The following is a 137,107-nucleotide window of genomic DNA, read 5'->3' as shown; positions in this document are numbered from 1 at the left end:
ACATATTTTTTTTTTTTCCTAGAGCTGTAAATCTGCCTCCCTTTCTGCAACATTATTATGAAAGCCAGGGTGGAATTGCTGGTGTGATCCGTAAAATTTCAATCCTGGCTTTGACATTCCAGGAAGTTAAAAACCAATTACAGTGTGTGCTTTGCCTCGGGCCAGAATGAATCATTGAACACAGCCACTTCAGCAAGAGAAATTAAAGGTTGAAGCAGCGACATGGGGAAGGTATTAAGTTAAAAATCAAAGGTCAATTAAAGTAAAACTGAGCCTATTTCATTATTTATTTTTTTTTTGGTAATATTTTGCTTACATTTCCATTCCTTTCTGATGAGCAAAGTGGGGGGGAGTGGGGCCCAAAATAAACCTGTGCTTGTGTTTATCTGCCAGGTAATAAATCTGGTCGGAAGTTGGGTTGGGGAGCTGAGAGGAAAGCATTCAGGTGATAAAAATCCCGGCCCAATAAGCAGCATTAATCTTGCTGTAGTGCAGCAACGGGGGGCAGCAAAAGGCAGGTGGCAACGGGGGCAGCGCTGACTGCATAACACACGAAGAGGGTCAAAGCTGGCACTGAGGAAGGCAAATAGCTACATGTCCCACAGGTGGCATCTCCTTCAGGACCAGCAAGCCCATCAGGACGTAAAGGGGGCGGTGTGTGTGCGTGCAACAGGTCCTGGTGAAAACAAGGGCCTCGGCTCCTGCTGTCTCTGGCTCTTCAGGGAGAGCAGCAGATGCCCTGTGTGCCCATGGGGGATGCCTCACCCCACAGGTCCTCTGCGGAAGGGAGAAGCCAGGGTATGAGGCAGGGTGCAGCATCACAGCACAGCTCACACCAGGACAGGGTCATGCCATGAGAGCATCTCTTTGCCTGCTCACAGTTCGGCTCTTTGCTCCAGTTGCCAGCACCAGCTGCCACCTGCTCCATGGGGAGTGTGGCCACCAACAGCTCCTGGGGCCCCCAGGCAGGGACACACCAACGGGACAGTGACCTACATGTGTGGGAACCCACAACCAGCCCTGACCTGCATAGCCACTGCCACTCACCAGAGGAGTTAGCAAAGAGGTTTGGGGAGCTGCAGCAAGGATGAGCGGAAGGGCTTGAAGGCTTCCCAGTATCAAAGCCTCTGCTCACAGCAGCGCCTCCTGTCCCCTGCTGTCCCCATCTCCAACCCTGCCCACTTGCCACCAGCTCTTCATCATCCACAGCAACTAGACCAAGCTCCAAGCTGAGGCAAGCAGCCAGAGGCACTTTAGAAAGCCAAGTCCTGTGGCATTTGGGGCCAGGACACCCCAGCCAGACCCTCGGCCACCAGGGGAAGGGGCACGGGGCATGCCCAGGCTGTCCCCACAGCAGGGCTCCTGCGAAGGGCCCGGTTTGTTTGGTAAATAATGACTTTGCCATCAATATTCCATGAGCCCAGGCACTGCAGTGCATTAAAAAATGATAAGGTCCCTGCTTGCCAGCAGCCGCTGCGCCGTGCTGGGGAGCGGAGTTTAAATGGGGTGTCAGCAGGGCCCGACAGGGCATTCGTCCTGGGGCTGATGGATAGGGTGAGGAACACTCAATACCTCCAGGAGGGATCCATTTGTCACCACTTGGCTCAGAGCAGGGGGAAATCAGCGGCCATCCCCACGGCCCTGCTGTGCTCAGGAAGCCAGGGCGGGATGCTGGACCTGCGCTTTCCTGGTGATTTTGTCACTGCTGTGGAGCAAGGGCCACGTGGTGCCCCGACAAATGGCTCCAGCAGCCAACCATGAGCTCCTTGCCCTGACCCACACTTCTCCAAACAAGAGGTGGCAGGAGTGGCAGTAACCCACCAGTGCTCCCAGACAGGTGGGAACCTGGGAAAGGGCCTCAAGCAGCTGCAGAATTGTCCACTCTGTGGCAGTGGCCAGCCTCTACCTCCCAAGCTTGTTGCCACCCCAACCAGCAGCGGGGTGTGAAGCAGTGTGGGTCAGCAGCAGCCCCCAGGGCTTGGCAGGGACTAAGTCCCTCACTTGGATAACCAGCATCCCCAGGGGGGTGGCATGGAAGGAACAAGTCCAACAGGGTGCTGGAGCTCTCCCACCCCCAGGGCAGTGCAGCACCACCAGCTCCCAGCTGCTGGCCAGCCCTCCAGTGGGGAGAGCCTCAGGCCGAGGGCACCACAGTCTCTGCAAACCAACAGAGAGGTTTGGTAAGGGCAAAGAGTGAGTCACCACCTCCATGGCCATGAAAGCACAGAAAGGACCAAGGACTGGCACAGTGGAGGGCACATCTAAGCAGCACCAGGGCGTGCTGGGCTGCTGATGGGAGACATCACCAGATAACCCAGGTACCAGCAGGTTCTTCTCTGGCTGTGACAGAAGCCCTGCACCTAAGATTCCCCTGAGAGCTGGAACCAGCAATTTTGTCAGCGACCCAAGCCTCCAGAGACCCAACCCCACAGCCCTGGGGCCAAACCCAGTCACCCATCAAGTCCAAGCTGTGCATGTCCACCAGCCAGGTGATCTTTCAGGAGCTCCCTCAGGATTCCTGGGGCACCTCGAACCTTCACTTAGGTACAGCTGTATTCCTGAAACAAGCTGACAGGTGGATGCAAGCTCAACGTGCCAGTGAAGATCCCCGTGTGCCGGCGAGGGGGCATCAGCGTGGCCATAGCTGCTGAACCCATCTGCTGAGCAGACTGGGCTGGCAGCCAGAGCCTGGTGTCAGCGCTTTTGATTGGAAGTGAGGTTTTTGCTCCAAGAGGAGCTGGTTTTATGTTTCCATAAATTGTCAACAGTTGGTCAGATCCCCACAGAGAAAGGATCGATACCAGCAGAGGGGGAAAAGTGCTGAGGAAGGGAAAGCGATGCTCTAATTAGAGCAGGATTTAGGAGTGCAGGGGCAGGGATGACAGTGCCTAATATCTTATAATTCATTGACAGCCCCCCAAATTGGCTTTTGTTCTGGCTCTGGTGTTAACAAACACCCCTGCAGGCAGCAGCTGCCTGCAGGCAGGGAGCGGGCAGCTCCTCACGCATCAATCCCAGCCCCCAGCACTGCCAGCACCCTCCTCACCCGCTGCAGCCACCACCGCCTGGGGACCCCGGCTGGACCTGCTCTTACAAACACAGAACAGAGTCCTGGGGTGTTCAGGCTGGAAAAGACCTTTGAGGTCATCGAGTCTAACTATTCATTTAACTCTACCAACTCAGCTGCTAGACCATGGCCCTCAGCAGCACACCTACAAGGTTTTGAAAGTCTTCCAAGGATGGAGACTCCACCACTGCCCTGGGCAGCCTGGGCCAGGCCTTGACAACCCTCAAGGGGAAGAAATTGTTCCTCATGTCCAACCTAAACTTACCCTGGGACAGCTTGAGGCTGTTTTATCTTGTCCTGTTGCTTGCCACTTGGGAGAAGAGCCCAACCCTCGCCTGGCTCCAGTCTCCTTTCAGGGAGGTGTAGAGCGGAATGAGGTCTCCCCTCAGCCTCCCCTTCTCCAGACTAATCACCCCCAGTTCCCTCAGCAGCTCCTCACCAGCCCTGTTCTCCAGATCCTTCACCAGCTTTGTTGCCTTTCTCTGGACCTGCTCCAGCTCCTCAATGTCCTTCTTGGCCCAAAAGTGATCCCAGGATTCAAGGTGCAACCTCACCAGTGTCTAGTACAGGCTCCCCTGCTTTGCTCATCAGCTTGGGGGGCATCCTGCTTGTGTCCTCCAAACTGACAGCAGGCTGCAGCCCTGTGGGATGGGCACCTAGCCAGCGCCAGATCAGGCTCTGGGGGCACAGGGACAGGGTGGAAATCCTGCCTCCCAGACAGTGCTGCACAGGACACCTCCATCTCCTTGGGGTGTTAGGAGCCAACACCTCGTTTCACGTTCTAATCCCAGCTTAGCACAGGCCGATCCTAGACCAGGACCCAAACTGCAACCCCAGGCCTGTGCCCAGCTGCAGCCTGCCTTGCTGGCCCAGACTCAGTCACTACTCCCCTGCCACCCTCACTTCATCTGGCAGTGCAGGAAGTGCCTGCCCCCAGACCCTCCTGAGCAGAGAACATGAAAACCCCAGCAACTGGAGCTCACAGTTCTCAGCAGGGAGCAGAGGTGCTGGAGCAGCCCCCAGGAGCTCCTTTACCCCTAGACTGGGGTGGGAGCAGCAGCACTAGGGCAGATGCCCTCCTGCCCTCCACAGCCCTCCCTGGCAGGGTTGTTAGTGCCCTGACAACCCCAGGGCTGTGCAGTAGGCACCCCTGTGCCATGCTGTGTAGCTCCTGACGCTGGACCGTGGCTCTAGCACTGGCTGCTGGAAGAGCAGGGCAAGCACAGGCACCAGCACTGCCACCTCCCAGGCTCAGTGCCAGCAGGAGAGCGGCAGAGCCCTGGGCATTTCTCTTGGCAGCTGAAGCACTGCTCTCAGGGGAGGTGCAGGGCTCCTGGCCAGGCTGTGGCAGGTCAGCAGGGCAGGGATAAGCCCCGTGGCACAGTCCTACTGCATTGTTTGGAGGGACTGTGACTCTCCAGCCAGTGTCCCAGGCAAAGCTGTCCTTGCCTGTTCCAGCCAGAGCTGGAGACCACCCCCGCTCCGTGGTGCAGCTGCTGCTGTCCCCAGGGCTGGAGAGGGGACAGGGTTCATGCTACAGGACACAAGAAGTCAGAGGAAGCTGGACTGAGGCTGCTCTTCACCCTAGAATAAAGCCAGAATAAACTCCAAAAGAGTCTCCACCTTTTCCCCACCTATCCCTGCCCTTGCTGGCTCCTGGAGCAGATCAACACCCAGCACACGCAGTGGATGGGTCTGACCATGCCACCCCATGCCCTGCAGAGCTCACCATTTGCTGTAGGGGTGATGGAGCAGAAGGTGACACTCAAAGAGCAGCAGCAGCCACGACTCTGCAGTGACTCCACGTGTGCCCCTCTGCAGCCCCACAGGAGAACCCCAGTGCCAAGAGCCCAGACAGCACAAGGGGCCCCAAGCTGCCTTGCCCTAGCCCTGCTCTCAGCTCTGCACCAGCTGGGCCAGGCTAGTACAGCCCCAGCAGCCCCACACCAAAGCCCCCAGCCCACTCCTCCTCTTGTGTACTTGGGCACAGATGTGGTGCTGCATCTCAACCAGCGGGAAGACAAAGGAGTGCATGCAGGAAGGAGGAGGAGAAGGGAAAGAAAAAAGCCTTGAGAATCAAAACTGGCATCTGAAAGCAAGTTTGCAGAGCAGGAGCAGCAGCCCCTGCTACAGGATCTGATGGCTCACTCAAGCAGGAAAACAAGAGGCTCCATGGAAATGCCCCTGGGCAGCTCCAACCACAGCATCTCCCACTTCTCTCTCCCGTTCTGCAGCTGTGACACTGGGCTGCTGAAGTACTTCAGGCCCTGTGTGACCTCCAGACTAGAGCCCAGCAGCCGGGGGGTGGCTGCCCAGCTGTACCTGCAGCAGCTCACAGCCGAGGATGTCTGCTACGGGAGGCACAGACACACATGCAGACCCTTCAGCAGCCAGGACCAACAGCATGGCCTCTCTCCATCCTCCTCCTCTGCCCTCTTCCCCTCGCCTCTCTCCATCCTCCTCCTCTGCCCTCTTCCCCTCGCCTCTCTCCATCCTCCTCCTCTGCCCTCTTCCCCTCGCCTCTCTCCATCCTCCTCCTCTGCCCTCTTCCCCTCGCCTCTCTCCATCCTCCTCCTCTGCCCTCTTCCCCTCGCCTCTCTCCATCCTCCTCCTCTGCCCTCTTCCCCTCGCCTCTCTCCATCCTCCTCCTCTCTCTGCTGCGGTCCGGGCCAGCCGCGGCAGGCGCAGCCCCATCTGTATTCTCCTCCACGGCCCAGAGCCGGCGCTGCGCTCCCTGCTAAATGAAAAACAGTATTTAATTAGGAGCGAGCTGAGGAGCTCACAATTAAACACTCTGCGACTATCTCCTCGCACAGCTTCAGCCTCAGTTCAATGCAGAGCCATTAAAAAAGGCCAATATTGAACCAAACGCCGGGCAGGGGAGCCGTGTGCCGCATCGCTGCCGCGGCCAGGGGACGGGGAGTGGGCTGCGGCACAGCCAGCAGCAGCCCCACCCCAGAGGGGACACGGGGACAAGCCCACCGCAGCCTCTTGCACCTAGTGGACACAGGAAGCCGTGATCAGAAAACCACGGGCAGAAACGAGCTGGGGCAGCTGCAGGCTTCCAGCAGAGCCGGAGCTTTCCCCAGGGACTGAGGGGCAGAAGAGGGAGGCTGAGCACAGATACGAGGCATGACTGGGTGGGTAGGGGAGACCCCCATCTCTGCCTGGCCGAGGCACACCCCCCACAAAGGAGCCAGATCACAGCCCAGGGGGGCTCGCAGACCGAACTCAACAGCACAAAGGCTCTGTCCAGGTGCTGCATGCCGCTCCTCGGGACTGGCTAGCAGCAGGGACCTCGGCCCAGCACCGGCCGGCCCTGGGCTGCTGGTCGATGGAGACAGAGGCACTGGGGACAAGACGGGGGTGAGGTAGGAGCCCATGTGCCCCCCCTCCCCAGCACACAGGCCCATGCTCAAAGGCCTCTAAGGTTTTCATGGAACAGAGGAGCAGAGAGAAGCCCTGTTCAGGATGCAGAGGTTACCAAGCCCTTGCCTCCCCTCCCATCCCTGTGCTTGTCACGGGACACAGTGAACACGGCCCCAGAGCCCCCCCGACCCTGGCCCACGAAGCTGAGCTGTGGTTCTGCATTTCATGTCTTGAGGCTGATACAAACCCGAGGAAAAGAAAAGGGAGCCCTGCTGAGCCCCAGGAGTGCCTGGCACAGGGGAAGCACCCAGCCCAACCCCCTGGCACAGGGGACCATGACCTGCAAGAGCAGGGACACAGCAAGCCCAGAGGAGGGGGGAGGGGGTATATATGTGTGTGCAGCCCCTACCCCCTTTGCCAGGTGATGGTGCAGAGCTAGGGAAAAAAAACCCCAAAACTCTCACTGAGGCTGGCTGCCTAGTAATAAATTTATTGTATTTTATTACATATTCCCCTTTTTGCACTTTAATTCCAATTCCTCATAGTCAAACTCTTCTTTCTGAAAGAAAATGGATCATTTTGTTTGTTTGTTCGTTTAAAACATAAAAAATAGAAATTCTGCATATTAAAAGTGCATACACCTTGAATAATAAAACATACAAATAAATAACAAAAGGCATTGACACAGTCTCATGCACTTGTCCTCAAATAATTTAAAGTTTATGGTACAACGCTCAACCCCCCGAGTACAGACACAGCCTGCTTTCCAGATCTCTGTACAGCTCAAAAAACATTAAAAGACAGAAGAGACTTATCAAAGGTGTGGGCCAGCCCCACGTCCCAGGATGGGGTGCAGTGGTGTGACCGTGCAGTTGTCCCAGCTGCGGCTGCTCCGGCGCCAAGCCGCGCGAGCGTGCCCAGGGGAGGAACTGCGCTTTGCAACAGGACTTAAAATTCAATTTTAACCAATGGTGAGGCACAGTTGGTGAGCAATATCTGTACAAATTGGGGCTTGGCAGGTCACAAGAAGATCACCTAAGCCGCTTGTAGCCTGTATTCCCTTGTGTCACCCCACCCAAGGCAATGTAGCACCTAAAAAGGGTTTCTTATTGCACTGCACAGACGCCACACGGACCTGGCACCGACCTTCTCGTGATGCCTTTGTGCTGCAGGGCCTAGAGTGAAGGGGACTTGGTGTCTGCACTTAGTTTTAATCTGTGTCTTGAAAAAAAAAAGAAACAAAAAACCCCAAAGCCAACCCCACTGTTTGCAGAGAAATCAAGTGCTGTCACCTTGGAAAAAAACACAAACCACAACAGAAGAGTCCCTTAACCCCTCAGACCTAACAGGCATCCTACAGGCCTGCAGCCGCTCCCAACAGTGGCTGCTGCACGGTGCTCGGGGTACGAAACCCCCGTGTGGCCCCTTTCACAGAACCACCAAGGCTGGAAGAGACCTCAAAGATCATCAAGTCCAACCTCTCACCACAGACCCCATGACTAAACCACAGCACCAAGTGCCACATCCAATCCCCTCTTGAACACCTCCAGGGATGGTGACTCCACCACCTCCCTGGGCAGCACATTCCAATGGCCAACAACTCTCTCTGGGAAGAACTTTCTCCTCACCTCCAGCCTAAACGTCCCCTGGTGCAGCTTGAGACTGTGTCCTCTTGTTCTGGTGCTGGTTGCTTGAGAGAAGAGACCAACCCCCTCCTGGCTACAACCTCCCTTCAGGTAGTTGTAGACAGCAATAAGGTCTCCCCTGAGCCTCCTCTTCTCCAGGGTAAGCAACCCCAGCTCCCTCAGCCTCTCCTTGTAGGGCTTGTGCTCGAGGCCTCTCCCCAGCCTCATTGCCCTTCTCTGGACATGTTCAAGAGTCTCAATGTCCTTCTTAAACTGAGGGGCCCAGAACTGGACACAGGACTCAAGGTGTGGCCTAACCAGTGCAGAGTACAGGGGCACCTCTCACCACAGATTAAAACTAAATTTCAGTTCCCTCCACAGGTTAACATCAGATACTGCCAAATTGTTTGGGATTAGGAGGCAAATGACAAAGAGACAAAATAAAAGAAACAACAACAACAAAAACCCCACACAACCCCAAAAGTAAAATCATCTGGAATGTTGTTTCCAAGCCCTCTCCGACCGCTTCCCAACCCTCTCTGTGCTGGCTGAGCGAGGGGGGCAGGGCAGAGCCCGCTGGAGGAGCAGGGCTGAGGACCTGCCCAATACCCACAGCATTGCTGTGAGGTGGCATCCCACAGGGCACAGAGGCCAGGAGAGACCCTGGGACCAACACTTTGTGCTGCTCTGAAGCAGGCAGCTGCCCACTCTGCCCAGTGTGCCCCACAGGCTAGGATCTGGCCACACCACACTTACAGCAACCCTGGGGGGGCCTGTGCATGAACAAGACCACGACTCAAATGCCAGCACAGCTGGGGTTCAGAGCATGACCAGGAAGCACAGCCACCCCTACAGGCAACCACAGCCTGGCATGGCAGTCCCCAGGCTGGCAGGACCCCATTAGCAGTATGGGCACAGCACCCCAACGACCGGGAGCCACTCCCTTGGCACAGAGGCTGAACACGAGCTCGTGTTGGGGGTGCTCACACAGCTAGGGGCAGCCACAGCACAGAGTGCCACCACACTCACAGGGGAGAGGGCAGCTGCAGACAGACCCTGCCCAGGGCTTGCCTCTTAAAGAAAAGGAAAAAACCAATAGGAAACAGAAACCCAGTTTGTTCTCATGCCAACCTTCGGATCCCTTTGTGTTGAGCTACACTCCAGCCTTGTCAGTAACGCGAGTGCTGCAAAGGAAAGACTCCAGATGTGCAAAGGAAGCAGCAGGGCCCCAGGGACATGCTCCTGGCCGCGCCGGGACGCAGGGCTCAGGCTGGGAGCAGCGCCGCCCACGGGCGCGGGGGGAGCTCATCAGGGGCTTTGCATAGTTAGTGAGGGCATGCAGCGGGGACAGCGGGGGGGGGGTCTGCCATGCAACACTGCCCCGGCACCCCGACGGGGGCTCTGCTCATGCTCGAGCTTCAGCTCTGGAAAGCAAACAACCCTGCAGCTACGAGGGACGAGGGCACTGACAGCGCAGTTAAAGTGTGCTGTAATCAAGCTGCTAATTTTCTACCCTAAGCTTCTTATTGTTTTGTGTTTTGTTTTTTTTTTTTTCCTTTTTAATATTTTTTAGCCATATTTGATAAGTTCCAAAGGGTTAACAATTTACACACCCAGAGTGAGAGACACTTAACAAGTTACAGGACTGCAGGCACCCAATTGTCTACCAGAGGTGATTAATACAAATCCGAGGTGCCTCCCGAACACGAGTCGGTGAAAAATGTGCTTGGAACTCGGACTCTGCTAAACAACTCTCCCAAAGTCGCAGCCCCAAAAGGGTAAAAATCGTTTCTTTAGGTGACTCCAGCAGGAATTCAGCACTAGGCTGAGGGTGCTGCTCTCCTGCACCCCCAGGGCCGAGCCCAGGAGCAGGAAGAGGTCAGACCAGAGATGTGGGGAGGAAACACGAGGCCAGTGCAGGTGAGTGCAACCCACAGGTGGTTGGAAACATCACAAAACCTTCCAAGCCTTGAAGCCCACTCTCCCTTGGAGCTCTGAGCACAGGCCCTCCCCTTTCAAGGCATTTCTCACCAGTGTGGGGCTGCTCTAAACCTTTGGTGCCAGGTGATCGGCACTGGGGCCCCAGGTTCCACCACCCTGAGCTGGGACAGCCACACCACAGGTTCTTCCACACATGCCACAGCTGTCTGTGACTGTCAAAGCAGACCTGGAGTCCCACTGCAACACCCAACCATGAGACCTCCAGACCCCACATGCCACCACTCAGGGGCAGGTGGAGATCCCTGGCCAGTGGCAACCCTCAGAAGAGGGCAGAGCCCACCTACTGCCCAGGCACAAGAGCTTCTGAAGCCAAAGGAGAGTTTTAAGAAGAGAGGTGACCATGTACAAGTGGCTGCTTCAGAGGAAAGCCTTCAACAGCTCTAGGGATCAGTATCCAAAGCCATAGTGGTGGTGGCAGCAAGACTTGGAAGGTCCTCTCTGGAGCCACACTCTTACACTCAGACAATGCAACAGGCACAGACAGGAGTTTGTGTGCAGGAAAGGGTTAAGAACCAATCCTGCCTTAAAGCCAGGAGTGGTGGTGCTCTGCCCCTGCTCACCCCCTGGGGCTGCAGGGACCTACATTCCGTTTGCAAAGACTCACTGGACACAACTGAGGGAGCCAGGGGCTTCACCCCACAAACATCACTGCGGCCCGGGCCCAACCCTGCAGCCCCCTCCTGTGTGGGGAGGTTCCCAGCCTCCTGGAGATGTGTGGCACCATGAGGCAGAGAAGCAGAGGGGCAGCAAACAGCTGCTTTCCAAACTGGCTGTCAAGGACTCCACAGAGGGTCTGCAGCTCCTGCTCTATGCCATGTGTCCAACGCAAAGCCAAAACATTTTGCTTCAGGACACCCCAAGATGGGGACTCCATCACTGCCCTGGGCAGGCTGGGCCAGGCCTTGACAACCCTTCTAGGGAAGAAATTATTCCTCATGGCCAACCAAAACCTCCCCTGGCACAACCTGAGGCCATCTCCTCTCATCCTACCAAACTCACTGAACTGGTGTTCACCTGAACAGCCCCATCCAGCCACAGCTTCACTCCAGGCATGCAATACAGGAACAGAACCACCTCAAACCCCACACTCCAGCTTCCACTTTAAACTTCTCCAGTGAATGATGGCATGAAAAGCAAATGTCATTTGATAAAAATAACCTTTCACAAACATCCCATGGTAAAATGCACAGCAAAGTAGGTCCTGTCTATGAAAGGACACCAAACCAAGCCAGCACAGCCACCAGAATTACATTCTTGCTGGGAGAGCTGTTACAAGAGAAGAGCCAACACAGTGCAAGACCTTAATACAGATAAAGCCTTAAACAAATACTTCAACAGCAACATTCTGGGGAGGAATTGAAGTGCTGCCATGTAAAGCAAGTCTCATCTGCTCTGCTGGATATTACAAACAATAATCCAGGAGTAATCCCAGTTGTACATTTAAGAAGCCAGCAGTGCAATCTTTGCTCCTTGATGCAGCAAACGAGGCTGAAACGCCCCCCAGGAGAAGAAACACACCAAGATGGTCACATTTGGGTCTCAAAACAGAGTCCAGGGCACAGAGTCCAGCATGTTGGTGGAACATGCAGGCCACTGGCATTGTTTCTGTGCTGCACAAAGGGAAGCACTGCAGAGCATCACCAGGACAGAGCCAGGGTCAGAGTAGAGGTGGGCTCACCACCATGCCGCTGCCTAGAGCTCTGGGGCACCCCCAGCTCAGCTCCACACACCTGCTGCCTTTCCTCCCAGGTGTCAGCTACCCCCCAGAACACCTCTCTCCAGAGCCTGTCGCTTTGGAGCTGAGCTATGGAAACCAATCACAGAGCAGGGACGTGCCCAGCAGAGCTGGGGGACAAGGCTTCCTCCAGGGCACCAGCACATCAGCTCCAGACAGGAGGTGGAGCAGAGCAGCTGGGAGTCACTACATGTTTGAGGGCTGTTTGTTACGTTGACAGAAGATGTACAAACATCTGTCCACAAGCCAAGCCTGGAGAAGCTTTGCCACACAAGGCTATAACAGGCAAAGATCTTGCTCAGAAGAGAAGCGTGCCCAGCACACTGCCCAGCTGCTGCCTGCCACAGCCTCCAGGACAGACTGCTGCTGTACAGCAAGGAAGTGCAGCACATTGACCAAACTAACAAGAACTTACACCACGTTTATATAAAAGGACTTGAGGAATCCACCTTTTGAGAGCACTCAGAGGACTTGAGGAACTCCCCTGTAAGAGGGCATGTAAACAAAGACATCACCAGATGTAGTGTTTGAACCCTGATAGAGACTCATCCAAAGGAGCAGGGATGGGCTCGCACGGCAGCCAGGCCTCCTGGGAAAGGTGACAAGTGCAGGGGAAGTCACAGAGCTCTGGAGAAGGTGAAACTGCTCCCCAGGGGTTTGCTACAGCCCCTCCAACCCACACCAAGAGGCCTGCTCAAAGCATGCTCATAGAAGGCAGAGAAGATGACGCTTGGCTCATCTCAAGGCTGCTCCTACAAGGAACTGATGCTGCACTCACACCACTGGGTGAAGCATCTGGGCACGTTAGGAAATGCTTCTGCTCAGGAGCTTGAAGAGGGTCCTAACAGCATGGCTGCATTTGGGTGCATGAAGACAGCTCTCCTGCAGCACTGCCACCAGCTCCTGCCTAGCATAAGGAGGAGCTGGCACCCAGCTGCTGCTGCGTGACTTCTGTCACTTAGTCTTGCGATGCAGAGAGAGAAAGCAAGCTGAGAGGACAGGGTGGAGGTTGCCTTAGGTATGGACAGAGCAAAACGCTTTGTAGACATTGCAACAAAAAATGCAGGTTACACTTCATGGGAAAAAGAAACCCTCTTTCTGCTGTGGGAATGCAAGATGAGCTCCATGACACAGACACAAGGACACACAGACACACAGGTACCTTTCTGTCCATCCACTAATGCTAGTCCCTCCTATACCGGCTAAGTATATACCTGAGAAACAACATTAGTGTTGAAATATTGCCCTTTAGAAAGCTGAAGGATGGAGGGGAGCAGGGAGAGGGCCTTGAGAGGGAGCATAAAGAAGCAGCAGTCTCTCCAGGTTCCACCGCTCAGAACCAGGCCATACAGCAGCGTGGACAGGGCCCGCCCAGCACAAGACCAGGGGAACACGGGTTTCCCGGCTCCACAAAGCACACCGGCCTCAGGAGCGCCGGGGCTCGGGTTTCCAAGCTTGGCTCCGAGGGCAGCCGTCGCATTTGCTGCGGAGAGGAGCTGTGGGGCAGCTGCAGCCACACCTCCAGCCGGGCTGCCCGCGGCCGCCGGGGTTGCAGGCAGCAAAGGCGCTTTGACGGCTCGCAGCCGAGCTCTCCTCGCGGCAGGCGCTAGGCACGGAACACACACACAAGAGCTCAGAGGACATCGGCTGCTCAGCAGAAGAGACACCTGGGCTGCAGCGTTTCACTGAGGTTCCAGAGAAGGCCGTACAGACACCTGCATGCTGGAAGGGAACTTCTTCAGCGGCTTCTCAGCAGACTGTTTGCCGCCGGCAGGAGGAGACTGGACTCCGGGATCTAGCTGGGAAGACTTGGACTTGCGACTGGCGAGCAGAGAGTGTTTGCTGGGGGTGGCCTCTTTGGGGGCTGGTTTGGCTTTCGTGGCGACGTTGGCGTTGCTCTGAGGGGCTGCCTGCACGCTGCCTTTCTCCGCTTTGTCTTCCAGCGTGGCTTTGCTGCCCGCTTTGGAACCGCCACCGCCTGACTTTTTGGTGAGCATGGTTGTCTTCCCCAGGTCTGCTGACCTGCGGGTCTCCTTCTGCCTCAAGGCTGACTTAAAGAAGGACAAGCCCTTCTCCTCTGACTTGCTGTCCCTCTTCAGCCCCGAGCGCGGAGCAGCGCTGGGGGACCGCAGGCTGGCCATGGAGGAGCTCCGCACGTGCCTGCCGTCCACCGCCCTGCTGTCGCTCCTGGAGTGGCTGATCCGTGGGGAGCTCGTTCTGGAGCTGCTGGTCACGCTCGTTTTATCCGACCCCAGGCTTACCTTGGAGCCCTCCCTGCTGAGGCTTCGCTCCGAAGTCCGGCTCCTCCCAGCAGAAGAGCCTTTAGTCAATGAGCCTGATGGGGTTTTCTTGGCAGCTGTGGAAGATGGAGAAGAACTTGACTTTTGCTTCTGCTGAACCGATGGGGCAGCCACCTCCAGGGGCTTCGTGCCATGGTCCCTCCTAGCCTGAGCAGGAGCAGGTGACCCGTGTCTCCCACTGGCCCTAGACGAGTCCGTCTTGCTTCTAGAGCGGGAAACTTTCTGGGAAGTCTTTAGTGGAGGAGAGGAGCGAGACCCTCTGGTCTCTTGGCTGGGTAAGACTGTCCTTCCCTTCCTTAAGCTTTTGTCTGGCTCAGAAACCCCCTTGGAACTGTGACCCTTCCTAGGGGTGCTATCTGCCTTCTCTGCAGCCAGCCCTGCCCCACTGGGGCCTTTCACCTCTTTGACTGGAGAGCTATCAACAGAGTCACTCTGATCAACAAAGGCGATCTGATTGTTGTTGTCAAAAGGGTCCAGAGCAGGGTGACTCCTGTCTGGCTGCGCAGAGCTTTTGCTGCAGCCATCCGAGAGGTCTGAGCTAGATGTCCTCACCACAGACTCCTCCCTGAACGCCCCTTCCATGACAGCCAGAGGAGCTCTGCGAGCCGTCCTCTGCTCTCGCCGGCCGCCCTCGCAGGGCTCCAAGTAGCTGCTGGAGAGGTTCCTCAGGCTGCCAAAGCAGGAGATGGAGACTTTGTCATCCGCAGCCTCCCCGATCTTCTCCAGGGTGGAGGCAGAGGTGTGGACGGGGGAGTCTCCAGAGAAGCGCGATGGGGAGTTGGAGCGCAGCTGCAGCTTCGCGGAGAGGGACCAGGAGGGCCGGACGCCGTTCTCGCTGACGGCCAGCGGGCTGGTGACAGAGGATCTGGAGGACAAGCTCTGGCGCTGGACGCTTCTGACAAAGGGCCGAGTTGAGAAGCCTCCTGCAGAGAAAGTGACAGCCTCAGGATGAAAGCCAAGGCTGCCTTTGGGCCGCCCCACCCCGGGCACTGCTTCCCCAGCAGAGCCTGACAGCCCTCCCGGGTACCACGTGCTCACCCATCTCCACCCCTGCTGCAGGCACAGCTCCTGTGTGAAAGCTGAACAGAGAATTCAACAGCCAGTGGTCACCCAGATGTAACTCACAGGATCATGGTCATTTGGGTTGGAAAAGACCTTTCCAGTCGTCCAGTCCAACCATTCCATAACTCTAGCAAGGCTAAACCACGTCTCTCAGTACCACATCTCTGCCTCCTCGAAACACCTCCAGGGATAGGGATTCAACCACCTCCCTGGGCAGCCTGTTCCAGTCTTCCAGAACCCTTTTGGTGAAGAACTTTCTTCTAATGTCCAACCTAAATCTCCCCTGATGCACCTTGAGACTATTTCCTCTCATCCTGTTATTTGTTACTAGGGAGAACAGACTGTCCCCCACCTCACTTGTTGCTCTCTACAACTACCTGAAAGAAGGGTGAACCCCAGGTTCCTCAGCTACTCCTCACCAGACCTGTTCTCCAGACCCTTTAACAGCTTTGCTGCCTCTCTCTGGACTCATACCAGCACCTCAATATCTTTCTTGCAGGTCTATAATATCTCTCTCTGAGGTCTGTAACTGAAAATCCAGATTTCCCTCTCATCCCTGAGCAGCAGCTTGGAAGTCCCTGACACTAGCAATGAGTTCATCAACTCCCAGAAAAAGAGTTTTCAATGTTAAGAGTATTTCTCACACCATTGTGTAACAGGCAAAGCAGGGCTCCTGCCTCTTTAGATGAGCAGCACCTCCCAGCTCTATTGAATTCCAGAAGCCTGGCTCCCATGGCTAGATCTGACTTGTCATAACTGCTGCAGACTGACCAGGAAGCTCCATGGTTTCACAAGGGACCAGGGAAAGGAACCAGGCAAAGCCAGTGGCCCAGCAGCTCTTTGCACACACAAAGAGCTATCTCCTCATCTGGACAATCAGTGCCTCTGCAAAGGTGCTGCTGGGAAAAATCAAGAGAAAAAAAAACCACGGGCACAAGAAGTTCTTGACTGAGAGGCTGACAGGCTGAGGGAGCTGGGGTTGTTCAGCCTGGAGAAGAGAGGGCTCCAGGCAGACCTTATAGTGGCCTTCCAGTACTTGAAGGGGGCTACAAGAAGGCTGCAGAGGGACTGTTTGCAAAGGCCTGCAGTGACAGCAGGAGGGGCAATGGTTTGAAATAAAAGCAGATTTATCTTGGGTGTTAGGAACAAGTTCTGCCCTGAAGAGTGGCAGAACACTGCAGCACATTACCCAGGAGGGTAGCTGATGCCCCATCCCTGGAGGTCTTCAAGGAGAGGCTGGACAAGGCTCTGACCCTTTTGAGATTTGGTTTTCTTTGCAAGGCTCCTGCCCTGCTCATCTCCATCCTTTCAATACCAGAGAGAAGCTCACCTGTGCCAGGCCCCATCTGCTCCTCCCGACACAGTGCCTGCCTCCACCACCTGTGGGAGTCACTGACCCTTGTAACTACCTTAGCAGGGATCCTGCAGCAGGAAGGTTATGGCCCAGTGTCCCCCCAGGGATACACACCATCATCTTCACTCCTTTCCCCAGCCAGCTCCACCGACTCGGAGAGCGAAGCCAGGGACGTGCGCCGCGACGAGGCCGCCGAAGCGATGCTGGGCTGCTTGCTGCCGGGCAGGCGGCTGACCCAGTGCTCACACAGCGAGGAGCTGGTGGAGCCTGCAAGGAGCCAGGCACACACATCAGCAGCAGAACACCCACACCTTGGATGGCCACCCAGACCCAGTCACCACACACCTGTGCCTGCCCCAGCTCACCCTGGGTTCAGCTGACACTAGGTTGCTGGAGGGAAGGGGCCAACCGTGATTTTGATGTCGTGGCCCGGACAAGGGCAGCTCTGAGCAGCACTGCCCAAGGGGTGGGAGGGGTGTTCCCCCTCTTGGCCACAAGTAGCCTTAGCAGAGTTAGGTGGGAGCTTCTCACAGCCCCTGGTGCACAGCAGCAGGCTGGGACACGCCTCAGGGTGCTGAGACAGAAAGTGGGGGCTTAAGCAGAGCGGGGCAGAAGCACAAAGTACCCATGGAAGACAAAGGACCACCGCTGCTGGTGCCAGTGGGGCTTACCTGCCACAGAGCTGTTGGCTGACCACGAGGGGATGGCTGTGCGTCTCTGGTAGAAGAGGATGTAAGCTGTCTGCTTGCAGACTTCATTTTCAGACAGCTGCTGAACTTCACTGTCATCAAAGCAGTACCACTGGCCATCAACTGAGTTCTTGCAATATGCTGAGAGGAAGCACAGTGCTGTTAGACCTTCCTCACTCCTCTGGGTTTGCTGCAGGAGAACTTAATGTGACCTTATCTGCTGATGAACTCAGGAGCATTTATTCACACAACACACACTCTTCCAAGCCTGACTGGCAAGACTGAGGCCTGAGGTCACCAGGATACAATCAACAGCTCATATTTTCTCTGTCCCAGCACCACTGCCCAGAACAGAATCCCATCCTTTGGGGTGGTTCCAGTCACTTCATGTTCTGTTACTGGGTGGCAGTCTGCCTCCATCAGTGAATCTCCTTCTGACTGAGCCCAGTCAGGAGCACACAGCATGTCAGAGGGAAAAAACCAGACAGACATTTTCTGGGCTGCTGTATGAAGCCACACAGATCTTACAACCAAATCAATTTGTCTATCTCTGGCTGCTCTGGGAGCTACTGGAACAAGCAAAGACAACTTCATGAACTGGCTGTGCACACAGGTTAAAGTAACAGCCTCTTACAACTACAGAAGTTCTGCCTTGAGTGGCCAGAAACATGAAAGGCCACTGACATTCTTCTGAAGGAAAACAAAAATAGAGAAAGAAATATGCAGTAAGACATCTGAGGTCAACAGGAACTGTTCCATTCCTCACAGTCACAAGAATTACCCTTCTGGCATTACACAGCCAGCCTTGGTTTGCTGGGCCAGGCCCCTTGGTCAAGCAAGATCAAGCAGTTTTGGACACTGATAGAGGAAACCCAACCATTTCCTTTCTGAAAGGAATGCTGCAGGGTACTTGCCTGTATAGTGTCCCCCTTGCATGGTGCCATGATGATTGCAGACAGCATACAGGTCATAGATGTAGTCTTCAGGATCCCTTCCAAGACCATAAGGTCTCCTCCAGGGTGACCAGTGAGATGGCAGGCTCCAGCTGCTCTGGCTGCGCTTAACAACGTGAGGAGTCATGTCCAAGCCACTCAGGGGGAATTTAACCATGTTCTGAAGCTTCATCCTTCTGTCTCCTTCCTGTGTAAGCAGAGGACAACCTGAGCTGCAGTGGCAGCCAGGCTGCTGTGCTTGGGGAAGGACCAGGAGAGGAACTGCAGAACGGGTGGGGCTGAAGAGGTGGCCTAGTCAGGCCACTGCCTGGCTGAGCAGCAGTCCCCAGCAGCACTGCAGCCAGTCTTACCTGTCTAAACCTTTTGAGATGTATGATGAGAACATCAGGCAAGGTCCAGAGGCTCAGTGTGATGCTACCCTGCTGCAGCTGCTTGCAGTGTGGGCATCGCCACGCATCATCTGGTGCAAGCTACAGGGAACAGGCACAAGCGGGTGTTAGCTTTCCAAGTCCAAGGCAGCCTCCACTGCACCACTGCTTCCACCGGGCCAGGCCCAGGGCAAACACTGACCCCTGCACCCATCTGCCACCACTGGTTGGCAGAGCCCAGCTGCTCTGCTGAGGACAGGAACTCATGCAGCTTGTGACCCAGCCAGGCCTTGAGCCCAGCCTTGCCCCTACCTGCTCCTCTTTGGTGTACAGTTGGAAACACTGGGATAAAGTGCAGGTCTGAGGCTGGTGGTGAAGCTCTCTCTGCTGGCGGACGCTCTCGGAGTCGGGGATGTACTCCTCCTCTGTGTTCACAAACAAGCTGCACCAAAGACAAGACACTTACCAGGACAGCAACCCCCTGCCCAGCAGCCAACTCTGATCTTGAATGTCTCCAAGAATGGGGCCTCAACCACATCCCTGGGCAGCCTGTTCCAGTGTCTCACCACTCTCATTGTGCAGAACTTCCTCCTGATGTCCAACCTAAATCTGCCCTGCTCCTATCACCACAGGCAATTCTAAACAGCCCCTCTCCAGCCTTCCTCTAGGTCCCCTTCAGATATTGAAATGCAGCTCCAAGGTCTTCCTGGAGCCTTCTCAGCCCCATTTCTTTCAGCCTATCCCCACAGCTGGGTGCTCCAGCCTCTGATCATCTTGGTGCCTCCTCTGGACCTGCTGGAGCAGGTCCACATCTCTCATGCTGGAGGCCCCAGGGCTGGACACAGACAGCTGAGCACAGGGGTACACAGCTTCAGTGTGCACCTGCTCCAGTTTTTCTCAGATGGAAAGAGCTACTCACTGCCCACAAACATTCTCAGACCAGTATGATTTGTGGGGAGGGAGCCTCGGGCAAGATGCCTACTCCATAGTGTTAAATCCCAGCTCCAGAGAAAAGGATTCCAACTGGTAGGAAGTCCAGGGCTCCCAGCTCCAGTTCATCCCTGCAGACCAGGGCCAGAGCACAGAGCAGAGTTTGAAGGGTCTCATGTTTGCTGCAGGGTGCACAATTCACCCAAGCATCATTCTGGAGTTGAACACACTTGAAGGTTTTCTTCTCCATACTTACTAATCTTTAGTCTCTTTGTCCCATTCCACCACTAATTTCACATGAGCAGTTCCCCCCTGGCCACATGACTTCAGTGCCCTGCAGAGAGGAGCAGACAGAAGTTACATCACCTTTCACTCTGCAACCAACCTTCTCTGTTACATGCAGGTAACTTCTCTCCATCAGCCCTTCATCCTTTCACCATTCCCACACAGCCCAAGTCTGCAGAGGGGTAAAAGGAATTGATACAGCAAAGAGCAGCCCACAGCTGGCAGCCCACACTGACCCTTTCTAATGAAAAACAGTCATTAAAAAAAGAAAATTAAAACTAGGGGAGTAACAGTTTCACTCAGTTCTCCATTCCTGGGGAGACAGACTCCAGATGGGCTGCCACACAGCTGAGCAATCCTCACACAGCTTCCTGCGGACACTCCTTCACACATCCCCACCAAGACTGTCCCTTCCCTGCAAGGCTGCACAGCGAGCTCCTAGCTGGCAAAGCTCTGCCACTCCAGGCAGCAGGGACCAACTCACCTTTCCACTGTTGGGTGGCAGAGAGGCCTCTCCTCCTGAGGTAGCAAGTAGGTGATGCCCACCACGCTGACCACTCGCAGGCTGAATGGGCAAACCTGCAACAAGGAGAAGACACCTCAGTGCCCCTCAGCCAGGGGCAAAGCTGCTCTCAGCACTGGCTGGCACACACTTCATCCTAAACACTGGTACAGGAGAAAGCAAATGTGTGAGGTATCAGATATGCCCACAGCAAGTGGAGCAGAGGGTGAGGTACAGCCGCTGGGGCTTTGTAACCAAACAATGGTGACCAGAGAGAACTCCCCTTGTCACCTCTCTGCTCCAGGAGGGGACTCTCAGCAGGAGCATGCAGTCACTAAGCAAGCTTTCAGCTTTTCTTTCAGGCAAACACCACCAAGCAGTGGATTTCCAGTGCAGACAGCAGCACTAATCCTCAAGTGCTCCCCAGGGGCAAGGAAGTGAAGCATGCAATCTCTTTATCCCCTCAGTCTGACCTTACCTGCACCTTCCAGCAAACAGATAAAGAGGTGGCACACCAAACTGGCACATTATTGTACAAAGAGAGGCTGGGCAGCCCTCAGGACAGGGTGTGCAGCACTCCAAGCAACTGGCCTCCCCTTGAGGTCATGTCCCAGAGCTGGGAGTCTCAGAAGAGAGCAACCCTTGGGCTCACCTGCAGGCAGGCTGCAGGCCGCAGGAAATACTGCATCTTCTCCAGAATCTCCTTCTGCAGGATATCCCAAGCAATTGTTCTTTCCAGATGCAACACAAAAGGCAGGCCAAACCTACAGGAAGGAGCAGCAGTGAGAGATTGTTCAGCAGTCAGACCCCCAAACTCCGAGTCTGCCCCTCTCCTCCTCACTTGGCCCACTCTGGGTGGAACTGCCCAGCCATCAGGCAGGTGAAAACTTGTCTCCAGAGCCGCTCAGCTTTGAGAGAAGCTGCTCTGCTTGTGCTTGCAGAGTGCCCTGCTCTGTGCTCCAGCAGCCTGCTCCAGGCTGCAGAGGTTCGCAGTGCGGCTGGGGTAACTTTGTGGCACAAGCTTCATGGCTGAGCTCGCTCTCGGTCTGCAGTAAGCACAAATACCTTTGCCATGGCCATTCTTCTGCCACTGCCATTCCACACCTCCCCCTGCCCCTGTTTGCACTCCAGTTGAAAATTCCACCCTTTACAGGATCTGGCCAGACTCCTGCTTCCCCAAACCAGACAGCTCTAGGCAGAGCCTGGTCTGCACTCCCTACTCTCCAGTACCACTGGACTCAGGGAAGCTCACCATGACCAGGGACGTTTTGCTACCTTCATTAACGTTTTTAATCAGCACATTCTAGGAGCTGTCCCTCCTTCACCTTCTGCTTCCACCACACAGTGAGTGAGAGCCAAGCCAATTAAGGAAGCAGCCAGAAGAGAGCTCTGGCTGTGCTGCTGCCAGTCACCTTTTGCTCTGCTGTCCAGTGCACGCTCTGTTACACACCAGCAGCACGATCTTGTCACTTGCTGCCGCTTTAGTGGAGGACTGTTCCAGTTTTCCAGACTTCCCTGTTCCTTGAGAGTAAGCTGCTGCTCGGGAGTGCTCAGTGCCACATTTCAAGTTATTCAGGTTATTGTTCACATGTATTCCTGAGAAATGAGGGGAGAGCAAACATGAAGCTGTCAGTGCCCCGGTGCCCCCTTCCAGAAACCCTCCTTCAGCTGCAGAATGGGATCCAGGCCATTTTGATCCCCTGGAGGAAGGCTTCAGAGCAGCTCCTTTTCACAGTGACTGTTTCCTTACAGACAGAAGTGACAGGCAAGTGCTCAGCTAACTGAGTTCACAGCACTCACAGCTTTGTCTGCCCACAGGAAAAGCTCAAGTGACAGAAACTCCACTTGTTACTCCCAATAATAAAATCTGCCTTTGATTATCCTCCATCTACTCCAGATGCAATTATTGCCTTTCACCCAGGGGAAGATGCAGAGGAGCTGAGGGGTTTGAGCTTTGCACAGAAGGTGTTTGTTCATTCCCCAGACTCTTTATTCATCACTGGCAATCTGATTTTAAACAACACAATTTCAGTGGCTTCATCTGGTCCCTAGCAGGTCTGTAAATTAAAGCTGACAACAGATTTCACATTCAGCCAGCCTGGCCAGAGGAAGGAAGGAGGCTGTATTGCTGCTTGACAAGCTCCCAGCTGACAACACCGTTAAACCTGCTGCAATGAGTCTGGACAAAGTCAGAGCTGAAATCAATACAGCAGAACACCAGCTGCTTGGGGGTGGGGCTTGGATTCTCAGGTAGTTCTTTTTCTCAAACCAGCCTCCTCCCCCTGGTCACCTGAGGTGCACAGCAAGCAGAGCCCAGGGCCTCACCTCTCTGGCTGAGGATGCCCTCGGGCCGGAAGATCTCGGGGGTCTCAAAGGCAAAGATGCAGTCACTCTCGTGGATGGTGTCCAGGTCATCAGAGTCACAGAAGGAGCGATGGAACCCATCGTAGTACATCTCTGTCAGCACGATCTGCAGGCAGCAGGAGCAAGCCACAACCCCTTAAGCCACCCCTGCCTGCTCCAGATGAGCTGCCCTGTCTCTCAGCTAGGAATTTTCCGTCAAGGGAGGACACTGAGACTCCTGAACGTGCCCAGAGAAGGGCAGCGAGGCTGGGGAGAGGCCTGGAGCACAGCCCTGTGAGGAGAGGCTGAAGGAGCTGGGGTTGCTTAGCCTGGAGAAGAAGAGGCTCAGGGGAGACATTATTGCTCTCTACCACTATATGAAGGGAGGTTATAGCCAGGTGGAGGTTGGTCTCTTCTCCCAGGCAACCAGCAGCAGAACAAGAGGACACAGTCTCAAGCTGTGCCAGGGGAGGTTTAGGCTGGAGGTGAGGAGAAAGTTCTTCCCAGAGAGAGTTGTTGGCCATTGGAATGTGCTGCCCAGGGAGGTGGTGGAGTCCCCATGCCTGGAGGTGCTCAGAAAGGGACTGGATGTGGCACTTGGAGCCATGGTTTAGTAGCCATGAGGTGTTGGGTTGAGTTCTTTTCCAACCTTATTGATTCCACAATTCCTCAAAGCGTCCTGGCCTCAGCCAGGAGCGAGGAAGAGGTGAAAGGATGCCATGAAAGACACTGGGGTAAAGGCAGCACATGGAGAGGGTCTGCTGGGGTCCAACAGCTTTCCTGAAGCTGCTCCTGCAGAGGGATTCCCCACAGGTGTCTGTTGTGTTCCCTCATGGTCAGCAAGCATGAATGACTGTGTGGTCAGGCGGGTGGTCAGCACTGATGGCAATCCCAGCACCACCAGGCTTCAAAAAGCCAAGGGGCAGGGAAAAGCCTGACCCCGATTGCTACCACCTGCATCAGCTGTTCAACCACGGGCACTCAACTTCCCTTCTCACACACCCAACAGGGGATGAAGGCCTCCAGCCTGCCTCCTGCTGAGAGGAGGGCACATGGGTGAGGAGAGCAGCCCCTTACCTGCTCCGTGGGTATCTTGGTCTCGGAGGAGACAGCCTCCCGCAGCCTGGCCACCGTGCCCGAGATGGGCACGGCCACGCCGATGCGCATGCAGTGAGAGCACTTCCCCTGGTACACCACTGTCACGTAGAGGGGCCTGTGGAGAGCATGGGGTGCTGCTGGGGCTGGGCACGTGGGGCACTACCCTGCAGCAGCCCACCCTGGGGGCAGCCAGGTTGCCCACGGCCACAGCACCCTCCCAGCAGTCTGGATCCACCTGACACTGGAGTCACGCCGAGGTGCAGCCAGGCTGGTGTCTGCCCTCCAAAGGCTCCCCTCTCACCACACAGCCTGGTGCCACTTGCTCCCCCAAAGTAAGAAATCAGACTCTTGGTGGCAAGGCAACTGGAACTGTCTAACCAGGATCCTCTCGTGCAGCTTCGGACGGCCTGAGGCAGCACCTCAAAGTGCTCGGAGAGCACTGCAGGGAACAGCAGCTCCAGGTTGCCCCTCAAGACTCAGCCCTGCCTTGGGCACAGGAGAGTGGGGCAAGCCAGGGATGGAGAAAGCCCAGCCAGCGTCCACTCACCGCTGGAGCAGGCACCTCTGAGCCAAAGGTGGCACAGCCACATCTAATGCATCCTTTCATTACTCCCTGCCATTGCTTCTTGAACTTGTGCAAGTTTTGTGCACCCAAACCATCAGCCGGAGGAGCAGCTTATCTAGACAAGGAGGAGTTTCCACTGTGCATCTCTGCCTTCAGTCTGAACTTTTAACCTTTCTTTCCAGCCCCCCTTTCCCCCTCCCCTCCTCTTCATTGCCAACAGCTGCCTTTCAAAGCAGCAAAATGTGTTGCAGGGAGGCTTTTAAACTTCACTACCTGAACTTGGGAGCGATTAGTGAGGCTGTTCTAAAGCAGGCTAAAAAGTGCTTCATGCCTGCCTTCCTGTTTCATCTTAGCATTCTGTAAATCAAGACAAAAGCAAAACATTTTGTTTACCTGAATCAAAAATTAATCCTACAGGAAGTCAAGGGGGGTCGGGAGGGGGGAGGGGTGTGAGGAGGGCCATTCTGAAACAAGGGAAAAGCTCCATTCTCCCATTTACCTGCAAAAGCAAAACATTAAAGCCCCATATGGTCCTATCTATCTTTTTAAACAGACTTTGCAGAGAGATTTTGCTGACTCCTCTCTTCCTGCTGCAGCAAATGAACCCACACCAAGTGCACGGGCAGCAGCCAGCCCCCAGGGCAGACAGTTCCATACCGGGTGTGAGGCAGCGGGATCGGCAGAGAGATGCACAGGAAAGGGTCGAAGGTGTTGCTCTGCTTCTGGCAATGAGGGCAGGTCAGAGAGGACCTAGAACAGGCAGCAGACCAGGGCAGTTACACCTCATTTCATCAGGAATGAATACACTGGAACAGGTAGCCCAGGGAAGCCCCCTCCCTGAAGGCCTTCAAGGCCAGGTTGGCTGAGGCCTTGAGCGAGCTGCTCTAGTGGGAGGTGTCCCTGCCCATGGCAGGGGGGGTTGGAACTGGATGAGCTTTGAGGTCTCTTCCAACTCAAACCAGTCTGTGATCCTATGAAGCCACCACACCACCACCTGCCTGCCTCCTCCTGCTCCTTTCTCAGCAGAAGCAGCCCTGCACAGAGCTGCTGTCAGCAAAGGCTCCTGGCTTCCAGAGCTCCTTTAAAGCCATCAGTCTCAAAGCTCATCACAGGGTAGGCCAGGAGAAACCTTCACTGCAGTCACCCAGGTTGGCTTTTGATAAACATCCCATCCAAAGCAGCCATTGCCCACAGCAGCTCCATAACAGAAGGGCCTAGGAGGGTTCTGTGTTGAGGAGAGGTGACAGGAAAGAGCTGGTGACAGCCCTGGGGGGTGTGCAATCTCTTACTGAGGAGGGGGGAAGAGCTCCAGAGAACACATCTCTCAGCTCAGCATGAAAGCTGCACCTTACACCAGGGGTGAGATTTCTCCACAAGGGAAAGGGGCAAGGGGAGGGAAGAGTGTCCAGCAATTAAAACCCTTACATCAGCTCCCAGCCATCAAAGAGCACTGGAGAGCAGGCTGCAAAGCAGGCTGGTTTCTTGTGCTAGCTCTGAAATTAGAACACTCACTTCCCAGGAAGGATGTGAGACTCATGGGAAAACCCTGAAGGGACAGCAGAAGACTCAGCTCACAATTCCCAAGTGCCAGATAACAGAAACTCTGCCAGTTGCCTGAGATCCACCTGGGATCTGTAACCCCCCAGCAGCCTCCAGGCACCTCCAGATCCTGCCACAGGTTCCCACAGCCAGGGTAAGCACTGAGCTGTCCTGAGGCTTTGCTGCATGAGCACTGACTGGCTCTCAGGATGCTGCAGGGTGGGTGAAGCAGAGGGACACACTGGAGATTTTCACTGGATATACCCAGTCTGAAGCAGTGACACCCTCTGCTCTCCCCCTCCTCTGGAGCAAGACCTTAGGATAGGTTTAATTTAGCAGGAATTCAGATCCAGCCATTAACTTACTGCCCCCACTCTTGGCTGTACTGGGAGCCACTGCCAGGGTAGAACAGCAGTGGGGTCACCCAATGTACAGAATATCCTACCTGTACTGGGCTTGAAAGAGCTCCTGCACAAAAGTGCTGCTGATTGGAAAGGCTGGTCCCTCCAGCAGGACATCATCCTCCAGTGGTGGCTACAAGAGAAGAACCAAACCCTAGGAGCAGCACCAGACCTGCAGGTGCACCACACCAGATGGCTCCCGGCTGAATTTGTGCCCTCCTCGCCCAAGCTCACCAGAGAAAGGTCACAAGGGTTTTAATGGCCAAGCCTGCTCTGCTCACAGGGTGGTTGTGCAGCAAAGTGAGGTCCATGGGGCAGCCCAGCAGAGGCAGGGAGCTCCCAGCAGCTGATGAGAGCTCCACAGCAGAGCCACACAGGGCCAGCCACAAACAGCTGCACTGGGCAGCACTCACCGGGGCTCAGCAAAAGGGCCAGAAACAAACTACTTCAACCCAAGCTTCTGCTCCATCTGAACCCTGGGAGCTGAGAAGGCCAGAGGGAGATGCCTTTGAACAGAATTTGCCCCAGGCAGCTGCCCTACCTTGAGTGGAGGCATGCTGCTGTAGTTCACCACATTGTTGAGGTCTTCGTGCACCCTGTCCAGGAGCCACAGCAGGAACTCCTGGGCGTCGTGCTGGGCGTTCCCACGGTACTGCATGGCGTTCTTGGACACGATGTTCTGCAGAGACAGGCAGCCTCTGAGCCATGGGGGCCAGGCTCCAACCCTGCCCCAGCCCTCAGAGGCGGCAGCACACCCAGACCCAGCTCTGGGGGGGACGTGGCCTGCCCACGGCACCTGGGGCCAGGCCTGGAGGTCCCATCACGTGTGAGAGCCCACAGGGCTGCTGTCTCACTGGGCAGGGCAGAGGGGTTACAGCAGTGGTCAGGAGAAGCAGAACCACACCTCCAACAGAGGTGTTCATGGCACACTTGGTGCTCATCTCTGAGCTCCAAGCATGCAGTACCCTCACACGAGTCAAGAAGAGCAAGGCAAGCTCATGCCAGGCTCTCCTCCCACACTAACACAGAGCTGAGGCTGGTTTGCATCACTCCTATCCACATGTCACAGGGTCTGAACCTGCTCAGCTCCGAATCTTCTCTGTTCAAACAGAAGGAGAGGAAGCATTTAGTGTCCTGACACCTACTCAGCCTTGCCCAGCTCCCTCCTGAGGTGTCCCCCAACCCAGATGCAGGTGCTTGCTCAGTGCTAAGATACAGCTCCCAGCACCCGGCAGCCAGAGCAAGCCTCCTCTGCCTCAGGCACCCTCTGAAACACAGAGGCAGGGCAGCCACTGGGGCACTTTCTCCACAGGGCAGCAAGTGTCCAACTTGCTCACCCTAAATACCCCAGAAAAAGCTTGCTCAGGGTGGGCAGAGCAGGAGGCAGAGCACAGCCTGCCCTGGCACTGCACACAGGGAGGCAGGACGGTCCCAGCCAGGCCACTGCAGCTTCCCTTGAGGTGGAGCAAGCACAAGGAACCAGAGTGACCAACGTCAGAGTAACACAGCACCAGCAAACACCAACCAAGGCAGGACTCAGCCAAGCCACAGATGAGAGATGGTCAACTACACTGCTTCAAATGGATGCTAAGAGCCTGGGGAACACATCTGAGGTACTCCTGCCTTTCCAGAAGAGCTCTCTCACCTCAGGGCTTGGCTCAAACATGATTTCCTTCTGGACACAAACAGGAAGGGCCTGAAGCTCCCCAGCAAGAGAAATCTGCCCTTTGCCCTTGCCCTGCAGCTCTTTTGCCTTTCATGATGCTGAAGTTTGCTCTGAGCCCTCCAGCCAGGTCACACATGGCCCCTTCTCAGGACATCTCCCACACCAGGGTTTGGGAGGGCATCTCCCCCACTGACTGCCAGCATCAGCAAGTGCTTCCTCTGCTCCAGCTCCCTGATCTCACTTTCACAACACCCAAATGGCTGGCCAGCACTCATCACTGGAGGATATGGCACAAGCTCTGGAGGACAGGAGCCAGACACTGGCACCTACACTCAGCAGGAACACTCCCTGGAGTAGCATGCACTGGTGGGCTGACTCCAGCAGCCAAGCCAGGGCTGCTTCCTGAGCAGCAGACACCAGCATGTTCTGTTTCTCCAAGGAGGCACCAGGCTGCAGCCAGGAGCTGCTCATGGGGCAGGTGGGACATTCAAACACATCCCCATGCTCCCACCTCCAGCAGTCTTCACCACAAATTCAGTCCCAGGCTTTCCTTTGTGAGGAGCAGGCCCACAGCAGAGCTCACTGCAGCTGTGCAGCCACTCCTCAACCCCCCATGCTGAACACCACCACCAAGAGAAGCCACCCTGCACCTACCTCCTTCAGCACACCCACAGAAGCAGAGAGCTGCTTACATGAGACCCAGACCTGCTTTGAGGAGGGTCCCCAAAAAGGGGCAGCAGCACCAGCAGAGACCAGGCAGTAGGTGCAAGGGCCAGAGCCCCAGGGAAAGGCAGCAGCAGAGCAGGAGCCCTGAGAGGGGCCAGACCATGGCCCCACAGCTCCTGGTTTCTCTAATCAGACTCTGCAACAGATTTGAGAAATAAGGTTGGGCTGTTTGCTTTATCCTTCCAGAAAATGGGGTCACCAGGAGGGGAGGGTGGTGAAGGAGACAGGAGAGGCCTGATAACCACACACTCTATCCTCTGTAATCTGTCCACCTGCCTCAAGGCAGAAAATAAGGGTCAGCAGAAATAATCTGCTCTCATTACAGATGTGCAAGCCCTTCTGACAAGGCTTTGCTGCCCTGTGCCCGGCAGCCCCCAGCACACTCCACACAAAATAGGGAAGCACAGCTTTGAACAAGTCCTCATCCAGCTCTCACTTCTGCAGCCCTAGGGGTGAGCACAGCCCTGCCTGGTGCTCAGGACACAGCTGCAGGTCATCTTACTGGGGAAAACCACAAGAACCTCCTGTAGGGACTCAGGGATTGAATAGAATAGAATAGACCAGGTTGGAGGAAACCTTCAAGATCATCAAGGCCAACCTATCACCCAACACCATCTAATCAACTAAGCTATGGCACCAAGCACCCCATCCAGTCTCCTCCTAAACACCTCCAGTGATGGGACTCCACCACCTCCCTGGGCAGCACATTCCAATGGCCAATCTCTCTTGCTGGGAAGAACTTCTTCCTAACATCCAGCCTGAACCTCCCCTGGCACAGTTTGAGACTGTGTCCTCTTGTTCTGGTGCTGGTTGCCTAGGAGAAGAGACCAACCCCCACCTGGCTACAACCTCCCTTCAGGTAGTTGTAGGCAGCAGTAAGGTCTCCCCTGAGCCTCCTCTTCTCCAGGCTAAGCAACCCCAGCTCCCTCAGCCTCTCCTCACAGGGCTGTGCTCAAGGCCTCTCCCCAGCCTTGTTGCCCTTCTCTGGACACCTTCAAGTCTCTCAATGTCCTTCTTAAACTGAGGAGCCCAGAACTGGACACAGGACTCAAGGTGTGGCCTAACCAGTGCTGAGCAGAGGGCACAATGACTTCCCTGCTCCTGCTGGCCACACTGTTCTTGATGCAGGCCAGGATGCCATTGGCCTTCTTGGCCACCTGGGCACACTGCTGGCTCATGTTCAGCCATCTGTCACCCAGTACCCCCAGGTCCCTTTCTGCCTGGCTGCTCTCCAGCCGCTCTGTTCCCAGCCTGTAGCACAGCCTGGGGTTGTTGTGGCCGAAGTGCAGCACCTGGCACTTGGACTTGTTCAGTGACACCCCCACCTGTTCAGCCACCCAGGCTGCAGAAAGGTTACCTCACAGAGAGACAGGCAGAAGTCAAACCCTAACCCTCAAGGTTTCTCTTGATTCATCAGGAGAAAGCAGCACCTCCTTTTGCTGGCCTTGCTGATGCTGAAGCCACTGCAGGAAAGCAGCAGTGACTGCAGCTGGCTGCAGATGCAAAGTTAAGAAGCAATTGGTTTAAGGAACACAAAACCACATTAAACCCAGCACATCCACCAACCCCCCACAGCCCCTAATCCACTGCCCCTAATCTGGCGCTGTGGGAAGTACAGGTGGTGCACCCAAACAGCCCCCATCCATCACTGGGGGGTATTAAGAACAAGTCAGGAATCATTCTGGTGCAGCTGTTTCCAATGTGAGACACAAAGAACAGACTCTGAAGCCCCCTCCCAGAACCAACCCCTTTCCTCAGCTCAGCCCTTAAGAGCTCAGCAGAAGGAAGGAAGAAGGGTGGTGAGACACTGGAACAGGTTGCCCAGAGAAGCTGCAGAAGCTCCAAGCCTGGAAGTGTTCAAAGCCAGACTGGTAGGAGGTGTCCTTGCCCAGGACTGGGGGGGGTGCCATGATCTTTAAGGTCCCTTCCAAACCCAAACCCTTCCATGACCTTCCCTTCCCTAGGTGTGCAAGCAGTGGCACACAGCACTCTGCATGGAAGAGGCAGCACCAGAAGAGAGGGGGAACCCCCTCATCATTTCCTGTTCACCACATCCACTTCTCTGCCCCCTAATGCAAGCAGCCTAGAACCAAACAAGTGCCCACCCAGGGCAGCTTTACAGCAGGATCACTGTCATCAGCCCAAGGGAAGTTTCATGATCATGCAGCTATTGCTCTAACTAGATGCAATAAACAGCTCCAAACAGAGCTGAACTCCTGGCCCCTCTGCTGCTGTTTTTGTTCAGATCACAAAGACAACTGAAGGGAAAATGCCAGACTGCTATTTTCCAGGGTGTCTCTGGGAGGAAGCAGCTGTGGGAAGGGTTTTGTCGGTGAAGGGATGAGGGCAGCTCATTAGAGAGCTGACAATGACACACGTGAGCAGGACAGAAAGGCTGCTCTCTGCCTGTCTCTCAGCAGCACCAAGCAAGGACTCAGCCACATTTCCTCCCCCCTCTTATTTTAAACCCCCAGAGTCCTGTGTTTGGGCAGCTTGTACAGCAGACATCCCATGGACGAGGGTTATGCAAATGACTCCCTCCACCACACACAGAATCCCAGCATGGTGGGGGCTGTAAGGGAATCACCCAGTCCAACCCCCACCCTGCTCAAGCAGGGGCACCCAAAGCAGCTTGCTCAACATCACAATGGCCAGGTGGGGTTGGAATCTCTCCACAACCTCCCTAGGCCAGGGCTCAGCATCCTCACAGCAGAGAAGTTTCCCTGCAATCCTTCCTAGCAGTTCCTCCCTCCCCACTGAGAACTCCTTCCTGGGGAAAGCAATACCTGTGAGCAGTGCAGATCTTCTCTTCATCCCCAGGCTGGGGACAAAGCCAAGGCCAGCAGTGATCCTCTGCCTAGCTGAAGGTGCCAGCAGGGCCACTGCCAGCAGGGTCCATTATGCTCTCTCTGGGCAGAGCCCTGCTGCTGGCTGCTGCCAACAGACCTGCACGGCTTCCAGCGCTTGGGACATGTTGGCTCAGCTGCTGCAGGCTGCACACAGCAGAGAAAAGAGGAGGCAGACCCAGGGCAATGAACCTCCCCACTCCAAAGAGGCTCACTGTGATGCTGGCTGCCTCCCTGGAGCAGCAGCAGCATCCAGCAACCCACCCTCGCAGGCAGGAGCTGGCATTTGGTGGCAGAAAGCCTCCACAGCATCTCCCTGTGCATGGAGGTCCCCCGAGCTCAGCACCAGCCCTGGGGCTGGTTCAGATGGGGACAGAAGAGATCTCCACTGGCAAGGCTTTACTACAGTTCTAAAGGCAGAAAAAAGGAGTTTTGAAGACAGCAGGTCAGACAAAGCAGCCAGGCTGCTCCTCCTTTGCCCAGTGGAGCATCCCAGAGGCGCCAGGCTCCAGAGGCAGCTTCCCACAGGAGAGCATGGTGCTTCCCAGGGCAGCAGCTGTGCCCAGGGCTGGCACAGAACAGCTTCCTGCACAGCCAGCCCCTTGCCTGCCGTGGAGGGGGAAACAAGCACAGGCATTTATTACACTTCAAGAAGGTAAACCTGAGGGGAACATGACTGAGTGCAGCGTGTCAGGAGCAGAGGGGACTCCCTGATGCATTGAACGAGCCTGGACAGGAGGCACCACCCCACTGACCCCTGCCTGACATCTGTCCTCAGCCAGCAGCCACTCTCACCCTGCCTGAAGCTTTAGTTAATCCTGATTAACCACCTTTCTTCAACACCTAAGGACAGAGTGAAGCTTGCCAGGGCAACACGTTCCAGGCTGCTGCAGGCACACACAGCGCTCCCTCCTCCACACGGGCACCAGCAGGCAGAGCACTGGCAGCTGCCCAGCACCATGGAGCACACTGGAATGGGCAGGGGGCTGCAGATCAGCACCCTCAGCCTGTCCCGTGGGGAAAGGGAGCCAGACACAGAGGTGGCTGTTGGCTGCTGCACTCCCAAACAGGCACATTCTTTCCCTGGCCCTTCCAGGAGCGTGGTGGCGTCTGCTGGGAGGCACTGCCAGGAGTCAGTGCTGGCTGCCAGGGGAGATCATCCTCACAAACAGCAGAAATCGATTTCCTTCTACAAAAAGACTTTGATTTCTTGCTCTGCTAGCAGAGGGATCAGTGGGACTCCAAAGAGTGAGGGATGAAGGAGCAGGGCAGTGCCAGAAGTGTGAAGCTGTTGAGTCAAGGGGAGCCAAGAAGTGCTGGGGCAGAGGACAAGCTGGGGAGCCCAAGGAGCTTGTGCTCCAGCCACTGACTTGTGTCCTGCTCCCTCAGGTCCAGGGTCCCAGCACAGGTCCCTGAGACAGGGATGGATCCTGACTGCTCAGACAAGCCTCCTCATGCTCTGCACTCATGAGCAGAAGAGTTTGTTAAAGCAGTGCCTGCAGCAGTCACTACTCCAGACCCAGGCACAAATGGGTTTGCTGGCATCAAGCATGGCCATTCCTGAATGATAGCAGGCAAAGCTGGGCACAGAGCACAGATCTGACCCAGCTGCTGAAGAGCACAGACTCCACCACCCCTTCCACAGCTGCCAGATATGGCTCAGATTCCATGCTTCCACCACTCGTAGGTCTGTGGAGGCAGCGTGGCAGTAAGGACCTCACAGCTCAGCAGATCACATTTTGGCAGCAATGTGCCATCCCCCACCCAGCTCCAGAGAGGGGCCAGCCAGCCACCTGGCCCAGAGCCACAGAACTGCTCTAGATCAGGGTCTCCTCCCCTGCCTCCTCCTCCTCCCCCTTCCCTCCACCCACCTCCAGGACTTCTGGAGATGAGCAGGCACCCTGCTTCTGCTTCTCCTTCTCCTCCAGTAGAATGCCCTCAGCCTCCAACCTCTGGCCCCTGCAGCTCAGCTCTCTGCTCCCCTGGCCTTCTGCTGCACTTACTCAGATCAAAGCTTTAAATATCAACCAGAAATCCCAGAGAAGCCTTTGGACTGGACAGGTGAATCAGACCACAGCTTGATAGCAACCAGGATCCTGGGGGGCAAGCAAACCCTTCTCAGGGGCTTCATGTGTGTGAGGAGAAGTAAAGAAACTGTAAGGAAAGACAAAGGAAAACAAACCAACCAAACCCCCCCAGTAAGGGCCGTGTAGCTTATTGATCATTAACATCAGAAAAAGCAAAGTCTAATGTGGGAGGACTGCCAAAGACCTTTGTGATCCCAGGGAAGAGAGAAACACTTTCCCATCATGTCAAGAAGGGTCAGGACAACGATGCAGAAAATGCAGAAGTGGCTTTTTGTTCAAAGTGTGGCAATCCCAAAGGCCACAGCAGCTCTGAGTCTCCCCACCACAGGGCTCCCACTGGGAGCACCTGCACTGAGCTGGAACAGGCACCTCGAGACCCCACGTTAGCTGGCCCAAATCAAAGCCCTTTGAGGTGAACACAAGAACTGAAACTCTAGGCACCAAGAGATAAGGGAAGAGGAGGGAAGGGTCCTGCACTCTTCTTTCACAGGCCACTCTCCCACCCCTCTGTGCCACGGGAGGACAGGCTGTTCTCCACAGAAGTATTTTAGGCAGAAGCAGTCGGCGCTGTCCAGAATCTTGCTGCTCTAGGCAGAGAGCAGGATAATTAGATGTGATGCAGGAGATCCCATTTCACAGACAACTGGCCCCGTTAGCAAAGCACCAGGGCTCAGAGAGGGGGAGAGCTGCTGGCTGCCAGCAACAGGGGCAGGACTGAGGGCTTCCAATGCCCAAACACCAGCAAGCAGCCCTTGCCGAGCACGGCAGCCCCCCACCCACGGCGGGAGGGGAAGACGCTGAGCACGTCAGTGCTCTGCAGGGGTTCCTTCATAATTCAGGAGCTCCTTATCAACTCACAGAGATGCAATCAGAAGCTGACAGATTGCTTGTCCTAAGCACAATGTTTACATCGAGGTCATTTCCAAAACACAAGCTTCTTGAAGCTGCAAGAGCCGCACAGCCACTGTGCAACCTGACAGTAAACACAGGGTTGAAAGCAAATAAACAAGAACTGGAAGCAGCACAATAATCCCTGCTCTAACAGGGATTCCTTCTGGGTCCAGATCTAATTCTGATAATCCAACTCAATCAAGTTGTTATGGCTTTGCTGTACACACTGCAGCCCCCCCAAATAAGGCAGTCTGCATCCTGTAGGGCAAAAAAAAGCCTGGACACACAAAGGGTCTTGTCACACCGACATGCTTCAGTGTGCAACTGGCTCAGCCACAAAGAGAACCTCCTAACAGCCTCATCAGCCACAGGAGACCAGACCTCCAAGGCAAAAGGGGAGGGTTTGGGTAAGCACACACAACTTTTCAAGCCCAGTTTAGTTTTAAATGAAAATCTTTCTCCCTTAAGACCCTCAGCATCACCCCTGGGCGTCACAGACCCATTCCCCACTACAAAGGCTGCTCTGTCCTCACTGTCTGACACTCCCAGGAACTTTGCAGGCAGAATGGGACAGCTCCCTGGAAAAAAACAAGCCTAAAGCCCTGCCACTGCTTATACAATAGATGTTTGTCACCATTGTCACACCATCACAAAGGGGAAAGAGGAAGCACAAGCTGCAATATTGGCCCCTGTTATGAAAGCAGCAGCTTTGTTTAGGCAGGAAAATAAAAGCTGGCGAGCAATCGGAAGAAAAAGATTGTTAAACAAACTGCAGCTGAGCACAGGAGCCACAGGGAAGTCACCCAAGGCAGAGAGAAACACGACCATCCATCACCCCCACCATGACATCCTGGATCACCTCAGGAAGGGCTGCTGGGACTCCCTTCTCCCGCTCCTGGGCTGTTACCCAAAGAACCAAACCCCTCTGCTTCCAGTCCCAGACTACCTTTCCCTGACCACCTCCTACTGCTACAACCTTCCACACCTCCTGCTCCCCAGCCACCTCCCAGTGCTCCTGCAGCACTTGAAGCCATGGTTTAGTAGTCATGAGGTCTTGGGTGACAGGTTGGACTTGATGATCTTTGAGGTCTTTTCCAACCTTATTGATTCTATGAACACCCCTTGCTACCCCATGTTCCTCACCTCCTGCTCACTCAGCCTCCTGCACCTGCAGCAAGCAAAGTCCAGGACTCTGGGCAGCAAACACCTCCTCCACAGCAGGAGATACGCAAGTTCAGCTCCACTTCTACTGCTGCCACAGAGAGCAAATGCTCGCAGAGCCTTCCTTGGTGCCCTTCCCACAGCAGACCCTCACCTCGAGGACGAGCCATTACTTTAGAGAGCACTCTGCACAGGTCTGTGCTGCAGACTGGGAAATAAAAGTTATTGGGGGGGTGGTGGAAATCATGATGGCAGAGAGAAATGTCAGGTTTCAAATGCAGAAACCGGCAGAGGTCCCTTCTTTCTGAGCAGACCTGCCCAGAGTGCTGTGCCAGCTGCTGGCTGGTGAACACCTCACCTGCCCTCACCGTGCATTAGCTCTCTTGCAAGGCTCTCCTGGCCCTGCTGCTACAAACCCAACCATTTCACACAAACCTCAGGGTTTAATGGCATTTTTCTTGTTTTCAGCAGCAGCTCTACATGATTCATGAGCCCCTGGGAAGGGTTATTGCTCAAAGGCCAACCTAAAAAGAGAGAAAACACTACCAAGAACAAACATCGAAGCGCCTCAAAACTCACCCCTCAAAGTCCTCTGCCTCCAAGGACTTGGGAGAGACAGAGAAGAATTTCCTCAATCCCAAAGAAGCCAACTATAAGAGGATCTGTATTATCCCTTATCCTAAAATACACTTAGTGCCTGCAGATGAGCGTTGAGGAGCCAGGAAGTGTCTTCACCCAGTTGTAGTCAGTGTCAAAGGAGGAAAAAGAGGCAGAACCCCAACACATGTAGATTGCTGAGCACGGCAGCTAAACAGCTCTGCAACTACTAAAGAAATACCACTGCCAATGGCTGGTACTGTGGGAGGGAAAGCACAGAACCACTCTCCTGAGAACACTTCTCACCCTCAAGAACCCCTAAAGCAACGAGGACTGAGGGTGGCCTGCCCTCTATGCACAGCAAGCCTGGGGAGAAGTTAGCCTTGTTGAGGGGAGAAGCAGCAGTTCCCAGAATGAAAACACCAATCCTCACCTCTCCCAAATCTAAGCCCTGCTGTTTGCATCATTACATTCACTGTGCATATCTGCTGCTGCTGCACAATAATTAATTAAGAACACTGAGTTTAAAGCAGGTTCAAGGCTTCTTGACTGTCTTTAGAGGCACTAATTTATGACTGAAAGTAATTGACCCCTGTGAGGAACCAGAGGGGTACTTGACATAATGACAAAGTCCTTGGGAGCAGGATGAGGGCTGCTGATGCTGTGCAGCACTGAGCAAGACTTGCTAGGGCCTGATCTCCCTTTAGCAAGATGCTTTTTACAACCCCCAGGGGACCTGGCAGGCAGAAGATTGATGGGCTCCAGCTACATCCCCAAGGAGCAGGAAAGCTCTCTCTTACTGTCAGTGAGGCTGGCAAACAAGCAGAGCTTCACTGTAACCCCCCTCAGAACATGGCTTTAATTTAATCTACAAACCTGCTTCTTGTCCTCCCTCTGTCACTCCTACCAGCACAAACAGCACATCTCGGCCTAGAACATGGTCTGCTCTTCCCTTGGATGTTACCAGTCATGCTGGCCAAAGACAATCCTGCTTCTGCAGCCTTTTATTCCTGCTGTTACTCAGGAGAAACCCTAGGTTTTCTTTCCCTGCCAAAACACTTCCAGAGCAGTGAGGGGTCAGGATGAAGGCAAGTGCCTCATGGTGCTGCCAGGACTGGACGCACCAAAATTACAGCAGAGCAGTTCCCTGAGTGCTCCTCCATCAACAAGCTCCTGAGAACATCCCAGCCACACATGATCCCCAGCAGCACCAGGCAGGCTGGAGAAAGGGCAGGCACCTTCACTCCAAGCCAAACTGCCAGGCTGCCCTGGGCACACCCCACCTGGACACAGCTCAAGGTGGACACCACAGCCTGGCAACATGCAGAAGCCACTGGAGGTGGTGGTAGCAGCCATGCATCAGCCCAAACTGAGGATGCCAGAGCCTGCTGACACCTCAAAGCCTCTCCAACACTCCAGGTATGTGCCAGAGCACAGGTCACACACAGTATCACCAAGGTTGGAAGACACCTCAAAGATCATCAAGTCCAACCTGTCACCACAGACCTCATGACTAGACCATGACACCAAGTGCCACATCCAATCCCCTCTTGAACCCCTTCAGGGACGGTGACTCCACCACCTCCCTGGGCAGCCCACACCCCACCTGAACAGGGACAGGCAGCCCCAGACGGTGTGAATTACATTCTCACTGCATTTCATGGATCTCTGCATCCTCTCTCCAACTCATCTGCCAGAAAGACTCCCCTAAAGCAAAGGTCTTTTAAGTTAGGGGTGTGGAAGCCACGACTCACACTCTCATTCTCTCACACAGCCCAAGTTTTATCTGCCAGGCAACCCCCATTGCAAAAACTTCATGAGACTCTTACTGTTTCCAGAAGCAAGGTAGGCCTGGAAGGGCTCCTAGAGCAGTTGGGTCTTATCCCATCCCAAAGCACTGCAAGGTGTTCTCAAATCGCAGGTGGAACGACCATGGCCTCTGCCACAACCCTTCCTGAGGTGAACACAGTGCCCATGGCAGGGCAGGAGATGGCAATGCCAGGCTGAACTGCAGAGCCAGGGCTCCATGGTGAGAACACCGCAGCGTTAAACACCAGCTGGGACCAACTCGAGGTTGTAGTCTCTTTCTTACTCCTTGAATGCATTCCCTAAACCAACCCAAGCTCCCAAGGGAGGCTGCCAGGCAGGGCTCTCAGCAGCCTCCTCCTCCCGTGCACGCTCGCAGCTGCTGGCTCCAGCAGCACCACCACAATTAGCTGTAACTTTTCTAACGGCAGCACCAGCGAGGTATGAAACAGCAAAATGAACACTTCCAGCAGCCCAGGCAGCAGAGCCACCACCAGCCCTCCCGGCTGCGGTGAGCACGGCAGCGGCACTGCCCCGCTGGCAGGTGCTCGCCCCGGGGACGCGCAGGGTGACTGCCATGGCGTGGGCACACGCTTGGCCAGGCCACGGGCAGCCGGACGCCTGCTTTGCCAGGTCTGCTTCTCCAGGATTCCGGGAAGCTGGAGCAGCTGTCCAGAGCTACTCTCACACTGCTAGTGAGGCTAGAGGGCTTCCACACCCTGCGAGTGCTTGGACCAGCGACCAGGCCCCACCGCGCCTTGGCAATCAGGACAGGCAGGTGGCCCCTGTGACACCGGGACACCGGATTTCTGCTGGCACGGCAGGCACGGGCAGGGCTGACCGCTCCCACAGCAGCCTCCAGCACGCTGCACCGAGCCCGGCATCGAGCGCTGCAGCCAGGCAAGGGGCACCCACAGGCCATGCCGTCCCTGCACGGTGGGGGAAAGGTGCTTCAGCATCGGTGTCAGCAGAACGAGGCCCGGCAGGTGTGGCTGCCTCACGCTTGGCCTTCCTGCCTCGAAGGGCCGAGGCAGCCATCCCCCCCCGCCCCAGCCCGGGGCCCTGCTCACCTTGAAGTCGCGGCTGTGCTGCGGGGTGTACTCCAGCGTCCAGAGCGCCCGCACCAGCTGCGCCAGCTGCTCGGTGACCTCGCCGGGCGCGGGCGGCGGGCCGTCGGCGGCGGGGCTCGGGGCGGCGGGGGGCTGCCCGCCGCGGAACTGCTCCAGCGCCAGGAACTCGGCGAAGAGCTCGGTGTTGCTGAGGCACTGCAGGATGGCGTTCATGAAGCAGGTGTTGCCGTGGTTGCGCAGCCCCGCCACGCCAGGCACGGCCTCCGTGCAGCCGGCGGGCCGCGGCGGGGGCTCGGGGCTGCGCGGCGGGCCCGGCGGGAAGCAGCTGCCCAGGCCGCCGGCCGCCTGCGGCGGGGGCAGGCGCGGGGCGTGCGGGCCGCGGGGCTCGGGCTCGCTGCTGTAGTGCGAGAGGGTGGAGAGGGTCTTCAGCACGCGGCTCATGAACCCGCCGAGCGACCGCCCCGACGGGGTCGGGGAGGCGGTGGTGGGCGCCGGGGCCGAGCCCGCGCCACCGCCCGCCGCCCGTCCGCGGAAGAGCCGCTTGCTGAAGGAGCGCTTCTCCTTGGCGCTGCCGGCCGGCCCAGAGCCGCTCACCCGCGACATGGCTGCGCGGCGCAGCGCTCATCCCCGCCCGGCCGCTCAGCCCGCCGGCCGCCGCATCGCCACCCGCCCGCCCGCCGGGCCGCAGCCGCCGGGGCTCGCCGGGTCTCGCTGCCTCACGGCGCCGCCATGCAGCAGGCGGGGCGGGGCGCGCCCTCACGTGACCGTACCGCCATCTTGTCGTCGGGCAGACGCTGCCCCAGAGTCGCCATCTTTGATGCTGGCACTGCAGCGGAGCGTGGGCGGGGCGCGGCCGGGGCGCGGCCTGGGCGGAGTCCCGCCGGGATCCCGTCCCCGCCTCGTCCTCCCCGCCCTCCTCTTGGTCGCTTCCCGTCTCAGTCCCGTCTTCGTGTCCTGTGGCCCAAACGGCGCCGGGGAGCGAGCTGGCCCCACGCCGTGCCACCCCCGCCGACACCGCGGAGCTGCCCGCTTTCTGTGGCTCGCAGTGCCCCGGCCGGGGATGCCAGACAGGTCCAGTCGCTCCTGTCAGCCCCGGCGGCTGCCGTGGGGTGGCGCTGCGCCGCCGCGGAGCTGGGGCAGCAGCGGCGGGGCGGGCCGGGGCGGGCCGGGGCGGGCCGGGCGGCTGGGGTAGGTCCAGGGGCTGGCGCCCGCCTCGCCATCAGCAGCGGCGCCGGGGTCGGGAGCGCAGCATGGCACCGCCAGGCCCCGAGGGCGGCCGAGGTGAGGCGACGCGACGGGGTTTTCTCGGCGGGGCGATTTCCCCGCAAACCGGCCGTTTTAATACGGGGTGGGGTGAGGGATGCCGGTTCACTACTGGCAGCCGCACGGCGCATCTCCGGGGTTAACACAGTCGGAGGGCTCAGCCCCCGCCGCTGTCCCGTCCCGCCGCGCTCAGCCGCCCGGTCCGTCTCCTCTCAGGTGCCGCCGGTGCCATGGCTCCCGGGAAGAAGATCACGGCCCGCATCAAGAGGACGCTGCCGGTGCGGGGCCCGCAGGCGCCGACCCTGAGCGAGCTGATGCGCTGGTACTGCCTGAACACCAACACGCACGGCTGCCGCCGCATCGTCGTGTCCCGCGGTCGCCTGCGCCGCTTCATCTGGATCCTGCTGACACTCAGCGCCGTGGGGCTCATCCTCTGGCAGTGCGCCGAGCTGCTGCTCAACTACTACAGCGCCTCGGTCTCCGTCACCGTCCAGTTTCAGAAGCTGCCCTTCCCCGCCGTCACCATTTGCAATATCAACCCCTACAAGTAAGGCGGGAGGTGAGGGGGGCCCTCAGATTTGGGCAAACCCAGCCCGGCTCCAAACCCCTTCCCCAGCTTATCCTGCTGCACCCCATTGTAGCTCCTCAACGCTTTCCCCAAACTTGAGTTTTCCCTCTAGAGCACTTTGAGAAGCGATCCTCCCCTGCTGATGCTCTTCAGACACGTGTGGGTTATTACAATCACATGCTTCTCTTGCTGAGCTAGGCTTCAGTTTTCTGCTCCAGACAGTCCCTGGTCAGCTCCCTGGTTCTCTTCAAATTCTCTTTTTCCCTAGGATCACAGTTCCAGGTCTGTAAACACCATCTCCTGAGGGATGGAGAGGGAACACCTGTCACTCTGTTGCCTCTTTGTTTCCCTTACAGGATACACTGGCTTTATCAATCAATGCTACTTTTTCTCTTGTCAAATCTCACTTTACATGGATGTCTGTTCTGCTGCCAACTCTCCATCCTGGTCCCTCCAGATGATTCATCTCTTCCATGTCTCTTGGCACAGGTGCAGAAGTCTCACTTCCACATGCTCTGCCTCCTGGGGCTTGCTAATACAACCTGCAAGGAGCCTGGGAGTCTGTGTGGGCTTTCTCTGTGCTTCAGTCTGCTCTGCTTCCTTTGCTCTTTTCTCTAAGGTCTGAGGGCATTGCTGTGTCTGTCCACCCCGTGTCAGTTGATGTGGTAGTGAGAGAGATGGAGCCCATGACAAAGAATTGTGCCCTGAGCAGAGATTTGTAGTGCTGTGGGTGAAAGCCTGGAGCTGGGTGGTGAGGTGAGGTGGGATGTCACTTACCACATTGTATCCAATACAGGTACAGTTCCATGAAAGATTATTTATCTGAACTGGACAAAGAGACAAAAAAAGCTTTGGAGACTTTCTATGGCTTCTCAGAGGGCAAGTCCAAGGTGCGGCGGTCAGTGGATGAGTGGAACAGCACCAGGAGTGATTTCTTCAAACAGATCCCTCTGGTGAAGTTTGAGGACTTCTCAAAGACAGCAACTGACCTTCACAGTGGCCAGAAGAGGAAAATAGAGGGCAGTGTCTTCCACAAGGACTCATCCATAGTGAACTCTGGGGATTCAAATGATATCATTGGCTTTCAGCTGGTGAGTGTCACGCTCCCCTGGCCAGCAAGTTCCTCGTGGGGCAGCAAAGGGATGGTTTGGGTTGGTATCCCTCCAACCAGTTTTGTTGCTTGCTTAGGTGGCTTTGTAGTGACTTGCACTCCATCTGCTCTTCTGCTCATGCTTCTTCAGCTGCCTGCAGACTCATCTCCAGCTCTCTTCTTCTTGAAGTGTGCCCAGATACATTAGAGGAGAATAGGATAGAAGAGAATAGAATAAACCAGATTGGAAAAGACCTTTGAGATCATTGAGTCCAATCTATCATCCAGCACTATCTAATCAACTAAATGCCTTCTTTGACCTCTCCTTTGGGCCTGAAACATGTGGTTGTATCATATAGCCCTGCATGAGTGGTCTTTGATGTCCCTCTGTGCTACTATAACTCCACACATGATTGTTACTGTGGAAGAGAACCAGCATCACAATTACCTTGTAGAAGATACCACTGCATTTCACCTGAAATGCTGCTTTCCCTCTGTCCTTTTCAGTGTGATGCAAACAACAGCAGTGACTGTGCGCTTTACACGTTCAGCTCTGGTGTCAATGCTATCCAGGAGTGGTACAAGCTGCACTACATGAACATCATGGCACAGATTCCCCTGGAGACTAAAGAACAGGCCAGTTATTCTGCTGATGACCTTCTGCTGACATGTTTCTTTGATGGCCTCTCTTGTGACAAAAGGTCAGTGCACAGAACATGCCTGCCAGCTTAGCAGCTTGTTTCCAAGTATGTAATATGCTGGAATTGTTTGATATCTGCTGAATCCCAGCAGGAACAGTTTCCAGGTTAAAATGAACTGAAATGTTTGTGTCTTTGATTTCTGTTGGTGTTCTGCTGAGTTCAGATAAACCCATTGCAGATGAAGCCACGGGTCTTGGCAGGGTCAAATCTATGTGCTCGTGATTGTGGCAGTGGGGTTGTTGTGTGTCCTGGCAGCAGGATTTTCCCCGCTCTGTGCTGGGGTGGAGGCAGAATTTCCCCCTTGCAGCTGTGGGATGAGGTTGTGCTTGTACAGGGATTCAGCCTGTGCACAAAGCACTGTGGCTCTCCTTGCTAGAGGCCTTTTAATTGTGTCTGTGGTCCTGCAAATGTATAACAGCTCTTCTTGGTGGTGTGGGAGGGGATGTTCACAGGGAGGACATGAATGGGCTTGAGTCAGGAGGGAGTGTCCTCAGCCTCCCCTGCGTGACAGTGGCTGTCACATCTTGCTGAAAGGCACATGTCCAAGTTCCTTTGGACACTTGGCTGTTAAAGGAAAGAAGACTCAGTCCCCTCAGCTGCCACCTTCCTGCTAGTTCTGTAAATCTGCTTCCCAACCCTCTCACCCGCCATCCCCACATGGAAACCTCATGGATGTTTCTTTTCCTGATGCTGTTGCACCAGCTGGCATTCCCCTGTGGTTTCAGGATGCCAAGAAGGTTTTCACTTCTCAGTCAGATAAATTGCTTGGGAAGAAAACCATAAGGAAGAAGGGGCTGGTCCTGCTCTCGCTCTGCCAAAACAGAAAGCCCACATCTGCTCTTCTTCTCCCGCAGTTAAAACCACGAGGCAATGCCATTTGGTGTCTTGCAGGCACTTCACTCGCTTCCATCACCCCCTGCACGGCAACTGCTACACCTTCAACAGCGGTGAGAACGGGACGGTCCTGAGCACCTCCACGGGCGGCAGCGAGTACGGTGAGGAGCGGAGGAGCCCTCAGATAATGAGCGGCTGGGAGAACTGGATCCTGCTGGAGGGTGATTGATGTGTTGGCTCTAGATGTGCCAGCTGATTGGGGAAGTGCTTGTTTGAACTAGTGCAAACCATTGCCAGGGAATACAAAGATAACATCGTTGCATCACTAATGTTTTCCCTCTGAATCGGCTGCTTCCCAGTTATATAACTTTTTGAAGTCGTTCTCAGCCCCGCTCTACACAGACTCTGTCTGTTTGCTGTACCTGGGGCCATGGAGGGACATTGCTTGCTGCAAGTGTCTCAGTTTAGCACTGCAAAGCTCTGCTTGGCTGTTGCAGCTCTGCCTGAGCCCAGATAACATTCAATAAACTATGCTGCCCTCCCTGACCGGGAGGAAACGTCTTTGGCTTCTGGTGTAACTCTGCTCCTGCCTTGTCTCTGTTCTCCAGGATTGCAGGTGGTTCTGTACATAGACGAGGCGGACTACAACCCCTTCCTGGTGACATCCACAGGGGCCAAGATCATGGTCCATGACCAGGATGAGTACCCCTTCATTGAAGACATCGGCACTGAAATCGAGACGGCAGCAGCCACCTCCATCGGGATGCACTTTGTGAGTGACAGTAGCCTCCCTCCTGGGTGCAGGACACCATTCCCTTGGAGCAGGTGGAAGTAGAACCAATGTGATGTTTGAACGTGGCCAGCAGCTGGAAGGTGTCTTAAACCTCACAACTGAGCAGCTGAAGTGCCCCGAGGAAAGCCCTCTGATAGCCCTTTTCTGATCAAAGCTTTCCTTTGTGCAAAGGCTGTTAGAAGATCAGGTTTTTATAAACCAAATTAGCTACTGGGTTTGTCTTCCCTTTTGTCCCACACCTTGGCTCTCCAGGGAATACTTTTGTGTTGTTTTCATAGCAAACTCCATAGCTACCTAAATATGTTGTCAGGGGCCTCATTTTCCTTTAGCAATGACCAGAGGAGTTTGCATCCCACACAGGTTCTAGGGGAAGAGGAAAGTGAGCTCAGGTTTTGAGTAACCCTCATCAGGGTCAGGTCCACAGAGATGACTGCAGCACAACCACCTAAAAACAGTTTTGAGGGCGTGAGTCTTGTTTTGCTGGGTTTCTTGCCATTCCAGCTGTGAAAAACCCTTCACCAGCATCTTGCCTCAGCAAGGTCAGGGAGAGCTGCAGCTCCAAATCTCCCCAATTTATGCAGTGAAGATAAGGCATTTGACCCAAGGGGCTCCTTCCCATGGCAGGGCAGTGCCATGGGGCGTGCCAGCTTTCCCCTTTCATCTGGATGAGCTGTTAAGTGAGCGTTTTAGTTCTGCCTTTTCTTCACTGATGGCAGGGTCAGATGCCTCAGCCAGCAGGCTTATCTGTCCTGGCTGGGTGTGCCAGATACCTGCTAGATAGCCCACGCATTAGAAAAGGCATTAAAAACAGGACTGATGGTCTCAAAACGTGCAAATACTTAACTGTCTTCCAGCGGTCTGGAAAACTGGGGCAGCAGCTTCTTGATCCAACCAGTGGGGATAGAGTAAACAGGAGGTGTCAGAGCTAGAACGGTGTGAAGGAGGCCAAGGCTCACTAGGCTGTTTCCTTTTAACTGCTACACCGTGCAGGCAGTCTCAGTGTTTAGTGTTACACTTTCCTGGCACAGTAGATCTGGGCTGTTGCATAGAGTTATTAAAAGAACCCCAAGACTGAGCATAGCTCAGTGGCTGTGTTGAAAAGATTTGGCATGAGGAAGTGATCCGATTGCATCCCAACGTCGTGTAGCAGCCAAAGGAGAAGCTGGATGCAGCTTCTGCACTCAAAACAAAAGCTGCTGATCGCTGTGCCAGTAAAGGGACGCTGCAGAGAGGCTGCCATGGGACAGTCACCATTGCCAGGCCAGGGCTGCACCTCTGAGGTGCTGGATCAGTCCTTGGGCCCACATCCGACACATCACAGCTTGAGCCTGGCCACCGCCGGTGCCCGAGGGCCAGCGTCAGTGTCTGGGTCCTCACTCCTCTGTTTCTGCTGTGTGCTGGGACTCCCCACCTCCAGAAATGCTCCAAGATGTTTGGAATGCAAACAAGGCATTGCTTGGGAGGAGTTTCAGTGCTTTAGTTAAATATTTAGTTTGGGAATTATTTCAGTACCTGAATGAACAACTAAGCTCTTGGAGGAGTAACAGGTACCCACCAAAAAAAATTCAACCCAAAGGATCTGTCACCTGCTGCAGCAGCAGGCTGAGGCAAAGTGGTCCTGGCCTTGGGTTGCCTGTGGAAATTAGGAGCACATTACAAGCAGGTTTCATTCAGCTGTCAGAAGCAATCCATCTCTAATCTCTCTCAGGTTTCCCCATGTTCCCTCCAAAGAGATTTCAGCATCTTTCTGGAAGAGCTGCCTTGCACCACACGTGCCTGCAGCCTTCTCTTGCTGCACACAGAAGAGGTGATGCTGTCAGGTGTGACCTCGGTGACCTACAGACCCATAGCCTATGCCTTAAAGTTAAGCAGGCATTTCCTAGGTTCCTGCAGCCCTGGTTTTAACCTCTGGGGAGAAAGACAGGTGAATGGATTTTGAAATGGGTGACAGGCCCTGTGCTCTCAGGCCACATTCTTTGCTGTAGAGTGGATGATGACTGCAGCAAGAGCTCAGGCTGGGGGAGGTCTGCAGGAAGCAGGCAATGTCACCTGAACCAGGTCTCCTGAATTGAGTGCTCCCATAACAGGTTGCAGCAGACCTTGCAGGCACAGCACTTGGGCATTTCAGAGCCTTCTCTGGGCAGAGATTGCAGAACAGCAAAAGGTGTTAGCATTTGGCAGAGAGGAAGGGCCAAAGCTTGCAAGGAGGCCTGAGGGAGATACAACCCATTGGTGTAGAGGGGTTTTGGAGAGGTGCTGTTGAGCACTAGTGGAGCCTCGAGTGCTGCTTTACACAGGGAACAGGAGCAGCAAGTGCAGCAGCAGCTGGGGAAGGTGTGGGGCCTCACAGAAAACAAAACAAACCAACCCTCCCAACCAACAACCCCCTTCCCTCCAAACACACACATCCAGGAGAAACCATGCATAGCCTCTAGGACCTTGCAACAAGAGGAAACATACATATGAATGAGTCCCTGTGAAAAGTCCTCCCTGCCGGGGTTATAGCAGCCCAGCATTCCTGCAGGGCAATCCAGCCAGAGGGTGCTTGGGAAGTGGATGTTGCAGACAACCCCCCCTTGTTTTGACAAGTGATTGACAAATTATTTGAGATGGCAAACAATAAACATGCTGCTCACCCTGCCCCATCACCCACAGCCCCAGAGTTGTGATGAACTGCCTCTTTGGTTTCTCTGTCAGCTCCAACAGCCAACATTTGTTCTCTCCCTGCTTCGCAGACTCGGTCTCGCAAGCTGAGCAAACCCTACAGCGACTGCACAGAGACTGGGGCAGACATACCAGTGGAAAATCTCTACAACAAGAGCTACTCCCTGCAGGTAAACCTGGGGTTTTCATCAGGTGCTTGAAAACTGCCTTCATGAAAAAGCTTGGCAACATTGTGTAGCTCAGGCTCTGAGACTGCAGACAGCGCAGGCACAGCTCGCTGCTTTTAACTACTGATGCAAAATGCCACAGCACTTCTGAAAAGCCCAACTTTTATTCCCAAGTGGTTTATGTTTGAAGTTCCCTTAGGCACCCTGGTAGATAAAGAGAGAACATTAGCTCATTAGGCAATTTTCAAGCAATGTGAGACTGGAAAATATTGGCCAAGTAAATGTTGCAGCTTAGTAACCCTTGAAGCCAGAAATTGTGACCTTTAGGACTCCAGGAGTGACAGATACCATCTAATCAGTGTCCAGAGAGCAGAATGTTTGTTTGCAGAGCAAGTTTCCTGTAATTTTGCATGGTTTCTGTAATTGGGTCCTTTTGGAGGGTGTCAGTTGTTCTGCCACTCTCCTTTTGAGCAGCTGTAATTACATCAGCTGCTGCAGAGCCTGTGCCCAGGCAGGACTTTCATTTCATGGGGTATTGTACCTGAAATCTGCTGTGATGTCTTGCCAAGTAGAAGCACGCAGACATGATCTCAGGAGAGAGGATTTTATCACTTCTTGCCCTAGAGCCTAAACCCTGCATGGCACTGCCTATATCTGGGTCCACTGGTGACAGAGCCTGAAGGCCAGGGATATGGGGGTCCCATCTTACTGCTGCTGCTGCCAGAAGCAGAGGATGCTCTTAGGTGCATGCAAACCTGGACCCTGGTGCTGCAGAGGTGCAGGAGCCTGTGCTTGTTACACACCAGCTCTTGGTTTATCTCCCTCAGATCTGCCTGCACTCCTGCTTCCAGAAGGCCATGGTGGACTCGTGTGGCTGTGCCCAGTATGCCCAGCCCTTGCCTGCTGGGGCAGAGTACTGCAACTACAAGAAAAACCCCAACTGGAGTAAGTGTCCCCACACCTCCCAAACTGCATGTGCCTCACCCACCCACTGTGAGCAAGCTCCCTGCTCAGCAGCAGCACCCTGCCTGCATCCAGCCCCTCCCCAGCCACACAGCATGCTGGGGACAGCAGACCTGCCTCAGCCCACTGCAGACTCCACACTGCAGAGCCTAGAGCTTAGATTGGCTTGTTTCTGACGCTTGTCCTAATTGCTCATCTGTGCACAGCACAAGTGTCAAGTGGAGGACTTGACCATGTGAGGCAATTGATTGTGCCCAGAGCAAGTGGCAACCACTTCTCAGGGTGTTTTGCAATGTTTCTAGGGTAAATAGCTTTATCCCCACCGTGCAGGTGATGGCCACAAAGGCCAGGTACACCTAGCCAGGCACAGGGAGCAGAAAGATGGTTCCTTTTCTTACTGGCTTCTCACACACCTCCTGCTCCCTCCTTGCAGTGTACTGCTACTACAGACTGCATGAGAAGTTTGTGAAGGAGCAGCTGGGCTGCCAGCAAATCTGCAAAGATGCCTGCAGGTAAGTCCTGCTCACAACCAGAGCTGAAATGCTGCCTGGAGGGTGGTTGAGCTCACAACTGACAGCCTGCCTCTCTCTGCAGCTTCAAGGAGTGGGCACTCACCACCAGCATCGCCCAGTGGCCGTCCACTGTCTCAGAGGTTGGTTCCTGCTTGAGCTCCACTGTGACAGCAGCACAAGGCACTAAATAAACCAGAGGTTCAGCACTGAAGCAGGGAGCCTCTAGGGTGTTTGTTTAGCACTTCAAAGATGCTCCTGCTGAGGCTCAGTCTGTGGTGTCCACATCAAGGCTTCTCCTCCAGGAACACACCCTTAAACTAAAACTTGGGTTGTGGGCTGGGAGCTCTCCTGGGGAACACTGGCCTGTCACACACTCCCTTCTGCCACCCAGGCTGGTCTCCCTGAGCTCCCTGTCCAGGGGATTCCATCCCAAGCTCACACAGCTAGAGCAGTATTTTCTGTTGTTTTTTCCCAGGACTGGATGCTTCGAGTTCTCTCTTGGGACAAAGGGCAAAAACTCAACAAGAAGCTGAACAAGTAAGTTCCATGTGTTTGTAGCTTGCACCTCCAGCTCAGATACAATCTCAGCAGCCCTAATGATGGCAATTGGGGAAAAAGCTCCCTTAGAGCGGCCCAGCCCTACTGGTCCAACTGGTTACTGGCATAGTTTTTCAGTGCATTTCATGTTATTGTTTTACTAAAGCCTCAGCCTGCCTCCTGTGTCTCCTCAGGACGGACCTTGCGAACCTCATGGTGTTTTACAAAGACCTGAACGAGAGATTCATTTCAGAGAACCCAGCCAACACAGTAAGTGAGCACAGCAGCTCCCTGTCAGCTCTGGCAAGGGGCAGCTCTTCCTTCCAGGCAGGTCCCATTGAGAGAGGGACACCCTCAGGTGATGCACCCAGGGGTGCCTGATCCTGCCCTCCATGGCCACTTCCCAAACTGCTGAGTCCCAATCCCTGCGCTGGGGATGCCCTCAGGCTGCCTGCGGCAAGCACCGAGTATGGTAATGAGGCAGCAGAGGCAGACCCAGCACACCTCTCACAGCACACCCTGGGTGCCCCAGCTTGGTGCAGACTCCCCTTGTGCTGCAGCAGCACCTGCAGGAGCTGCTAACCTCGTGCTCTCCTCTCCTGCAGCTCGTCATTCTCCTCTCCAACTTCGGGGGCCAGCTGGGCCTTTGGATGAGCTGCTCTGTGGTTTGCGTCATCGAGATCGTGGAGGTCTTCTTCATCGACTCTCTCTCCATCGTGCTGCGGCGCCAGTGGCAGAAGGCCAAGAAGTGGTGGAACGACCGCAAGAGGCAGCCCTCGGGGAAGCCTCCGCAGGCTGCGGACCTGGAGAGGCAGGGCCACGACAACCCTGCCTGCCTCGACGAGGACCTGCCCACCTTCAACACCGCCCTGCGCCTGCCGCTGCCCCAGGACAGCCCTCTGCCCAGGACTCCCCCTCCCAACTACAGCACTTTGCGGCTGGAGAGCGCCTTCAGCGAGCAGCTGCCCGACACGCTGGAGCCCGGGCGGCACTGACCCTCGCTCAGCCACCCACCCCGCTGCCAAACGAGAGGTGGGGGCTGGAGCCCGGGCGGCACTGACCCTCGCTCAGCCACCCACCCCGCTGCCAAATGAGAGGTGGGGGCTGGAGCCCGGGTGGCACTGACCCTCGCTCAGCCACCCACCCCGCTGCCAAACGAGAGGTGGGGGCTGGAGCCCGGGCGGCACTGACCCTCGCTCAGCCACCCACCCCGCTGCCAAACGAGAGGTGGGGGCTGGACCCACGCGCCCAGGGGTGAAGGGCACGCGTCCAAAGAAGCACTGAAGGGCTGTCGGGTCAGGCCCTTACCCAGGGATCAAACTTGAGGTCCAAGCTGCTCTGAGCAAAGCTCAGACACAAAAGCCAAGGGCTCGGGGACACGAGGGACTTCTCATCGCATCTCAAGCTGATCGCGGCAGGGCTGCTGGCTGGAGCAGGGCATGGTGCTGAGCTGGGCTCTTTCCCCGGGCACAGGCACACATAGCAGCCAGCTGCACACACCCACTGCACGTGGGCAGGAGTTGCACCACAGCAGAAGGTTGGTCCCATGTTGAGTATTAATGCTGGAGGCTCTCTGGAGCACGGCACAGCTGGGGGCAAGCCTGGGGGGCTCTCAGGAGGGCAGCGGGACCTTGGAGGAAGGGGCATGACAGAGGCTGGGGAAAAGGGAAGCTCTGGAGCTGAATTTTGATTAGGAACTTCATTTCTAAGATGGCCTGAGGATTCCAAGATGAGAAGTGAGGGTAGCCAGAGAGGTGCCTGCAGACAGAATCGTTACACAGCTGGAGCAGGAGAACCAAAGCCATCCCCAAAGAGTCATCTGCAGAGGGTGTGGAATCCAGAATGGATGGCAGTAAGGAGCTGCCTACTCCAGCCTGGCTCATTTTACACCTCTCAAGCCACCATTCAGCATAACCTCAGAGGAGCTCATTACACAGCACAAGGCCTTGCCCATGGGGGACTTCCCAGAACCAGCTGGCTGCTCTTCTCCTGCCCAACCTGCTCCCCTCCTGCAATGCCTGCTTCACCTCTCAGAGCTGGCAGTGCCCAGGGAGGTGCCTGCAGCAGCTGGAACTGCACTGGGCTCCACACATGGCCCTGGAGGGAGGTGGTTGAACTCACACCTGCCTCACCAGTACATCTCCCCCTTTACCTACACCCCCTCCATTCCAGGGTGCTCTGTCACACCCTGATTTTGCCTCCTCTGCCCTGGGCCGTGCCCTTTGCACTGCACTGCCAGAGCCTCCCAGCACCATGGGCAGCCCAGAGGCTGCTGCCTGTGCCCATGCCTGGGGACAGCCCCCCCAGGCATGCAGCTGGGGTGGTAGCACCCAGCCCCTGGCTGCCAGCCCTGCTCCTGGCTCTTTCCTGTTGTAGCCAGTTCCTGGGTGCCTGCAGCACTCTGAGTAGCTGCTGAGGATGAGCAGAGCCCACTCCAGGCTGGCTGCCTGGGGGTTGGTGGACAAGAGTGGCTTAAAGCCTCTGTATGTGTGTGAGGAGGCCTCTCTGTGCCTTGAGACAGGACAGTGAGGATCCAGGCAGGTTCTGTAATGTGCAATAAAACATTTTAACTGAATTATTTAAATGGATGGTAAACTTTAAGAAATAAAGATATATTTTTGACTAACTGCTTGGCTCCTTTTCCTGTTTTTAATCCACAATATGGTCATCATTTTCCATGCTGGCAAGTGGGACCTGCCTGTGCCTGCCCCAGGCTCCTCCACAGAACAGGCCAGGGGCAGCTGGGGGTGCAAACAGGTTAAATGCTCCCAGTGCAGAGAAAATGCCTTTCAGGAAGCAGCATTAACCAACAAAGGGACCAAAAATGCTGGGTCTTGGGGTGTCTTCCATTCCTGGTCAGCCCTTTGGAGACTGCAAGGGAGAGAACTTGGTTTGCTCTGCCTCTGGAGCCCCATCTGCAATGCACCAAGATGAGGTGCTCAGAGCAAAGCCCTGCCTGTTCCCATCACCTCTCTAAACACAGCACCAAATAATGACCACCCTGCTTCCACTGGACTTGCCCCACCTGCACCAGTGGCAGAACAGCCTTGGAGACCCAGAGCAGCCCACCAGAGCCACCTCCCCTCTGCATTACAGGGGTGAACTGTCCTGACCACAGCAGTGGGGGAAATGACAGTGACCTTCAGAGCTAGACCAGGCCTTACAGCCAGCTCCTTCCTCACCAGCATGCTGCCAGGGCTCTGCAGTCCATCCCCTGGGAGGTGGCTCCTGCTGGGCACCTTTTGCAATGAACATTTGGGACGAAGGTGTTCTGCAGGTGCTTTTGCATCTGCTGCTCAGGGCAGGGTCAGCACCTTTTCTCCTGGTATGAATAATGCTCGGGAGGCAGAAAGCCACCCACAGAAAGAGATTACTTCATATTTCATTACTTCATGCATTAGATACTGAACCCTGCTACACTCCTGAGTCATCTCCAGCACAGGCAACTACCCAGCATGGTATGAGAAGCAGGTCTGACACACACTAAGCATCATAAACGCAAAGCATTTGAGAAACTCAGCTTGGGGTTTACAGGAACAGGCAGTAAAACCAGTGGGGCAGTGGTAGGCATCTTCTCTTCCACTGCTGCAGCAGCTGCTCCAAGCGCTGGGTGGGAGCCATGGGCTCTTCCCATGGGGAACTTCCCACAGGAGAACTTCCTGGGAGATTGCTGGGGAGCCCAGCCAGCCCCAGGCACAGGACCCCCAGCTCATCTCCCAGCCTTGGGACATTTCTGCCTCTTTACCAGACCTGGCCATGGTCATGGTCCAGCTGCAACAGCAGGACTTGCTGCTTAAGAACTATTGAGAATCCAAGCTGCTGTGCAAAGGCTTTTCCTGGCTAGAAAACAAGACTCACCCCAACTTTTATGCTCTCCTGACTGGCACAAAGAGTCAGCACAAGAGTGAGTCAAAGACAAGAACAGCCAAACACAGGAGGGAGGGATGAATGCATGCATGCATGGATTCATGGATGGAGGAATGGATGCAGGGATTCATGGATGGATGGATGGATAGCTGGATGCATGGATGGATGGATGGGTGAGTGGGTGGGTGGGTGGTTTTCCTGTCAGACAGAATCCCATTTTATAATCCAGAGAAAAATGTGAGCACCCAACCTCTCAGTCAGCCAGGATGAAAAACTTGCCCAGAAGTGACAATGAAAAATAACTCCCAGACTCCCTGGGAAACTCACCTAAGACAGCCCAGCCCCACCCCGACCCCAGCTGGACAAGGCACAGCAGCCCCCAGCCCTGTGGGGTGCAGTAACCCAGGATGTCAGCCCAGAGGGGTGACTCCCTCCCCACCCCCGCCCTGAGAAGAAGGATGGTGCCCAAAGCTGCTCCCAGCACAAAGTGGGTTAAAGGCTGCCCGGGCCCTTTACAGCCGATGGCATTGCAGGGGTCCAAAAACTGGTTTGGGAGTTAAATGCCTCATTAATGTAAATGGGGCTGGGCTGGGGAAAGGCATCTCCAGCACATGTCTATGGAAAAGCCTTTCAGGATCAGAGCCCCTTGTGCCCTGCAAGGAGGCTCAGCCGTGGGGGAGGACAGGGCTGAGGGTCGTTCCTGTTTCACTTCACCCTTTCAGTTCCAGGCCAGGGCGAGCTGGCCCAGCAGCTCAGTGAGGAAGGTTTCTCCTGCTGACACCCAGGAAGGGGCTGGCAGGGCAGTGGCAGCTTTGCAGCTGTCTTCTCCAGCCAGAGATCAAAAAATGCCCACAAGAGCTCACCCATACCTCTTGCCTGGCTGAAGCTATGAGGTCTGGAACATTGGCGCCACCTCACCATCAGCTGCAGCTACCACCAGATCCCAGTAGCCCACCGATGACTAAAGCCACAGGCAGAGCTCTGGACCTCCCTTTGCTCCGAGCTGCAGAGCCCCAGCACAGGGCTGCTGCCAGGACTCAGACCATGGCAGGCCGTGTGGCACAGAAGGTGCCAGGAGGCTGGGACATTGTGCCAGCTCACTGCCTTGGCTTCAAGGTCCCACTGCCTGTCTTAGTGACACAACAGCGGTGGGCATCATGCAGCCAGGGTAGGCAGCTCCTCACAGCCATTCCCCACGAGTGGCAGTGGCTCTGAGCCATCCCCACCCGCCTGGCCTGTTCCCAGGGCTTTGTGGGAGCCTTTTCCCAGCTCCTGGAGCTGCCGACGGGAGCATCCCGAGCACCGGGCCGGGCCGAGCCGCGGCAGCACCGGAGCGGTTTCGGTGAGAGTGAGTCAGAGGTGAGCTGTGACAGGCTGCGACACGCCACGACACGGCCCCAGCACTAATCCCAGCGCTGCCATCTCCCTGCAAACAGGACGGACTGGGAGGTGCAGAGTCCTGGCCAAAGCCTCCTGCGGTGACTCCAGCGGGGCTGGTCCCTGCAGCAACCAGTCAGGCTGAGTCTGAACGATGCCCAGCGATGGGAAGAAGAGAAGAAAGCCAGGGCCAGGCTGAGCAGTGCCAGCCCAGAACCTTCCCTCTTGTGCATGAGGAGCCTGGAGCTGCTCCTCGCCGGGCTGCTGGGTGTAAGGATGCACCTGCCAGTCCCCGGCCACACGGACCCTTGTTCAAATGGAGCTGATCTGCAGCTCTCAGCAGGGCACACACAGGGTTCTCAGTGCTTTCTGAAGCAACAGTTTCAACTGTCCTACCACATCACCCCTGAATGACCCCTTTCTGTCAATGAGGGCATCCCAGTCCCTTGGGGTTTCATATGAAACCTTTTTCTCCATCTTTCCCCTTCTCCCCAGAGCAAAGGCTCCACTGAGCACATGAGGGGGCATTCTACACACCCCACACATCACACTCATTCCTCTCCAGAGCACTGGGGGCTCAGGAGGCACTGGCCCCAGAGAGTATGGGGTGGCAGAGAAGGGGGTGGTGGCAGTGCTGATGTTGGGAGCATTGTGGGGGTGGCTGTGGGCAGGGGCTCCACCAGCAATCCCTGTGGCACAGGGCAGAGTGGCACGAGCCCAGGCAGGATGCCACAGGCACAGGCATAATGCCATGGGCACAAGTGGGATGCCATGGGCACCGCAGGTTCCAGCAGCCCCAGCCGTGCTGCACCGGGGCTCTTCCCTTTGAGCCAGACGGAAACTGCGGCAGGCTCGGGGCGCTGACCCTGCAGCCCTGCTGCTCCCCGGGCCGGTCGCAGCACAGCCCGAGGTGTAATCAGGGAACTGCGCCTGTCCCCGGGGCCACAGACAGCATACTCCTGGTGTGGTGTCCTCCCGTGCATCATCAGCCCTGCTCGGGCACTTCCCTGCGACACTTCCGCACCACCTTGTCTCTCCCAGTCTTAGGCTCCTGCCTTGGTTTCCTCACAGAAGCAGCCGTGTGGAATCTGCATTCCTACTGGGATTTGAGCCTCTGGGCATGGAGATGGGCTGCCAGCCCTGTGCAGCTCTCCATGTGCTGCTCCGGATGGCATTTTCACCCTGGCAGCCTCCTCACCAGGCAGCATTCCCAAGAGCAGCAGAATGATGATCAGAGGGCTGGAGCACCCCTGCTGTGGGGACAGGCTGGGAAAGTTGTGGCTGTTCGGCCTGGAGGAGAGAAGGATCCAGGGAGACTTTAGAGCTGCATTTCAGCTGCATTGCAATGTCTGAAGAGGACTACAGGAAGGCTGGAGAGGGACTGTTTAGGATTGCCTGTGGTAATAGGACAAGAGGCAGTGGTTTGAAAGTGGAGCAGGGCAGATTAAGGTTGGACATCAGGAGGAAGTTCTGCACAATGAGGGTGGTGAGACACTGGAAACAGCTACCCAAGGATGTGGTTGAGTTCCCATCCCTGGAGACATTCAAGATCAGACTTGATGTGTCCCTGGGCAGCCTGCTCTAGTTGGAGGTGTCTCTGCTGAGTGCAGGGGGGTCAGACAAGATGACTTCTGAGGGTCCCTTCCAACCTGATGCAGTCTGTGACTCTGTGACCCACAGCACAGGAGGTGATCCTGGCCAGTGAAGCCTCTGTGGGACCAAGTGACATGCAGCAGTGTCACCCTGGGCAGCCCCTGCCCAGGAGAGCCAGCCCCCAGGGTTTGCAGCCGCATGCCCAGCCATACCGAGCACGCTGTGGGACCACTCCTGGCCCCTTCCACTCAGGTGCTTCACCCAGGTGTGGTTCTGGAGATGGAAGCCCTGTGTGTGTTCACCAGATCCTTTCAGCTTTGGTCCCGTGGAGATGACATCAGCAGCAAGTGTGGCTGCATGCAGGTGCTGGCCAGGGCCGTGGTGAATCACCCTGTTTTCACAACGCCTCTTGCAGCACCTTCCTTGCTGGGGTTTTAAGACCTTCTCACCCAAGTTTACACAATGAATCCTGACCGGGACAGGCTGTTCCCCGGCTGAGCAGGGCAGGCAGCCACCCCCTGCCTGCTCTTCTTGTAAACTCATTGGTCACCAAATAGTGCACATGTTCCTCAGAACATGGGAGAGGACCATAAAACGTGGGCCCGTAGAGATCTTTATGATGTTTCAGCCCCACCGGCGCCGTGCTGGCGTTCCCCAGCCTGTGCCACGGCAGCCTGGCACCCCCGGGGACCGTCCCCACCCGCAGCCACCGCATGGTTGGGTGCTGGAGTCATGGCAGGCAGGTTATGTTTTTCAGGAAACTTCTATGGCAGGAAGGCAAATGGGTGCAGCTAATTACCTGTCACACCAATTAGTTGATGGGGAAATGACAAACCACTGCTGGAGCACGCAGCCCGCCACAGTCCCGTGCCCAGAGCCGCTTGGTGCCACCCACCCCAGGAAGCATGGCCTTGGTGGGACAAGTCACAGTTCCATGGTCAGCACCAGGGATGCTCAGACTTGAAGAAGCTGCACCCAAGCTGGGTTTTGCCCTCTCCTTCCCATCCCACACCAGCAGCTCTCAGCATTGAACAGCTGGATGGTACCTAACCCCTGGCCATACAGCCCCAGCACCCACCAAGCCCCTCTCCTGCCTGCCTAGACCACAGCTACCAGACACCCACACCATGCCAGAAGGCAGCCTGGAGGGGGTGCATTTCCCTCCCTTCTGCTGCTGCTTGTAAAACCAAACCAGTCTGGGTTTTACAGCCTGATCTTTGTAACGCAAACACAGGTCAGGCAGAAGGGTTTCATCCGCAGCGGCTCCGGGCGTGGGTTGGCTGGCGAGGTGCTCACTGTCATCCAGCTGATTTCACTGGGGCACAACCAAATTATTCTCTTTAGGAACAGCATGTCTCTGAGAGCCACACTATAAACTGAGCAATTCATGTGCTGAACCATCCTGCTTGCACCCTGCATGGGAGGAGGGCTGCCCTGTGTGCCCGGGCAGAGCAGAGGAGAAACTGGGTCTGAAGAGATGGGGGTGGGCACTCTCGTCCCTCATGGCACAGCTGCTGTGAACCCTGAGATGGGAGCCAGCCTGCAGACGTGACCAAGTGCCCCCACCTCCTGCTAATGGTAGTCTAATTAGTGGATGTCAGCCGTGGGCAGGGCAGGAGGCCAAGCTATGCCACACTGGGGCTAGGGAACAGACTACCTGAGAAGGGACGTGGTTGGAGGCCAGGCAGGTGACACAGGGCAGCGATGCCATGGCCTTATTCCCACTTCTGGAGCCACGGGAACCTGTCCTCATGAAATCCCTCATGAAACCCTCATGAAAACCCTGAGCACAAGGAGTGCCCACAGGTGTGACTGTGGTCACCATGGCTGTGCCAGGTTGGACCCCACCAGGATGCCCCCCCCAAAACCACCACGTGGATGGGCAGAAGCAGTGCAGAGTGACACAGAACCAGATATGGACCAGTCAGGTGTTTCTTCTGCTGACCTGACCTTGGTCCTGCTAACAGGGCTGTAATTTTGGGGTGGTGTCCTCCTTGCAGAGCTGTCCTTGGGTTCCCACCCTGGGCTCTGGCACAGGCACCTCTGCTCCTTAGCTTCACACACACCCCCAAAAACCAGCCAAGAAACCCTGGCAGCTATCTTGGCAATCCACCATTCAACTATTCCCCCTTTACCAGCTGGACTTAGTCCTTGCTGGTATTTTCCAAACACTGAGATGAGATGGTTGGTGCCAGTCTGGGGGCTGCTGTGCCCAGTGCTCCCAGTTTCTCAGCTGTATTTAGCTGCTGTCAGCAGTGCACCAGGCCAGCCCAACACCCTGCTCCAGCACAATGCCTGGGGACAGGGAGCTTCCCATGGGGTTCCTCAGCTGTATTTTTAGCAGGAGGTGTTTGCTTATGGAATAAACTTTCTCGTGGAGCAAGTGGGAGAGACAACAGAAAGCCCAGCTCAAGGTCATCTGTCCCCACAGCTGATGTTTGGCAGATGCAGCCTGCTCTATTTTCAGCCCTGGAGCTGCTGGTGCTGGGACCAGACGTTCTCCAGGGTATTGAGTAGCGAGGGCAGGGCAATTACCCAGGCAGGGCAATTACCCTGGCAGGACAGGGGTGAGGAGCAGGGTAAGTCCTGGTGCTCCCCATCCAACCTGTTCATTCCAGCTTCACTTGGAAGGGCTGTTCAAACACCATCCTGTGTTCCACTGCAGGCAGAGTGGGAGGAGGCCCCCTCCTGCCATTGAAAATCCCTTTTGTTCCCAAACAACGGAACACAGGGACACTTGGGAAGGTCTGACCGAGTCCTGCCTGAGCAAGAACTTGCAGGTACCTCTCTGGGCGAGAGGCAGCCGCTGCTTTTTACAATGCCCTGCTCTGATTTATAGTCCCAAGGAGGTTTATAGGTGTTTGCTGTTCTGTGGTGAGCAGTTAACGACTCCCACAGCCACTCAAGATGCTCAAGGTGTCACCTCTGACCCGTGGTTGTACCATGGTGTTGAGCTCAGGGATCCCACCCCCCAGCATGCAGACCCCAGCATAGGAACATGTGGGAAATACATGGGGGGTGTGCATCTCTCCATCTTCCCTGTGAGGGAGTAGGGAATTAAGGGTTTAGAAGGGACCTCTAGAGATCATCCAGTCCAGCCCCTGCTCCAGCAGGGGCACTCACAGCAGCTTGCCCAGGATCACAGTGGCCAGGTGGCTTTGGAAGCTCTCCAGAGAAGGAGACTCCACAACCTCTCTGGGCAACCTGCTCCAGGGCTCAGCACCCTCACAGTAAAGTGAGTGATGTGATTAATTGTGTGATCACCAGGAATCAGCATGCAAGACGTGATGCTGAGATGAAGTCATAAAATCCACCAGAAACTGCATGCTAAACACCATGAAACTCACAGACAAGGCTGGGGAGTGCTCCCGAGGGCTCCTGGCCACTCACCCCCAACCCTGGAAACAGACAGAGAAGCTGCTGCACCTTTCCATGATGATTTTATGGAAGCCCAGTTCATTTCTCAGAGTAAGAGACCATCACCTCAGACTCAGATGCTGGGGCCACGGAGGCTGAGCTCTGCTCCTTCTATTTGAGCATCAACATCTTATGTAGCCTGCAGTGGAGAGGGATGGTGTACAAAACAGTGCCAGGAAAGATGCCCAACAGCAGGCTTGACAGTAAACACAGCTGCTGGGGGGGTGGGGGTGGGGGTGGGATGTGTGCTAGGTAAAAATATGGTAGAATCTTCTACTTCTTCTTTAAAAAGGCAATAAGAGCTCTTTAAAGTGAGATCTTCTGCAAAAAGGGCTATAAACCTGTTTGGGGATGCTGGTGGAGTTCATCTGCAGTTATTAAATCATGTCAAAAGCCTGGCATGAGGGGTGTTGGCATGAGGGATGATGCCAAAGCAGTGAGGTGATGTCCTGGTACCCAGGACACCTCAAACCAGACTGAGAAAGAGATCATACCCTGCTGCAGCACGGCACCAGACCCTGACCTGCTTTAGAACTCTCCCTGCACCTTCCAAGTGACTGCTCTGCTTGGGGATGTCCCTGCTGACTGCAGAAGGGGAATGAGGTGTCCTTCAAAGGTGGCTTCCAAACCAAAGCAGTCTGTGTTTCCATGATTTCACGATTCTCTGATTCCATGATTCTTTGTTCACATCCCATCTGTGGCCCCCAAATGCTCCTTCTCTTGTGTGTGCCACTTTCATAGGGAAAAACGAGGAGCTGGGTGCCTCTCTTAGCAGCAGCATGGAAGGGATGGAGCCACACCTCCCTCAGAATCTTGTGAAGTGGGAATGGTTTTATGTCATGGTTTTAGGCCATGGTGGGGAGTTTATGCCACGGTAGGAACAAGGCAGGAGCAGCAGCAGCTGCTGCGATTTGGTAGGGAGAGAATTAAAAGTGCTGGGAAGAAAATCAAGGAGGGTTTCCACCAAACCTGGCCCAGCCAGGAGGGAGCCCGGCCGGAGGGAGGGTTTGGAAGTGACAAGGGGCGGGATGAGGCGGGACCGGGGCGGGGGAGGCGGCGGGGCCGGTTCTCGGCGGGGAGCGCTGCGGGAGCTGAGCCGGAGGCAGGTACGGGGGGACCGGGGAGGGGGAAACGGGGAGAGGGGCTGGCCGGTCCCTTCGGCTTCAGGCGGCGGCCGGAGAGATGCCCAAGTGCGGTCTCCTTTGGGCATCCCTAAGACTACCGCTCGCAGCCGAAGGGACCGGGAGATTGATTGCTCCCGGTGAGAGGATGCTCCCTCTCTGGGACAGCAGCCTCACTGCAGAGCACTGAGAGAGAGATAACAGGAAAAAAACAGAGTTAGCTGGACAGGGGAAGAAGGCATTGAGACTCCAACATGTGGGACAAAAACTTCAGGGAAATGCTATCTAGAATTCCAGACGGAGTGCTGTCGAGATCAGCGAACTGGAGGTGGCTGCATGGATCCAACTGGCCAGGCAGGAGAGGAAGGGATGGAGCATCTGACACACAGGGGGAAAAAAGAGTCAGGCAAATTATATCTAAAGTTTCAGACTCTTCGAGTGCTGTACACATTCCTGTCAGGAGTGGAGAGCAGGATGTGCCTTCAGGGCTCGGGTGGCCAGGCAGGAGAGGAAGGGATGGAGAATTGGACATATGGGACAAAAAGGCAGGGAAATGATATCTCAGACTCCAGCCTCTTTGAGTGCTGCACACGTTGCCATTGGGATCAGAGAGCCAGGGGTGCCTGTGTGGAGCAGAGCACCAGGGGCAGCTGTGTGTGGTGGCCATGCCCTGCTCACACCCCGCAGCAAAGCTGCCCACTCACAGGTCATTTTTCTTTTCCCACTGCCAAGCTGCACAGTTGTGATGTAACACCAGAAAATCCTCGACTTTGCAGGAATCCCACTAGCTAGCAGAGATGTGTGCTCCAGGAAAATGAGGTCTTTTCCTCAGGCTGGGCAGGAGCAGGCAGATGAGCAGCTGGTGATCAGAGGAATGACTCCCGTGAGTCCCAGCAGAGAAAGTGGTGAATAATTGCAGCACCAGGCCTGGTGGTGCTGGCGTGGTTTTGCAGCCAGGGTGCCACCCCGGAGCTGCCAGGAGTGTGCTGAGTTTTGCTGGTGCCTTTATTTCCTGTAAGTGGCACCTGCCCTTGGAAAACCACAGGGAGATGCGAGGCAGCCAGCACAGCGTTTCGTAACCTGGGAGTCTGAGCTCACCGCCAGGCAGAGGAGTTTTGCCCGGGGTGATGCTGGGGTGATGCAGGGCTGGAGCCAGGCTGCTGGGGGAAGCGAGGACACCTCCTCCACAGCACAGAGCAAACCACCTTAGAACCTGGAGCAGGTCACTGGTAGAATGGCCTTGGTCATCACAGGAATGTGGGCAGTGCCAGAGGAAGGGCACTGGCACTCTGCACCACAGAGCTCTCGTGGTCAGCTCCTGACACTCACTGGAGATGACCACAGTGTGCTGGAAAAGGGCAGGGCTGAGCCGTGGGGGGGTGGTGAGGGAAGCAGTGATGGTTCCCCAGAACCACCTGCCCAGGAGACAGAAGTGTGATAGTGAAAAATGGAGAAGAGCTGGAGATGCTGTTCCCCTTCCCTGAGCAGGGCCTTGGAGGCTGGGCAGCCAAACAAGAAACAAAACCAGTGAGCAGCAGCTGGGAGCTGCCAAATGTCCAGCCCTTGAGCTCTATGCCCTATGGCAGTGACAGGGGATTCGAGGGCAGCAGAGCAGGACAGGGTTTTGTAGCCATGGCACTGCCCTGAGTGTCCTTTACCAGCCAGAACCAGGTTGTGTCCCCATCGTAGGGGAAGCACCTTCAGAGTCCCCAGCTCCTCCTCAGCTCCTCCTCAGCTCCTGTCCCACCACAGCCTCCACTCCCTTCTCTAAAGTGGGGCTTGGGGAGGGGGTAGGGATTACCCATGTACCAATGGAGGGTGCCTCTTGTTCCTCACCTGTCTCTTCTCTGCTCCATGTAGAGCCTACTGATGGGGGAGAGCAGGACAGGCTCCAGGCTGGCTCCAAAACTGGTACCAACACGCCCCTGAAGAGCTGAGACTCAGTGCCTGGGGCAAGGAAACCCCACAACAGGGGCTTTGGCTTCCAACTGGGAAAGGCACCAGGCACACACCAGCTCAGGAGTGAGAGGGAAACAAGAATTCTGGAAACATTTGGGAAAGAAAGGTAGGGGAAAAAATAAGAAAGGCAGCAAAAAGCTTGAGAAAAATTCCACAGGCAGAGTTCAGTGCAGTTTCTGTTCAATGCCAGCTCCTCACCAAAGGGCTGTTCCAAAGCCTGCAGGAGCAGTAAACTTGAGCCCACACCATGTCCCCTGCAAAACCTGTAACTGGCCACTTGGCTGCAATGCCAGCACGCCTTGTGAACCTGGGGCTTCATTTTGGGATCCCTGTTTCCACGGCAGAGAATGCTCTTCCAGTCATCCCTGTCCCCATCCTCATCCCTGCGCCCACCCCCATGCCTCTCCTCCCTGTCCCCACCCCTGTCCCCGTGTGCGTGCATCCTGCGTGTGCCCCACGGGGCTGGGGGACGGAGCAGAGCTTGCAAAGAACAGCTCCTGTAGCTTTGACATGGGGCAAGAACTGTCCTGAATCAGCTTCAAACGTACCTAAAAACTAGATTCATCTTATTTCCACAGCGTGGCCTGGCTCTAGCTTAAACAATGTGAAAATGGTGCCCTTCAGCACCGCTTTTATAGCTGGTGAGGAGATGAAATGAGGCAGAAGGACTCCAGCCTCTGCTTAAAGCTGCTCTGGAGCTATTCTTCCTTCCCCTCGTGTCAGCCCAAGCTCTGCAGAGAGCACCCCAAGTTAGGTGCTTAGATGGAAATAAATCCAGGGTGGAGAAGCTGATGACTTCTGCAGGACCCTGGGCAGAGAGAAAGCAGCAGCAGAATTGTTTGGAACTGTTACCTGTGCTCAGGCCTGGGAGTGGAGCTCCTCACCCCCATGTGTTTTTTATCTCAACATTAGCATCAGAAGAAAAAACAAACCACAAACAAACAACTAAAATGCAGCCTCAGGAAACAACATAACCTCCTCCAGCAGTACCAGCTCGTTGGGAACCCACCCAGGTCCCTACGACAAACTGGAGCCTCCAGAGGCAGCTCAGGTCCTCGGCAGGAGCCCAGGTCCAGGGGCAGCAGAGCAAGTGGTGGGTGCAGGACACAGGGCCAGGCCGGTTTGCCCAGTGCAGTGGGGGTGTGGCTCCCCTTCAATCTGATCTGAATCTCTCACTGGATTTCTTAAAAGGCAGAACATCTTTACTGGTTTGCCTGGCTCAGGGATTTCAGAGCATTTGATGGTGCAGGGCAGAGCCCCGGCTTGGGGCTGTGCCCTGAGGTGGGTTTGCATCAGCTGCCCAGGAGGAGGCTTGGGCAGAGCAGCCACATGGGTTTCATGGCTTCTCTTGGGCTGTGGGCAATGAAGCCAAGGTTCAGGTCACTGCTCTTGGTTTCCTCAGAGTCCTGCCCAAAGCCAACAAGTTCTGATGCAACCTGAGCTCTGTCAGTGAATAAACCCTTCTGCAGGCAGCTGTGGGCACAAGTTCTGCAGCCCTGGGGCACAAGTTCATGGAGGATGGGCTGAGGATGGGCTGGGAAGTTGGGGGTCTGGGTGGTCCAGGAGGTCCAGAAGGTGCAGGAGGTGTGGAAAGTCCAAGTTCCAGGATGTTCCTGGATGTTCCTTTGAGAACAAAACCCTTCCATTCACAAACAGGGCCTGCCCTGAGATCTTGGAGATCATGGAGACCTCGTGGTGTTAAGCCAGGTCTAACATCACACATCATGTGGTGTGCAGTGAAAATCATCATCTCTCCTTGCATCACGGAGTGAGACATCAGAAAATCTGCTGGGCTTGTAAGCACACTCTGTGTGCACTGCTCAGCAGATGGTGCACATCTGGCCAGGAAGGCCACGGCTCAGTGCTACCTTCAGGCTTAGGCTAAATAAGGACACAGCTGCCCCTCAAGAAGCCTGTGAGCAGCCTTCAGCTCCCCTTTGACCCCTCAGCAGGCTGCCTACAAGTGGTCCCTGCTCTGCTGGGCAGGTTTGTGTTGGAGCTATCACCAGCTGATCTCCTTGCCCCTCCTGCCAGAAAGCTGAGTCCCACGCAGCATTAATCTTCAGCCCCGTTCCCCCCCAGCTTAGATCTGAAGAGCCTGGGCAGGTGACTGGGCTTTGTTGGGAAATCCTGCCTGGGGACGTTATGATTTAGTAACTCGAGTTCTCACCTTCAAACAGCAGCACAAAATGTTCTGTTTGCTCCCAATGTGAATGTGAAATATGCAGCATCCCTGCGGAGTGCGAGGAGCATTCCGATGGTATCTGAGAGACAAAGGAATTCGGGGGCGAAAAAAACAGCCATTGCCTGGCCCTCCTCTGGTGGGCAGCAGCTCCCAGCAGCAGCATTCCTGGTCCTGGGAAAGGTGCTGATGGGTCTAGGTCCTCCTCCCCTGCCCCCTCTGATAGCCTGGGGCACTCTGCTTACTTCTAAGAAAATCTTAGAAGTCTGAAGTTTGGTGGAGCACAGAGCGCTGGTGGCCTGAGCTCCACCTGACGCAGCTCCTGCGTGCACTGCGTGGTCCAGCCAGCACTGGCAGAGGTTTCAGACGTTGCAGACACACAACAGACTGTGGGGCTGCCTCAAAACTGTCCTGGTCAGTCACTGCAACACCTGCAGGCCAGTCCTAGGGGAGTCACACTGGGCTGTGCTGTGGGCAGCAGGAACCACAGCCAGCAGGTCCCAGTCACTGGACTCCTGTGAGGACCCCAGAAGCAGCTGGCCTCAAGCTGTATCAGAGGAGGTTTAGTTTGGATGTGAGGATCAATTTCTTCCCCAAAATGGTTATAGAATCACAGAATCATAGAATCACAGAATTGTTAGGGTTGGAAGGGACCTCAAGGATCATCTACTTCCAACCCCCCTGCCATGGGCAGGGACACCTCATACTACAGCAGGTTGCTCAGAGCCACCTCCAGCCTGGCCTTAAAAACCTCCAGGGACAAGGCTTCTATCACCTCCCTGGGTTGTCAAGACCTGACCCAGACTGTCCAGGGCAGTGGTGGATTTCTCATCTTCTCATCCCTGGAGGGGTTTCAAAGCCTTGGAAACGTGGTGCTGAGGGACATAGTTTAGTGGTGACCTGGCAGTGCTGGGTTAAGGGCTGGACTTGGTGATCTTGAGGTTTCTTCCAACCCAAACTGTTCTACCATTCTAGGGGGTTCTCCTGGGTCATAAAACCATAGTCAAGCCACCACATAACTGCTCCAGGTGCCAGTGTGCTTGGTGCCACACAGTGCCTGCCTCTCAACACAGCTCTTTCGGTGTCTTTTGTGCCCTGGCAGTCAGCAGCATGAACCTCAAGAAGTATTTTGTGCGGGCTCTGCACCGCCTGCAGAAGGGCCCTGGCTACACCTACAAGGAGCTGCTGGTCTGGTACTGTGACAACACCAACACCCACGGCCCCAAGCGCATCATCAAAGAGGGGCCCAAGAAGAAACTGATCTGGTTCTTCCTGACGCTGCTCTTCGCCTCCCTGGTCTTCTGGCAGTGGGGCATCCTCATCAACACCTACCTGTCCTACAATGTCACCTCCTCTCTCTCCATTGGCTTTAAGACCATGAAGTTCCCCGCGGTCACGGTCTGCAACGCCAACCCTTTCAAGTAAGCTTTTGTTTGCCCACTTGGCCCAGCTGTGCTCTAACACCCCCAGCCGTGCTGTGAGTGCAAGGGAACTGAGTGTTCCTGTCCCAGTGGTCACGTTGGAACCAGCAATGGACTCACCTAGGGGCACTAAACCCAAAGAAAGGAGGACAGCGTGGAGGTGGCAGCCGAGGCGCGGCGTGGGGCTGGGGAGCCTGAGGGCTGCTCGGGTTTCCTGACTGCCACCCCTCAGGCCCATGATGGTCACCACCTCCTGCTCGGGGAAAGCTCAGAGTTCAGCTCACTTGTCACAGCCCAGCCCAGCTTCTTAACCTTCCCCACAAATTCCTTCCTCCTTCCCCACAGTCAAAGTGCCTCTTATTGCTTGACCACTGAGAGCTGGTCAAACAGTGGTATCAGCTGGGAGCTCTGTGGTAGACCTCCATTGCCACCCTGAAGCAGGAGCTGATTCTGCTAGAGCTGCTTTGACTTTACACCCATGAGTAGCGTGGCCCCAGGCAAGATGCTCCAACCAGCACACAGGTTGCTCTGGGGCTGGTTTCTCTCTGCTTCCTAGAGGTGTTTTGTGTAAACTGCAGTGAGGTCCTGACACGCAGCCAGCTGGTTCCACACCAGCAGGTTCACCAGGGCCCCGCTCTGCTTATCCTCCTGCTGCTTTGCCACCCAGCTGCGGCTGCTGGGATGCCCATGTCTGAGCTGCCATACTCTGCTCTCCTGTTCTCCTCCAGTATGTCTTTAGGCAGCAACCTGAAGTCCCCAGGAAGTTCCAAGCCACCACCTTGACACCACTGCCTTTTGTCCTTCAGGTACTCAGAGGTGAAGCATCTGCTCGAAGACCTGGACAGGCTCATTGATGCAGCTCTGGAGAGGATCCTGCAGCCCACACCAGGGAACAGCAGTGAGAACCCCTCCCCACCACTCAACTTGACTCTCTGGTACCAGATACCCCTGGTCCTCATTGATGAGCACGATAAAGACAACCCCATCATCCTGGATATCTTTGAGAACAACCAGACTGATGGAGACAACGAAACCACTGTGGGCAAACTGACCTCTGTGGACAATGAGACTACTGAGGGCAACCAAACCCTTGGGGGCAACCAAACCTCTGAGGGCAACCAAACCCTTGGGGGCAACCAAACCTCTGAGGGCAACCAAACCCTTGGGGGCAACCAAACCTCTGAGGGCAACCAAACCCTTGGGGGCAACCAAACCTCTGAGGGGAAGCAGCCTGCTGTGGGCAAGGAAACCGCTGGGGACCACCAGACTCTTGAGAGAAACCAAACCTTTGAGAGCAACCAAACAGCTGCTCCACCTGCCTCATCCAACACAACAACAGAAGAAAAGAAGTACAAGCTGGCAGTGAAGCTGGTGAGAGCCAGGGTCAGGTGGGAGGGCTGAGAACTGGGCAGTGCTGGGTGCCCTTGCAGGGATGCATCATGGAGCTCAGCATCTCCTCCCCACCAGCTGCTCATGGCTGCTCTGCCCTGGAGCTCTGGTCCAGCTGCACCGGGACCAGGAGCAGCCCATGAGGGTGGCAGCACCCTCAGCACAGGGCACACACAGCCCGTGGGCAGATGGCAGGTTATGGTGGTTATTGCAAGGCTTCAGGGCTGTTTGGTTTCTGAAGAAGGCAGCATAGTGAGGGCTTTCAGAACTTGAGAGGGGCTCTGCTGCCCTCAGACACCCAGCCAGGCCACACTGCAGCTGCTGGATTCCTGCAGCAGGGGCTGCAGTTGCACCACACCCTGAACGTGCTCCCCTCTAGGTGCAAGGAACAAGCAAGGAGCCATGTCAGGCTGGTCTGTGGTGAACTGAAGGCAGCTGCATGACACCAGTAAACTCATCAGCACACGGAGAAGGAGCTGGCAGCACACTGCTGCCTCTCACTGCAGCAGGGATATGGACAGAGTCCTACCAGAGGGTCAATCAGCCTCTGCTGAGAGACATACTGGAAGCACTGGGCAGTAATCGAGCTGTGCATGGTGTTGACTGCTGGGGTCTGCCTGGCATGTGGAGGACACTGCTGGATGTTCTCTGGGGTCACCCAGAGCAGCCCTGCTGCAGGCTGAGCCTGGGGGAGAGCCAGGACAGGGCTGCTCCATGCAGGCTCCTGGCCACTTTCGCCTGTTCCTTGGGTCTGGCACCCAAAATGCTGGGGAGAGCTGCAGCTCACTGCCCCTCTCCTGCTGCGATCCTTAGCAGAGGCACAGGATGCTCTCATGACCTCCCATCCTCTGCTCCCACAGAGGCTTCAAAGACTCTCCCTGCCTGGCTAGGTCGTGGAAGCTGGGGTAGCTCTAGCCCTAACCTGTCCCCAGTTTCTGTGAGCTTGTGGAGGTGGCACTGGGAGGGCTGGGGAGCCTGCCCAGCCGGGGAGCCTGCCCGGCTGGGGAGCCCCCTCGGGGAAGGCCCTGGCTGTAGACACGCAGAGATGTGGCAGCTCCAGCACAGCTCTCTTCCCTAGGGAGCAGCAGGCAGGGGTGGCATCATGCTGAGCTTGTGGGGAGAGGCCAAATGCCCCCTGCCACGGGATGGGCTGAGCCCTGCCTGCCCTCTGTCCCCAGTGCAGCAATCAGGGCTCCGACAACTGCACCTACAGGAACTTCAGCAGCGCGGCGCAGGCGGTGACCGAGTGGTACATCCTGCAGAGCACCAGCATCCTCTCCAAGGTGCCCCTGCAGGACAGGATCAGGATGGGCTACCAGGCAGAGGACATGATCCTGGCCTGTCTCTACGGGGCAGAACCCTGCAACTACAAGTAGGTGCACCCCCAGCTCGGAGCCTTTCCTGGCACAGGGTGCTGGAGGCAGCACAGCCTCCTCCTCTTCTCTTCTTAACAGCTAACAAAAATGTTTCTGCTGGGCCTTAAGTCCAACAGCATTTCCCAGAAGGGTTCTGGAAGTGACCCTGGCTGAAACAGGTTATTCTGGGACAGTGCTGGTGTGAGGTTTAGTTTGGGCTGGACCATTCTGCTCGTGGCACACCCAGACTAACAGCACCCGTGGGACCTTCCCAGGGGATTCAGTGATGTTCAGCACATCAGTGCACATCAGTGCAGTCCCAGTGTACCCCAGCACAACCCCAGTGTACCCTAGTAGTGCAGTGCAGCTCCAGTTTTCACCCAGGCTCTGGAAATGCCCTTCAGCCCTTGCTGTTTGCTGAGCACATCAGATTCAGAGAGCCAGCTCTGAGGAAGGGGGGCAGAGCAGCACCCCAGGGCTGGGGGATTCCTGCCCCTCCTGCAGAGAGGGCTGCAGAGGACTGGTCTCAGAGAAGGAGCTGTGACAGCAGCCAGACCCATCTGCATAGCTCAGCTCTAGCCTTTCTCTGCCCCTGTGACAGATCACTCCCACCCCAACTCACACCGTTCCTGCTGGCTGTGGCTCCTCACACACCAGTGCCTTGCTTTGCTGCTTCCCAGCAGCAGACTGACTGAAATTGCATCCCCCTGCAAGTGAGTCCCAGAGCCAGAGCACCAGTCCCACCAGATGCATCTCAGTCATTATTCTATCAACCCTTTGGTCCTCCCCAGGAGTTACAGTTTTGTCTGCATGATTCTTCCAGGAATTTCACCCAAATCTATCACCCAGACCATGGGAACTGCTACATCTTCAACTGGGGCATGGATGAAGAGGCTCTGAATTCTTCCAACCCCGGGGCTGAGTTTGGTAAGAGAGGCTCAGCTGAGGAGGGAGCAGAGGTGCTGGGAACTGCTCTGTCCCTCTGTGGCCATTCCAGTCAGGTGCCACAGATTTACCATCTCTGGCTCTGGAGCACTGCAGCTGGGAGGAGTAATTACCTAGGAGACAGTGGTGAGCTGGCAGTGTTGGGTTAATGGTTGGACTTAATGACCTTGAAGGTCTCCTCCAACCAAAATGACTCCATGACTCTGATTCTGTAGCTCCCTAAAAGGAAACATGCCACCCAGAAACCAGCAAGGTGACTACAGATGTTAACTTTGCAGAAGGGTAACATCTGGATAGCCAAACTCTGAGGCAGTGCCTGGACACTCACTCAGACATTTCCATCCTGTGCATTCCTCATCCGGTGCACTTCTGCACAGGTAAGGCTGACACAGCAGCCAGGCCTGGCTCTTCCCCCAGGGATGGAGATCTTTGTGCCTGATGAAAAGCAAACAGAGTCCTTTCCCCCAGAGACTCACAACAGAATCACAGCATGGCAGGGGTTGGAAGGGACCTCCAGAAGTCACCCAGTCCAACCCCACTGCCAAAGCAGGGTCACCTAGGGCAGGTCACAGAGCAATGCATCCAGCTGGGTCTTGAAAGTCTCCAGGTAATTGCACCCCTGGGTACAGTTCCTGTTCTGAGTGCTTTGTCTGGTGTCCCAGGGCTGAAATTAATCCTGGACATCAGCCAGCAAGACTACATCCCCTACCTGTCCTCGGCAGCTGGGGCCAGGCTGATGCTGCACCAGCAGAAGAGCTTCCCCTTCCTGAAGGACCAGGGCATCTACGCCATGCCTGGGACAGAAACCTCCATCGGAGTGCTGGTGGTATGTGTGGCATTCTTCTGCAGCAGCTTCTCTGAGAATAATGTTATCTGATGGGCCTGGCACCAAGCCTGCTCCCAGCCTCGGCTGAACTGGCTCAAACCAAAAGAGTCAGGGTGTGCGCTGGCTGCAGGCTGCGGCGGTTTATGGAGGCTTTTATGTAAGTGTCCTGGCTAAGTGCTTTATTGCAGCCAAAACAGGGAGCTCAGGTCATTGTTCCCTCTTCCCTCAGCGCGGCAGAAGGTGCCCTGTGAGCACAGACTGCTCCTGCACACCCTCACCTGCCGCGATCTGCCCCGGGCAACGGGCTGCATCTCCTTCAGCTCTGCCAACGGCGAGGCTTTGGTATTTTCCAAGCCAGGAGGGAACACAGGAATTGGAGAGGTCCCAGAAAGCAGACACCAGGGCCCTGGGGAGGGGAGGTGACATTTGGTGCTTTGGTTTCCCCTCAGGATGAGCTGGAGCGGATGGGTTACCCCTACAGCGACTGCACCAACAACGGCTCTGATGTCCCAGTGAAGAACCTCTACAGCCAGTACAACACCTCCTACTCCATACAGGTACCACTGGGGTTGCACCAGGCCAGGCTGCTGAGGAAAAGCCACTAAAGCAGCCAGAATCTTTGACTAGCAGGGGGGTTACTGGAGGAGCAGCAGCGATGCAGTAGAAAGCAGCAGCCAGACACAGGAACCTTCTTTCCCTCTATCCATCCACACTGGGGGCTGAACACAGAGGTTTGGGAACAATCCCAGTGGATGCAGTGGAAACAGGCATGGACTGCAGGAGCGAGAGCCAGCAATGCTGGCATCAGGACTTGCATCAAAAGAGAAGCAAGGTGGCTCTGGCTGGCACCAGAGTTCAGTGGGGTCTTTGGTTTTCATCTCACACCAAGACAGCGTGGCCAGGAAAGGGCCTCAGCAGATGGAGTGCCCTTAGCCAGGTCTGCTTCATTCTGAGAGGAAGAAAATGGTGAATCATAGAATCAATAAGGTTGGAAAAGACCTCAAAGATCATCAAGTCCAACCTGTCACCCAACACCTCATGACTGCTAAACCATGGCACCAAGTGCCATGTCCAGTCCCCTCTTGAACACCTCCAGGGATGGTGACTCCACCACCTCCCTGGGCAGCACATTCCAATGGCTAACAACTCTCTCAGTGAAGAACTTTCTCCTCACCTCGAGTCTAAACCTCCCCTGGCACAGCTTGAGACTGTGTCCTCTTGTTCTGGTGCTGGGTGCCTGGGAGAAGAGACCAACCCTCACCTGGCTACAACCTCCCTTCAGGTAGCTGTAGGCAGCAAGAAGGTCTCCCCTGAGCCTCCTCTTCTGCAGGCTAAACAATCCCAGCTCCCTCAGCCTCTCCTTGTAGGGCTTGTGCATCATTTCTGTCATTTTCTCAGAAGGTGAAACACAGCAAACACCCAGGAGCTCTGCTGTGACCCTGCTGTGGGTGACCTACCAGCCAAGTGCCAGACAAGGGGGCAAATATTTTTAACCCCACACCTGGGCACAGTTTGATGCTGGTCCTTTCCTTGCAGCTCTTCACCCCAGAGCTCTGCTCCCCAAAGTGGAGGGGCCTCATCACTCTGAACACTGGGAAAAGCACAGCAGGGTGTGCCTGGGCCCTGCAGCCCCCCCAGATCCACCAGTGTAGCAGGGTTTTCCCCATTTTGGCTCCTCAGGCAGCCTTAGCTGCTCCTCTCCCCAGGAGCTGCAGAGCAGTTCTGCTCCTTTCAGAGGAGGCTGCTCGGGCCAGGTCATTCAGGCAGCTCCTATCAGTCTCAGCTCTCAGGACATCTTTGTTCCCCATCACTGCCATGCTTGGCTGAAATCTTTTCCTTATGAGCAGATCCACCAGCGAGGGGCAGGCTCTGGTCATTACCCATGTCCACACCTCCCTGGGCTCTGGCGTCTTGAGCACTCACCACAGCTGTAAGTGCTGCCTAAGGGGACAGCTGAGCTGCTCCCTCCACAGCATCCACTGGCAGCTCCACGGTGCCACTTTCCATGGGCAAGGCTGGCTCCTGCTGCCTGGGGAGGGCAAAAGCTGTCTGGAGAACTTCGTGCTCTGGTTACAGCCACGACGCTGCTCTCAGGAGGAAAGCAGCTCCTGGGCTGTTGATCCCTGGTGGCAGAGGCAGACTGGGGAGAGATTCCTCTCCTGAGTGACCCTTTCAAATCTTTTCCTCGTTAAGGGAGTTCAGCCATTTCTCATCCTGAACTTCAAAAGTGGGCTGAGAAAGCTGAGTTAGTAAACTTCAAACCTGCAGCAACCCAGGGTGTTGCCCCTCAGCACTGGTGAACTGGCAACAGGCTGTGCTAGGTGGGGGAGAAGCCTTTCTGGAGGATGAATATCAATAAGGAACTATCCAAAGTGATCTGGGGGTTGTTTGCAGAAGCCTGAGGAATCCATCCCAGAGAAGCAGGCTTTGGGCTGGCAGGGGATTTCTGTTGCTGCCCTTGTGCAGGGATAACAATTGGGCCGCTCTGCTTTCAGCTGCCTGGAGAAGGGTTAAGCAAATACTCCAGACGATTGCATTAGTGCTTCAGCATTGCTAAATGCTGCCTGGTTCTGAGCCCACTTCAGAGACCTCTCAGCTAAACCAGGCTCTCCATCACTCCCTGACTGCAGGGAGCTCCGGGAGTGCTTCGGGTCACACAGGAATTCTCTGGCTGTTCTGCCCAGCTGGAGCTGCTAAATCTGATTATCTTCTCATAGACTTTGCTAGTGCTTCACCCAGAGTCCCTCTCCAGGCTGGGATCATTAACTTCATGGCTCCTGGGCGGCAGCTGTGATCCTTTCAAGGCGAGAAGCACAGATGAGAGCCTTCAGGGTCCTAAAACCTGCTCTTTGTGTTGCAGCATTGTTAAGAGCTGTGGCTTTAGAGCGGGGAGCAGCCCTTTGCCAGTGTCCCACACAAAGGCTGGAGACGCAGCAGAACGTTTTGATTCTCCTTTGCAAACTTGGTGTTCCTTCCATGAAGCCCCAAAATGGTAAAGAAATGACCAGTTGGTTGTTGCACTGTGAGCAGGCACCAAGCTCTGTGACATACCCACAGGCAGCTCACCAGCAGGATGGGCCTTAAAACTGCAGGAACAGAAGTCAATATGCATCAGAAAGAAAGCTGTAGCCTGGTCTCAGCACTGTAAAGCCGGTGTGACCCACCCTGGGCTCCCAGCATAATGGGGATGCTCGGTGCAGAGCAGGGATGGGCTCTGGCAGCGCCTGCTCCCTCCCTTCAGGTTTCTCTGTGCACAGTCTCCAAATCAGAGCAAAAGAGAGAAAATCCCTCAGAGCCAGCACAGACCCCAGCAGCAGAGGTGGGCAGGGGGGTTTCAGCCCATGCCTAAGCAGCTCCCTCTTCCTTTTCTCCAGGCTTGCCTGCGTTCCTGCTTCCAAAATCACATGGTGGAGATCTGTGGCTGTGGGCACTACCTGTTTCCCTTACCTGAAGGGGTGAACTACTGCAATAATGACAATAACCCAGGCTGGGGTAAGAACGAGGACAAGACTCACAGCACAGCCTTGGCAGCTGCTGGCAGGGGGGCATGGAGGGCCCCCATGTTCTGCTGGAAATGCCAAGGGTGGGTGGCTTCAGCCCATGTGATGACTGCATGTGGCTGTTTGGGTCAGTGCTGGGGAGAAGGGGAGGAATCATGGTCCTGGCCATGGGCTGAGGGACCTCAGCTTGCACACTGCGCCAGGGCAGGGCTCTCCGGATGGCTGGATCCAGCCAAGAAGGTAACAGGAGCCTCTGGGCAGCGATGGGAGAGAGAAAGGGTTGGAACTAGATGATCATTAAGGTTCCAACCCAAACTATTCTGTGTTTCTATGAACTATGCTCCAGGCCTCCATGCCTGGGGAGTTCAGGTCCATAACCAGGCTGGTGTGGGCAGGGGAAATGGGCTCCCATGAGAAACTTGTGGGGAGGCAGAGACTGGGGGCACAGCTTGGTGAGGGCAGCTCCAGCTGGCAGCCACCCTCCTGCCCCTGCAGCTGGCCAGGGCTGTGCCAAAACCACTGCCACTGAGCAAGGTGACTCCATAGGAACCATCTGCAGACAAGTCCATTAATGTTAATTAATTATTGCATTGTCTGCCCCCTATGCCTGAGCTTCTCAAGGGAGGGCAGCTCAGGGGGGGCAAGAGCCAGGCTGTGCAGCTGCCTCCTGCTGAAGTGTTGACTTTGTCAGATGAAACAGAGATAATCCTGTACAGGGGCCCCTGTCTAAAGAGACACTTTGGATGCTTGTCTTCACTCAACAGCATACTGCTACTCCTCCCTGAGATCAAGCATAAAGCAGAGACAGATTTGCATTGACTCTTGTAAGGAGACCTGCAAGTGAGTACTGAGCCCTTCGGGGCTGCTGCTGGCTCCTGACCTTTCCAAAAGGGCAGCAAGTCACACAGGGCTGGTTTGCTGCACCAGAACTGAAGCTCCAGTGGCTTGAGAAGGGGCAACTCTCGATGCTAATGCCCTGCTCCCTCCCTCCCTGCAGCGACACACAGTACAAGATGACCATCTCCATGGCAGACTGGCCCTCTGAAGCCTCGGAGGTAACCCCCATTCACAGCTCCACAGTCTGCATCAGGCTGCAAGGGACCCTCAAAGGTCATCTTGCACAAGCCCCCTGCACTCAGCAGGGACACCTCCAACTAGAGCAGGCTGCCCAGGGAAAAATCAAGGCTGATCTTGAATGTCTCCAGGGATGGGGCCTCAACCACACCCCTGGGCAGCCTGTCCCAGTGTCTCACCACCATCATGCAGAACCTCCTGATGTCCAACCTAAATCTGCCCTGCCCCACTTTCAAACCACTGCCCCTTGTCCTATCCCCACAGGCCCTTCTGCTGAGTCCCTCCCCAGCCTTCCTGTAGGTTCCTTTCAGATACTGAAATGCAGCTCTAAGGTTCCTTGGTTTGAAAGGGTCACCAGTGACTGCCTTTTCCCAGCCATGAAACACTCCATGTTTTCAGGGCCAGTGTCCAGGCAGCAAGAATCTCCCTGCTCAGCTGTCCATTTTCAGGGTGCACACAGACTCCAGTGCCAGGGCATGGGACAGGAGGGGGCACCCTCCATGGCATCTCCTCCCCAGCAGGTGCTCAGGAAGGATCCTTCCACTTGTGTCTGAATCAGGTTTCTTTTCCCAGGACTGGATTTTCCATATTCTTTCTTATGAAAGGGATATGTCAACAAATGTGACTCTGGACAGGTAAGGGAGAGCAACAACCAAGTCATCTCCTCTGGTGAGCCTGTTGACATGAGGCTGCCACGGACCCTGGGGCCAGGCTGGAGCATGCCTGGGTTAGGGCAAAGGGAGAATGAGATTTGGCTCATGACTGGCTGGGAGACGTAAAGCAAACCTGAAACACACTTCCTGTGCATCCCCTGCTCTGCCAGTGACAGGCTGGGTCAGACACACAGTTAAGTCAAAATCAGTGTCAACAGCAGCACCACCTTCTGGGTTGCATACTTAGGTCTGGATCTGCCAACAGCAGCAGCTGTAGGGGGGATGCACCAGAGTTAGGGTAGCTGCTGAGTTACCCTTTGAGAACCTAAACCCTGAATTAGGAGGAAAAGAGGAGAGGGTTTCCCAAAGGAAAAAAAGAGAGATGCTGGGAATGGTTTCACAGGTGCTGGCTGCCCCGTACCTGCTGAGCCCCTGGCCAGCGTGCAGCTGCTCTGTCCACGGTGCAGCTGCTCTGTCCACGCCGCAGGGACAGGAGGAGCAGCCAGGGCTCCTCTACCCCAACCAGGGCAGTTAGAAAAAACAAAGCAAACAGCCCCAAAGAAGCTTTCAAGTGCTTCTTCAGGAAGAAATTCAGAGCCACATCTCTCCTACTTTGGCAGTCGCTGGCACTTCTTAACCTCTTCCACCTGCCAGGCAGGCGTCTTGGCGCCCAGCAGCTCTGGGCAGGCTCTCCCTGGGAGCAGAGGCGTGGGACACCCACGGCCCGGCTCTGCACTCAGCTGCCTTTGTCCCTCACAGGAACGGCATCATCAAGCTGAACATCTACTTCCAGGAGTACAACTACCGCACCATCTCCGAGTCCGCGGCCACCACGGTGAGTGCCCGGCGCCGCCTCCCGCCCGGGCTGCGCTGCGGGGCCGGCCCGGCCGCCTCGCCTCACTCTGCTCCTCCCGCAGATCGTGTGGCTGCTGTCGAGCCTGGGGGGCCAGTTTGGGTTCTGGATGGGGGGCTCGGTGCTGTGCCTCATCGAGTTCGGGGAGATCATCATCGACTCGCTCTGGATCACCGTCATCAACGTCATCGGCTGGTGCAAGAGCCTGAAGCAGCGGCGGGCGCGGGCCCGGTACCCCGACGCACCCCCGACGGTGTCGGAGCTGGTGGAGGCTCACACCAACCTCGGCTTCCAGCACGAGGACGGGGGTGCCCTCCCCAGGGGCGAGGAGCTGCCCCCCGAGCCTGGCACCCCCCCACCCAACTACGACTCGCTGCGGGTGCAGCCCCTCGACGCCCTCGGTCCCGACAGCGACACCGAGCCCGAGTGAGCAGCACGGCCTGGCACCGCCCGTGGGCCACCAGGCTGCCATCGCTGCGCCCAGCTGACACTTGCTGGGTCATCTTCTGCTCCCTGTTGTGTCAGGAAGGAACTCGAGAGCCCTGGCTGAGCCCCCTTCCCAACTCCTCACTGTGAAGCTCCAATAAACCTGTAAAAACTTCCCAGGGTGGGCATCAGGTCCTGGCTTTAGCAGCACAGAACCACGGATCACAGACTGGGGAGAAAGGACCTTCAAAGCTCCTCCAGTCCAACCCTCAGCAGTCAGCAGGGTCATTCCCAACCTAGAGCAGGTTGCTCAGAGCCCCTGACAACCTGACCTGCAATAGTTCCAGACATGGGGCATCTCCCACCTCTCTGGGCAACCTGGGACAGGCTCTTACCACCCCCACTGTAACAAATTCCTTCTCTCCAGTTTCAGTCTCCCTCTTTTAGTTTCAAACCATCATCCCCTGTCCTGTCACGACAAGCCATGCACAGAAGCCTGTCCCCAGCTTTCTGCTCAGCCCCTTTCAGCACTGAAAGGCCACCAGGAGGTCTCCCTGGAGCCTTCTCTTCTCCAGGCTAAGCAACCCCAGCTCTCTCAGTCTGGCCCCACAGCAGAGGGCTTCCAGCCCTCAAATCACTGTTGTGGCCTCCTCTGGTCCTACCCCAACAGATCCCTGTCTGTGCTGAGGGCTGCAGAGCTGGTCCCGGGGGGTCTCAGCAGAGCCCAGCAGAATCCCCTCCCTGCCCCTGCTGCCAGGGATCAGCCCAGGACATGGCTGGGGCTGGCAGTGCAGGGTGCCAGGGGACGTCCAGCTTTGCACCCCCCAGCTCTGCACATCAGCACCACGATCTAATCACAAGAGATCAGCCCATGGGAATGGGAAGTACTTCCCAGAGAGAAGAGCAGGGTGGTGCCCACTCTGCAGGGCTGCAGCCAGGCTCCAGGGCAAGGAACAGGAGAAGGACCACAGTGAGGCAGGGGGGTGCTGGGGCAAGGTCAGGACATGCTGGTAGGGCATGTGTAGCCATGGCCACGTGGATGCTGAGACAGCACAGTGTGCTGTGACCCCTGGGGTGGGACCCAAGCCACTTGTGACTCCTGAGGTCACAACTGCAAAGGAAACGGAGCTCCTGGAGCCCGCAGGTGCTGTGCCCGCTGCGGAGGGGTGGGCACAGCTGTGTGTGCTGGAGATAAATACTCCAGGCTCCACAAAGGTCCAGGTGTGGGGAGGAAGTGCCAGGCTGGTCAACAGCACCACTCAGCAATAAATAAATGAATTCAGAAGTTGCCTTTGTGTTTCCTGTTGGCAGCGGGCACAGCCCGGCGCCGGCACGAAACTGAGGGCTGGGAAGAAGGAGAGGTGCTGAGCTCACCCCCCAGGCCCTGGGCACGGTCAGGAGCTTTGGTGGTTCCCACAGGGCTGGGCTGAGAGGGGCTGGTCTCAGCCCCTGGCTTTGCCAGGAGCTCATCACAGCCCCCCAGGACCTGCCCTGCTGAGGCACCTCCGTGAAACCTCAAGAGGAAACTTGATCGTGTGGCTCAGTCACGCGCCTGGGAACGCGAGCTGCTGGGCACGGTGCCCCGGGCAGCCGGGAGGGGGTCCAGGCTCCTTCCCTGCTCTGGTGCACAGCTGCTGGGCCAGAGCCTGCCCAGGGCCCCTCCATCTCCCCACTTCAAGAGGGACAATGATCTGCTGGAAAGAGTCCAACGGAGAGCTACCAGGATGATGAAGGGACTGGAGCACTGCCCTGTGAGGAGAGGCTGAGAGCCCTGGGGCTGTTTAGTCTGGGAGGAGAAGACTGAGAGGGGATTTAATATATGTCTATAAATATCTGAGGGCTGGGGGTCAGGAGGGAGGGGACAGGCCCTGCTCACTTGCACCCTGGGATAGGACAAGGGGCAATGGATATATATACAGCACAGAAGGTTCCACCTCAACATCAGGAGGAACTTTTTCACTGTGAGGGTCACAGAGCACTGCAGCAGGCTGCCCAGAGGGGTTGTGGAGTCTCCTTCTCTGGAGCCTTTCAAGACCCATCTGGATGCATTCCTGTGTGACCTGTGCTAGATCCTCTGGTCCTGCTCTGGCAGGGGGGTTGGACTCAATGATCTTCATGGGACCCTTCCAACCCCTAACATCCTGTGAGCCTGTGATCCCCCCTTGGCAGTGGGAGGTCTGGTTGCTGCTGATCACCACCAACAGGACTGAGGAACTCTGGGGTGATCTGCAGATGAGATGCTGTGGACATAGCTGATGCTACCCCACTCAAACCCTGAATCACTGGTGTGCAGCTGGCCTGCTGCTGCAGTACAGTTCCAAGAGGATCATGTGCAGAATATTTGATGAGACTTAATTTTCTGAGACTCAATTAATGAGTTCCAGAATGCTCAGATTAGCAGAATTGAAGGCAGCTTAGAGCTAAGCTTTGATTTTTCTCTTACTTCCAATACCTGCATTTTCACAGCCTTTATCCCATTTCAGGTGGCAAAGATAAGAACAAGAAGCTTAACCACCTTTTAAAAACCAAATAGAATAGAATTAACCAGGTTGGAAGAGACCTTTGAGATCATCAATTCCAACCTAGCACCCAACACCATCTAATCAACTAAACCATGGCACCAAGCAGCCCATCCAGTCTCTTCCTCAACACCTCCAGGGATGGGGACTCCACCACCTCCCTGGGCAGCACATTTCAATGCCCAATCTCTCTTTCTATGAAGAATTTCTTCTAACATCCAGCCTAAACCTCCCTTGGCACAGCTTGAGACTGTGTCCTCTTGTTCTGGTGCTGGTTGCCTGGCAGAAGAGACCAACCCCCACCTGGCTACAACCTCCCTCCAGGGAGTTGTAGACAGCAATAAGGTCTGCCCTGAGCCTCCTCTTCTCCAGGCTAAGCAACCCCAGCTCCCTCAGCCTCACCTCACAGGGCTGTGCTCCAGACCCCTCCTCAGCTTTGTTGCCCTTCTCTGGACACCTTCCAGCACCTCAACATCTTCCCTAAACTGATGAAACACTCTGGGAAGCCCTTTCTCAGCCTGTTTCAGGTATCTGCTGCTGCTGAGGATGAGGAGAGTGGAGCAGAGCTGTGGTGTGCTGGGTTTCAGCTCCACGACTGGCATCCCACCGCCCCTCCCTCACGTGCAGGGTGGGAACAAACGCGTCAGGGAACAAATTCTCCAGAGCCAGACGCTTGCCCTATGAAATGCAACAACAGCAGGCAAGGAACTGCCCCAAGACTCCTCACCTTCCAGTGACAGGAGGATGGGAGAGGCAGCCACAGCGAGGCTCACCCGTCTGACACCGTGGAACAGGATGTTCTCTGGCAGGGACAGGGACAGTTTGCCAGTCCAGTTACAGCTGGTTTATGGAGGGCGTCTGACGACTCATAAAAGTGCAAAGTGTCTTAGGTACTTCAGCTCTGTACCAGCTCAGTACCAGCTCTCCCCCAGATGAGCTGCTTGCAGATCAGCCTCCCTGTGTGAAGGAGCTTTCCTTGCTGCCGCAGCGCTGCAGCCACTGGAAGACTCAGCTGAGCACTGCATGGGACTGGGCACAGCAAAGGCTTCACAAACCACAGCAAGTGAGAGCCTGAGGAGTCCCAGCTCCACACAGCAGCACGTTGCCAATTCATCTGGAGATTGGGTTTAGTAGATTTTTGATACCTTGAAAACAAAAGGGCACCATCTACCTGAAAATCCTGGCCCCAGACAGTCCAGGGAACCCTAAAACTGTTCAAAAAGCACCTCTGCTCTCCTCATCTCCCCAGACTGCTGTCTGGGCAGGGAGGCATCACCAAAGTCCACCTGAGAGCAGCAAAGGAACCTAATTTCCCTCAGAAAAATGCAGCACTGGTAAAATCCAAGCCAGCAGCAGCACCTTACACACAAATCAGTGGGAAGGTTCTGGAGGGACAACCAGACATGAGACTGCCCAGAGGAGGAGCAGCTGTGGCAGCCAGGCAGTCACCCCAGGGGGAACACAGTGAGCTAAGAGTGCCAAGAGCAGGACAAGCAGCGACAGAAGCTCCAAAGACAGAGGCTGACAGGGTGAAAACCACAAAGCAAAGAGAAGGGTTTGTGGAGTGAGCTGGTTGCTGGTTAGAACAGCCTGAAGCAAGCTAAGGGAAGAGGAGGCAAAGGACACAGCCAGAAGATTAATTTCCCTGGTGGTAAAGGAGAAAGCTGCAGAGGCAGCCACAGGGGAAGATGTTTTGTCCCCTCTGAAGCAGAAGGGTTTGCTTGTGAGGTCTCATCCAACAGGCCAGGTTTGGGGCACCTTTGTATCCTGCCCAGTTTCTCCTCAGCAAGCAGAGGCCAGATGAGAGCTTTACAGAGCTCTTTAGGCCCAGCTTTAACAAACTTCCATTAACTCTCTCACCCACTTGGGAGCTTTCAGCAGCAAACAGCAATGGCACAAGGAGCAACCAACAAAACCGGTTCTGCTTTCAGGGTTGAGCTTGCTCATGCCCCATCTCCTACCCGAGGAGTCTGTCCTTCTTGACTTGGCAAGTAATGACAGACTTGAGCAATGGGGACTGCCTGCAGGTAGAGCAGCCTCCAATCAGCCCATCTTTGCTGCACCTACCCCATAATTTGAGATTCAGGATTGATTAAGTTTGCTGCAGGAGCCACTCATCTCGCCGCCGCGCAGCAGGAACTCTCCAGCAATCAGCACAACCTTGCCAGTCAAAGGGCCTGCACTGCTCAGCCCACTCAAGGTCATCCAGAGAATCTTTGGTGAGCTTGGCTGTAGGACACAGACTGATAGGTTCATGGAATGGGTTGGGTTGGAAGCAGCCTCAAAGATCATCCAGTTCCAACTGCCTGCACCAGCCCAGGTTGCTCAAGGCCTCGTCCAACCCGGCCCTGAACACCTCCAGGGAGGGGGCATCCGCAACCTCCCTGGGCAACCTGTTCCAGTGCCTCCCCACTCTCACTGTCAAGAATTTCTGCCTAATCTCCAGTCTCAGTCTCCCTTCTTCCAGCTCCAAGCCATCGCCCCTGATCCTGTCACTCCAAGCCCTGGTCGAAAGTCCCTCACCAGCTCTGCTGTAGCCCTTTCAGGTACTGGAAGGCTGCTCTAAGGTCTTCCTGGAGACTTCTCTTCTCCAGGCTGAAGAGCTCCAACTCTCCCAGTCTGTCCCCACAGCAGAGGCTCTCCAGCCCTCTGATCTGCTCTTTATCCTCATTCCTAAACACAGCAAGTGGAACAAGCTCGTCCTAGACAAAGGCATTTATTAAAAGTGATTCAGAAAGAAATTCCCCCAGTCCCCACAGATATTGTCACTGTCCTGGCAGAGCTCACAGGGAGGGAAAACCAGCCCCAACAGTCCATCCCTCGAGGTGCTCAGCAGCAGGGCCAGCCCAGCTACCACTCCAGGCCTCGCATGGCGGCGATGCTGCTGGCTGTGCGCCGGGGCAGGCTCTTGGCGGCCTGCCGGTACTCCTCTGGCTTTGCCTTCAGCAGGGCCACGATGTGCTGCAGGGCTCTTGAAGGCTGAAGGCCCAGGGCATCCATCACGTTTATGAGATAATCTGCAAGGCCAAGGACAAACACAGCTCTGAGCAGCTCACAGGCACCCTGCGCTCCTCGGCGCTGCTGGACCCTGCCTCTGCCAGCTGCAAACCACGGCACACAGCACAGCGCTTGGGGGCTGGGAGGAACAACTTCTTGGAGTGGTCAGGCATTGGAACAGGCTGCCCAGGGAGGTGGGGGAGTCACCATCCCTGGAGGTGTTGAGGAAATGTGTGGACATGGCACTTGGAGACATGGTCTAGTGGTCACAGAAATGCAGGGGAGAAGGTTGGACTTGATCTGAGAGACTTTTTCCAACCTTCATGGTTCTCAGGGGTGGATTTTTGGCTTGCTGTACACCATGGTGCTCAGACAACTGCTTTGTTCAGAGGACTGGGACAGGTTCTGCCACGTTTCAGTGGCTGCACAGGACCCCCTCAGGGCAGTTGGTCACAGACACAAGATCACAATCATGCTTCCAAAGGCAAAGAGCATGCAGCGAAGCTGGGAAGTCCTGCAGAGGAGAAGGCAGGAGGCAGTTCCAGCTCCCTGACCCAGAGTCAGCTGGGGAATTGAGGATGGCAGGGAGAATGCAGGCACCAGCCCTTAACCCACTGGTTTGGTTCCCAGCAGTGCCAAACCCAAAGGTCCAGCCTGAGGTCACCACCACTTGAGGCTTTCAAGAGAGCTGAGATTTGTCTGTGTCCTTGTTCCTGAGCTTGGCCACAAGGACATCAGCACCCATGATCTACAGCAGGAAAAGGACTAACTGGCAGCTACAAAAGCTGCAGTGACCTCGAGGTGCCACCTTCACCATCTCCCATCCACAGCCTGCAGGGACACCTTCCCCAACACCTTCCATCAGCCCTCCTTCAGCCACTCTGGGTGCTGTGGCAGAAGGCAGAGCTGAACAACGTGTGCCAACCACCTCCCACTTCGCTGCTGAGAATTCCTCTGTGTGACAGTAACTTGGTCACCAGCAGCTCCAAGTCACCAGCAGGGTGGGAAGTTAACCACAGGGGAAGCTGATCCTTTGGAATCCACCAGAGCACTTCCCCAGAGCCTGGCATCTGCCGTGCAGCCCCTGTGTGGCACACGCTGGCAGCAGTGCCACAGCTGGAAAGATTCTGCAGGCATCTCTTGCTAAGACTGGCTTGAGGGGAAATCCTCAGCCCAGGACTTTGCCTTCCACAGCCAGAGCCACGAGGCAGTGAAGAAGCAGGAGCACCAACCAGAGTCACCCTCCAAGGGGCATTGTGACAGAACACTTTGCAGAAGAGAAGCTGTGAGCCACTCCAGCAGGCTGGGTCCCAGACCAAGAGGAACCCAGGCTGCAGTGTCCCTAAATGTGCTGTAGGACAGTGCAGCAGCAGGCCCAGGGCTGCAGCCAGCTTACCAATGTCAGTGGCCAGCTGCTTTGTGGAGTGTGCAGTCAGCTCTGGGATCTGCAGGATGACCTCACAGTACGTCTGCATCGTCGCCCTGGCGATGGAGCCCAGCCAGTAGTCAGCCATGTTGTCCAGCTCTGGTAACTCATCCCCTGGGCACAGAACTCTGGTTAGCTGGCAGGAGGGCAAACCTGCAGCAGGGCTCCCTGCTCAGCAAGCTTCCAGGCACTCCCAGCTGCTCTGGCAGGCTGGTGAGGAGCAGAAGCCACAGGAGCTAACCTGTGAAGTCTTTCAGGCTAGGTGGTTCAGTGGCCCCCTCCAGAGCTTGGGCACTGACCCCAGGCCCTCCTGTGCACTCCCTGCACCAAGGGTATTAAATACTGCTCCAAATCTGGAATATTCCTACTCCAGATCCTGCATCCAAATCAGTTTTAAGGACACTGAACTTACATGGACCAAGCTAACACTTCTGGTTAGAACAAAACTGAGAGTGCTTTACTCACTATGCAGGGGCTCCTGCTGAGTACCACCAAGAGACCCCTGCAAGAACCACCAGGACCACACCACAGGAAATGGCTTTCCAACAGCCCTGCCACCATACCACATCACACCCAGGCAGTGCCAGAAAGCTTTCCCCAGGCTCTCCCAAGCCTTTGGTGTCAGCCTACCTTGCTCTGGGGGGTAAGGCAGTTTTCCAGCATGTAATGCCAGCTCCAAAGCAGAATCTTCCTGAGTGACAAACGGCTCAAGGTGGAGAGGAAGCGACATAATGTATTGCCCAATCTAGAATGAAAGCAGAGAGCTGAGTCACTGAACAAATGTGAAGCAAGTGCTGCTAGAGAAAAGGGGTCACCTGCAGTAATCCACTCCTGAAAGCAGAAGGATGAGCTTGGCATTTGCTCAGAACCAAACTGGCTTTTCCTCACCTTTACACTCTCTACAAAAGATCATTTTTCACCGGGTCAGAGAGCCAGTTACAGCAACAACCATGCCAACAAAGACCTGTCCAGAGAGCTGCTGCTCCAAGCAAAGATTTGATCTCTGAGGTGGTCCTGGCAATTTGTTTTCTGAAGCCCCCAGAAGAGCTGAAGAAGGAACCCACAAACAAGTGACAATACAGCAGTGGGTTGCAGAAGGATAGGGAGCCTGAGCTGCAGGACTCCAGGACACAACAAACACTGCACTGTTGATAAAGGATTATCTGCTGCCACAGCTCTTCCTAGGGTCAGGCACAGTTCAGAACACTCTACCTGCCCACGAAGCATCAACAGCCTCTCCTCAGCTCTCATCACCCACCCTGCACTCAGGCCACATCAGCAGCTTTCCAAGCTCCACCCAGGAGAAAGCCTTGCCTCAGCCCCAGCCCAGGGATCACTCACAGCAGAGAAAGGGTGGAACTGAAAAGATGTCAGCAAGCAAATGCTTTGTATCAGAGACTTCCTGAAGTTCCTCTTTGCCTTGGACAGGAGAAATGTCCTTTGATCCCTCACAGCCTCAGTCAAACATCTCAGCTTTAACTTGAAGTGAAAGGGGGCAGGTGAGCAGATTGAGTCTCTTACCAACCACCCACATCCCCCTCAGTGAATGGTGTTAGTCAGCAGCAACCCTCCCCTGAAGTTTTGCCTCACACACTGCCCATGAGCTTTCTAAACCTCATGGAAGCCTCTCAGATAGCTGAATCCAAACTACCCACAATGAAACTGTCCCACAAACTGACTCTCTACCTATTGCTATGCATTCCTCTCTCTTTAAAAAAGCTTGGTAAGCCATAAGGCAGAGGACAGCAAAGTATCAGAAGCTTTTGGTTGAATAAATCCATTCCCTGTATGATGCAAAGAACACAAAAAGTTTGCTTATCAGTGTATGCTTTGGATGGCAATGATAATAGCAGCTGACATGGAATATCTGAACTGCAAATCTGGCAGCAGCCTGCAACACCAAGCAGGAGAATGGGAGGAATGTGTAGGCAGGAGGAATGAAGGGCTCCCTCTCCTCCTCCACTGCCAGAAAGGTTTCATTGTTACTCCTTCAGAAAGAGACACCACCACAGTCACGTGGGGATTAGAGGGGCAAGAGCTCAAGGCTTTTTACATTTCATAGCTTGATTAAATCACTGCAGCACACATCAGGACCTCCTCTGCTCCATCAGCTGTGTAATGAAGCCACGCTCAGCGCTCAGCGCTGCAGCGGGGAGCTGGCGCTGCCCACCCCAGGGTCACACCGCACGCACCGCGCCTCTCCTCCTCCTCCTCCTCCCCACGGCCTTCTGCTGCTCCCCAACGTGACAGGCATTTCACAGAAGCTACAGAGAATGGCAGGACCCAGCTGATGAGGGCTGCACCACCACCACCACCCCACAACTGTAACAAATGCTAGGATTTCACACAACACCGAGGAAGCACCCAAGGGACTCCCCAGGCACTGGGCTCCCAGTGACCACCCCTGTGTGCTCTTACATTGCTGATGTATTCCAGAGGAGTCAGGCTGAAGTTTGGCAGGTCATCTGTCAGGGTCTCACCAAGGCCACCAGAATTCCAACCCTGGGAGGGAAAAAGTGAAGAATGAGAGAGGAGAGGGAGACCTTATTGCTCTCTACAACTACCTGAAGGGAGGTTGTAGCCAGGAGGGAGCTGGTCTCTTCTCCCAGGCAAGCAGCACCAGAACAAGAGGACACAGTCTCAAGCTGTGCCAGGGGAAGTTTAGGCTGGAGGTGAGGAGAAAGTTCTTCCCAGAGAGAGTTGTTGGCCATTGGAATGTGCTGCCCAGGGAGGTGGTGGAGTCACCATCCCTGGAGGTGTTCAAGAGGGGACTGGACGTGGCACTTGGTGCCATGGTTTAGGTAGTCCTGAGGTGATGGGTGAGAGGTTGGACTTGATGATCTCTGAGGTCTTTTCCAACTGTATTGATTCTATGAATCTATGACTTTGTGGAGCTTGGGTCTACTGGCATGTGAGTAAGGAGCATCCAGCAATACTAACCGGGACTGCTCAAGCACTTCTAGAGGGCGGAACATAGGCGGGGAGTAAATTGCTTCCCTTGCCCACCCCCAGCTCCAACCATCCACAGCCCCTCCACACAGCTCCCTGTGGAAACACATGCTCACAGGCAGGGCAAGTGACCTCTGCACCAGCCACCAGAGCCTGCAAGCACAGCTGTGGATGAACCTTCACCGAGCGCCGCTCATGGTGCCAGAGGGAAGCATTCTGAAAGGAACAGGAGCTGTACTCCACCCTGAGGGATGGCAGGGGTGAATCCTGCCAGCTCAGCTCAGCTGATGGCCCCAGTACTCACCTCCATCTTTGGAACCAGCAGGAGCTGCTGCTTGATGCGAAGGAACACGGAGTCGAAGGCCAGGTGGTGAGCCAGCTGGTTGAGGCGGCTGAGGGCGGCGCGGGCAGAGGCCAGCAGGTTCTGGTTGCTTGTGCCTTTGTCCTACCACACAGAGACATAGCATCACAGAACAGTCCAGGCTGGAAGGGACCTCCAAAGGTCATCTAGTCCAACCTCCTCACAGTCAGCAGGGACATCCTCAACTAGATCAGGTTGCCCAGAGCCCTGTTGAGCCTCACCTTGAAGATCTCCAGGGATGGGGCCTCAGCCACCTCCCTGGTCAGCCTGTTCCAGTGACCCACCCCCCCACAGTAAAGAACTTGTTCCTAATATCCAACCTTGAACTTGTTCCTAATATCCAACCTAAATCTGCTCTTCTCATGTTTACACAGAGGCCATGAAAGTGACCACAGAGGAGCTCTGTTCTCACCCTTAGCCAGGTCTCTATTACCCCATCCTAGCAGGACAGAGCTTTCCTCTGCAGTGGCACAGCTCCTGTCCTGTAGGATGCTCCATTCCAACCAGCTGCTGAAGGTGGAAGCTGCACACTGCTCCCCAAAACAGGGGAGAAAGAATCAGAAGCACATTCCAGCCATACCAGGCACCAGTACAGGCTGGGCACTGAGGAACCTACAGGGAAGATGCCTGGTGCTGAAGGGACACAGCTAAGTGACTCCTGTGTGGAATGAAGGTAAGAAGGGGACCAGGGGAACCTGACTGTTTAGCAAAAGCTTAGAGTCAAACATTTAACACTGATGACAGAGCTGCAGAAGCTGCAGGGAAGGGAAAAAGAAATGAAAATGTTCTGAAGACATCAGATAGAATAGAATAGGAATAGAATAGAATAGAATAGAATAGAATAGAATAGAATAGAATAGAATAGAATAGAATAGGAATAGGAATAGGAATAGGAATAGAAATAGGAAAGAATAGAATAGAATAGAATAGAATAGAATAGAATAGAATAGAATAGAATAGAATAGAATAGGAATAGGAATAGACCAGACCAGGTTGGAAGAGACCTTCAAGATTATTGTGTCCAACCTGTCACCCAACACCATCTGATCAACTAAACCATGGCACCAAACAGCCCATCCAGTCTCTTCCTCAACACCTCCAGGGATGGGGACTCCACCACCTCCCTGGGCAGCACATTTCAATGTCCAATCCCTCTTTCTATGAAGAATTTCTTCTAACATCCAGCCTAAACCTCCCCTGGCACAGTTTGAGACTGTGTCCTCTTGTTCTGGTGCTGGTTGCCTGGGAGAAGAGACCAACCCCCACCTGGCTATAACCTCCCTCCAGGGAGTTGTAGACAGCAGTAAGGTCTCCCCTGAGCCTCCTCTTCTCCAGGCTAAGCAACCCCAGCTCCCTCAGCCTCTCCTCACAGGGCTGTGCTCCAGACCCCTCCCCAGCTTTGTTGCCCTTCTCTGGACACCTTCCAGCACCTCAACATCTTTCCTAGGCTGAGGGGCCCAGAACTGGACACAGGATTCAAGGTGTGGCCTCACCAGTGCTGAGCACAGGGGCAGAATGACCTCCCTGCTCCTGCTGACCACACTGCTCCTGATACAGGCCAGGATGCCATTGGCCTTCTTGGCCACCTGGGCACACTGCTGGCTCATGTTCAGAACTCACAACCTTGACTCCACCACTGCATGTGACCAGCAATGGCAAACAGAATTTAGATGCCCAAGAAGGTAACTGGAGCCATTCTACCCTGCTCACAGATGCATGCATGGATGGCCCTGCAGGACACTTTGGAATGGGTATGGCAGCAGAGTGAAGAGGAGACACTGTGTGGGCTCCAGAATTTGAGTCAGCTTCACCACAACCCTCCCAGTGTGTACTGTGACAAAATGTCCCTCACCTGAACTGATAAGAACCTGTTCACAAAACACAGCCAAGACCTGGGGAGAGATGGAAGGAGTCCAGATCCCCTGGGTCTGGAAATTTCATCTCTCTGTGGATTAGTCAGTGTCTCTGTGGAAGACCTGGAACACTGCCCATCAAAGGGCTGCAGCTTGGGATGAAAACATCATCAGCTGCCAGGGAAATCTAAGTCTCAGCTACCAAATGTGGGCCCAGCAGCATCCTGTGACAGCATCCTGCTCTTCCAGGCACCAGAGCTACCTTCAGACTGTAAAGTGTCTCCATGAGGCTGGCGTACTCAGAGGGGCTCTCCTTCAAAAGGTAATTGTATTCCTGCCAGGGATTCCTCACTGAGCTCTTCTTTTCTGCAGAGCTGGCATCCTGGAAGCCAGAAAAGCTGCAAGGGCTGTAGGAGTCTGAGAGATACTTCCCAGCAGTGGATAAAATCCTGCAAAGAAGTACACAGAAATCACTTTGTGCCACTTCAAGGGAGGGATTATTCACTGGGGGCAGGCACTGCCCACAGCCAGCTCTCACATTTACTGTGCAGCTCCTAACTGCACAAATGCTGAGCTGAAGAAGAGAGGATCATGCTCTCAGCACATGCAGCAAACACAGCACCAGCCCAGCCTCGGGTGCACTGCAGCCTCTCAAGTCCCACCAAAGCTTTCCAGGGCAGAGGAGGCTGAGCAGCGCTCCACTGACAAGCAACAAAAGAGCTGCCTGCTGCCTGTGCTCAGCCCTCCTCAGGTTACAAGGAATCGATCAGTGTAGGCACACCTAGAGTCACTGCAGCAAATGTTTCATGTCCTGTGCCACAGAGGGGGTGAGGATCTGGTGGGAAGTGCCTGCCTGCCCCCAGCCTGGCAGTGCGGTCCACGGCCAGCTGAGTGCCCAAGGAAAAGGATCCCTGCGACTGTCGGGGGGCACCCGACGGAGTGGGACGGTTTGTGACCTGTCTCTGACGTTTCAGAAGGTGAGGAGGGGCAGTGACTCTGTGTTCCTTCCATGCTCTACGCAACCAAAGTACCTCAGGGTTTGTTTTCCTTCAGCTTGGTACTGACAGCTCATGAATTAAGGGCAGTGGTGCTTACCTGTTGGCCAGCTGCTGCTCAAAGTCTCCACACTGACGAAGGAGCTCACCACAAGTAGTAATTATCCTGGGAAAGAACAAAACAACAACATGTCGTGAGATTGGAGGCAGGTAACACCAGACCCCACCCCCACCCCATCTCAGACACGTGTCAAGTCATCACAGACTGCCACAACCAAACCACAGCCCACGGGGGACACTTCTGCCAGGAGCTAACACTGTGCCCTTCTGATAACTGAACTGTTTTGCCCACCAGCCTCATCCACAGGCTGCTTCTTGCCATCCTGGCTAAGGCCAGCTCAGTGTCACTGGGAAAAAGTCTGAGAGCTGCTGCTGTTTCAGGTGACAGTAACAGGCAGCCTTGCTCCAGACAGAGTGGGAAACCTCACAGCAGCAACCTGAAAGCCAGGCACCACCAGCAACGTTCCCAGCAGCACCGCAGCCAAGTGAGCGCAGCCCCGCATTCTGCACCAAGAACTGCGTGTCAAGTGACCCCCCAAGTCATTCCCTTTCCTCTTGGACACAAAAATCAGTTCTGGGCCAGGTGAAAAAAAAGAATCCCCTTCACCTGACAGAGTTTTGGAATGCAGTCCAGTCCTCCTGGAAAAGGGACTCTGAGAGGACATCATCCAGTCTGCATTTCTTCCGGATAGACTGCAAGGTGTTCGTGAAGTCAGACGTGTACCTGCCAGGAGGAGGGGAGAAGAGACAAGCACCAGCATCAGAGAGCAGGCTGGAGAGCAGCACTCCTGCAGCTTGCTCATTTGGTCTCCACCAGGGAACAAACAAGAACCAGAAACATGAAAGGGGAAAGGGTTTACAAGAGACCCTCCTGTCCCAGTCCAGATGCAGGGATGTGCAGAACTGCTCAGCCACAGCTGAGACACAGAGACACTCCAGAGCAGCAGATAGTGTGTGCACTTCACTTTGCTGCACAGGAGTTAACAAGGAGCTCTCCACTCCCAAGAGAAGTTATGAGTAAGGTATTGCTGTTAACCACTACACTAAATCAAATCCCCTAAGAAAGCCCAGAAGAAGGTTTATGGGGTCACTGCTACTCCATCACCTGGCCCTTACTCCAGGAACACAGTAACAATAATCTTATGAATTTGTTTTCCCAGCTACTCCCCAGATGAGAACATGGATAAAAAGGAGAACATTTTGTTTTCTACAGCCTCCCCCCCCTTTTTTCCCCTCCAGATAATGCCCATAAGCTGGAGGCAGTCAGGCTGTAATTGCCTATAAAGCTGTGAGCTCAAAGCAGTCAGCTTCCCATTTCCCCCTTCCCACAGGGCACTGCGGGAGCAGCTTGATTTATAACCTGTGAGCAGCTCTTTCGGTATCAGGAAAGAGCAAGGAGGCAGCCAGTACTGGAATGCCACCTGAGCAGGCTGGCAGTCAGGATTTAAGACAAGAACTTAGAGTGAACCCCACTCCCTGGAGCATCTGGCACTTCCAGGTAAACTCTGAAGGCGAGGTCGCTTGTCCCAGCGTCTCCCTACTGGGATCTACTTCCATCAGCCTGATTTGTCTTTGTCTTATCCTGCTGTGGAAAAGTGTTTTCATCTCCAGAAGTGCTTACTAAAAATGAACACTCAGCCCAAGTAGTAAACAGCTGAGAAAAGTCTTCAATGTAGCCATCAGAGCTTCCACCTTCCCCTAGCAAACAGTCCCTGCCTGGATGAAGCAGCAGGAGGGCCATCGGTGGGTCACAGCTGCTCACAGACGCTTTCTGCCCTCAGTTTTTCATGCACAAAGTCACCCTGCCCACAGACTGCCTTGTCACTCCCTTAGGATAAGGCAGCAGAGTCACTACAAGCACCTTACTTTGTGAACAGAGCCTTCAGGGCCTTGAGGAGCCCACAGGCTCCCAGGCCGTCGGTCAGCTGGACGCAGTTGTCGATGGCTCCGGAGGCCAGGCTGAAGAGCTTGCTGACTGAGTGGCTCAGTTCCTGGACACAGTCAAGCACTTCCCCATGCTCCTAAATAACAACAACAATGGCAAAGTTCAGTCTGACTCCACTTCCAGGGAGAAAAGACATCTTGTGTAACACATCCTTCTCTCAGTATCCTCCGATCTTGTGAAACACTCAAGCGAGAACAAAGCTTCCACCCTCCTGCAAGGTGGCTGTTACCCAAAGCCAGGCTGCCAAAGCCTCTGTTTACCAGGGCTGTAAGGGTGCTGCCAGCACCAGAGCCTACAGAAAGGGCTCTCCTCCCCAGATCCTGTTCCTGATAAATTCTACTGAACCTGAAGCAGGCTTTTCAGGGAGACCTTAGAGCAGTCTTCCATGATTTGAAGGGAGAGCTGGAGAGGGACTTTGTACAAAGGCATGGAGTGACAGGACCAGGGGTGATGGCTTCAAACTGGGAGAAGCTGGACTGAGAGAGGACATTAGGGGGGAAATTCTTCCCCATGAGGGTGGTGAGGCACTGCAACAGGTTGCCCAGAGAAGTTGTTCAAGGTCAGGTTGGATGAGGCCTTGAGCAACCTGGTCTAGTTGGAGCTGTCTTTTCCCAGGACAAGGGGTTGGCACTGGATGATCCTTAATGTCCCTTCCAACCCAACCCATTCCAGGATCCTGTGCCAGTCATATTTTTTGGTAAATGCTCCAGCAGATCCACAGAGTGTGGGTCACTGGGAGAAGAAGGAGGGTACCTCCAACCTGATGGGGCTGCTGCAATGATTTCTTTTATACAAAATTACAGACAGCACAGAATTCTCTGCAGAGAAGACACAGTGCCAAAGCCTGGGGGAGGAAAGAGAGCAACCACCAGGACAAAGACCACCGTGCTTAGGAGAAGCTCCCAGCCTCTCCCTGGGTGGCTGAACAATGAGTGGGACATTACCAAGGGCACTGCACTGATCTGGATGAGGAGATTCTCTTCTTCCAGGTCTCCATACTCCAGCTGGTAGGGCTTGTATGGACCATAGACTGCATCCACCAGTTCTGTCACTTTCACCAGGTTCTGCTCCTCTACAAGGAATCAGATGTTTAGTTTACAAACAGATGAGCTGCTGCTCCAACCCTTGCTCCAAGCAGTTGTTGCTCAGTTAGAGCAGGTTTCCCACACAGGCTTGGAAGGTGGCCCAGCAGCTCTCAGGCTCAACTCAAGAGATGTTTTTCAACACCAAGGTTATTATCTCCACCTGCTTCCTAAACCCAAGGTGTTCTACCTCCACAAGTGCCTCAAGAAAATCATCACTCACTGCTCCAAAACAGCCTGGCTGACAAACAGCTGTGCAACATTCCAACCTCCAGCAGAAGGCAAGTCCACTGGATCCACTGGAGAGGTGAAGTACTTCACTGCCACAGCTTCAACAGGGACAGTTCTCATTTATCACAAAGCCTGGGCTGTGCTTTAAACACCTGACCCCAACTCAATTCACTCAGCACTGCTGCCTCCTGGGCTTCAGCAGGCAGGGCTGAATGTGGACCATGAGGTTAGCCTTTCAGTGCCACGGTGCTGAGCAAGGAGCTGCAAACCCAAACCCAGAGCAGGTCTGAATTCCTCAAATCAGAACTGGCCACCAGCAGCTGTTATCATGAAGCTTTGCCAAACCCAGACTAGCAGCATACCATGATGCCTTTCAGTCCTGGCTGTAAGAAGAAACCTTTACAGCCCAAGGACAGCCAGGCCATGGAGCAGGTTGTTCACAGCCTGTGCTAGCTCCATGCCTGGGCATTTTCAAAGTCAGACTGGACAGCACCCTAAGTAAGGTGGTCTGACCTCACAGCAGACCTTGCTTGGAGCAGGAGGTTGGACTGGACCATCTCCTGAGGTCCCTTCCAGCCTCAATTATGCTTATGAATCACAACTGAATCCTCCCCTCACATCCACACACATAGGAACTGGTTTGTCTCTGCTCTGCTGACTCACTTGGCCTTCCCATTCTTGAGACATTTCTCTTCCCAAACATCTTCCCCAGCACAAAAGAGGGAAATCAGGTTTTTGGTTGGCTTGGGTTTTAACACACTCAGCTGACAGTTCAGCAGCTCTTCTACACTCAGACAGGGTTTTCCCAAGCCCTCTTCAGTTATGTCTATTACAAACCACAAATGCAGCTAAGCCAGGGCCAGGGAATGGCTGGCAGGAGGCTGCTGTCACAGCACCAAAGAAAGCAAGACACAGAGACACTCAGAGACTGCCCAGAAATCATCATTTCCATGACCAAAGAAAAATCTGGATTTCAATAGCTCCAGACAATGTTATGAGGAACCAAAGGCAGGAAAGAGCATTAGGAATGCTCCATTAGAGTTCATTTAGGATTTTCTCGTGCCCTGGCCTTTGAAGGGGGCCTTGCCAGATTAATAAAGGGCTATAAATAGCCAACAGCTCAAGTCAGGCAGAAAGCTGTGTAAACACAGCACCTCCCTGCTTTGTGGTTTGTGGGAATTATTCACCAAGCCATGACCAAAATGAGAACACAAACATTGCAGGGTAAGGAAAGCACAGGTTACATCTCGAGGCCAACACCAAGGATGCTGCTAGGGACTGAACTACCAAGGGTTGAAAAGGAATCCCTGGCCCTGAATTCTCACTTGGCTCAAACAAAAAGCCACAAAGAGCAGCTACAAAAGGAGCTGTCAGCATCCCAGGGCTGCAGCTCTCAGGCAGGTTTCCTCTTGTTCAGCAAGGTGTGACTTGATTCCAGGAAACTCCTCAACTTTCATGCTTTGTGATCCCTCACAAGGGGTTTTGCAGGTAGCTTCCCCAGAGCCATGTCCTCATCTGTTAGAAGAAATAGCAGTGCCTGTAAAAGGCAGAGTGCTAGATACTATTTACCCTTGACAGCAAGTGTGCTCAGAAGGGCTCCAGCCAGCTCCTCCAGTGCGGTGTACCTGCAGTGTGAGATACACAGAGGTGCAGATGCCACCTCGCTGCTCAGGAGAGAATCCCTCTTGCCACCAACAGCTGAACAAAATCCCTGGCAGAGGGGAGAATCCCTCTTGCCACCTACAGCTGAACAAAAGCCCCCAGTGGAGCTCTGCAGAGGAGCTGAGAGGACAGAATGACAAGCTGCAGGGCAGAGCCTTACTCAGGTTTGGCAGCATGGCTACTTCCAGCCCTCTGGCGAAGTGGGCGGTGGCGCCGTAGAGCTCCAGCAGCTTGCTCAGCTTGGTTTCTTGGCCTGTTCTCTCCAGGGCAGTGCTGAGGCAGACAGGGATGGAAGGCACCAACGCTCCCAGAGTTTGGATCAGCAGCACAGTCACGATTTCATGGGGGTTCTTGAAAACCTGTGGGAGCAGAAAGGCTCCTAGCCCAGGCAGCAGACAGCTTCCAGAGAGCTCCACCGCGGCCAAACCACACCTCCCCGCCTAAAGACAGGGAGAGCCTGTCCCACTCCACCCTGAGCAGCTCCTGGAAGCCCAGGCCTTTAAACCATTCTCTAGCTCAGCCAAGTCTGCTGCTAAACCATGTCCCTCAGCACCACATCTGTCTGTCCTTCTGCCTGCCCAGGGGCTGACACCTTCTTCACCCTTCGGCTCCTGCCCTGCTGGCAGAAGCAGCCTGCACAAGCATCACCCTTCCTGGGGCAGTCGTGGCCACTGCAGCCTCCCTTATCACCTTGCCACAGAGACCTGGGCTACTCAGACCAAGAGACAGACAGGTTTGCAGGGGTCAGCAGAGAGACAGGGAGGCAAGAGTTGGGAGAGGAAGCAGCAGCAGCAGTCTGACCTGGACTTTTTTCATGGGCAGCAGGGAAAACTGTGCTGGGTTTGTGCTTCTTTCTACTAAAGAATCTGTAACTACCCAGGGGTGAGAGCCAGTGATGTGCAAACCAAGGTGGGGACATTTTGTGCACCAGCAGATCACAGAGTCCTCAGAGGACATGAGCTCCCAACCACAAAGGAACAAAACCAAATCTGAAGAACCTCACAGGGGGTTAAAAAAACCCAAACCCCTAAAGAGGTCTGGTAAGACCTGACTGACCTAGCAGACAGGAGAGCCTGCTCAGGTCAGCACCAACTCACTGCTCTGAATACAGCAGCCAAAGAACCAGAAGACAGAGAACAGGGGCAAAGCTGAACTCAGCAGAAGGCAGGCACTGCAGTGGTGTGGGAAGCTCTGAAAGCAGGGCACTCAGGTTACACAGGAGTGTTGGAAAAGACACCTCCACTGGTAAAACACAAAGAGGCTCTTCTGTAGGGACTTGCTGCTGCAGCCTGAGCCAACTGACTGCTCAGGTGAGCAGGGGGGCAGCACTGGGGAGGCCAGAGGGACTGCAGCCAGCTGGGAGCCTTTCATCTACAGGCACCACACAACTCCACCAGCACCAACTGTGTTACAGCCTTCTGCTGTGGCTCGTTTGGGTTTTTTGCCAGCTCTTCTCACCCATTTGCTTTGCCAGCTGGAATCATGGTGGGAAAGGCCCAGGAATTCTTCAGAGAGCAGAAGCAGCACTGAGTGCCACCAACTTTGCCCCATGTGCCACTTGGCTCCCACAATCCCCAGCCCAGAGAATCTCTGTTGAACTGTAAACTGCCACCTGCCCTGTCATTCACATCCTGTCACTGGGCAGACAAAACACATTGCAAGGAAGCCCCTCAGCTCCTCTGCAGCACAGCCCTGCTGCCTGCACCAGGCTGCCTATGGAGATAAGAATCTCTTACCCTTCATGGATGAAAACCTCCTACAGGCTGAAGACTATGAACTGCTTTCTTCATTGCACTACAGGACAGTAACTGGTTTGGGTCCTGTGCTATTCTTGGCAGGACAGACAAGCACACAGACTGCAGGGGGTGACAGCAGAAGCCCTCAGATATCTTACAGGGAGTGACATGGATCAGTCCAAGATGACCTTGAGGGTTTCCTCCAGGCCAAGTGATAAAGCAGCTCAGGCATTTCAAATGTCTTGCAACATTTGCAACACCAACAAATTACATTGAACTTAAGATAGAGATGAAAGTGATAGAGCAGCTTTGATGTCAATAACACAGCAACCTTGCTGGTGGTAGAGCAGCAGAAATGAAACCTTGTCTGGGGGAGCTGGACACGAGACAAAGCAGGCTGCAAGGCCCTGCCAAGGCACAAAGAGTGGGCACTGATAAGCTGCTCTGAGCTCTGTGGCAATCAGGAAGGTCTGCTCAGTGTCTCCCACCCCTGCACCAGTACCCAACAGTCACTGCACCTGTGATGCCCACTGCAGCTGTGAGTGCCAGCTGCCAAGGAGGGTGTCATACAGCTCAGTCAGCTGGTGATGGAGGCTCAAGTCACTCTGGCACAGCTCCTGCCACACTGCCACCAGCTGCACCTGCAGGGGTGAAAAGAGCCAACCTGAGAGGAGAACAGGCAGCACACAGAGCTGGCTCCTGCCCTGCCAAACCAGGGGCTCCCCATGCCAAAACACGCTGCCCACCCTTGCTCCTTGCCCACTTCTCAGCACAGCATTCTGCTGTCATTCAGCAGCACAGAAGGAAAGGGCTTGCAGCAGGAAGCTGGAGGCTTCTGACTCAACTCAAAGATTTAATTAACATTGGTATTTTACTCATAAAATGAGACTGTAACTGATACCTCCACATCATAGCTGAAATACTTGGCAAGCCCCAGCCTTGAACTTAATCCTCAAAAGTCACAGTCATGAGAGAAATGTGAGGATCAGGTTATGGCTCCAGAACTGTCTGGAATTCCAACTTTTAATCTCACCTGAAAAAGAGTTTACAGAAGGCAGGAGCTGGCAAGCTGCAGCAATCAAGTTATTGCTGACACAGCCACATCCAAGAAAAGCAAAGCAACAGCAGAAGGCACAGAGAAACTGAACTCAACTCTCCTGTGTCTGCTGCAGGAGGGACACAAAGCCCTGAACCGGGAATCACTCCCTGGGAGTCGCCAAGGCTGCTCTGAGCCAGAGAGAGAAGACAGAGAACGAAACCCGGAGGAGAAGAGGTCCCACGCTCCTCCCAGGAGGGAAGGTAAAACACGATGCAGCAGCTCCCTCTGCAGCCCAGGCCAAGCAAGGATTCCAGCCTGAATTCCCCACACCCCGGCGTTCCCACGGTACTGACCTTGTGACACTTGTAGTAGTAAGCAAGCAGCTGGGGCATCCGATCGATTTCGGTGAAGACTTTAACAAAGGTTTTTGCCTGGTCTAAACAGAAGGAGATAAGAGGCAGTTAAGAGACTAAAAGCTGAGGGTGAGCACTGAGCCTGAGGGGGAGAATTCTTCTCTTGGGAGAATGCACAGTGGCCTGTACAGGACTCACTGTCACTTCTTGTTCGCTTCTCTGCTCAAACAGAAGCACAGCCACCTAAAGGCCACTCTCAGATGCCAACAGCAGCACAGGAAGGGACTGAACTCCCCAAACTTAACTTCTTAACCAGCAAATGCAGCACTCAAGACAGACAAAGCAGAGCATTTCAGAATCACAGAACCAATAAGGTTGGAAAAGACCTCAAAGATCATCAAGTCCAACCTGTCACCCAACACCTCATGACTGCTAAACCATGGCACCAAGTGCCACATCCAATCCCCTCTTCAAGACCTCCAGGGATGGGGACTCCACCACCTCCCTGGGCAGCACATGGCTAACAACTCCCTCTGAGAAGACCTTTCTCCTCACCTCCAGCCTAAACCTCTCCTGGCACAGCTTGAGACTGTGTCCTCTTGTTCTGGTGCTGCTTGCCTGGGAGAAGAGACCAACCCCCACCTGGCTACAACCTCCATCCAGGGAGTTGTAGAGAGCAATAAGGCCTCCTCTTCTGCAGGCTAAGCAACCCCAGCTCCCTCAGCCTCTCCTCACAGGGCTGTGCTCCAGGCCTCTCCCCAGCTTTGTTGCCCTTCTCTGGACACCTTCCAGCACCTCAACATCTTCCCTAAACTGAGGGGCCCAGGACTGGACACAGGACTCAAGGTGTGGCCTAACCAGTGCTGAGTACAGGGCACAATGACCTCCCTGCTCCTGCTGGCCACACTGTTCCTGATGCAGACCAGGATGCCATTGGCCTTCTTGGCCACCTGGGCACACTGCTGGCTCATGTTCAGCCTACTGTCAACCAGTACCCCCAGGTCCCTTTCTGTCTGGCTGCTCTCCAGCCACTCTGACCCCTTTCCTAGAAGGAATTGTTCACCAGAAACAAGCTGCCACCTACAAAACACTCCCCATGAAGTCCTCAGCCTGGCTTTCACCACTTGAGGTGACTAATGGTGCAGTCACCTCTGACACAAAGCTCTGAAAGCCAGGCTCCTCAAGAGTCTGGTTTGTACTCCAAGGGGAGGACTACAGATCTGTCCACAAAATACACCTGTGGTTAGAGACATTGGTAATGACACTTGGGTTTATCAAACAGGACCCAGAAACTAGGACACCAGGTAACCTGAAGTGCCCTCCAGCAGTGGCAGTCACCCAACAGCCTCTCTGGGTACATGTCCATGGACCTGTATCACATTTATAGCAGCTGGACTCAAAACACAACCTCACAGTAAGCAGAGCAACTCACTTCAGTGGGGAAAAAAAGCCCAGGTCTCCATGTGCCCAGACCAGACTTTCACAGAGATGCAAACAGTGCTGGAAAGAAATGACTCTGAATGCCCCAGCAAAGGGGCAGCCTTGCTGCCAGCAGCCCTCCTGCACCTCTGGGGTTAATTTGGTGGAAAGCTCACACAGCAAAGGAATACTCAATGTGCTCTCAGGCCAAGCAGAACAAATGTCCCAAAATATCCTCCTGTGCCTTATCTGTGAAGGGCAGTGCACTGTGGCAGCAGAAAAAACAAGGTGTGGGACCTGCTGTGAAGGTGATGGGCAGTGCCAAGGAAGCTGTGCAAAGAAGAAAAGCCAGAAGAGCATCAGGAGAGAGAAGAGAGAGATCTGTGCAGAGGAGGGAGTACCTCTACTAGCAGCACAGCACAGAGCTCTTCTCTCCTCTGCTTCCTCCAGCTACTCAGTCTCTGCTGCACTGTGCCCTCATGGACAAGAACTGCAGGCTGGTGGGCAGCAGGGGCAGCCCCAGCCCCTCACTGGGACCTCAAGGTGGACTCAGATGAGAGGCAACAACCACAACAAATGTTTTTCAGAAGTACTGTGACAGTAGGAAAGGGAAAGAGGAGCACAAGGAACAGCCCAAGGAGACAACTTTCCTAAAGGAGAGTTTATGAAACTGCTTTTACCAGGCAGTGAGGAGTCAGAACCTTTCCAAACCAATCTCCATCTTGGTTATAACCAGGCAGAAACAGAAATGCCCAGCAGCACTCTGATAATGCAAAACCAGAGGCCTTCTGCTTACTGAAGCAGCACTTCCCCCTTGGAGAGCATCCATGGCACAGCTGAACTATGACAGCAGGAGCACTGCCTCAGCTCCTCCACTCCACACATCTGCATGGCCTACAAACCCAGAGCAGCCACAGGCTCAAACTGCAGGAAGGTCAAAGAGGCACTGGAGTGCAGCAGGCAGCTGCAGAGCACACAACAGCTCACTGCACCTGGCTGCACCAGCAGGAGCACAGGACACACAGCCCTCTCCCTGCCAAGCATCTGAACTCAGTGAAGTGAGAGGCTCACCCAAAGCTACTGACCTACAGCCTGGGAGTTGAAAGCAGCCACGATCTGCGGGCTGGCCATGGCCTCCAGCCGGTTCTTCAGCGCCTCCAGGTGCACACACTTCTCAGAGTAGTCTGGGGTGTCCACCAGCATGGCCAGGCTGCTCTGCATGCTGGTCAGCTTGGCCGAGATCACAGCCACGTCCTGCACCACAGACAGCACCCCCTCACCACACTGCCTCACAGAGCAGCCCTGCCCCATGCACAGAATGGGTTGGAAGGGACCCCAAAGCTCCTCCAGTTCCAACCCCCTGCCATGGGCAGGGACACCTCCCACCAGCCCAGGCTGCTCAAGGCCTCATCCAACCTAGCCTTAAGCACTTCCAGGGATGAGGCACTGACAACCTCCCTGGGCAAGCTGTCCCAGGGTCTCCTCACCCTAAATGGAAAGAATTTCTTCCTAATATCCAGCCTCAATCTCCCCTCTTCTAGCTCAAAGCCATTGCCCCTCCTGTCACTGCAAGCCCTTGTCAAAAGCCCCTCCTAATCTCCTGTAGCCCCTTTGGGTACATTCATAGAATGGGTTGGAAGAGACCTTAAAGATCATCCAGTTCCAACTGCCCTGACATAGGCAGGAACACCTCCCCCAGGCAGGGACACCTCCCAGCAGCCCAGCTTGCTCAAGGCCTCATCCAACCTGGCCTTGAACACCTCCAGGGAGGGGGCAGCCACCACCACTCAGGGTAACCTGCTCCAGCATCTCATAATGCCATCTCACAGGAGGCCCTTCCAAAGCCTACTTTGAAATGCAGTTTCCCTGGAAAGCTGAAGGCCAGAGCCCCAGAAGAACAGGGTAACCACCTGTGTCTTCAGGGTCTCCTCAATGTCTGCACTTAGGGTGCTCCATTTGTCTGCCTCCTGAAGGGACTCGGCGGCCAGCTGCATCCGGGACTTCACTCGGTCAATCTCCACCAGCACCTGAAGAACAAAAGCATAACTCATGCTGCAGGTTGGCCTAGAAGATGATTGCTGTGGAGACCTAGAACATGAGAGCTATTTTGGGGCTGGGATTTTAGCAAGTGGGTGAAAAGATCAGGGCTGTTACAAAGAGGAAGGAGGCAGCTTGAGATGAGAGCCTGAGACATTAAATCAACTTCCAAAGGCGAACAACTAAAGCTCAGCTTGAATTCTGGCTTTGGACTTTCAGTATCCACTTTGCCACACACCCCAGCCACCAACAGGCAGAAATCAGTGTCCCCAGCCAGGTGACAGCAACTCTGAAGTCAATCCTGATGGGCTGCCCTAAGGAACTGCAGATTGCCCTGGGCTGTGTCACAACTTCCTACTGTTTTAATGTTAAAAGAAGTGGTTTTGGCTGCCTGGGGTTCATCAGATTGCTCACTATGAACAGGCCTACAACCCAAAATGCCACCAGTTGCAGGTGAACCCAAAGTAAAACAAGGTTCCACCTGCATGGACTGAGCTGTGTCTTGCTCAAACTTCTGGATATCTTCTTTCACCAGGATCATTTGCTCCTTCAGGAACGTTGCCTCCTGCTTCAAGACCTCCACTTCCCGAAGGACTCTGGGCATGTTCTGGAGAGCTTGATGGCTTGTTTCTGTGGGAACACCATGGGGAACAGTGAGAAGGGACTGAGAAGCCTGACAGGGAAGCCAGAGGTGTTCAAAAGCCTTATATATTAATATTCAACATTTAACCCCACCCCAATAAAACAACCAAGAAAACACCAAGCAACAAAACTTCAGTTAGACTTTTAAAGTTCAAGTATGTGTTTTATCTTCCAGGCTGGAAAAACCCAGGCAGTGCTACAGGCTGGGGTCAGAGTGGCTGGAGAGCAGCCAGACAGAAAGGGACCTGGGGGTACTGATTGACAGCTGGCTGAACATGAGCCAGCAGTGTGCCCAGGTGGCCAAGAAGGCCAATGGCATCCTGGCCTGCATCAGGAACAATGTGGCCAGCAGGAGCAGCGAGGTCATTGTGCCCTGTGCTCAGCACTGGTTAGGCCACACCTTGAGTCCTGTGTCCAGTTCTGGGCTCCTCAGTTTAGGAAAGATGTTGAGGTGCTGGAAGGTGTCCAGAGAAGGGCAACAAAGCTGGGGAGAGGCCTGGAGCACAGCCCTGTGAGGAGAGGCTGAGGGAGCTGGGGTTGCTTAGCCTGGAGAAGAGGAGGCGCAGGGGAGACCTTTTTGCTCTCCACAACTCCCTGGAGGGAGGTTGTAGCCAGGTGGGGGTTGGTCTCTTCTCCCAGGCAAGCAGCACCAGAACAAGAGGACACAGTCTCAAGCTGTGCCAAGGGAGGTTTAGGCTGGATGTTAGGAGAAAGTTCTTCATAGAAAGAGAGATTGGCCATGGGAATGTGCTGCCCAGGGAGGTGGTGGAGTCCCCATCCCTGGAGGTGTTCAGGGAGAGACTGGATGAGGCACTCAGTGCCATGGTTTAGTTGATCAGATGGTGTTGGGTGATAGGTTGGACTTGATCATCTCGAAGGTCTTTTCCAACCTGGTTAATTCTGTTCTAACCCTTTAAGATCCTGGAGTCCAGCCCTTACCCCAGCACTACCAGGTCACCACTGAACCACGTCCCTCAGCACATCTCCACAGCACTGAAACTGCTCAGGGATGGGGACTCCATCACTGCCTTGAGAAACCTGAGCCGGGGCTTGACAGCCCTCAAGTGGAAGAAGCTGTTCCTCAAGCCCAAGCTACACCTCTCCGAGCCGGGGCAGCTGTTTGCCGGCGCTCGGAACAGACCTGTCAGGACACGCCAGCAGCACTGCACTACAGCGGCAGGGAGGCACTGGAGGAATCCACACACCGGATCCTGCCTGAGACGTCCACGGCTCAGCCGGGAGGCACCCCCGGGGATCCCGGCCCCGCCGCCCGCCTTACCCTCCACGGCGTTATTGACCTCCTGGATGAAGAGCTGCAGCTTCATCACCAGGGTGGCGGCGTGGGCGTCCACCTTGCCCGGGGCCTCCTGCTGCACGGCGCGGAAGGCCGCGTTCACCCAGCTCTTCACCTCGAAGTCATCCGACAGGAACCGCGAGAAATCCATCGCCGCCCGGCCCCGGCCCCGCGACCCGCAGGGGCAGAGCGGCCACGGCGGCAGCGGCCGCGCAGAGAACCCGGAAGCGCGCGGCCGGGCCCCTACCGGCCGCCGTAGCAGGGCCCTGCCGGCCGCCGTACCCGCGCGCGTCACTGCCCGTCCTGGCCCCCGGCGGCCGCCGCTGCAGGCGGCTCGGAGCGGGCAGGGCAGGCGGCGGCAAAGCTCGGCCGGCCCCGCGGAACGGAGCCCTCCCGAGCGGCCTGGCCGACAAGCCGGTTTAACGGCCGGGGAGATGCGACCCTCGGCGGGTCTGCGACCCTCGGCGGGTCTGCGGCCAACGGGAGTGGAGCCGTGCGGGCAAACTCGCACTGAAACGACCGCTGGAGCCGGGAGGAAGGGATCGTAGAGAGTCCCCCGGGACTGCACCCGGAAAACACCCAGCCTCTCCTCCTGGCGCGGTGGGCCTGCTGCGGCGATACCCAGCAACGAAGTAACTCGATTCTCCCTCACCCCGCCCGGGCCTTAGCTAAACCCCATCCAAGTTAGCTCTCGGACCAGCCCTGGGGTCCTGTGGTCACCAAAGGCATCCGGCTCGAGTGCAAGAGGTGGCTTTGAGGAAAAGAAACTCCCCGGAACCATGCCGAGCACTGCAGAGCCCAAGGGAAGGATCCAGTGCCAGACGAGCTGTGGGGCTTGTCCATGGATGAGCTGGTGACACTCAGCAGCATTGTGTCAGAGCTTGGCCTCAAAGCCCTCCCCCTCCTTACTCTCTTCACTTTGTGCCTTTCCCTGTAAACTACAACCGCCCAAGTTCAGGTTGCCCAGCTGCTAGCCCAGTTCTCCCCCTAAGGGGCCCAGTGAAAACAGGGGAGGTAGGTCCCTGGAAGATTCTGCCCTGGCTCCAAGCAGGCTTGGGGGAAGGCTGATTGTTAGTGGAGGTTTGCTTTGCCTTTTTTTTTTAAATTCAAGATTTAATGGGAGAGAAAAAAATGGCCCAGAAAGCAGCAGGAAACACGTGGAAGGAAGAAGCATTAAGGGTCCCTGGGCTCTGGAGCAGGGTCAGCTACAGAGAGGCCAGAGAAGAGCAGCCTGGTTGAGATGCCTTCCTCCTGACAGCAGTGCAGAAACCAAAAGGAGTGAGAAAATGGCAGATCCTGAGGAAAGGAGCCATGATGGGGTCCAGGCCAGCACAGTTCCTCCTTCCTCTCCCCCAGTGAGGCATGATGGCGGTGTCCAAGGCTGCTGAACTTCAGCTCCTGCCCCAGAGCTCTGCTTCTGGGAAGCTGGTCACCTCTCCCACCTCGCTGAAGGGCTGCAGGCCCTGTGTGAAGGCCAGCTGGTACCTCAGTCGGATGGGAGCCTGGGAGAGGAGGGAGAAGAGACAGACACATCATGCCTGCTGACACCTGGGCCCCTGCAGCCTCTCCCCTTGCAGCCTTGCTGCAGTGAATCACCCTCTGAAAGGGGAGACAAGGCTTCAGTTGTGCACAAACTCTGCACGGAACAAGACCTAGACCTTCATAAGAGCCAGGAGCAACTGGGAGACCTTTGCAAGAGCATGCTTGGCAACCTAGGCCTGGCCACCCTTCCCAGCAGCACACAGCCTCCAGCCTCATGCATCACAAATACAGCAGAGCTGCCACCATCACTTGGGCCTTGGGTGGCCTTATGTTGCACCAGCTGCCAACATCTGCAGTTGCAGTGTCCTTCAGGAGCCAGCTCTGCAGGTGGACTGAAGCAGAACTGTGCAGGCCCCTGCAGCAACAGCCTGCTCAGACCCTCAGATGATAGCTCTGGAAAGCTGTTCCAGTGGGAAAAACATCTTCCCAGCAGAGCCCAGACTCCTCTTGTACCCCCCAGTCACCTCCTCACTAAAAGCACTCTCTCCACCTTTCACACCAACACCCACCCCCTGCAGTGCCCCTCCAGCACCCCCCAGCAAGCTCAGCACCATGCAGACCTTGTGTGGGTTGGAGAGCAGCAAGACCTGGGAGAGCAGGGCAGGTGGGAGCAGGGGGCTGAAGGCTGGCAGAGCAGAGCCTGATGCTGGCTGCAGCTTTATCTTCATGGGCTGAAAGAAAACAACAGCAGCACTTCTTGGTCCAGGCTGAGGAAGGGCTGTGGGCATTACCAGAGCTGGGCAAAGAGGTCAGGCAGCTGCTGGCCTTCCATGAGGAGAGTGCTGTCACAGCCTGCTCCTGGAGGCAGAGCATGGTTCTATAATCACAGAATGGCTTGGGCTGAAAAGCCCTCTGAGATCAAGTCCAGCCTTCAACCCAACACCACCATGGCCCTTAAACCATGTCCCCAAGTGCCATGGCCACACATTTCCTGAACCCCTCCAGGGATGGTGACTCCATCACCTCCCTGGGCAGCCTGTTCCAATCCCTGACCAGTCTTGCAAGAGAGAAATTGTTCCTAATCTCCAACCCAAACTTCCCCTGGCACAATTTCAGGCCATTTCCTCTTGTTTTATCACATGATACTAGGAAGAAGAGACCAACCCCCACCTGTCTCCAGCCTCCTTTCAGGGAGTTACAGAGAGCAATGAGGTCTTCCTTCAGCCTCCTCCTATTCTCCAGACTAAACCTCAGTCCCCTCAAGCTGCTCCTCACCAGAGCTGTAGCCAAGACCCTTGACCAGCTTTGCTGCCCTTCCCTAGACATGCTCCAGATCTTCCTAGGCAGACCAGCCCATGCAGAGGCAGGAGGGCTTTACCCAGGAGGCTAAAGCACCACGTCTGGAGGCCTCTTTAGCTGTCACAAGGCCAGGGCCACACTCTGTGAAACAGGCACCAGGGCCACAGGCACCAGCACCACACCAGGTTCCCCGTTCAGAGACAGCAAGCCATGCAGTTTCCAATCAGCAGGGCAATTCCTAAGCAAGAAATGGTGAGCCTTCTCCTCACAACACTCTGAGGAGTGCCACTTACTCAGCACAGGCCTCTCACCTCGGGGACTGCAGCCTGGAACACTATGTCCTGGATGGGTTGGGCTGCTGTGCTGAGCATGGAGAGCACCATCACCAGCACGTCCGGGCGGCCAGGGGCTGGCTCTCCGGAGAAGTGGAGCATGGCCTTGAACCCATTCCTGTCATACACAGTAAGAGGGCAGATCCTGCCTGCTGGACACAAGAGGAGCATCAGAGACACAGCATGACCCCCTCCCCACCTCTCCTGAGGGCAGGATAAGGGACAGCAGAACACAAACACACAGAGCTTTTCCTTCCCCCAGCACACTCACGGGCCAAGCAGCACAGAGCTCCTCAAAGGCAGAGAAAGGAGACTGACTGTCTCCATTAGAGGTGGTGGTGGGACTAGCAGCTCAGATCTTAAAAGCCAGCCAGATGTCAGCTATGAATCCAACCCAGACAGAAGGAGCAAAAGAGCAGCTGTTCAGCACACAAGAGACAGCCTCTCATCACCACTGCCTGGTAAACCCACCCTGGCTATCTCCAGCCAGCCACTCCAAGCCTTCACTTGAGGGAATGAAGGCCAAACTGTCCCTGCCCCTGTCCTCTTCCCAAAGGAGCAATGGCTGAGACTCTGCAGTCCTCCTAACAGGATCCTTGTCCTGCTCTGAGGCAGGGCAGGAAGCTCCTGAGTGTGGAGCAGGGAGGACAAGGACACTTCCACGGCACCCTCCTTAGCTCAAACTCTCCAACACATCAAGTCCTTTACAGACTTTTCTCCAGCCAGCCCACACAGCATGAGGCCACCTTGGCTTGCTCCTCTGCTGCAGTAAGCCTCTAGTAAGCAGAAATCATTGCACTTACTTGGTTTAATTGAAATTAAAGGGACAAAAAGGTTTTCCAGAGAAGCACTGTGGGAAGCTGGATGTGAAGAGGCAGCAGGCTTCAGCTTGGAGCCTAGGCTGGAGGATGAAGTATCTGCCTTTGACCTGTCTGGAAGAGCTGGAAAGGGCAATTTCACTGCTGATAAATCCCTGGAAAGAGAGGCATGTAGGAAGCTTGCATTAACTGGGGAACAGATGTGGCTTATACCATCCTCTGCCGTGTCTGTGGTCCCATTTCCACAAGCTTAAACTCTCTGAGCTCCTGAGAAACCCCAAACCTGTCTCTGTTTCACAGGGAAGAAGCTGCTGTTTCAGCTTTCTTAAGACAGACTCTTTGTCTGAGGGCTTTGGAAGTCTCCTTTCCCTACAGACAGACTCTCTGGAGCTTCAGTCAGTGAGGTCAGAGTCAATTCTAGCTCAAAGACTACGAGAGAGTCCCAGCTCCTTGCATTACCTTCCTGGCTTCTGTTGTGGCAGACTGGGTAATGAGCATCTGCTCTGAAGAGCTGGGGATATGAATTTGGTTCACAACCTGTTAGGCTTCCACTGGAGGCCTAGAAACTACTGCACAAGCTGAAGAAAACTGGGAAAGCATTTTCTGAGCTACAGGGTGTTAAAAGATTTGACTGCAAGGAGTTTGTTCCTTTAGCTCAAGACTCACTTGTCACTGAGCTATGGGATTTGTCTCACCAAGTTCCTGACCCCTGGGAGGTCAGTTCCACACAGTGCAATTAACAGGGGCCTAGCTGCTGCTGCAGAGCTGATGTCTGGCTGGGCAGTTTGCCCTCAGCAGGCAGCTGGAGCTGAAAGTTTTCCCCTAAATCTCTGCCATAAAGCAGAATTCCTCATCTGCAAAGCCAGGCTGTATCATGCACATTGCTTACAAGGATAATGGCCTGGTCTGGGATGGTGGAGACAGCTGATCAGCCAGGCTCTGAAGCTCACTCTTCTCTGGAGAGCTCTCTTCCCAGCCCTCCTGCAGTGTCTGACCAGCACTTGGAGCAGCACCATATCCATTGTGTGCACCAGCCTCAAAAAAGTGAGACACTTCTGGTTCCTGCTGGATAGCAACAGCAAAAATCAGACCTGCTCCACTGGGAAGGATCTTGGGGTTAACAACACTGCTCATAGTAGAGACACAAATGTTTAGTCTGGGTGCAAACTGCACAGGAAGCTCATTGCAAAGCAGGAGGGTCCCAGCTTCCCTTCAGAGCACAGAGGAGTCAGAAAGGCTGCCCCAGAAAGCCAGGACAAGACTCGCCTCTGATCTGTGGCCTTGGCACTTTATGGACTAAAGGAGGTGAGGAGCACTCACCTCTGCTGAGCCAAAGTCAGCTGGTGGTTTCTCTGCACCAGGAGAGTTGCTGAGACCTAAGAAAGATGTCAAAAAGCCACAGATCAGTTTCAGTTACAGAAGGGTTTGCCTTGGGCCCTTCTTTTGTGCCCAGCAGTGTCTGGCTGCAGTCTCTCACCAGGAGGAAGCCACATTCTTGAGGAGATGGCAACAGCTACAGGGGCCTCCTTTCTCTGAGGAACCAACATTAGAGCCCCATGTGCTGTGTGTGCCAGCCACCCCCAACCCCAGCAGCGAGGGCAACGCTGTGCCGACCTGCAGCTACACACCCAAGGCCTGGAGCTGCTCCTCCAGCAGGCAGGCAGAGCTGGTGCTGCTGTGCCGGGCAGTGGTGGCTCTGCTCCCACACTGGGCTGGAGGAGCCTGAGAGGTCCTCTCCAGTTCAGAGAAGTCGATCAGTGCGTAGCTCCTGGTGCGCCTCGGGGCTGCCTGGGGTGCTTTGGGAAGAGCAGAGAGGAGAGGAAGGTTTTAAGGCCAGGCTGGATGTGGTCCTGAGCAACCTGAGCGAGTGTGAGGTGGCTCTGCCCATGACAGGGCAGGAACTGGATGATCCTTGAGGTCCCTTCTTATTGCTGTCTACAGCTACCTGAAGGGAGGTTGTAGCCAGGAGGGGGTTGGTCTCTTCTCCCAGGCAAGCAGCACCAGAACAAGAGGACACAGTCTCAAGCTGTGCCAGGGGAGGTTTAGGCTGGATGTTAGGAAGAAGTTCTTCAGAGAAAGAGAGACTGGCCATTGGAATGTGCTGCCCAGGGAGGTGGTGGAGTCCCCATGACTGAAGGTGTTTAGGAAGAGACTGGATGGGGTGCTTGGTGCCATGGTTTAGTTGATTAGATGGTGTTGGGTTGGACTCAATGATCTCAAAGGTCTTTTCCAACCTGGTTAATTCTATTCTATTCTATTTTAACTCTAACAATTCTCTGATTCTATGAGAGAGCCCTCCTGGAAGGGGCAGTGTGCCTGTGGGCACAAGCACCCCAAGAGGACAAGGAGGTGAAGAACTCCAGGAGCATTTTCTGCTGGCCCCATGTACCAGCAAATGGTGGCCATGTGCCACAGCTCCCCTGTCTTACAGGCTCATCTCCACATTTACCCTCTGGGCAGCTCTTCCCCTCCAGACCCCACTTACACACCCCCTGCAGGAGCAGAAGGCTGGAGGGGGCTCCTGACCTGGTGCATCAGCAGAGCTGGTGGCTGGAGCTCCTCCACCACCATTTTCATGGCTGGGTACGAGTTGCCTGCAGCGTCTGAGCGCCTGCGTCAGCTCCTCGCTGGCCTGCAGAACCTCAGCTGCAAGACAGGAGAAACCAAGCAGCTGTGACACAAGGGTCAGCTCCACTCTCCACAGTGCATCTAGAGCTGCCTGCAGTGAATTCTGATGGAGCAGCCTGCCCCAAGCTCTGCCCAGCTGGTCATATTTGCACATCTGCTGATTCCAGGCCTCTCACTTCTCCAGATCCCTTGGAACTCCCAGCCTGTCTCTCAGCCATCTCTCACACACTTGGTTGTTCTCCACAAGCTTTCTGAGGCTGCTTGGTCTGTAATCCAGCCCAACCCTGGCTGGATGGAAAGTCTGAGGCACAGCTCAGCTCTTGGGCTTGTTGGCATCACTTCAGTCAAGGGCTTAAACCAAGACTGAAATGAGGTCCTCTGGGAAGGACTACATTTCACAACTGGAATTCAAAGCCTCTGCTGCTGACCCTCCTCAATATGTTACTTAAGAAATGAGAAGAATTTTCTCCCTTCTGTGTTGATGGGCAGGGAGAACATCAATTTTTGTAGAGAGGCCTCAAAAAAGAAACAAAGAAAAGAGAGAGCAAAGAGGAGGGGGGGAAAGAAAGAAGAGAGAGAGACCAAAGTGGGGGGGAAGAAAGAAGAGAGAGAGAGAAAAGGGGTGGGGGGAAAGAAAGAAGAGAGAGAAAAGAGCTCAAAACCCTTCATCTCCCTGAACATCAGAATTCCCCAGGCTCTGGAGAACCTCAGCTGGCAGAGCCTGGATTCAGCTTAACTTTGGGCCTCAGGTGAATTGTAGAGAGAGGTCTGGGGCAGGGCTGTGCCACAGGCCATGGGCATGCTTTAAAGGGGAACATGGGAAGCTTTGCCAGCAGGTGCCAGGTGCCCAAGCATTGCCTTCTCAGAGGAAGGGCACGCTCCACTTGTCAAAGCAAAGGCAGAAACCGACCCCAGGGCAGTGCAGGGGCAGTGCTGGCTCTTACCTAGAGCCTCCTCATCGTCGACTGCCTCGCTGGCGAGGCGGAAGAGCAAGGGCCTGAGCTTCTCACCGTGCTGGAGCAGAGTCTGTGCAAGGAAACTTCACATCACGGCTCAGGAGGTCCCAGGAACTCTCACCCTTCCCTCTCCCCATGATCAGCTGAGGGAAGCTACCCCCAGAAGAGGAAGATGCACCTGCTGCCCAGGCCCACACAAAGGATGCCAGCGCTGCCTGCTGCTGCGCTCAGGAAGCCACAGTGGCCTGGAGGGCAGGCAGTGGGACAAGGAGGCTTTGCTGGTGTCTCCTCAGCAATCACCCCTTCTGTACACACACAGCTGGGAGACACAGCCCTGTGAAATGGCTCAGGTTAAAAGCCAAAGCAGCCAGGAGTGAAGGGCTCCCTCACAGCACTCAGGGGGAAGCATTACAACCAGCAGTCAATGCCAAGCTGCTTCCAGCTCTCTCCTTTGTGTCTGAGGAAGGCAGGAGGCAGAGAGGCAGCCACTCTTTCAGTCTGAAAGCCAGGTCTCTCCCTTCTACAGCAGCAGCCCTCCCACCAGCAGCTGACTCCCAAACGCTGCCATGGAGTTTCAGGTGTTTGGAGGCCACAGAGCTGCCCTGGCAGCCCTGCTGGGGACATCAAACATTTCCTAACTCACTCACAGCAGCAGAACAATGAACTCTGGGCAGGAAAAGGGCAATCACAGAAACCCCTGGGATCAGAAGCTGAAGAATCCACAGCCTTGAGCTTTTCTGGTCAGATGCCATCACACCCACCTAACCCAGCCTGGGCCCAAGGGAATTCCCCTGCTGGAGGAAGAGCCATTTCCTCACCAGAGAAGCAGCTAACCTGGCCAAAACCTGCCCCCTGAATCCTGTTGCCCTGGGTCCTCTCAGCCACAGGCAGGAGAACCTCTTCTGCAGGAAGCAGAGCATTCACCTGGAGAGCCTCCTGGTCAGGCCTGGATAACTCCTGTCTCCTGTGGGCCTCCAGGAATTCCCCCATGCACTGAACCTTCTCAGAAACCTCCCTGATGGTGCTCACTCTTCTGGACACCTTGGCTGACTTCTCTTGCTCCTTTGATGGAAAGTGAACGAAGAGCAGATGAGGGTTTGGTTGATACAGCCCATGCCTGGCAGGGGCACTCTGGGCACACTCGTTGGGGAGCTCCTTTCCCCTCCCATCTTAATGCAAGCAGGGGAGGCAGAAGGCAGCAGAGCTACAGACACCCCAGGATCAGAGCTGCAGCACACCAGCCTGCCAAGGGTGGAGATGGAAACCTCCTGCCTTCCTCAGGGCACCCTGGGCAGGGTGCTGGTGCTTAGGGAACTCATTTCACCACAGGCAGGAGTGAGACTCAGAATCAGAGCTGGGAGTTGGTGGCTCTGCTGCACAGACTCTCCAACCAAAGGCAGGGATCTCAAACTAGGCCAGATGTCCTGGTTAGGCAGGCACTGGGGTGTCCTGTCAGAGGACAGGTGAACACCCAGAAGAGGCAGCTCTGTGCAGATGGGGCTGTTCCCCACCTGGGAACTGAGCTTTCTCCTGGAAGCTCTCAGCACTGCAGCCAGGCTCCCACTCCCATGGGGGAGTCACACCACACAGCTCCCTCTGCCTGGCAATGGCAGGTTTGAGGGAAGCAATCCAAGGCAACCCCACAGAGTAACTCTGGGACACCCAGCACTGAAAACTATCCCTCCTCTGGGGCATCTCCAACACTTCAGCTGAGACAAGCCACAGCCAGGTTCCACCAGCACCTCTGGCTGGTCCCTTTGATACCAGTGAGATGGCAGCACTGTGGGGCTCACTACAGAGGCCTCCCTGTCCACAATGGAATTGCCAACTCTATCCCACTCTGCCTGGCTGCAAACACAGGTTCTGACCCCTGGGGCTCCTACCTCTTGAACCATGCTCTTGATCAGGCAGTTGGCAGCCTGCAGGTCTTCTGAGTTGTTGCTCTTCAGGAGCCTTGCTAAAAGCTGGAGGGGGAGAGCATCAGGCAGCAGTGAGCAGGGGTCTGCAGCACTGTCCCCAGGCACACAGCACATGGAGCAGACACTGAGAGGCACCCACTGGTGTCACAGTCCTGGAAACAGGTGGGCTCATGTCCCACAGCCCAATTCAGGTTACACTGCTGCCTCCCACAGCACTTTGGGCCTCTCTGGCTCTGCAGCACCTCTGCCAGACCTGGGGAAAGCCTCCCTTGGGAGACTTTCAGAGTCACTGATGGGTTTCTGTGGGAAAGTTGCACTTTTGGCTAAGCAAAACTTTCTGACAAAGCATCAAAGAACTCTCTGGGTGCTGTGCAGCAGGAAGGGATGGCAGCTTTCTGAAGATGCCCTCTCTGAACCAGCAAGAGCTTCCCAAACCCACCTGAGCCTGTGTTCTCAGCAGCACACAGCAGGGTGGGGTGCATATGAAGGCCCTGAGGTTTACCTTGGATTTCTCTTCATCTGTGTCAAAAATAGACTTCTGAGGTCTTGGAGAAGGGGGAGGTAAAATTTTGTCTTCTGGCAACTTGGGGTCTTCTTTTACAATCCCTGGAATGGAAGAGACTGGCTGGGGTGCTTGGTGCCATGGTGTAGTTGATGAGATGGTGTTGGGTGATAGGTTGGACTTGATGATCTCAAAGGTCTTTTCCAGCCTGGTTAATTCTGTTCTAAGAGAGGCCACGAAGCCAGCCTGGGCTCTGCCCCTGTAAGGCTGTTTCTAAACAGCTCCATCCACCCTCAAGCCCCCAGCCAGCCCCAGGAGGGGGGTGGCCCTGTCCCCTGCTCCTCACACAGCGTTTAATGGAAAGAGCTGAGTCACAGCCCAGAGGGCAGCTCTCTGTGGTCTGAAACCCTGTGACTTGCAGAGCTAAAAAGGAAACTGAAATAACAGAACCAAACCTTGTTTCTTCAGCATCTGATAAGCCTCCTGGATTTTCACTTCCTGAGGAAACCAGACTGTCCAACTGAACACCACTGCTGTCACCCTCGACTTGACTTGCTCTGAAGACCAGGACCCATAGTACTGAGAACAAAAACCAAACAAAAAGGGAAAGCAAGGCAAAAAAAAAAAGTTGGAATCCAAAGGATTAGTGCCAGACAGAGCAGCTGGGTCTGGCCCCAGTCTGGGTGTGTGTAGAGAACTAATGCTTTGCTCACAGCACTGTCAGCTGTGCCTGGCTGGGGCTGTGCACACAGGGGGTCCTGGGGGACAATGACAGAACTGTGCAATGCAAACCTGCCTCAACCCACTGCAAACCTGCTCATAGATTCACAGAATGGGTTGGGTTGGAAGGGATCCCAAAGCTCAACCTGTTCCAACCCCCTGCCATGGGCAGGGACACCTCCCAGCAGCCCAGGTTGCTCAAGGCCTCATCCAGCCTGGCCTTGAACACCCCCAGGGATGAGGCATCGACAGCCTCCCTGGGCAACCTGTGCCAGTGTCTCCCACCCTCACTGGAAAGAATTTCTTCCTTATCTCCAGTCCCAAGCTCCCCTCTTCCAAAGCCATTGCCCCTCCTCCTGTCACTGCAACCCCTTGTCAAAAGTCCCTCCCCTACTCTCCTCTAGCCCCTTTGGGTACTGGAAAGCTGCTCTAAGCTCTCCCTGGAGACTTCTCCAGCCTGAACAGCCCCAACTCTTCCAGCCTGTCCCCAGAGGAGAAGTTCTCCAGCTTCTGATCATCTTTGTGGCCTCCTCTGGGCCAGCTTGAGCAGCTCCATGTCCCTGCTCAGCAAATCCAGAGCCAGGTTGCTCTGTTTTAGTAGCAACAGCTCAGTCCTTGGCTGTAAGCAGTTCCCTTCACTACCCACACTGCATACAGCAGCACTGCCCCAGCCAGAGCTGGGCAAATGAAAACTGAAGCCCACAAGACACCAAAGTTATTGTCCTGTCTTGTCTTCAGCCTCTAGCTGTTCTGGTTTATCTCACTTAATAGACTCAGAGGAGCAGCAAGTGGGAAGAAGGATAAAGCCCACCCAGACCTCCAAAACATGAGGCATTTTACACCTGTCCAAACAGCCAACACAACTGTGGGGAGACATCCTTCAAACCTCCTTGCTTCACTGAGACATCTTTACCCAGCCTGCACCAAGAGGTTCTGCTGCTGGCTCAACACTCCTCTGAAGTCAGCTTTCTGCACCTCTGCCATCAAGGTGATGTCATGGAAAATGCAGCCTGCAGGAGGTGAAGTTGATTCCTGATCTGCTGAGGAGGGGGTTAAGAAAGTCCCAGACCTGCTGTTTCCTGCAGAGAGGAGCAAGGGGTGCAGCTCAGGCAGCCTCTGATCAAACAGGGCTCCATTTTCTGTCATGGGAGGCACTGCCCAGGGAGGCAGAGCATCCACTCTGAGCCCCTCAAACTAAACTGATGGCTGCTTCCCTTCTCAGGAGGCAGTGGTGGCTCTCAGAAGCAATGTGCTCCACAGCAGGGAGCAGGAGTCAATGTATTGACTATATGGAATGAATCTATGGTGAGAGTCAGCACAGCACAGCCCTGCCAGCCTCCCCTCCCTTGGGGCTGCTACTCCTGGGGACTGGGGTCCTCTGCCTGGCTTCCAGGACACCTGAGCAGGAGCCCAGATGGGCTGCACACCCATGGGCTGCAAAAGGATGACTGAAGTCTGGTTCCTGCTGGCACTATTTAAGCTGCTCTTGCTCCATGGTCAGGATCCAAACTCAGCCTAACCCCTGGCAGGAGACAGCAAGGAGGAGAGCAGCCTGAGCACGAGGGTTTGAGAACAGAAAACATGGGAAAGGCTCTAGGCAGCTCCTGAGACCTCTGTCCTCTGCCACTTCCCCCACCAAAGCTCTGTAAGTCACTGGAAGGCAAAAGGACCACAGACTGAGGGGGCACAGGAACAACTTCAGGCTCCTCTAGAGTCCCCAGCCATCCCAGCAGAGGACAAAGCTGTGCACAGAAAGAGGCACAGCATGAATCCTGCCCTACTTCTGGGTGAGATCCATGCCAAGCTGTCATGGCCAGCATGAAATCAGCAGTGTGTCCCAGCTGCAATGGCTGTGCCACCACAGCCACCTACCTTTGGGGAGAGCACTTTAATCAGCTCGTTCAGAAACCTGAACTTGGCCACTGCATGGTGAAATCTCTCCCCACAGTTATTCACACAGGTCTCTAGCACCTGCAGAGAGGAAGACAGCACTGAACAGAAGCTGTATACACAGGTCCTGGGCAGCTTTGAACACCTTTGCCACTGTGACACTAAGCAGGACCCTCTGGTGCTGCAGCCACGAAGCAATGAGAAAGCTGAGGAGCAGGAACTTCTCTCTGCCTTCATTCCACCTTCTTAAGCTGCATCTTTAAGGCCATCTGCTCTGTTCCCCCCATCACCAATAACCTTTAGGCTACTGCCCCCGTGGTGGGACCAGAGGGCAAGCAGCAAGAGCTGCAGAGCACTGAAACACCTCAGCAGAGCAAGGTGGGGAGCAGCAGCAGCAGTTCCTCCCAGCCTGGCTTCTGTGTTCCTCGTGCAAGGGAACATTAAAAGGGAGAGACATCGAAGAGAAGTGGCAGCTCCACTGCCTGCACCCCCAAACTCTGCCTCCAGGTCCCTGCTGCCTCTGCAGGCAGATGCAAGCACTTACTGTGAGAGCATGGAGAGCTTCCACCTCCTGTGGGGACTGGATTTTATGTGCCAGCAGCCTCAGCGCGAGCGATGGGCTGGGGAGCAGCAGAAGCAAGTCAGGCAAGGCAGCAGTACCCAAGGGAAAGTGATCAGCAGAGCTGCCAGCCCCACAGCCTGCTGCACCAGAGACCCTTCCTCTGCCACAGCCCTGGCCTGGGGCACACACACGGCAGGGGTGAGAGGTGAAGCGACCCCAGCCCTGGCCTCCAGCCATGAAGGAAGGAGCCAGCTGGGAGAGGCTGGGGCCTGGCACACAGCCCAAGCCAGCCTGCTGCCTGCTGCTGGGGGGGCACAGCTCTGAAGAGACTGCCCCGAAACTTTTGACAGCTCATTTGCTTAATCAGTTCCTGCTCCTTCCCCCAGAGCTCTGGCTGTCAGCTGGAAGCTGGGGAAGTCCCAGCAGAGATCTCCTGGGCCACTCTCAGCTCACCCAGGGCTGGCTTCCTGCAGAATCCCACAGCAGGGCAGGACCTGCTGCCTCGTGGGATGCCAGAGTCCATTCCTTACATCACCCTCTGCCATATACATCTCCACTCCTGGGAGCAGCAGAGCCCAGCAAGCACTCCTGGCTGCCTCTCCAGGCTCCTCCCAGGTCCCACTCCCCCCACAGCCAGGAGAGAAGCCAGGAGCCAGACACAGAGCCCAGAGAGAACACAAAGAGCCATCTGTCTGCCTTACCCTTCTGTGCTGGCATTCACCCGCTCACAGAACTGCTGGATGACTTCCCAGTTTTCCTCAGGGACACCTGGGTCAGTGGCTTTATCTTACACAGGGAACATAAGCAACAGATAAAGACAAAACCAGAACCCTCCTTGGAGGAGCACAAGGCAGGAAGCAGCCCGGTCCTTGCTCTGCCACCAGCTGCCTCAGGGCTTTTTGTCAGAGGCAGAAATAGAGGGACGCAGGAGGAGGAGGAAACAGCTAAAGCCTGCCCCAAAACTGAGTCCTGAGTGCAGAAAGTCAAAGCTGGGCACAAAATGAGGAGCTGGAAGCAGTGCCAGCAGTGCCAACGAGCAGCAGTTTTAGCACAGAGCAAGAGAAACTGTTAAAGACCATCCCCAGGCAGCTCTCCCAGTAGCAAACTGCAGATCTCCCTGGGAGCACAGGCACAGTTCACCCTTTAGCTGCAAGAACCCATCCCAAAGCACAGCCAAGCAGAGGATAAAACCTTTCCTTGGCTTCCCCACAGAGCTGAAGCTGCTCCGGTGCCCACCGGGCAGGGGCTGCTTCCAGCGGCTCCAGACCCAGTGCCAGCCCTGCCCCCCAGCCCCACTCACTGAGCCACAGCTCCAGCTCCTCGCTGCCAGCCATGGCCTCTCAGCTCTGCTCCACCCTCTGCCACTCCTCTCATGCCACTTCTCACCGTGGGCTCCCACCCGAGGTTTTGTGGCGCGGAATTGAAGCCCGTGGGCGTGGCGCCGTGTCCATCCCCCGCCCCAGACACACCCAGCACCCCGGCTGCTCCTCCCCCTGCCAGCACAGACTCAGAACTCGGCATGGGGATTTAATAAATCAAAGGGAACCGTCCAAAAAGGGGCAAAGATCTTCTCCAGCCTGGTGGTCAGCAGACACAGCACCACGCTGGTGCCAGGCACAGCGTTCCGCCTGCTGTCCACGTGCTCAGGATTTGAACACTGCTGAAGGTCTCTTCCTCCCAAGCTGGAAAGCAGGCTGCTTGCAGGTGATGAAAGGAGATGGAGGGAGCTCAGGCTGCATTTGGTTCTTCTCCAGGACAAAGCGCTTCTGCTTGGACACACCTGGAAGGCTCACGGTGGCAGCTGCCTGGCCTGAGTCCGGCTTGCCTGATCCGAGAGCCACACGGCGAGATCAAACGCTGCCAGGAGCTGCCTGCACCCTGCCAGGCTGGGGGCTGGCTCTTGGCATCACTCCTGCCCCCAGGTTAGCTGGACAGAGCTCTGTGGATTCTCACACTCACTTCCTTGGGTCCCAGGGTCACCATCATCTCTGCCACGCTGGGGCCGTGCTGAAAGCACACAAGAAGTCAGTGCCCAAACAGGAACTTTGCAGCACGTGTTCAGCACCGGGGGCCAGCTGCCAGGGCTGGGGCAGGGAGCTCACAGCAGGGGGCTGGGGCTTCCCCTCCTGCAGCCAAGTGCTGAGAGCGCTCACACTTAGTCAGGAGGGTTGATGCCTGAGCTTAAGTTAGGATCAGGCTTTGAAGAACCTTTGGAAAAAGCAGCCTGCACAAAAAATCCTGGGCTGGCCCCAAAGCCACAACCTCACCAACACTCCCCACAGCTGGTCCAGAGGATTTGCCCCAAAGCCACAACCTCACCAACACTCCCCCCAGCTGGTCCAGAGGATTTGCCCCAAAGCCACAACCTCACCAACACTCCCCCCAGCTGGTCCAGAGGATTTGCCCCAAAGCCACCACCCTCACCAACACTCCCCACAGCTGGTCCAGAGGATTTGCCCCAAAGCCACCACCCTCACCAACACTCCCCCCAGCTGGTCCAGAGGATTTGCCCCAAAGCCACAACCTCACCAACACTCCCCCCAGCTGGTCCAGAGGATTTGCCCCAAAGCCACCACCCTCACCAACACTCCCCACAGCTGGTCCAGAGGATTTGCCCCAAAGCCACAACCTCACCAACACTCCCCCCAGCTGGTCCAGAGGATTGGCTCACTCTTGTGACCAGCAGATTTGTGCTTTGACAGCTTCTGCCCTTCAGGCACAGCTCTTTCCTCCACACTCACTTCAGCAGCCCCTGATGGCAGGCCTCATGAGGTGCCCCATCCCCAGTATCTTGCTACCAGACACAAAGCTGCTGTGAAAAGGGGGTCCCAGGCTCTCCAGGTTTATGATTTACCTGCTGCCCACTGAGAGCCAGGCGAAGGAGCTGCATCATGCTGCTGTACTTGGTCTCTTTGGTTTGCTTCTGGAGGTTTCTCAGGTCTTTGTTCAACTCCTCCACAGTCAAAGCCACTGCCTGACTTGCCATGAGCCTTGAGGAGAGAAGATGTCCTTACACAGAACCCAAGGTACCTCCCCAGAAATGCTGACACCTTCCACAGCTGCACTCACTCTGCTCTTGCCCCCAGCCTGGTTGTGCAACACCTTCTGGCAGCAGCAATTCAAGGCAAACCTTCCTGCCTTTCACTCTGCCCTGTGCCAGGGCACTGCCAGCTCCCTCTGCTCACTGTGGCCTTGGTTGGGTTCCCTGGGACCCTCCTCCAAGGCTGGCAGGTGGGTCTGCAGGAGCCATTGCTGATACTGCTCAGCTGGAGGTACAGCTCCAGACAGGGAACGCCTGCCCGGGATCCCTGCCGACGGGGAATGCTCTGGCACTGACACAATCACCACTGGGACAAATGGCTTGGGCAGCCAGCTCTATAGGGAGCTGGACAGAACAGCTCCATCTGCAGACAATGCCACCCTCATTACTCCCCAGACTGGTTTTCTGGGCTCACTTTACTCCAGATGTGAGAATTGGACTGGAAAGGCATCTGACACACCACCCTGCCCAGCTGCAAGGCGTGGAGAAGGCCACAGGGCAGCAGTGAAGCGTGTTGGCAACCCACCCCCTCCTCCAAGCCCTCTGTGCCAGGACTGTGTCATCCTAGCAGGGCTTCACTTCAGTTTGATGTGACAGGAAGTCAGGTGGCACAGGAAACCCCTGCTAACACCATGGCTTCATCAGTGTCATGCTGGCACACGGCCTCTGGTGCTCTACAAAACCCAGACCTGATCCTTCCTGCTTGAGAGCACTGATGGGAGCTTTCCCACTGGCAAACTGCCTTGCATCTAAACCCACTGAACTTCTGACCAGTTATTAACTGGAGCACATCCCAAACTAGAGCAGATTAAACAAGAACTGTGAGCATGTCCAACATCCAGAGGTGGGAGATCCCCATCCTTATCCCCATTCCAGCTCACATTGTCTGAGGCTCTCAGCAACCTGATGTCCCTGCTGACTGCAGGGGAGTTGGACTGGATGAGCTTTAAAGGTGCCTTCAACCCAGGCCAGTCTGGGATTCTGTGGCCAGCAGAGCAGCCCAGAGCAGGCAGGCAGCTGGGAGCAGGCACTTACCTCAGGACCAGCTTCCCTATTTCCTCTGCTTCTGCAGAAATAGTTTGTAGCTGCTCTTGAGACACCGAGGGCCTGACCCAGAGGTAAGAATAATCACAGGCCACCAGGTTCTTCAGGAGACTTATGTGACCCTGGAGAAAGAAAGCAAAGTGCCAGGGCTGTGGGGAAGCCAACTGATTGCTGGGACTTCAGAGACAGCTCAGAAGGTCCAAGCCCCCTGTGCTGCAGGAGGAAACACAAAGAGCTGACATTTAGGAGCTGAATCTTCCACCCTGCTGTGAGCAGGGGCACAAAGCAGCCCAGAGGGACTGCACCCCTGCTGCAGCCCATGTGTGGGCTGACTCAGAGCTGGCTGAGGGAAGTGGCTCACCACCCTCATCTGCCACCCTGCACAGGCAGTGAGAAGTCACATGAGCCACAATCCTGCTGCTGCAGCGAAGCCCTCACGCTGGAGCAGCCCCCACAAAGGTTTTATTCCCCCAGGTACTGGAGCAGCATCCCAGGGTCTGACTAGGAAACAGCTGGGCTCACCCTTCTCCTGGCACTGGGAAGAGCCACCGTATCTTCTGTCCCTCTTACAGCCCCACTCTGCCATTTAAGCCAGCCCAAGGCCCTCGGTGCACAAACCCTACCACGTGAACCACCCAGAGCTTCATCCAGCTCAGCAGAGAGGTTGGGTTGCCTCTAAAGCAGAGCAGCAGCAGGGCAGAAACAGCTTCTGCTGCCCACTCAGCAAAATCTAAAGGTGAGCAGTCTCCTGGCAGGAGGGCCCTGGCTGCTGAACCTTCCCACCACAAGCCAGCTGGGCTCCAGAAGTGCAGCTGGAGATTGCCACAAGTCACCTACACAAAACCCCAGCTGACCTGCCCCAGTACTGCTCTGAGGAACCAGAGAGGTCTTCCAAGACATCCTACAATGCCAGGATTCACTTCCATGGCAGGGACACACCCTCCTTCTGCCAAAGGACTCTGCTGGCTCAGCAAAGCATGGATGAGCTTACAGCTCTGCCAAGGCCACCAGGACATCCACCATGCCCATCCCTACAGGCCAGCCAACTGCACCAGCAGGTCCTGGGGGTCAGCAGGCACATGGCCACTGGAGGTTGGCAGCAACAGCCATGAGCAGGCTGCAGAGCTCAGATCAAAGCAGTGCCCAGGGCCTGGTTCAGGCCTCCCCTCAGAACCCCAAAGCCCAGCTGCCCAGGCTGGTGCCACAGTGTTGCCCCTGCCCATACTTTTCTCAGCAGGAGGACTCGCTCCATGTAGTCCTTCTGCAGAACCTCTTGCTCCACCTGCTGATCCCCATAGGCCTGCTCCACCAGCAGCTGCAGCTCTCTGACCAGCTTCTGCCTCAGCTCCTCATTCTCGATGTGCCGGCTGAGGTGGATCCTGCAACACAGAAAGAGAACTGCTTTGGGGCTGCCTCGGGTTGGACTGGAGCTAGCAGCCCAGCCCCACAGCACTTACCAAGGAAGGCTGTGAAACTGGCAAAAGCAGCACTAAAGCCCAGAGGTTCCACCACAGAGACCTTAGCACCGCAGTGAGCAGGAGCTGTGGTAACCCTCAGCAGCCCCACATCCCACAGCACAGGAGTGCAGGGGCAGAAGAACCTTCTGGCAGCCTGACCTCTCCTCAAATGTTACTTTAAATCTGGCATCCTCCCAGCTCCATGCACCATCTTCAGAAGAGGAGGCTCAGGGCAGACCTTCTTGCTCTCTACAACTACCTGAAGGGAGGTTGTAGCCAGGTGGGGGTTGGTCTCTTCTCCCAGGCACCAGAACAAGAGGACACAGTCTCAAGCTGCACCAGGGGAGGTTTAGGCTGGAGGTTAGGAAGAAGTTCTTCATAGAAAGAGAGCTTGGCCATGGGAATGGACTGCCCAGGGAGGTGGTGGAGTCCCCATCACTGGAGGTGTTTAGGAAGAGGCTTGATGGGGTGCTTGTACCATGGTGTAGTTGATTAGATGGTGTTGGGTGATAGGTTGGACTCAATGATCTCAAAGGTCTCTTCCAACCTGGTTAATTCTATTCTATTCTATTCCCAGGTTTTTACAGTGCTCCCAGCACCTCTGCCCTAGCAGAGGACAGGGGAGGAGGCAGGAATGCTGTAAGGAGAATCTTGTGGCACAGCAAAATGCTGCACTGGGGCCACGCTTGATCCAAAAATTCTCCATACAAAGCCAGGTGCTAGGAGTGGATCCTCACTACCCTGTTGGTTGTCACAGTTCAACATCACCACTGCCTCTGGTACCTGTTGAACTCTGGGAGGGCTTCAAGGTCCAGCAGGGCAGAGTGGGTTGTGATTCTGCCAACGTCAAACTGCGAGATCAGCTCCTCCAGAGTCCTCCCCATCCGTTTCTCTGCAAAACAACCCATCAAGGGACTCAACCCCAGGGGCAGGGCTGAGAAGCAGCACAGCAAAGGAAGAGGTGACACAGGACAGCCACTTTTTGCAGTGCTAGCAGGGATGTACCCCAGCAAACAGGAGGGAACTTGCAACAGGCACACACCGGAGGCAGCCCTCTCCCTAAGCTCCCTTGCTGATTACTGGTGAGCAACTGACCACTGGGATGCTCTGCTTGACTCTCCAGGGGGACACCCCCTGCATCAGTCAGCCAAAAAGACAAAAGACACTCAGCCAGGAAGCTCCACCACCCCAGAGAGGTCTCATTCCCAAGCAGAGTGCCCAAAACACAAGTTACTTTGTGATCTGTGCAGAGCAAGAGGAACAAAGAGAGTCACTGAATCAACATCTCATGGTCTTTCAGGTTAAACAAGAAGTGTGAGCCACGGAGGACACACACACAGTTATTAAGCATAAAAGCCAAGTTTTCCCAAGAGTTCACAGAGTTGCTCCACCTTGAGATGAGTGTTGTCCTGGCTGGGAACCCAACAAGCATCAGACTCAATCTAAATGGCTGCCCAAAGGCAGAAAGTTTCTCACTGTCCCACCACCCCGCCCAGGCTTTCACAGGAGCTCTGCAGAAGCCCTGGTGGCATTTCAGTGACAGACTGGCCACCTGACAGCCCTTTCCTGACCCCTTCAAGCACTGGCAGAGCTCTTGGCCACCAAAACCCAAGCCCTCGCCACGGCCAGCAGCAAGAAGCGTCCCCGAGCCTGTCACCTGTGAACCCAGAGCCACAGTTGGTGACGATGTCCAGGAGGGCCTCTGGCAGGTAGCCATCCCGAGCAAAGCTCTCCAGAAAGATGTCCCCCTGCCTCTTGGACAGCTTGGTGCCGTCTTTGTTCAGCAGCAGCGGGAGGTGACCGAACTGGGGGGGATCCCAGCCAAAGGCCTTGTAGAGAAGCAGGTGCTTGGCCGTGGAGGTCAGCCACTCGGCCCCACGCAGGACGTGGCTGACGCCCATGTGATGATCGTCCACCACGTTTGCCAGGTGGTAAGTGGGGAAGCCATCCCCCTTGAGAATCACCGGGTCCCCCTCCACCTCTGCCACTTCGTGCTTGTTCCAGCCATAGACCAGGTCCTGGAAGGGTTCCACCCCCTGCTCCAGCCGGAAGCGGACGACCCAGGCCAGGCCCTGCGACAGCTTCTCAGCCACCTCCGTGGGCGTCAGGTGCCGGCAGCGGTTGTCATACCTGCGAGGAAGGAGAACAAAGGGCTCAGCTCAGCACAGCACAGCCCCAGGAGCCACAACTGCATCCCCCAAACTCGAAATCCATCCCTAAATTTTAAGCTGTAACCTGCCCACTATATGTGCCCAGCCAAACCACCACCTCCTCTCCAGAGGTCGCTACCCCACTGAGGCGCTCTCTGTGGGTGAGATCACAGCCCTGCTGCTGTGCAGGTTTGCAGCACAGGGCTTCACTCCAGGGGCAGGGAATCCTACCGTGGGCTCTGCTGCCTGCGCAGAGCCTCCTTCCTGAGCAGCTCCAGGCGCTGCGGGGTGCAGAAGCAGCGGTAGGCGGCTCCGCTCTCCAGCAGCTTGCCGCTGGCCCTCTGGTACAGCTCCAGGCGCTGCGACTGCTGGTAGGGTCCAAAGGCACCACCACGGCGAGGGCTCTCGTCAGGGGGAATGCCTGAAACATCACCACAGCGGGGCCTCAAAACCCCACACAAAGGCAGAGTGAAGCCCACCATGGCAGCACGGTGAATGAGCATGGCCCTCACTCCAAGAGGGACATTGAGGGGTTGAAGCAGGTCCAGGGAAGGGCAACAAAGCTGCTGAAGGGCTGGTGAGGAGCAGCTGAGGGAACCACACCTCTCTCACACATGACCTTTGTTACAGCTGCACATTGGGGCCCTTTCCACAAATGTGGACCTTATTCCACTTTCTCCCAAGGAAACCAAGCCCAGACAGTTATTTCTACTATAAACCACACTTCCAGAAGGACTTTTCCCTGGAGGTGTTCAAGAGGAGATTGGACGTGGCACTTGGTGCCATGGTCTAGTCATGAGGTTTGTGGTGACAGGTTGGACTCGATGATCCTCAAGGTCTCTTCCAACCTTAGTGATACTGTGATACTTTCTTAATGCCTAGCAGTGGAAGTAATGTTTCAACTAATTAATCATCTGAAACACTGGCCTACAAAGTACTCCCCTTTAAGTACTGCTAATCACCAAAGAGAAGAGAATCTTTCAGTAGGTGAAAAATGAAAGCTGCCTGTAAATACCTGCCCAGTCCAGCATATCTTCTATTCCTTCTGCAGCTCCAGGCACCACCCGGTTCTGGTCTGTATCCTCCACCCTCAAAATAAAGGTCCCTTGGTGTTTTTTGGCAAAAATGTAATTGTACAAAGCAGTCCGAAGGCCACCCAAGTGCAGGAACCCTGTTATCATGGGGAAGGCAGAGGAGGTGACGCTAAGTATGGCTCACTAATGAGGTATTTAGACATGAGCTGGAGGGGCAGCGCTACCTGTAAGGGAAACTAGTGACAAAAGCTAACCTGGGGGAGGAGCAGAGCTGCACAGACACCGTTTGCCTTTGTGCACCTTGCTATGGAACTGAGTTACCGGTAACGGCTTCCAGGGATGTGCTCCCTGAGGTAATCTGGAAGCATAATCACGGATCACAGACTGGTTTGGGTGGGAAGAGACCTTTATATAAAGCTCACCGAGTCTAGCTCCCCTGCAGTCGGCTGCTCAGAGCCGCACACAGCCTGACCTGCAATGGTTCTAAGGATGGGGCAGCTCCCACCTCTCCGGGCAACCTGGGCCAGACTCTCACCACCCTCAGTATCCAACACCTGTCCCTTCTCTCCAGGCTGAATCCCCCTCACTGAGTTCAAACCATCACCCCGTGTCCGCCCAAAACAGGCCCTGCGAGGCCCCGGGGTTACCTGTGGGGCTGGGCCCGAAGCGCACCCGCGGCCCCCTCTGGCCCCGCTGCGGCGCCAGGCCCTGCAGCGCCCGCAGGGCTCGCGCCATCCCGCCGCGCCGCCCGCGTGCTTCCGCCCGGCCGCGCTCAGCCAATCCACGGGCCCGCAGCGGCCGAGGGCGGAGCGTCCCTTAAAGGAGTCGCTTCCCGCCGAGCAGCACCGGCAGCGCGGGGGGCACCGCCACCGCCACCGCGGGGTCTGGGCGCTCGGTGAGAGCTCGGAGGAGGGCCGGGACATCCCTACCCCACCCCTGCCCACCTCCGCGGGGGTCCGGGGGCGCGGCCTGCGGTGCCCACTCCGCCCACCGGGCTAGACGAGGCCGGGCTACGGGAGCCCGTGCGGTCCACTCGGCAGCGGCGGGCGTTTCCCGGCGTGCCCCGCGGCGGATTGTACACAATCATCATGGCCGCCGCCGCCGCCTCTGATGGTAGGAGCCAGCGGTGCCGGCGGCGGGGCGACGCGAAGCGGCGGGCGGCGGGGCGGGGCGGGAAGGCGGGCCGGCGGCGGGCGGGGAGCCAGCCCCGGGCGGTCTGCGGGCGGCGCTGAGGGGCGGGAGCGGTGGGGAGGGCCGGGACAGCCTCCCGCCGGCCGGGCTCTTCCTGTCCGCTCGTGTCCAGGTGCCGAGGAGCCGGGCATGGAGGCGGAGGAGTTGCCGCTGGGCTGTGGCGGACAGGGCGGCTCGCCGGCGGCGGGGAGGTCTCCGGAGGGCGAGGAGCGTCAAGATCCTCCGCCGGCGTCTGTCAGTAACGGCGGCGAGGCGGAGAGCGGCAAGGAGCTGGTGGAGCTAAAGGTTATCTGGAACAAGAACAAGTACGACGTGAAGTTCTGCCTGGACAGCACGGGGGCCGAGCTGAAGCAGAAGATCCACTCGCTCACAGGTCTGTGGGGCTGCCGCCGCCGCCTCTCCTGCCCCGGCCCGTGCCTCCCGCCGCGCTCGGGCGGCTCCTAATCGGTGTTCTTGCCCCTTAGGCCTCCCGCCTGCCATGCAGAAAGTCATGTTCAAGGGACTGCTACCCGAGGAGAAAACCTTGCGGGAAATCAAAATAACGAACGGAGCGAAAATAATGGTGGTGGGCTCCACGATCAACGACGTGCTGGCAGTAAATACCCCCAAAGAAGCTGCTCAGCAGGAGGTCAAAGCTGAGGAGAATAAAAAGGAGCCGCTTTGCAGACAAAAGGTTTTTGGCATCTCAGTAACTGGAGGGCGTGCGTGGTTCTCTCTCCGCGGCCCCATTTGGGTCCTGCTCCTCCTGGGAGCGGGCTGGGGGGCTTTTGTTACAGCTAAGTGAGGGCAGATGGGCTCTGTGAGAGGAGTTCTAGCAGCAGCAGAGCTGTAGCCTAGTGGAGGCTGAGGGTTTGCAGGACACTGCTCGTGCTGGTGCCAGGCACAGCCTAGCATTGCAGACCAGAAATGGTCAATGTTTCTTGGGTGCTAGCTCAAACACAATCTGAATTAGTTGTATCTAAACTAAACTGATTTTTGATGGCATGGAAGAATTTGATTTCCAAAACCTGCCTTTGAAATGAGCATCGAGAGAGATGTTCCTGAGTGCTCCTCTCATATCCTCAAGGGCTGCCTCCACACAGGGAGGGAGGTGCAGTGCAGTCAGCCTTGCCTTGGTGGCCGTGATGCAGTGTTGAGGGGGAGGTATAGGATTTTCAGCTCAAGGTATTGCTAGCCCTGTACCTTCCCCCAAATAAGCTTGGGTAAAACTGAAATAGTGCAGCACCAATGCTCAGCCTTTATGAAACGTGCTTTGGCTTTTCTGTAGTTGGTCACAGCTCCTATTCACTGTCAGTTCTCTTTGGTGGAAGGGGCTCAGCGAGTTCCAGGCTGTGGGTTTGGTCTTCTGAGTTCCTGCTGCTCTGGTCTGTGCTGCTCTGTAGCAGGATACTGCACTGTCAGAGGTGGAGGGATTCTGTCCTTCACTGCTGGAGCACTTGACTGTTAAAACTGCCTTGCCAAATGCCAGCTCTGTGGTTCAGTGTGGACAATGTTGAAGTGGGACCTGGGCTTCTTTCTTTTTCCTGTAGATCTGTTTATGTGTGTTCCAGGAGAGGTGTTTCCCTTTGCATTCCCTCAGGAGGTTTATTCAGTTCTGTGCTTTAAAGGCTGTCATAGGCTCTCCTCGGTTAGCTTTGCAATGTCTCTGTTTCCTGTGTGATAAATAACTGAATAATCCTCAGCTGGTGCTGTCAGGATGTGGTGAAGGGGCAGCTGGAAGCAGACTGAAAAAGCTCTGTTGTGTTTCTGTAATGTCCAGTTTCTGTTCTTCTGTTGTAGCAACACAGGAAAGTGTTGGATAAAGGAAAACCTGATGATGTGATGCCTTCTGTGAAAGGGGTTCAGGTAAGGGAATCAGTACCCCAAGGCGCTGTCAGAACCAGGAGAGAGAGGCTGTTTGGTGCTTTGAGACCTTGCTTTGCTAGTTCAGCCATCAGGTGGAAAGAGGAATCCTCCCTGGGCTTGCAGAGCTCAGGGGATGTGGCTTTCCCCTGCCTTACTGTGTTGCCTCTTTGCAGGAGCGGCTGCCGACTGTGCCCTTGTCGGGCATGTACAACAAGTCAGGGGGCAAAGTGAGGTTGACCTTTAAACTTGAGCAAGACCAGCTGTGGATTGGCACAAAAGGTGAGCACCTCTCCAGGTCTGAGATGAGTAATTCCTAACTGGGCTGTAAGGGAATTGTGTGGCCTGGAAATGGCTTCTGGTGTGACTGAATTGTGTCTGAGGGATGACGTTGGTGTCGCAATACTTCAAAACCTTTAAGTTTCACTTCCTCTTCTCAACTGCTGCTCTCCCAGGTCATGGCATATTACTTGATAGTTTGCTTCTGTTCTTGAAAAGCCTGAGCTCAGTTGTGCCAGTAGCTAAACTGCCAGTCTACTGTTCACAGCTCCAACTGGAAAGGATGATAGTTAGCATTGCCAGCGTATCTGAAAAGCACTTGAAATGTTGGTGTGATGCCAGCATCAGACAGAGACTTGGTGACTTGGCTGAGACTCAACAGGGAGTATTTGGGCCAGGAGGAGAAGGAGCAGTGCTGGCATCTCTGCCTTATCTGGCTTTCCAAACAAAACTATTTGTGTGCCTTGTTTCCTTGGGGTGCAGCTGCAGAAGCTCTGGCATCTGCTCTGTGCAGAGGAAGCAGTTTATGGCGCAGAGAGCGGTCAGGAGGAGCTGAAAGTGCTGTGCTGATAACTTGCAGTGCTGAAGGACATCTCCATAGCCCCTTGGCCCCAAGGGAAACTGTGCTGCTGTGGTGTGACCAGGGTGGGGAATATTCTGCTGGTGAGCAAGAGGAGTCACAGCCCAGTAAAGTAACCTAACTGGATGGTGATGCTCACTTTGGAGGGCACCTTCAGCTGCTGCATTCTTGCCAAAGTAAGCAGAAACCTCAGAGGTTTTTGCCCTTCACTTTGTAGGACAGACTTGAGTGGAGGTCTTTCTGGTTTGTAAAGCTCTTTCAGTACCAGCTGCACAGATGGGTTGGTTTTTTTCCCTTGGCTAAGTGATGGAGCAAGGCTCTGGGGGCTTTCCCTCTGTAGGCTGGGCAGGCAGATCTTTTTGTCTCTGGTAGTGTGCTCTGAATGCATGCTGTGTGTTCAGGTGCTTAATCCTCTTCCTTCAGCAACCAGAGCAGTTTCAGGTTTGGTGTTTCTGCAGCGTTCTGGATGAGTGTTTCTTGAGCTGTGAAATCTGATCCTTCTTGTGCTCACCTGCCTGTCCTGTAACCTGTTTCCCTGCCTCCCCAAAGCAGCAGCAGCTTGCTTCCTCTGAGGGATGGATGTAATTGCTGGCTGTTGTGGGGAAAAACTCCTTCCTGCTCTGAGGAATCCTTGGCAGGTGCCAGCACACAAGGGCTGGGTTAAACCAGCTGGCTGCTGATCTAGTTTTCACTTGCTGGCCCTGGAAAGGTGGAACAGATTCTTTCACCACAGCCTCCTGTGCTTCTCAGTCACTCTGTACAGTGGGACTAGCTACAGGCAGATGTTTCTCAGCTGCTCTGTGTCACTTTCATGGAGCCATGGGTGTCTGTCTTCTGAGACACTCGTGAAGAGCAAAGGAGGGCAAAGGCAGATTTGTCACGGTGAATCAGTGTTGCCAGGTGTGAGCAGCTGGGAGTCAGCAGTGTTACAGCAGAGGGAGAGAATCTTTGTCATTACCATCACTAAGCTGGTCTCCCTCTGTGCCTTCTCCAGTCAGGTGCTGCTTCTGTTGAGCACACAGATGTCTGAGGAGCTCGTGGTTCCACTTCTCCTTTGTGCAGTGTTTGTGCTTTCTCTGTCTTGCCTCCAAGAAGATAATTTTAAGCTGGCACTGAAAGCTAGAGCTGGAAGGAAGGAATTGGAGTTAAGTCTTCAGAAAGCAGTGAGGGTAGAAGAGAGAGAAAAGTTCTGCCATGAACCATAACCTCTGTCATCCCTATGGTCCCCCCTGGCTGGCATTGCTCTCTTGTGCCATTCTCACCTCTTACCTCATTTTCTCTTTTTCTTTCTGTATTTATTCATTAAAAGCTCCTGCCCTGGGCTTTTATAGCATCTAGCTGCCTCAGGGTACAAGCAGGGCTGGCCTTTTAGAGGGGTAGTTAGCCTGTCTTCAGTCAGCCTTGTTTCTGTGGAGCTTGGTGTAACCAAGGGTTAGCCAGGCTTCAATATTCTCCCCCCTGCAGCAGCTCTGAGTAATCCTGCTGGGCTGAGCATTGTTCCTGGGGGGAAAACAGAAAGTAAAGCCAGGGTTTGCCCATCACTGACTTCAGGCCCTAATCAGGTGCCCTGAAGGACTTGATGTGATGCTGAGGAGCTGTGTGGTCCAGCTCTGGATTGCTTTAAATTCCCGATGTGCCTGCTGGGGGGGTGGTGAGGTGGAAGCTGAGCTTCTCAGCAGTAGGTATCCACAGCTCACCCAGGGAGGAGACTGCTGGCCTGGGAAGCTTTTGCAAATGAGAGAGGTGGCATTTGAACTGGATGTGAAGCACAGCTTGGTGTGTCAGAACTAACAGCTGATCCATTTGTATGTAGAGAGAACAGAGAAGTTACCCATGGGGTCCATCAAAAACGTGGTGAGTGAACCGATCGAAGGCCACGAGGACTATCACATGATGGTGAGTAGCAGCTCCCCTTTGCTGCACCCAGTCTGATCAGAGGGAGGCTCTCCAACTGGGGCAGCCTCTCTGGGGGGTGATGGGGCTGTGGAGGTGCAGTGTGAGTGTTTTGGGTGGCACCCTGAGGAAATCTGGGCTGGCTTCACGCAGGCACTGAGCGCTTCGGGTGGTATGTCATAGCTCCTGACCTGGGACCCTGGTCTGGCTCATGACTCTTAATGGTCCTGATGTTTCCCTGCACCCAGCTGGATTTCTGCTATGTTTCTATAGCCAACAGGCCCTTGCTGGAGGTTGAGGGGGGAAAAAAAGGGATTTGCTACTGGAGCACTTTTCCCATATGTAATTTTCTGCAAAACTAGGACTGGGCCAAGAAAAGCAGCACCTTAGGAAGAGAGCTGTGCAGGGCAATCCCAAGCACCAGGATAGGCTGGGTAGTGACTGACTTGAGAGTAGCCCTGAAGAAAGGGACTTGGGGGTACTGCTGGATGAGAAGCTCAACATGAGCCAGCAGTGAGTACTTGCAGCCCAGAAAGCCAATCACATCCTGGGCTGCAGCAAGAGCAGTGTGGCCAGCAGGGTCAGGGAGGTGATTCTCCCCCTCTGCTCCACTCTGGTGAGACCCCACCTGGAGCACTGTGTCCAGTTCTGGAGCCCCTAGTACAGGAAGGATCTGGAGGTGCTGGAAAGTGTCCAGAGAAGGGCCACAAGGATGAGCAGAGGGCTGGAGCACCTCTCCTGTGAGGACAGACTGAAGGAGTTGGGGCTGTTCAGTCTGGAGAAGAGAAGGCTCTGAGGAGACCTAAATGTGGTCTTCCAGTATCTGAGGGGGCCTACAAGAAGGCTGGGGAGGGACTTTTTAGAGTGTCAGGGAGTGATAGGACTGGGGAGAATGAAGCAAAAATAGAGATGGGTAGATTCAGATTGGATGCTAGGAAGAAGTTCTTCCCTATGAGGGTGGTGAGAGACTGGCACAGGGTGCCCAGGGAGGTGGTGGAAGCCTCATCCCTGGAGGTTTTGAAGGCCAGGCTGGAGGTGGCTGTGAGCAACCTGCTGTAGTGTGAGGTGTCCCTGGCCATGGCAGGGGGCTTGGAACTGGCTGAGCCTTGAGGTCCCTTCCAACCCTGACAAGTCTATGCTTCTATGATCTGTGGGGCTTTTTGAGGCCTTGCTCTCCAAAGTGAGACTGCAAACTAACTTTCCATGCTGCAGCAAACTCCTTCCATGAGGCTGTTTCTATTGGGGGGAAATGTTACCCCTTCAGACTGGCTGCAGGAGGGCACTTAGCCAGGCTTTGCCCAAACACTTGGTTTGTTTCATCACCCCTGTAAGAAAAAGGCCTCTTCAGAACATGCTACAATAAACTGTTGCCCCAGAGGAAGAAGAGAGGTTGTTGGTGTGCCATGGAGCTCCTCTCTGATATGTGCTGACATGGCAATAGGACATGGTGTCCAAACAGGAATCCTGTGACATTGTCTGGCTGGGAAATGGTTCTTGTCTTACTGAATCCCTCTCTGGTTCCTCAGCTCTGTGCATTCTGCTTGTTTGTGCATCCCCACAGCATGGACAGCAGTGGGAGGGAGGGGATTCTGCCCCTTTGCTGTGCTCTGCTGAGACCCCCCTGCAGTGCTGGGGCCAGCTCTGAAGTCCTCAGCACAGGACACAGGGACCTGTAGGAGCAGGGCCAGCAGAGGCCACAGCAATGCTGGGAGGGCTGGAAACCCTCTGCTGTGAGGCCAAGCCAAGAGAGTTGGGGCTGTTCAGCCTAGAGAAGAGAAGGCTCCAGAAAAGACCTTAGAGCAGCCTTCCAGTACCTGAAGGGGGCTACAGGAGAGCTGGGGAGGGACTTTTGGCAAGGGCTGGGAGTGACAAGATGAGGGGCAATGGATTTCAGCTGGAAGAGGGCAGCTTGAGACTGGAGATCAGGAAGAAATTCTTTCCAGTGAGGGTGGTGAGACACTGGAACAGGTTGCCCAGGGAGGTTGTGGAGGCTCCCTCCCTGGAGGTGTTCAAGGCCAAGCTGGATGTGGCCTTGAGCAACCTGGTCTAGTAGAAGGTGGAATGAAGCTGGGGGTGGGGAGATTCAGGCTGGATGTGAGGAGGAAGTTCTTCACCATGAGTGGTGAAGCCCTGGAATGGGTTGGCCAGGGAGGTGGTTGAGGCCCCATCCCTGGAGGTGTTTAAGCCCAGGTTGGATGAGGCTCTGGCCAGCCTGATCTAGTGTGAGGTGTCCCTGCCCATGGCAGGGGGGTTGGAACTAGCTGATCCTTGTGGTCCCTTCCAGCCCTGACTGGATTCTATGGCCCTATGAAGGCGTCCCTGCCTGTGGCATGATGCATGATCTTCAAGCTCCCTTCCAACCCAACCCATTCTCTGCATCTCTGATGTCTTTACAGACCCTGAGTTGTGCTGCACGCTGTCTTGCAGGATAAATTCCTCACATTGCTGAAGCTGGCCAGGAGCTTCCATTGCTGCTCTGTGAAAAGGCAGAGCTCACCCTCTGCACTTCTGCTTTGTAGCTCTTCTCTGAGGAAGGCTTTCTAACCTCCTCCCAGATAGAATAGGATGGAATAGAGTGGAATAGACCAGGTTGGGAGAGACCTTCAAGATCATCGTGTCCAACCCATCAGCCAACCCAACCCTCCTAAACAACTAACCCGTGGCACCAGATACGCCATGGCGAGCTCCAGGCCTGGGAAGGAGGAGGCAGGGACCACAGCCTGGTGAGGTTTGTGGTGCAGGAGCTGTTCTGCATCCCCTTGGTGAATGTCACCTTTGTCTTTGCAGGCATTTCAGCTGGGCCCAACAGAAGCCTCTTACTACTGGGTCTATTGGGTGCCCACTCAGTACGTGGATGCAATCAAGGACACGGTGCTGGGCAAGTGGCAGTACTTTTGAAAGCACGCTCACCTCTGGCACAGGAGCATGGCACAAAAGCTAAGGACACTGCTGGGAGAGGCCTCCAACGTCCCTGGATGTGGCAGTCCTGGAACTCATTCCTAACCCATGCTGCAGGAGGCGCTGAGGGGGAGCCAGAGGTGATGTTCTTTCACCCTTAGTTTACTTTTAACTTAAAGAGAGAAAATTTCACCATCCCCTTTTTTCTGCAGTCAGCTTCAACCCTATTTAAAAGCAAATGGATGGAAATCAATAAACCTTCATTCACAAAGTACCCTGTGTGATACATCTGCTGAGAGCTGATCTTCCAAGGTTAGTTGTGAAGAGAAGAACGTTGCAATGTGTTCCCGGAGGATTCTTTGGGTTGGGGTTGGGTGGGGTTGGGGCTGGGGTTTCTTTTTTTTCCACATGCTCTGAACAAAACCTGGATATGTTCCCAACCTTTCAGTTCCAAGCACCAGGCTTGCTCAGTGACTGAGAATTTCACAGGCAGTTGCTGGGGTTGGGGTTTTCTTTTTTGGTCTTAACAATAAACTCCAAACGGTATGCAAACTGGATGCTCAGTGAAGCCATATCCTGCTGGCCCTTTGCTTGCAGCTTCCACTCTTTGAGGGCAAAATTGGTCTCCTTGTCTGTCTGGGGTGCTTTTTTTTAAACCCAAAGATGCCCTGCTTTGGGTTTTTGTTGGTTTGTTTGGTGGTTGGTTTTTCTTTGCTTCACCTCTTGAGTCCATATCAGGAGCTCTGGGCTGTACCTGGGGCTCAGGGTGCACCCCATGCTCTGGGTGCACCCCCTGCTCTGGGCTGTACCTGGGGCTCTGGGCTATACCTGGGGCTCAGGGTGCACCCCAAGCTCTAGGTGCACCCTCTGCTCTGGGCTGTACCTGGGGCTCTGGGTGCACCCCAAGCTCTAGGTGCACCCTCTGCTCTGGGCTGTACCTGGGGCTCTGGGCTATACCTGGGGCTCAGGGTGCACCCCATGCTCTGGGTACACCCCCTGCTCTGGGCTGTACCTGGGGCTCAGGGTGCACCCCATGCTCTGGGTGCACCCCCTGCTCTGGGCTGTACCTGGGGCTCTGGGTGCACCCCCTGCTCTGGGCTGTACCTGGGGCTCTGGGTGCACCCCCTGCTCTGGGCTGTACCTGGGGCTCTGGGTGCACCCCCTGCTCTTGGGCTGTACTGGCTGCAGCACTTCTGGAGCAGGTGAACACCACTGTGGGTGGGTTTTATCTGCAGTGCCCCAGTGCTGCTTGCTCTCTCCTTTCATGCCCTGCTGGTGGTTCCCCTCCTGCCTGCCCTAACCCTGCTCCTGCTCTGCCTCCTGCCCCAAGGTGCTATATCTTAGGAGCATTTTCCTGCTTATGCCTGTTGCAGTCCAGGGGGTTGTGCAGCTGTGGTGACACCAATCCTGTCTGGCTGATAAAGAGCTCTGGTGTATGCTGTGTAATGCTGTGTGGTGGGAGCAGATCTCCAGGGAGAGCCTCCTTCTCTCTCTGGGGCAGGGAGGAGATGCTCAGATGCTGCTCTGGATCCTAAATACCTGCAGCAGTCCTTTGTGACCTGGATTTGAACATGGAGAGTGATCATATTTAGTGAATCTTACCCAGTTTAGAGTCTCCCTCCAGCAGCTGATCTGCAACTGAAGTCACCTTTCAGCTTTTCTCCAGGCTAAGGCTGCAGGAGGTCCTTGCACTGTCCTGTCTGGAGTGACACTCTGGGCCTCGGCTCTCCCTGTGTCGCCCCAGCCACTCCTGCCATTTACCTCAGGTTTTCTGAAAGGGCCTTTCAGTGCTGGAGGGGTGCACAGCCCTGACCTGTGGTGCAGGCAGACTGAATCAGTCTGGCTCCTTGTGAACCTTGCCTCCAGCAGAGCTGCTCTCCTGGAAGGCTGGAGGCTTCGTGCTGCTCACGGCCAAGCAGCTTAACGTTCTGGGGAGCCCCTGGAGAGACAGCCCTGTAGGAGCCTTAATGCAGGATGTGTGTATTTCCCACGCTCCTTGAAAGAGCCCAGTTGAATCCCAGCAGGTGCAAACTCCCAAAGGAGCAGCAATTTCACTTGTATTCTGTTTGAGAGACTGGGAGAGGCCTTCCCTTGGGGTGTGTGTACCTGTGGGCTCCTGACAGCAATACGAGCAGCTTCTGCTTTGTGTTTCCAGTTAGAACCTTCATGCAATATGACCTCCAAAGGTGTTTCATACCTTACCTACAAACTAGTGAGGTGCTTGTTGCTCTTGTAGCTCAAGATCTTTGTGTGCAGCCACCAGCAGTCTGTCCTGAACTCAAGGTGCTGAGCCAGGAGCTCTCCCGAAAGGCCCCAGCGAGGCGCAGAGCCAGCGAGTGCAGGCAGCAGAGCTGGTGTGAGTTTGCTGGAGATAAACCCACAAATGGGCTGCAGCTCACACTCCTGGGTGAGGCTGGAATCCCACCTTCAGTGCCTGCTGGAAATGTGCCCTGCAGCATGGAGAAAACCAGTGACACTGGGTTTGTGTCACTCAGGGTCCCCTTTGCACTCGCTGTCTTGTTGCTCCTGTGATTGGCAGCTCTCACGTGCCTGGGCCTGGCCCTGCATCCCCTCACATTGCATTCCCCTTCCCTGGTCTCTCCTTTGCTCCATGAGAGAGCAGAGGTGTCTTAGTGCCAGCTGCTACCCAGGCTACCCTGTGGCTGCTGTGCTGGTGCAGTGATGGGTGAGTACATGCTGAGGCAGGACCTGTGGACACAGAGGGACAGGGACAGGTTTTGCATTCCTCTGCCCCTTGCCCACAGTCAACTCTGTGTCCTGTGCCAGGTGCAGTTGGTCAGCCCAAGGGAAAGCCAACTACAGAACCCCTTGGTTTGCAGAGCAGGAGAAGAACATGCTCTAAACTAACAAAATGTGCTCCTGTCTAGGGGCTTCTTTTCCAGTT

The 137,107-nt window shown here is 55.2% G+C and overlaps 7 protein-coding genes across 7 annotated transcripts; 3 read left to right on the top strand and 4 right to left on the bottom strand.

Moving 5' to 3' along the window:
* Positions 1-11,737: 11,737 nt before the first annotated feature.
* Positions 11,738-39,771, bottom strand: USP31 (ubiquitin specific peptidase 31). Its single transcript, XM_054180569.1, has 16 exons — positions 39,037-39,771; positions 26,728-26,865; positions 26,231-26,319; positions 24,904-24,996; positions 23,661-23,796; positions 22,566-22,710; positions 21,653-21,836; positions 20,893-21,004; positions 20,223-20,317; positions 19,710-19,787; positions 18,836-18,965; positions 18,506-18,625; positions 18,117-18,342; positions 17,185-17,343; positions 16,628-16,780; positions 11,738-15,020 (listed from the first exon to the last, which is right to left on the bottom strand). Exons 1-16 carry the CDS (start codon positions 39,637-39,639, stop codon positions 13,480-13,482), a joined length of 4,002 nt encoding a protein of 1,333 aa, XP_054036544.1. The 5' UTR covers positions 39,640-39,771; the 3' UTR covers positions 11,738-13,479.
* A 454-nt stretch (positions 39,772-40,225) lies between these two features.
* On the top strand, positions 40,226-50,169 carry SCNN1G (sodium channel epithelial 1 subunit gamma). The gene is made up of 13 exons (XM_054180571.1): positions 40,226-40,317; positions 40,516-40,846; positions 41,664-41,958; positions 42,465-42,658; positions 43,550-43,653; positions 44,101-44,264; positions 47,021-47,119; positions 47,944-48,061; positions 48,513-48,591; positions 48,674-48,731; positions 49,067-49,128; positions 49,323-49,398; positions 49,734-50,169. The coding sequence occupies exons 1-13, from the start codon at positions 40,287-40,289 to the stop codon at positions 50,121-50,123; spliced, it is 2,001 nt and encodes a 666-aa protein (XP_054036546.1). The 5' UTR covers positions 40,226-40,286; the 3' UTR covers positions 50,124-50,169.
* A 10,265-nt stretch (positions 50,170-60,434) lies between these two features.
* Positions 60,435-77,156, top strand: SCNN1B (sodium channel epithelial 1 subunit beta). The gene is made up of 13 exons (XM_054180570.1): positions 60,435-60,488; positions 65,747-66,065; positions 66,872-67,436; positions 68,633-68,826; positions 69,633-69,736; positions 70,417-70,580; positions 71,030-71,137; positions 73,955-74,072; positions 74,845-74,920; positions 75,078-75,135; positions 75,728-75,789; positions 76,567-76,642; positions 76,725-77,156. Exons 2-13 carry the CDS (start codon positions 65,755-65,757, stop codon positions 77,088-77,090), a joined length of 2,202 nt encoding a protein of 733 aa, XP_054036545.1. The 5' UTR covers positions 60,435-60,488; positions 65,747-65,754; the 3' UTR covers positions 77,091-77,156.
* A 5,156-nt stretch (positions 77,157-82,312) lies between these two features.
* On the bottom strand, positions 82,313-103,912 carry COG7 (component of oligomeric golgi complex 7). Its single transcript, XM_009907921.2, has 17 exons — positions 103,672-103,912; positions 102,232-102,380; positions 101,624-101,740; positions 100,799-100,967; positions 98,295-98,377; positions 97,421-97,543; positions 95,327-95,525; positions 93,136-93,263; positions 92,113-92,267; positions 90,854-90,970; positions 90,287-90,352; positions 89,454-89,640; positions 87,282-87,422; positions 86,447-86,530; positions 84,659-84,773; positions 83,999-84,142; positions 82,313-82,622 (listed from the first exon to the last, which is right to left on the bottom strand). Exons 1-17 carry the CDS (start codon positions 103,835-103,837, stop codon positions 82,456-82,458), a joined length of 2,310 nt encoding a protein of 769 aa, XP_009906223.2. The 5' UTR covers positions 103,838-103,912; the 3' UTR covers positions 82,313-82,455.
* Positions 103,913-104,830: 918 nt separating this feature from the next.
* On the bottom strand, positions 104,831-118,153 carry GGA2 (golgi associated, gamma adaptin ear containing, ARF binding protein 2). The gene is made up of 17 exons (XM_054161338.1): positions 118,095-118,153; positions 117,496-117,580; positions 116,777-116,852; positions 116,215-116,313; positions 114,078-114,201; positions 113,623-113,726; positions 113,085-113,165; positions 112,126-112,263; positions 111,190-111,271; positions 110,144-110,263; positions 109,246-109,413; positions 108,938-108,993; positions 108,507-108,682; positions 107,603-107,772; positions 106,779-106,951; positions 105,789-105,899; positions 104,831-105,188 (listed from the first exon to the last, which is right to left on the bottom strand). Exons 1-17 carry the CDS (start codon positions 118,126-118,128, stop codon positions 105,078-105,080), a joined length of 1,908 nt encoding a protein of 635 aa, XP_054017313.1. The 5' UTR covers positions 118,129-118,153; the 3' UTR covers positions 104,831-105,077.
* Positions 118,154-118,533: 380 nt separating this feature from the next.
* Positions 118,534-126,289, bottom strand: EARS2 (glutamyl-tRNA synthetase 2, mitochondrial). Its single transcript, XM_009907940.2, has 9 exons — positions 126,167-126,289; positions 125,501-125,656; positions 124,717-124,906; positions 123,993-124,465; positions 123,119-123,227; positions 122,104-122,257; positions 120,870-121,000; positions 119,649-119,784; positions 118,534-118,801 (listed from the first exon to the last, which is right to left on the bottom strand). The coding sequence occupies exons 1-9, from the start codon at positions 126,252-126,254 to the stop codon at positions 118,718-118,720; spliced, it is 1,521 nt and encodes a 506-aa protein (XP_009906242.2). The 5' UTR covers positions 126,255-126,289; the 3' UTR covers positions 118,534-118,717.
* Positions 126,290-126,529: 240 nt separating this feature from the next.
* Positions 126,530-134,563, top strand: UBFD1 (ubiquitin family domain containing 1; the record flags this gene model as incomplete). The annotated part of the gene is made up of 7 exons (XM_054180719.1): positions 126,530-126,632; positions 126,823-127,083; positions 127,175-127,383; positions 128,490-128,555; positions 128,729-128,834; positions 131,225-131,307; positions 134,092-134,563. Coding segments are annotated over 7 exons (939 nt in total), but the record flags the coding sequence as incomplete, so codon positions are not given.
* Positions 134,564-137,107: the final 2,544 nt, after the last annotated feature.

This window comes from Dryobates pubescens, chromosome 4 (assembly GCF_014839835.1).
Source record: "Dryobates pubescens isolate bDryPub1 chromosome 4, bDryPub1.pri, whole genome shotgun sequence".
Taxonomy (NCBI): Eukaryota; Metazoa; Chordata; class Aves; order Piciformes; family Picidae; genus Dryobates; species Dryobates pubescens.
Note: the sequence above shows the minus strand (reverse complement) of the source record. Positions and strands in the feature narration are given on the sequence as shown.

Bases quoted from the DNA above. Each gene is read 5' to 3' on its own strand.
- USP31 (XM_054180569.1), bottom strand. From the start codon at position 39,639: ATGTCGCGGGTGAGCGGCTCTGGGCCGGCCGGCAGCGCCAAGGAGAAG. The intron at 18,966-19,709 runs GTAAGTATGGAG...TCTTTGGTGCAG, and splicing joins GACAAAGAGACTAAAGATTA to CTTGTTTGTGAACACAGAGG. The intron at 16,781-17,184 runs GTAAGCCCCACT...GGCTCCTTGCAG, and splicing joins AGCCAACAGCTCTGTGGCAG to GCTCCACCAGCTCCTCGCTG.
- SCNN1G (XM_054180571.1), top strand. From the start codon at position 40,287: ATGGCACCGCCAGGCCCCGAGGGCGGCCGAG. The intron at 42,659-43,549 runs GTCAGTGCACAG...GGTGTCTTGCAG, and splicing joins GGCCTCTCTTGTGACAAAAG to GCACTTCACTCGCTTCCATC. The intron at 48,062-48,512 runs GTAAGTGTCCCC...CCCTCCTTGCAG, and splicing joins CAAGAAAAACCCCAACTGGA to TGTACTGCTACTACAGACTG.
- SCNN1B (XM_054180570.1), top strand. From the start codon at position 65,755: ATGAACCTCAAGAAGTATTTTGTGCGGGCTCTGCACCGCCTGCAGAAG. The intron at 70,581-71,029 runs GTATGTGTGGCA...GTTTCCCCTCAG, and splicing joins CCTCCATCGGAGTGCTGGTG to GATGAGCTGGAGCGGATGGG. The intron at 75,790-76,566 runs GTAAGGGAGAGC...TGTCCCTCACAG, and splicing joins ACAAATGTGACTCTGGACAG to GAACGGCATCATCAAGCTGA.
- COG7 (XM_009907921.2), bottom strand. From the start codon at position 103,837: ATGGATTTCTCGCGGTTCCTGTCGGATGACTTCGAGGTGAAGAGCTGG. The intron at 97,544-98,294 runs GTCAGTACCGTG...TCACCCCTGCAG, and splicing joins ACTACTACAAGTGTCACAAG to GTGCAGCTGGTGGCAGTGTG. The intron at 95,526-97,420 runs GTGCAGTGACTG...CTGCTCCCACAG, and splicing joins AGCTGCAGTGGGCATCACAG to GTTTTCAAGAACCCCCATGA.
- GGA2 (XM_054161338.1), bottom strand. From the start codon at position 118,128: ATGGCTGGCAGCGAGGAGCTGGAGCTGTGGCTCA. The intron at 117,581-118,094 runs GTGAGTGGGGCT...TCCCTGTGTAAG, and splicing joins GGAGCTGGAGCTGTGGCTCA to ATAAAGCCACTGACCCAGGT. The intron at 113,727-114,077 runs GTTTGGTTCTGT...CTTCCATTCCAG, and splicing joins TCAGATGCTGAAGAAACAAG to GGATTGTAAAAGAAGACCCC.
- EARS2 (XM_009907940.2), bottom strand. From the start codon at position 126,254: ATGGCGCGAGCCCTGCGGGCGCTGCAGGGCCTGGCGCCGCAGCGGGGC. The intron at 124,466-124,716 runs GTAGGATTCCCT...CCTTCCTCGCAG, and splicing joins CGCAGGCAGCAGAGCCCACG to GTATGACAACCGCTGCCGGC. The intron at 122,258-123,118 runs GTACCAGAGGCA...TCTGTGTTGCAG, and splicing joins GCCCTCCCAGAGTTCAACAG to GATCCACCTCAGCCGGCACA.